This window comes from Pleurodeles waltl, chromosome 4_1 (assembly GCF_031143425.1).
Source record: "Pleurodeles waltl isolate 20211129_DDA chromosome 4_1, aPleWal1.hap1.20221129, whole genome shotgun sequence".
Taxonomy (NCBI): Eukaryota; Metazoa; Chordata; class Amphibia; order Caudata; family Salamandridae; genus Pleurodeles; species Pleurodeles waltl.
In genome coordinates, this window is record NC_090442.1 from 806,218,766 (window position 1) to 806,362,944 (window position 144,179).

The 144,179-nt window shown below is 45.0% G+C and overlaps 1 protein-coding gene across 1 annotated transcript; it reads right to left on the reverse strand.

Annotated features, from left to right (window-relative positions):
• Positions 1 to 38,158: 38,158 nt before the first annotated feature.
• Positions 38,159 to 40,012, reverse strand: LOC138287198 (zinc finger BED domain-containing protein 5-like). Its single transcript, XM_069227557.1, has one exon. The coding sequence runs from the start codon at positions 40,010 to 40,012 to the stop codon at positions 38,159 to 38,161; it is 1,854 nt and encodes a 617-aa protein (XP_069083658.1).
• Positions 40,013 to 144,179: the final 104,167 nt, after the last annotated feature.

Consider the following 144,179-nt stretch of genomic DNA (forward strand, 5'->3'; position numbering starts at 1 on the left):
GACCACTATTACAGAGAGAAGGCCAGAGAGAGACACCACCATCCACAAACTAGCATCCACAGGCACTCAACACCATCACCCACACAACTTCCACGCACAAAACACCACACACCACTACATATCACCACACTTATCACCACACACACCACCCCCCCCATCACCTACACCACCCCATGGCACAGCAAAGACACCCTAGGTTCTCGGAGGAGGAGCTCAGGGTCATGGTGGAGGAAATCGTCTGGGTAGAGCCACGGCTATTTGGAGCACAGGTGCAGCACACCTCCATTGCAAGGAAGATGGAGCTATGGCAAAGAATAGTCGACAGGGTGAACGCAGTGGGACAACACCTAAGAAATCGGGACGACATCAGGAAGAGGTGGAACGACCTACGGGGGAAGGTGCATTCCGTGGTCTCAAGACACCACCAGGCGGTTCAGCGGACTGGCGACGGACCCCCACCACCTCCCCCACAAATAACAATATGGGAGGAGCAGGTCTTGGAGATTCTGCATCCTCAGTTCCTCACAGGAGTCGGTGGAGGAATGGACTCTGGTAAGACAAATCTTAACTATTACATCCCCCACCCTACCTGCATGCCATCACATACCCCCACCCTCACCCTCACCCCCAGCACTCAAACTCCTCACAAATGTCCCAATATCACAAACTACCCATCCCAACACCAAGCCCTGCATGCAACAACAAAGCATGGACACCCATCACTAAAGCATGCCCACTGCACATACCCATAACACCCCCCTAAACCATCATCACACAAGCCCCCACACAGGAATGCCAGCACTGGGGTACACGGTCACCCACCCATTGCATACCATGACACACACAGATGTAATAATCATGCTTTTCCACCCCTGCAGGACCACTACCCAACGTCACCAGACAGGAGGGTCCAGACATCTCCACCCCACCCACAGAAGAGGCCCACAGTGATGACAGCAGCTCTGTCCAACTGGATCTAGATGACCAGCCCGGACCATCGTGGGCCACGGGACAGTCGGTTCCCCTCACACAGGCACAGGCCACCACAGACCTTCCACCCTCTGGTAACACCAGCACAGCACCCACCCAGCGGGCCCATACCTCCGTCCCCAGGACACGTCAATCAGCTGTGTGTCCACCACTACAGGGAACCCAGGATAACCCAACAATAGCAGGGACCTGGGGGCAGTGGTAGTGGGCACACGGTCCAGGGGACGGAGGCCCAGGAATACAGGGGAACTTGGAGGGCTGATGTGCGACAGGGGGCAGACAGGCCAAGGGAACCCACTCTCCACGAGGCCCTCTCCTCCATCATGGGAGCATACCACCACTCCCAGGAGACAATGGCAACGGTCCTGGCCAAGTTTCAGGAGACCCAGCGCATGCAGGAGGAACAGTATTTGGGGTTCAGGGAGGAACTCAGAACCATCAGCTCCACCCTGGGCACCAACGTAGGGGTGCTGAAGGAAATACTCAACACCAGGAGGAACACTGTGGCACTCCAAGGGGCCCCTGACATTAGCATGGACGATGAACTGCCCACCACCTCCGCTGGCGCTAGTGGACAGGAGGCACCACCACAGGACCACCACACCAACACCCCACCCCCTGCAGATGGAGAACCACCCCGCAAGCGGTCCCTGAGATCCAGGAACAAGACAGAGCACGATGCCAAGACCCCCGCCAAGCAATGAGACCACCCTGATTGTCAACCCACTGTCCCACTTTGTCACCCTGTCCATATTGGAACTGCCCCAGCTCCACTTCCTATGCCCATATGGGCAATGCACCTATGAGACAAATAGACTGGACTCTGCCATGGACACTCCTCCGCCATCACCCCTCACCATTTAACTTCCCCCTCCAATATTTCTTATGTAGATAAACACACCTAAAACACAACAAGATCTGGAGTCAGTCTGTGATTTTGAAATAGTGTATTTGCAATTACAGTGACAAAAAATCCAGGAAATAGTAATGTCAACATACCGATGTCACACCGCTCTAGTCCATGAGGAATCTAAGCAGATGACACACGTTGGGAACCACACCTGTGAAACCATAAGGGAAAGTGACAACTGAGTGACCATACACTGGGTGAAATCGACAGACAGGAGAGAGGTAGAAGTGTAAAAGTACTTGTAGTAGGCAGGAATGTATTCTCACCTGTGTTTCACTGGAAATATTGCTGGATGACTGAGTCCCTGTTGTCAGTGTCTTCTTCTTCTGCTTCCTCCTCATCACTGTCCACAGGCTCCACAGCTGCCACAACACCGCCATCTGGACCATCCTCCTGCAGAAAAGGCACCTGCCGTCGCAAAGCCAAGTTATGAAGCATACAGCAGGCCACGATGATCTGGCACACCTTCTTTGGTGAGTAGAATAGGGATCCAACTGTCATATGGAGGCACCTAAACCTGGCCTTCAGGAGGCCGAAGGTGCGTTCGATCACCCTCCTATTCCGCCCATTGGCCTCATTGTAGCGTTCCTCTGCCCTGGTCCTGGGATTCCTCACTGGGGTCAGTAGCCATGACAGGTTGGGGTAACCAGAGTCACCTAATAGCCACACCCGGTGCCTCTGTAGTTGACCCATCACATAAGGGATGCTGCTATTCCGCAGGATGTAGGCGTCATGAACTGAGCCAGGGAACATGGCATTCACATGGGAGTTGTACTGGTCTGCCAAACATACCATCTGTACATTCATCGAATGATAACTCTTCCGGTTCCTGTACACCTGTTCACTCCTGTGGGAGGAACCAAAGCCACATGGGTCCCATCAATGGCACCTATGATGTTAGGGATATGTCCAAGGGCATAGAAGTCACCTTTCACTGTAGGTAATTCCTCCACCTGAGGGAAAACGATGTAGCTCCGCATGTGTTTCAGCAGGGCAGACAACACTCTGGACAACACGTTGGAAAACATAGGCTGGGACATCCCTGATGCCATGGCCACTGTTGTTTGAAAAGACCCACTTGCCAGGAAATGGAGTACTGACAGGACCTGCACTAGAGGGGGTATACCTGTGGGATGGCAGATAGCTGACATCAGGTCTGGCTCCAACTGGGTACACAGTTCCTGGATTGTGGCACGGTCAAACCTGTAGGTGATGATAAATTTCTTTCCTCCATTGTCGACAGGTCCACCAGCGGTCGGTACACCGGAGGATTCCGCCATCTCCTTAGATGTCCCAGCGGACAGTGCCTATGAAGGACAACAGTGAGCACAGAGTCAAACAACTCAGAGGTATGTACCCACAATATAGACAGAACACGATTCATACACAAAATCTAGCCTGTATGTGTGTTGAGAGTAGGCCCAGGTATGTGTGATGCAGTTGGTAATTAGGCCATGTGGGCCCCTGAAATGGCAGCTGCCTGACCTCTAAAGCGGGACAATGGGATATGAGGTAACAGTGCTGGCGTTGTACACCGTCGCGGTAGGCGGTCGAAGACAGCAGCGCAATGCTGCATTGGTTAACATTGGACCCTATGGGTCCCAGGAGCCAATGACGATGTACGCCGGCGGTGATGGTACGCACCGCCACGGACGTGACCGCCGCGGATGTGACTGCCATTTTCTAGCTGTTGAATCACTCGATACCTGATCTTCGACAGGAGAGGACCTACACTGCAAGTGCTGCTGTGACCTCGGTCTGGAAGAGACAATGGCTCGTGCGTCTGGGGAAAGGGCCCCTGCCTTCACATCGGAAGAGTTGGAGAAGCTTGTGGATGGGGGCCTCCCCCAGTACACGCTACTCTACGGTCCTCCAGACCAACAGGTAAGTACACAGGGAGCATGCTGTGTGGCCTATGCCTGTGTGGAGAGGGCTGGTTGTAAGAAGGAAGGGGGCAGAGTTCTGCGTGCATGACAGACGGTGGATGCATGTGCCACATGGCAAGGGTAGGGATGGGGGCCACTCACTTTGACGGTGCAGTTGGTAATTACTTCTCGTCTTCCCCTGTACATTTCATATAGGCCAGCGCCCACCAGAAGAAGGATATTTGGCGTGCCATCGCCAAGGATGTCCGGACCCTGGGGGTCCACCGCAGATGGAGCACCCACTGCCGGAAGAGATGGGAGGACATTCGCCGCTGGAGCAAGAAGACGGAAGAGGCTCAGCTGGCGATGGCCTCCCAACGTGGGAGGGGTGCCCATCGAACCATGACCCCCCTGATGTTCCGGATCCTGGCGGTGGCCTACCCTGAGTTGGATGGGCGCTTGAGGGCATCACAGCAGACACAAGGGGTGAATACACTCTCATTCTGCTGACTTTGGGTGCAGTGGACGGGTCTGGGTGGGGGAGGAGGGCTGTGGGTTTCCCTAGGCCAGGGCGAGTTCCGTAGGCTAGGCCCCTTTGTAAGGCATGGCCCTGTTGCCCCCCACCCCACCTCTGTAGAGTGCCAAGTACAGCTATTCATGCACCTGTGTCATCTATGTGTGCAAATGTCGTCCATAGCCTTGTAGGCCATTTCCCAGGAATTGCACTGTAGAGGCCAACAGCGCGACGTAGTGCAGGGGGCTGCTGTGTCTGTCTTGTACGCCAACGGTATTGGTAATGCATGCACTCAACATGTCTTTCTTCTGTTCCCCCCCCTTTTTTTGCGGTCTCCCTGTTCTTGTGTGCATTAGCATCATCAGGCGGAGGTGCAGTGGCACCGGAGCACGAGGGAGCTGCATCCCACATGGGCATGGAGGCCCACACTATGGACTCTGAATACACCAGTGGGACGGAGGGCGAGGGGAGCACCACAGCGGTCACAGGATCTGCAACCAGCGACACGGACTCATCCTCCGATGGGAGCTCCCTTGTGGTGGCGGCAACATCTGTGCCCCCCACTTCAACAGGTACAGCCGCCACCCCCCCTACCAGCACCGCCCTCCCAGCAGCCCCTCAGCCTTCGCCCCGTGCCCACTCCCCCAGGAGGGTGGGCATCACCTTCGCCCCAGGCACCTCAGCCCCTGTCACCCCTGCTGCCCTCAGTGAGGAGGCCATTGACCTCCTCAGGTCACTCACTGTTGGGCAGTCTACCATTTTGAATGCCATCCAGGGTGTAGAAAGGCAGTTGCAACAAATGCATTCCTGGAGGGCATTCATTCTGGTCAAGCGGCCCTTCACCAATCCTTTCAAACTCTGGCCTCAGCACTGATGGCAGCCATTGTCCCTGTGTCTAGCCTCCCCCCTCCAACTTCCTCCACCCAGACCCAATCCCCTGTACTTCTACCTATCCCAAGCACACCATCAGACCAGCCTGCACACACCTCAACACACAAGGGAAGCTCTGACAAACATAAGCACCACACACATACCACAGGCACTCACGCAAGCATCAGACACATACAGATACACCAACATCCACTGCCTCCACTGTGTCCCCCTCCTCGTCGTCTCCCTCCTCCCTCCCAGTCTCATCTACACTCACACCTGCATGCACTACCTCTACAGCCACTACGTCCTGCACCATCACACCCACCAGCACACCCCGCTAACATGCAGTCACCACTCCCACTACCATCCACACGTCCCCTGTGTCCTCTCCCAGTGTGTCTGTGACACCCCCTCCCAAGATACACAAACGCAGGCACACACCCACCCAACATACATCCACCTCACGACAGCCTCCAGCGCATGCACCTGCACCCAAAGCCACAAAAGTTACACCTCCTACAACCACCTCCCCTTCCTCCACTCCCAAACCCCCTCCAGCTACCCGTCCCAGTGTCTCCAAACAACTTTTCCTGTCCACCCTTAACCTATTTTCCACCACCCCCGTCCAACTCATAGGTCCCGTACTAGCACCTCAGCCACAAAATCACCGGGACCAGTGGTGCCTGTTGTCACAGGTATGTGGAGTGCACCGGCCACCAGGCCAGCCAGTGTATCATGGAGCCAGAGCACAGCCAGTCCCCCCCTGTGAAGCACCAGAAGTTGGCCAGTGCCCTGCGGGAGAGGGGGAAGACTCCAGCCACTCAAGCCGCTCACAGGGTTTCCGGGGAAAGTGTGCACTCTGCTGTGACTCCTCCCAAGGTGGGGAAGGGGCAGAAGAAACCCGCAAAGTCTGGGAGGAGCAGCACGGCAGAGAAGACCGCCATCATCCCCACTGGGCAGGAGGGCACCGCCAGCCCCATCGTCGCTGCCCAGGAGGGCCCCGCCAGCCACAGCCCAACTGCCCAGGAGGGCCCCGCCAGCCACAGCCCAACTGGGCAATGAAGGACCACCAGCCCCAGCCAAACTGGGCAATGAAGGACCGCCAAGGCAAGCACCGCTGAACAGGGCAAGGACCGCCAAGGCAAGCACCGCTGAACAGGGCAAACACCGCTGAACAGGGCAAGGACCGCCAAGGCAAGCACCGCTGAACAGGGCAAGGACCGCCAAGGCAAGCACAGCTGAACAGGGCAACGACCGCCAAGGCAAGCACCGCTGAACAGGGCAAGCACTGCTGAACAGGGCAAGGACTGCCAAGGCAAGCACCACTGAACAGGGCTAGGACCGCCAAGGCAAGCACCGCTGAACAGGGCAAGCACTGCCAACTCAAGCACCGCTAGCCCATGAGCGGCAGGGGCAGTGACGCAACAGGGACCGTCACGGGGTGAGTGATGCACTCTGGGCACCAGTCCCCCTCCAGAACCAGTGGAGACCTGCATGCACTCCGTCTGTCCTGCACAGGATGAAGCACTCTGGGCACCAGTCACCCTCCAGAACCAGTGGAGACCTGCATCCACTCCGTCTGTTCTGCACAGGATAAAGCACTCTGGGCACCAGTCCCCCTCCAGAACCAGTGGAGACCGGCATCCACTCCGTCTGTCCTGCACAGGATGAAGCACTCTGGGCACCAGTCCCCCTCCAGAACCAGTGGAGACCTGCATCCACTCTGTCTGTCCTGCACAGGATGAAGCACTCTGGGCACCAGTCCCCCTCCAGAACCAGTGGAGACTGTTATCCATTTGAGAGACTGTGGCTTTGCACTCCCCAGGATGTTACAGTGGGCAAACCACCCACTGTAGAGACTTGAGAGACTGTGGCTTTGCACTCCCCAGGATGTTACAGTGGGCAAACCACCCACTGGAGAGACTTGAGAGACTGTGGCTTTGCACTCCCCAGGATGTTACAGTGGGCAAACCACCCACTGTAGAGACTTGGGAGACTGTGGCTTTGCACTCCCCAGGATACAGAAGTGGGCAAACCACCCACTGTAGAGACTTGAGAGACTGTGGCTTTGCACTCCCCAGGATGGTACAGTGGGCAAACCACCCACTGTAGAGACTTGAGAGACTGTGGCTTTGCACTCCCCAGGATACAGCAGTGGGCAAGCCACCCACTGTAGAGACTTGAGAGACTGGCTTTGCACTCCCCAGGATGGTACAGTGGGCAAACCACCCACTCTAGAGACTTGAGAGACTGTGGCTTTGCACTCCCCAGGATGCAGCAGTGGGCAACCCACCCACTGTAGAGACTTGAGAGACTGTGGCTTTGCACTCCCCAGGATACATCAATGGGCATGGAGCCCCCTCGTGGATCTGGCGTCGTGCACTCATCCGGCTGAGGTGCTCCCCTTTCCTTCCCCCTGAAGTGCCTGTTGTATTTCTATCTGATGCCCCTGCAGTGTTCTCTCAGTCATGTTCGGGTATCTTGTGTGGGCCTCGCCCATGCATTTTGGGCCCAGTGGTCCACGGACTATGAATGGTGCAATACCTGGACTACTATTCGTGGTGTATATTTTGTTATTAGTGTATGTATATATTTGCTTACTCTATTTTGGAATATTACAATGGTTACACTAATTTCCTTTTGTCTTTGCATTCTTCCGGGAGGGCTGGGGGGTGTTACTGTAATGTTTGGATATGCATTGGTGTGTGTGTTGTAGTGGGTGAGGGTGGGGGTGTTGCGTGTGTGTGTCCCTGTTTTTTGCCCTCCTCCCCTATGTCGTAGGTGCAGTACTCACTGTGGTCTTCGCCGCCGGTGTTGGTGCTCCTGGTACAGGAGCAGGAAGACTAGTGCAGGAAGAATATGGAGTTCCAGCTCCATGGTGTCGTCGTTCCTCGTGGAGTGTGTAGAGGTGAGCGTTTTCCCTTCGAAATGCCTGTTTCTGCCGTGTTTTTATCCGCGGTGAATCCGCCCCGGAAAAGGTGGCGGATTGGCCTGTCATAATAGTGTGGGCGATACATTCTCTTCTGCTTGTCTGTTGGCGGTGACCGCCGCGCTGTTTGTTTGTACCGCCGTGGCAGTCTGAGTGTTAAAGTGGCTGTCTTTGTTGGCGGTTTCCGCCACGGTTGTAATTGCAAATTTTTTACCGCCGGCCTGTTGGCGGTCTTACCGCTGCTTTAACACGCCAGGGTTGTAATGACCACCATTGTGTCACACAACAGCAACACTACAGCAGTGGAAATTCAACTGACACCCTCACATTGCTCACATGCCATGGATTGTCATCAGATTGAAGTCAAATATGTACGGATGTGTCATGAAATGCAAATACCCCTCCCATAAAACATCCCTGTAATGGACCACACATCACCCACATTGGAACACAATGGAGGCTCAGTGGGATACAGAATATTTTGTGAGCTAAATATTCACAGCTCACAATGCAAACAATACCGGCGCAATAGGGTTGAGGGGATCAGTAGCACTCCTGAAAGGATGCTGCCCTAGGACACATTTTACTTTGCCCTAAAACACCTTTTGTGCGGGAACTGTCCCGATTTAAAAATGCATCACCATAGGGATTGAATCCAACTACATCCTTGTTCTTGCCAATGTCAAGCTGTGGAACCCTGGACAGCTGAGACAGAATAAATTTTCCCGATGGGATTTTTCTGAGAATTGCGTCCACCCTCAGAAATGAGTTCCTTCAGCCTCAGCGCCAAGCTTTCCCACCTTATCCACCTTAAACAAACTTAAGAGGAAGGTTCTGGTAACATCCCTTAGAGTAAGTTGTGAAATTCAAATGCTGGTGTACTTGGTCATTGATGAAAACACATAAAAGGATTGGCCAGATTCCTAGGTGCATTTCCAAGACGTAGCTGTACCCTTCTCTGCTATAAACATTTTCATCCTCATACACTCTTATCATCTTTGCATCACCCATGTTATGTTTTCTTTCCTGGTGGGAAAAGCAAAAACACATTCAGTGTAGGTAACAGGAAGCTCTGTGTCGAAAAATACCTGCGCCACTGATGTGACGGCATTTGAAGCTAAGCTAAGCACAAAATGGAGTCAGTGGTCAAGATGGAATCGGTGGGTAAATACAGGTAGAATTATAAGTACACACATCAAAATTGATACATGGTCAGTCAAAAGCAAAGGAAGGTAGCACGATTGAACACCCTCCACGTGTGGACAAACAAAACTCTAACTTCCATACATGAGATGAATGTACAATCCATATCAGGGGGACAATTCTAACACCATATATGCTGACATTGGCCAACACAAGATGAAGTACTTAGCATGGCAAACATAATACAATGCAATGACACCCCAATTGGATTAACACCCATATCTATACAGTGTACACCTAGCCTTGTCTTGGGTGACACCAGCAATTCGCACAAAGTCAGATGTGGCAAACAACAGCAAATGGATCAGCAATCAGTGTGAAACTTAGACAACTGTAGGCATACAACACAAGTTGCTCAGGAATAACAACAAGGTAGAAAAGTAATGGCAGGACAAATGTGTACCTAACCAAACAACAATTTGTGATTATTAACCCCAAATTACATAGGTCAAAGGCCATTGGCCAGTCCACATGAGTGCTGTGCCCAACCTTGACTCCAATCACTGCCAGTAAACCTCCATAGGAAGGGGCACTAAGTGGGCAGTCAGGGCACCTCAGGGATCATTCTTTGGTGAGGTGGGGTCAGATTTGGGATGGGTGGGTTTGGGTTTGGAAGGGGGGTTTCTTCAAAGGGGTGGGCCTCTTCTTTGGAGGGAGGGGTATGGCTGATTGCAGGAAGGGCAGGTGTGACGGAAGAGGACTTTGTTGTGGAAGGGATGGGTTGGGATGTGGGTGGGGACCTCTTGGATCAGGAGGGGGTGGAGGGAACAGGGGAAAGGACAAAGTCAAAAGGTAAATTCTCCTTGGGAAAACGGGTAGGGGCATCAGAAGTGTTTGGGGATTTTGAGGTTGAGAGAGTGGTGGTCTTCTCTGTGGGTGTTGATGCCTTGAGTGTGTGCATATGTGTGGTATGCTTGTGTTTGGTTGGTGTCTGTTGCATGTATGAGTATGGACGTTTGCATGTCTTGGTGGCTGTGTGGTGAGGTGCTGGGTGATGTGGGAGTGGTGGATGTGTGTGTGCCTGTTGAGGTGGTGTCTGTGGATATGGTAGATTTGGTGGATGTGTCTATGCGTGTTGAGGTGGTGTGTGGGGGTATGGTTGATGTGTTGAATGGGTCTGTGGGTGTTGTGGTGGTGTCAGGGGATGGAGTCTGAGGTGTGTAGGTTTGAGGGTTGTGAACTGTTGTCTGGGTGGATGATGGATGTGGTGGATGTGTCACTGGATGTTGTGGTGGTATCTGTGGGTATGGCAGTTGTGGTGTGTGAGTTGGTGGGGTAGTGGGGGGTGTCTGTTGAAATGGTGGCTGATGTGGTGTCTATGGATGACTGCTTAGTTCCTGCCGGTGTGTTTTGTGGTGCATGTGTCTATGTCTGCATGCCGGTGTGTTTTGTGGTGCATGTGTCTATGTGTGCTGCTTGTGTGGGTTGAGGTGGGTGCATGCAGCTGTGTCTGTGTGCTTGGGACAGGTAGAGAATAGGGAATTTGGACTGGAAAGAGGGAGGTGGTGGGGTGGGATTGTGAGGGGTGGATGGCTGCCGTCAGTGAGGAGGCCAGAGCTTGAAAATATCTCTGTAGGCCAGACATGTCACTATGAATGCCTTCCAGGTACATATTTGTCATCTGAAGTTGGCTTGCTAACCCTTAGATGGCATTCACAATCGCAGTCTGACCCACAGAGATACTTCTCAGGAGGTCAATAGCCTCCTCACTCAGGGCAGCAGGGGTAACAGGGTCTGGGGTTGAGGTGCCTGGGGCAGAGGAGACTCCCACCCTCTTGGGCAGGACCAACTCGGTGGGAAGCCACAGGGAGGGTGGCAATAGCACTGGGGGCCAAGGATGGCACAGGAGCATGTCCTAATGATTCTGCCATCACTAGGGAGTGACCACTCGAGGTAGAATCTGAAGATGATGAGGTTGATCTTATGTCCTCAATGGCACTTCCCTCATCCTCCAGGCCACTGGGTCCCTCCGTGTCTGGTGGTTCATGACTGTAGGTACTATGGCCAGATGCTTCCCCACTTGGTTCGGCCCTGTCTACTTCTCTTGCCTGGTATGATGCTGCAAATACCAAGAGTAAAAGGGTCACCACATGTTCCTGATCACACTTGAACAACAGCTGTTATTAGTAAATATTAGCATGACGTCAAGTAGACCCCAGCAACATATTACATCAAAATGGCTTCGACATGTGCCACTATGAGTATAACGTAGTTTACTCTCCATTAACATAGCAAACATAGGAATGGAAATCTTAAATTAAAATATACAACATACAATATATTTCAATTTAGATATTTATTATAGCTAATTAAACATTCAGTTCGCACATAATATAATCAACATAGAATCAACCAAAAAAATATAATACAACCCCCTAACCTAAATGAAACATACATATATGAAAACATAAATAACATACCAGTAGATACGCAAAAATAAACAAAAAACACAGAACCAACAAAATCACAAAATAGTATACATACAAATTTACAACCGCCTCATACATGAGAGGATATTTAAACAGCACAATAAAGTTACTGCTTTGATGCTACAATTATGCGTTGTAGTTTGGATTGTATAAAATTCAACATAATAACAGCCAATTCTAGGTTATAATTTGATGGTAGCCAATCCTGGTCAGGACTTCAAATTTGCCAATTTCAAACACTTCATGCCAATGTTCAAGACATGCCAATTTACAAGCCACACCACACCATGTGTGTGCATACCACATAAACTGACAACAGTTGTCCACAGGAAAATCAGAATCTCAGACAACTCCAAATGCATGGTTGAAACTGTGCAACACAGTAACCATTAAACAAGCAGAAGACCTCATCACCTTTAATCGTTTGCCTCATAGAACATACCTGTTACCTGTTCATAAAATAGTAGGCCAATGCAAAGTTCATTCCACCAGATCCCTCACAAGGTCATGCATACATCTATTTGTCACATACACAATACCACAACAAAAAGAAATGATGCTCCAAAATCCTGCCATGTTGTGACAGCAGTGCAGTAGCCTGAAGAAGGTGACTCATGTCACACTGGAAACATATCAACAATGCACACTTTACCATGTGTAAATTGTCTCCATTTTGGTACTGCAAACACAGATGTCCATGGATGAATAGTTGTACACAACCACATATAATTCCCACATAACAGCAAGTCACTACATGATGCATGCCAACAGTTAGGTAATGAATCTTCCCCATTTCACATGTTCAGAGCACTTTGCTACATGATGACAGATCAATGGCATGGACATGCACATTGTATGTAAAGATTGTAGTCCTACCTGTCATATCCCTCATTGCAGTTGTATGTGCCAAATGAAATGCAATGATAGGTGAGGGTATGTGTGAGCCAACTACCAATGGTGACACACTCCTGTCTGTGGCCCCACATTAAATGTAGGCCCATTACATATTCTCAGTTCCAAACACAGGTTGGCATACACATATATGTGAGGGAAAAATATTCCAATGAAACACCAGGCTACACATATTGTCAAAAGAAAAAGTGACACATGCTAACATGTGGGCACAAGGAATGTTGGAAACAGTGATGGCACATAAATCATGTCAGTGGGCATGCCCCACTTGCCAAGGGAAAGTATTGATCTTAGCTGCTCCCAAAGGACAATGTATGCTCTGACACATGTATGATGACCACTTTCACATTCATATGACAGACAGTAGTGAGGTACTACATTCATCACACACTAAAGATAAGTGGCCTTTGAGGGCAGATGCCAATTTAGTCACTTGCCCAGACACATGGCTGGGGACAGTAATCGATCACTTATTTTTCTGTGGGCTGAAACACTGTGGAGTAGTGGTCTGTTGCATAGAATGTAGACCCACTACAACAAACATTACTTCATCGATCAATGTACACAGTTATCTGTTGTCCCTGGGGAGCAATTTTTGTGGAGTGTACTGGGTTGTGTCCTAGGTCACTGGGCTAATAGGCAGGGCACATTAGTATGCACCAAATTAAATACCTGTACAAACAGTTACTCATCTTGTGTGTCACACATGGCCCATCCCTAATTGTTAGGGGGATATGTCAGAACTTAACACATCAACTTGGCTATGTGACAGGAAGGAATATGTCCTTTACTTACAGCCTTGTGGCTGCTGTGCTCCCCTTAAACGCCCATGAAGCTCCTGATAGGGCACCGCCAGAACCCGGGCTATTAGGGGGATGATGCTCTGATGTGCGCACCGCCACGTTGGGAGGATAGCCCCAGCTGGATCTCCGCGATCTTCAAGCCCAGTGTCTCAGGTCCTCCCATCTCTTCCTGCGGTGGGAGCTCAGCCGGCTATGGACCCCCAGGGTCCGCACTTTCTGGGAAATGGCTCCCCACATCCCTTTCTTCTGATGGGTGTTGTCCTGTAGTGATGCAAGAGACAAATCAAACTATTATAAATACAACTTTTTGCACAAATGGTTGTGTCCCACACATGGCAGAAATACCAAGCACAAAATGGGAAATTTGTCAACACACCACAAGCGTAAAGCACACATGCTGATTAGTACCGGGACATGAATGCACACTATTGGAGTCATCTGCAGACTAACCCACTACCCAGCTCATGGACTACAATGCCTACGCAAGCCTACTGACATCAGGTAGCCCATGCTCTAGCAATATGTACTAGGATGTGAGCCACAATAAAACACTACACACCACTGTGGCTTCTGAAGAGTAAGAGCCTTAGGCCAGGGTGAACTAACATTTTTACACTCTGCAACATTGACTCAGTGCGTACAGTCCCCACAGGCAACTACCATAGTGCAGATTTCACCTTCACACTTGAGTGACAATGAAAGGGCTGGCATGGTGGATACGGAAAGTGCCTTCCCTGTGCAGGTGTGGACATGTGGCCACTTCAGGGTGGGTTTCTGTGGTATGTACCTGTATCACAGAACACACCTTTGTACATATGTTTCTAACCTACAGAGATGGCATCCAACATACAAAGATATGCTTTGTTTAATTTCTGCTATGTAACCAAGCTGCTGAGTCACATGGCATGGCCTCCCTGGAATCTACACACTGTCTGCACTGTGGATTTGTCATTTGCGCGATATGCCTGTACAGGACAAATATGACTTATGTGAAGGTGACAACAGAGCAATGGGGGTAAGGGACCAGTCGTGAATCAAAAGACAAACATTGACAATGATGCAAAATGCACATATGGACTAGTTCTGGGATTTTCCTCAGTACCCATTCCTAATCAAATCAATGAACTGAGGCATTCAGGGCTAGGTTTGCCACTAGAGTCTTATATTGGCCACATGACAGGATCTGCAAGTCTACAGGGAGTAGGCACAGTGCCACAGTTGCATACCCACAATGACTCTCCCACAGCCTGGAGTATGTCCCATACTGAGAGATACATTTGACAGGCCTGGTCTCTACCGTCTGAGCATACAGAACCTACATGACACTCAGATTTCCATCACTTCCATGCATGACAGTACATCATGTGGCCATCAGCAATGTGGATTGGGTGGCTACATGAAGGGTACAGTGAGTCATGATATGCCTTCCAGACAACAACTTGGCAAGGCCAGATGTGGGGTGAAATATCTGTGACACAATACACATTGCTTACAAGATCCTCAAATGACTCAGACAAGATGCACACACAGCTTATGCTGTCATGCACATACATGTTGTCTAACATTTACAACCATCATAAAGAAAGAGATGTCATTGTATGGCAGTAAAGTCTCTTTGTCTAGTTATGTGCATCCAACACAAGGAGGATCTAGGGCCTTGAAACACATCACACAACACAATGTGAATGAACACAATCTATAGTACTAGTCTCCAGTACCTGCACCATATACATCCCATTGATACCACACAAACTACAAGCCATACAGGAGAAGGACCTCTGTCACAAGCCTCCCCAGCTCCTCTGGAGAGAAGGCAGGGGGCCCTTTCAACTGCTGGATGTGGCATTATTGTTCCCAGAGGCAGCACACAGCAGCTGAAGTGGTGGAGATGTTGTTGGCAGCAGTGTCAGGAGTCAAGTGACTGATTTTGCACAACACGGTGCACATGTACACCACGTACGCTGTCTTCACCACCGATGGACACAGTCATTGGGCTGCAACTGCCACAGGCAACAAAGCTGGCCTGTGGCTATGTCTGCCACTGTTGGTAGCACCCACCACACGGGCGACTTCCGCCAGTGGATGTGGGTGTTTCCTGATGTCCAGTGGAGTATGTCAGGCACCTGCCATTATGGCAGTTTGAAATACAATATAAAAACAACAATATATGTTTAGGATCATCACAAACATCCTCAATCTGTCTTGTTGTGTGGGTCCTACTACACAACCACCAGTGAAGTGTGCTGCAGGGCACAGATGGCATATGATGGCAGTGCACTGTCCACCACCGTTGATGGTATTTTCAGTGGTCGGAAAAGACTGCCACATTTTGAGGGGCAATTGAGTAGCAGATATTTGGGTGTCACCGCATCCATGTTGTGAGCACATGTGTTCACAACCATGGGAGTCACATTTGACCCACGTGTAGTTGGCAGCTGTGATGTGTACTGGGTCTAATATATTTCCAGTCAGAAATGCTTTATCACTATCTTGTTGGTATTCATCATATATATTGCTGTGGACACACAGACTAAGTTCCAAATCATGTATGTTCACACAGGGAGAGTGAAGATGTGACAACCTTCTGTCTACCATCCATTGACAGACCTTCAGACCATGGAGGAACACCACATCATCCAGCTCTACTATCGGAATAGGCAAACAATAGTGGATTTATGCCATCAGTTTGAGCCAAAACTGATGTCAGCTAACAGTAATCCATACTGCATACCACCAATTGCTCAAGTCATGTCAGTATTGCAGTTCCTGGCCACAGGGTCTTTCCAACAAGTGGCCCTATCTGGTGGTATGCCCCAACTTAAGTTTAGTCTGATGTTGAGGGATTTCCTATCAGCAGTGTTGAAAGACATTAACAGCTATATCAGGTTCCCCAGACATGAGGATTTAGCCAGTGTGAAGGTTGACTTCTGTGGTTTTGCCCGCCTCCCACATTTGGTGGCGACTGTTAATGGTACACATGTTGGCTTGGTGCCACCAAGGGCCACTGAACAAGTCTATTGCAACAGAAAAAATGTCCATTTGATCAACGTTCAAGTTGTCTGTTTAGTGGATCTCTACATCTCAAACATATGTGCCAATTGTCCTGGATCAGCCCATGATTCCTTTATAATGCAGAATAGCACAGTACCCCAGCTGATGTCACACCTGCAACAAGAGAGGTCCTGGCTGGTTGATAAGTTACATCAGTCCTGATTGTGACTGGGCAATGTCAGGTGCCACAATCATCAAGTGGGTGACTCATTGTTGCACTTATGTCCCATTCCTTAGCAGGTGACTCAGCACATCCAAACCGTCCTTGGTTATTGACCCCGCTGGGGAATCCAACTACGCATGGCGAAGTCCACTTCAATGGGGCTCATGGATGAACACAGCAGCCAGCGGAGTGGGCTTTTGGGCTCCTGAAGGCAAGATTTTGTTGTCTGGACAGGACAGGTGAAGCCTTACGCTACTCACCCTGGAAAGTGAGTCAGATCATTGTGGCATGCTGCATGCTCCACAACATCAACTTGGAGAGGAATATCCCATACAACCCAGAGGAGGAGGAGCCTGCAGTGCTACCAGGTGAGAATACTGGAATGTCAACTGAAGATGACAGTGATGAAGAGGAAGGTTCTGACTTGCGAGCAGATCTCATCCACAGCTACTTCTCATGAGTGTATGTCATGTGATGTCATGTTTGTGTCTGTACAATAAACTGTAGTTGTGAGAAAGTGTGGAGTTTGGTTGTTTTAAAACAGCTAGGGAGCTGATACTCTGCAAAAATCAGCCAAAGGCTGATTGCTAAGATGGCTTCTGACACACCCTTGATGATGTTGCTTTGTTTGTGTCAGATTTATTTTAATTTACTTTGTTTTCCTGATGCTTCCTATGCGACTTGTGTCATATATAAGGTTTCAAGCATATACTCCTTGTTGTGTTCTCTGTACAGGTAACTTCATCATGACTTCTTCATGTGGGCATTTCAGAGTTGTGACATTGGCAGGGGTGTGTTCTGACATACGGAGTGGACATGGATTGCTCCAGGTAATGTAGGTCACATAGTTTTGGTGTAGGAGACCTGTGCCAAGACAGCTTGCACAGTGTTTGGATGGAAGATCGGAAGTTCAGTAGTTCCCATTGGGCTTGTGTTGTGTCCTGTGGTGGACATGATGCATCATGTGTGTCATCATGTGGTCATAAAATATGTAGTCCTAGGTCACGACCAAGTCAGTTTCCATTCACATTGGCTAAGCATTCTATTTGTATGACCAGTACATAGCTGTAGATGTGTTTCATCATTGTAGGCACAGTGCCTGTGCCAAAACACTGAAGTAGCGCCCATTCATGTGAAACTCACTTATAGACAATGTATAATTGTAATAAAGAAGTGTAAACGTCTTGAAAGAAAGTGGAGGAAAACTTACGATATGTCTGCAAAAAACAAATATAGGAAAGCAATTAGACACTTCCATACAGAAATTAAAGCCACACAGCCATCATATTATGCATCTAAAATATATCAGTCCTCCAATTCTCCCAAATAAATCTTTTCAATATTTAAAGAAATCATTCAAGTTCCCTCTCACACTGATCTCACTGAAGCCTCCAAGTAGCATAGCAATAATTTGGCCGGTTTCTTACAAAAGAAAATTCTACACATCTGTTTACCTTTTCCAGATATGACCACCCAGAATGATGACCTTGCAGCCAGGCTCAGGTTCTAAACTCCAGAGATCTTCTATTAGATTTTCCACCCCTTATGGAGGAATCGATAACTAACTTGTTACACATTATAAAATCACTAGACCCTGCTTCGCCTCACATTTTGGCATTAGGTTCAGACATGATTGCCCCTGCTCTGACTAAGTCCCTTAACGAGTCTTGATAACAGGCCTTATTCCATCACATTGGAAACATGTTATCATTAAACCTTTACTTAAAACACCTCATGTAGATACAGCCCTATTGAGTAACTATAGGCCAACTTCTCTCTTGCCTATAGCATCTCAACCAATTGAAAAACATGTCAATTGACATCTGTCAGGTTTTCTTGAAGAACACAAGATCCTTCATCATACTGAGATGGGCTTCAGACCCAAACATATTACCAAGACTGCCCGTCTGGCAGCAGTCAAAAACATCTAATGTTGATTGGCTTTGGGGGCACTTCCGCCATCATTCTATTGGACTCCCTCCTGACTACGGACTATCAATCTAAAAACCTGGCAGCCATCTGTTTTAGTTTATTAAGACTTCTTAGAAACGTCTTTAAGATATTTCCTTTTTAAGCCAAAAGACTAATCACTCAAACTCTCATAATTTCACACCTGGACTATGGAAATATCCTCTATCTGAGTTCACCTCAATATGTACTGAAAAGACTTCAGGTGGTGCAGAACGTGGCCGCATGCCTACTTATGAAGATTCCCAGACAACTATCCGCAAAACCTGCTTTAGTTTCTCTATACTGGCTGCCTGTGGAGCAACGGATCAACTTCAATGTCCTCTGCACTTTGCACAGAGCTCCGCATAATAAGAGTCAGGCCTTCTTAAACAGATTGCAACACCCTTCATCCCTCAAAGGGCTCTTAGATCCTGAACAGCATCCCAAATTAATGTTCCACGGATTAAGAAAGCAAGATGGGGAGGTCTATCTTTAGCAGTTAGAGCCTCAAATCTCTGGAATTTCATTCCCTTGGAGCTCCACCAGGATAATCAAGAAATTTCCTTTTGTAAGAATTTGAAGACCCTTCTGTCCACAGCATAAGTTGCCTCCTTGTTGTTCTGCTTCCTCTCTAGCGCTGGGAGGCCTTCGGGTAGCCATGCACTTTACAAACTCCTAAGCTAAACTAAACTAAACTAAACTCTAATTAAGCGGGAGATCCTTCTACTAAATTAATCAGAGAACAATGCTTCTATCCAGACAGTCAGCAGTCTGTCAAGAATATCCCAATTATTTACAGTGTAATCAGTACTGGATAACACCAAAGGCATATACTTTTATTATTGTGAATCACCGTCATATCATAGAACATTTTCTTATGACAGTGAAAAAGATGCAGTAGTGAAAAAAGTGCACCCACGTGAAAAAACACCACAAAAACATAACAATCAAGGAATTACTTTTGTTTCTACAGTAATTGGTGTGTTAATATATTATACAGAAAAGCAGCCTAGATTTGTTTTTTTAAACAAATACATTCAGAGGACAAATCCCCTTAAGGTATAAGAAGTAACAGGATCTGTCATGTTAGCTGTCAATGACGTTTTGATCATTTCAGAGGATACTAGGGTCTCATCAGGACAAAAAGGTGACCTGGGGAATTGTTGCCTCACAGTAGAGCTGCAATTAATGATGCTTCTTGAGATAAAAACCACACCTTGACATTGTATAGAGTATCTATTAATGCTTTGTAATATTGATGCATCAAATTGAATGCAATGCTCACAGGGGGCCCATGGTACTCGAGATGTGGCTCAAGGATTTTTGAGCTGGAACAGGTCCTACAATGAGGAATGCTTAGGGTTCCTGAGCTAGATTGTCCTCCCGATCGGAGAGACAATGGAAAACACTGACATATGTTTGTGTCATATCAACAGATACTTGAGCACTGGATTATAATGACAATGTGATCAGAAACTGTTGTACAGCAATCTGTCTGAATCTTGGATTCTGTGATGTTGGAATACTTTGGTGTGATATGTGATAAGACTCAAGCTGTTGATATCAACCACTTCGATCTTTGCTTGTTCTTCACGACAATGTCTGACAAATCCCTTCCTTCCATGGTCTTGAGGTCCAAATTTATTTTCCATTTACTATTAAAAATTAGATGTTATGCTGAAATCAGATTATTGAACATTTAGTAGAAAGTAACTTTATAAAAATGTACTCTGTGCTGCCTAATCAAAATTGGCAGAGAACCAGTTTTGCCATTCATTACAATTCCAGAGGCCAACAAATATTCCTTCCTGGGGTTAATGATCCTATCCTCCAGAAGGCAACAGTTTTACCTCTGTGCCCAGGACGGTGGAGTGTTCTCAATAACAGGCCAATTAGCAGGGATTAGCCTCCATGAAGGAGACAGGATAAAAGGCAGCCTTAACACTCCCAGTCATTTCAAGAGCCCTCCTAGACCCTTGCACAACAACCCTAGTAGGAAGATGAAACAGTGTTGAAGCTGAACAAGGGAAAAGTGAACAGTGGAGTGGTTTCAGAGAAAGTCAGATACCTTCCTAGAAGAAAAGGAGTTCAGTCATCTTGGATTTGAGGTCTCTGGGAATGCTTACAGTAAAGCAAAAATGAACTGTTGCAATAAGAGCTGATCCTCGGGCAAGAAAGTAGGAGAATTTTATGTTGTGCTATGGTTATCACCATGTGTAAAGTGTCCTATTACCACTGGTCTCCAGTGTTATTCCAAATGTAAATGCCAGGTTTTGAGCAGATGGTGAAATTGAAACAAAGAGGTTTAAGAGTGTAAAGAAGGGGGGAAAGTTTTAATGCACTAATAAAACACAGTGTTCAAATTAGAAGAGGATATTTTTTAAATTAGAAGAGGAAGATGTCAAACTTATTTTAGAAATATAGGATTGAGGCGATCTTGGGTAGAGATTTATGTAAGCTTAGGCATTATCTCCCATTGAGCCAGTGGAGCTTACAAAGGATAGGCTTAGCATGAGAAATGCGAGCAGTGGAGGTCTCCAGCTTAGCCACCATATTCTGGATTATCCAAAGTTTTTTTTCAGGAAGGTTGGGAGAAGCTCCAGGTAAAGGGCATATGGATAAATTAATTGTGACCTAAAGTGTCACTTTCAAAGGTCAAGTCAGGTGCAAACTTCCTCAATATGTTGATGTGGTATATGCAGGAATACACCACTGCAGCGACTTGGGCCAACAGCAAGAGCAACTTGTCTTCTTTACCTGCTAGAGTATTTACAATTTGGCTGGTGGTGTGCCCTTTTCCTCAAGCCAGTTGACATCAAACCACTATTAATGTCATCCATTTACTACCAAGACCTCCTTATTCGCTGTGTCTACTTTCAATGGCCACATGGTCTGTTGGAATTCTTCATAGTTGAAGGGTTTATTGTCTAAACAGAGAAAGATCGGGCTGTCACTTACATACATAAATGCACTGATACCGCTCTCCATTAGAAACTTGGCAATTGTGTGAAGATAGATGTTAAAAAAGTGAGGAGAGATGGAGGATCTTGAGGTGCTCTCAAGTCATCTCAGATTTCTGAGCTGTAAAATGGCATGCTTAATGGTCTGTGAGCGGCTAGATAGGTATGATAAGAGTCACATCATTCTGACCTCCTACCCCAAGTGCTTCAACACGGTTTTATAGAATAGACTGGGTAACCATGTTAAAGGCAGAAGAAAGATAGAGTAAGATGAGGATACTTGTGTGATCCCTGTCCTATTCCCATCTTAGTTCATACGTAATGGACATAAGGTTTTGGTTGGGAAAATGGTTCATCCACTGGCTAGTACACATAATAAGATGGGCATCCCCACTGATGTAGCAGAGATGTTAGTACTATCCCATATGTCATAGTGATTATCTATATGTGACCATTTATGCAATTTGTTAACAAAAGTACTATTAGTTTGACTGTAAAGTGATGCACTGAGAAGCCATATTAGTGTGCATTCACTCTAGACTAACTGTTGAAACCCATGTGATATAGAGAATGAATTACATGTTTGAAGGATTAATCTGTCATTATGTTATGTGTTAGAGATTGAACTAATAGTCTATGTTAAAATGACATTTGATTTCTGATGAGAAGTGTTTTAAACTTGTGTGCAAAAGTAGAGAAATTGAGTTCTGCATCATATTGATAGAAATGTGTTAACAGAGTTATTTTGTTTAAAGGTTACTGTAACATGAATGCTAAAAGATGTTCATAAATGCTGAATTTATTGTGTAGTAAAATGTGTTTTACTTACATAGTTTAATGTGCTGTTTAATTCACTCGCATTAGCCTAAGTGAGGCCTGTTAGACCCTGCATCCCTGACTGCAGAAAATGTCTAGTCATCTTGCTAACGTGAACTTTTATTCCAGATTTCATTCTCATGAGATTGCTAACTTGGTGATATAATGTCCATTGTTGTATACATAATTTAGCCTGGGAAGATGTCCTTGAGTAAGGAACATTTGGAACTGTGGGCTGACAATATATACAAGTCCTGCAATCTTGCATGGAAGAGTACAGATATACAACGTTCTCATTAAAACCATGAGAATCCACACCGATATTTCAAGCTGAGTTGCATGATCAATATCAATTGGACTTTATCCCTTTAATGTCCTGTGGACTGAAGGACTGACAAATCATCTTGTCCTATGAACTTCAATACTTTTTTCCCAAGCTGGACTTGAGTCAGAAGAATCCTGCAGATGCCGAATCTACACTTCTCCTCACAGAACCCTTTGCTATCCCTTTTGCTTGCTGAGCCCTTTGGACTCTGAAAGGTATTTTCATCTCTTCCCTTTCCCTTTGTAATGTTTATCAGAAACTGGAGACCTGGGGAAGAAGTCTCTTGACCAAGCATCTGAAATGCTGATGCCTGCTCTTTTTATTTACTTTTGCCATCTTTAGTTAGTGAACTGTTGCCCAAGATTTCTTTTCCAAATTCTGTTTGTATTTTTTGTTTTTTGCCCGCCAGTGTTCTGCCCAGCATATGTTAATCCCTGATTGATTAACCTTTGGGGATTTCCCCTTGCCCAAATTATCTCAATTGAGATGATTTGAATTGCATTAATGCTTATTAAAACTGAGCCACATTTGTTTTCTGTATATCAGGTAATGTTCTGTACTGCACCTATAGAGTGCCTAGCTCTTCTTATATTAGTTCACCTGAACTTATTCCAACACCTTGACCTACCCTTGGTGATGCAGTATCTTTATTACTTTGTCTTGAGAATTGTCTACACGGCTTTGAGTTTAAGCTTGTAATGAAACCCCTTAACCTTATTTTTGACTGGAGTTTTCCCTGTGTGGCCACATTGGTTGTGCTGTGTAATTGAATTGGTTTTTATTGATTTAAATGATTTGTTCTCTACACCCTTATGGCGGGCCCAAAGATTTGTTTACTTTGGGAGGCATTGATTCCTGTGAAAGAAGAAATGCTCCAGCAACACCACCTCCTCAGAACTTTCTGAGACTGGGGAAAACACCTGAAGAAGACAGTCATACTGGAATAAAGGAGTCTCCCAACTTCTGACTTTTGCCTGGAATCCATGAATTGGAAGGTCTCTCCAGTTATCAGGTGGCTGACATCCTATTTGTCTGCCTACGGCCATAAAAAATAGAAGGTCTCCTGAATCAAACAAAGCATAGTTGACCACAAAAAACGCAACCCAGCAGGAGCCCTAGCTGAAGGTAAACCCGGTGCCCAGAAACCTGCTCATAATACCGATGGGCTTCCAGAGGATACAGATAGAGCTTTCCCAGTACTTGAAAGAAAGTGGGAGTTAGTCAATTTGTCACCTCTGGAAGACGAGCAAAAGGTGCTGAGGCTTGCCATAGAATAAAGAGGTCTTGAAGTTGTATTTAACTGCCCAAAAATGGGTGAATTGTAACCGATAAAACCATTAACGTTCCCTTCTTAATGTGAGAGATTGGAATTTGACTAAAATAAGCAATAAAAGAGATGTATGTTATAATATCTCAAATGCATCTAGAAATTACATCACAGGCAAACAATATTTTAACTATATTAACCCCTTCGCTGCCAGGCCTTTTCCCCCTCAGGTGCCAGGCATTTTTTTGGCTACATGGGGCAGTTCGTGCTTAGGCCCCCCATAACGTTTTGTTCACATAAGCTACCCATGCCAAATTTGCGTCCTTTTTCTCCACAATCCTAGGGATTATAGAGGTATCCCTGGAGGAGACCAAGAAATTAGCCAAAATACAGCATTTTGTTTTAAATGGGAAAAAAGGGCAGCAGAAGAAGGCATGTGTTTTTTTCCCTGAAAATTGCATCAACAGAACAGTTGCTGTGCTAAAATCACTATCTTCCCAGCTTTTAGGAACAGGCATACTCGAATCAGAAAACCACAGTTTTCAACACAATTTTGACATTTTACTGGGACATTTCCCATTTTTACTATTTTTTGTGCTTTCAGCCTCCTTCCAGTTAGGACAGAAATGGGTGTGAAACCAATGTTGGATCCCAGACAGATAAACATTTCTAAAAAGTAGACACATTTTTTAATTCAGCAGGGGGTAATTTGTGTAGATCCTTCAAGGTTTTCTTACAGAAAATACCAGCTGAAATAAACAAATATTGAAATGGACCTGAAAAAAGCAATTTTTCTCTATGTTTTACTCTGTAACTTTTTCCTGCAATGTCAATTTTTCAAAAGCAATATACCATTACATTTGTTGGACTCTTCTGGTTGTGGGGATATATAGAGCTTGTAGGTTCATCAGGTACGCAAAAGGAGCTGCTCTTTGGAATGGGTTTTGATTGTATACTGGTTACACAGCAATTTATTTGTTAAAATATACCAAGTCAAAAATAGGTAGCAAGGAAACCTTTGTGTTTCCAAAATGGGCACAAGATAAGCTATTGAGAAGCAGTGGTTATTTGCACATCTCTCAATTCCAGACTGCCCATACTAGCATGGGAATTACAACGTCATTTCTCAAATAGACATCTTTTTTTACACACTGTCTTACATTTGGAAAGAAGAAATGTAGAGAAAGACAAGGAGCAATAACACTTGCTCTGCTATTCCGTGTCCCCCCAAGTCTCCCGATACAAATGGTACCTCACTTGCGTGGGTAGGTCTAATGCCCACGACAGAAAACGCAACATGGACCCATTACATTTTTACATTGAAATCTGACATATTTTTGGGGAAAGTGCCTAGCTGTGGATTTTGGCCCCTAGCTCAGCTGGAACCTAGGGAAACCTACCAATCCTGTGCATTTTTAAAAACTAGACACCTATGGGTATCCAGGATGGGGTGACTTGTGGGGCTCTCATCAGGTTCTATTACCCAGAATCCTTTGCAAACTTCAAAATTTTGGGGAAAAAAAACACTTTTTCCTTACATTTCGGTGATGGAAAGTTCTTGAATCTGAGGGGAGCCACAAACCTCCTTCTACCTAGCATTTCCCCAAGCCTCCTGATAACAATGGTACCTCACTTAGGTGGTTAGGCCTAGTGCCCGCAACAGGAAATGCCCCAAAACACAACGTGGACACATCACATTTTCCTAAAGAAAACTGACCTGATTTTTGCAAAGTGCCTAGTTGTGGATTTTGGCCTCTAACTAAGCCGACACCTAGGGAAGCCTACCAAACCCATACATTTTTTAAAACTAGACAACTAGGGAAATCCAGGATGGGGTGAGTTATGGGGCTCTCACCAGATTCTATTACCCAGAATCCTTTGAAAACCTCAAAAACTGGCAACAAATCACTTTTTCTTCACATTGTGGTGATGGAAAGTTCTGGAATCTGAGAGGAGACACACATTCCCTTCCACCCAGCATACTCACAAGTGTCCCGATAAAAATGGTACCTCACTTGTTTGGGTAGGCCTGGTGCCCGCAACGGGAAATGCCCCAAAACACAACATGGACACATCACATTTTCATAAAGAAAACTGATCTGTTTTTTGCAAAGTGCCTAGTTGTGGATTTTGGCCTCTAGCTCAGCTGGCACCTAGGGAACCCTACCAAACCTGTGCATTTTTAAAAACTAGACACCTAGGGGAACCCAGGATAGGGTGACTTGTGGGCCTCTCACCAGGTTCTAGTACCCAGAATCCTTTGCAAACCTCAACATTTGGAAAAAAACACTTTTTCCTCACATTTCAGTGATGGAAAGTTTTGGAAACTGAGGGGAGCCACAAACTTCCTTTCTATCTAGCGTTCCCCCAAGTCTCCCGATAAAAACTGTACCTCACTTGTGTGGTTAGGCCTAGTGCCCGTAACAGGAAATGCCCCAAAACACAATGTGGACACATCACATTTTCCTAAAGAAAACTGACCTGGTTTTTGCAAATTGCCTAGCTGTGGATTTTGGCCTCTAACTCTGCCGGAACCTAGGGAAACATAGAAAACCTATACATTTTTTAAAAACGGACAACTAGGGAAATCCAGGATGGGGAGAATTGTAGGGCTCTCACCAGGTTCTATTACTCAGAATCCTTTGCAAACCTCAAACTTTGGCAAAAAAACACTTTTTCCTCACATTTAGCTGATGGAAAGTTTTGGGATCTGAGGGGAGTCACAAACTTCCTTCTACCCAGCGTTATCCCAAGTGTCCCGATAAAAATGGTACCTCACTTGTGTGGCCAGGCCTAGTGGCCACGACAGGAAATGCCCCAAAACACAACGTGGACACATCACATTTCCATAAAGAAAACTGATCTGTTTTTTGCAAAGTGCCTAGCTATGGATTTTGGCTTCTACCTCAGCTGGCACCTAGGGAAACATAGCAAACCTATACATTTTTATAAACTAGATGCTGAGATAAATCCAGGATGGGGTGACTTGTGGGGCTCTCACCAGGCTCTATTCCCCAGAATCCTTTGCAAACCTCACAATTTGGCAAAAAAACACTTTTTCCTCACATGTGGCTGATGGAAAGTTTGGGAATCTCAGGGGAGCCACAAACTTCCTTCTACCTAGCATTCCCCTAAGTCTCCTGATAAAAATGGTACCTCACTTTTGTAAGTAGGCCTAGTACCTGCGACAGGAAACACCCCAAAACACAACATGGACACATCAAAATGATCTATTACAAAACTGCCTGTTTTTGCATGGGGGGGGGGACTGCAGTGTGGCAGTCATCTAGGGAAACCTACCAATCCCAGACATTTTTAAAACCTAGACACCCGGTGGAGTCCAGGGAGGTGTGAGTTGTAGGGATCCTCCAACATTTTCTTACCCAGACTCCTCTGCAAAGATCAAATAAAGCCTCAAAAAATCACATTTTCCACACTTTTCTTTGTAGGAACATTGTGCCTGTACAAATTTCCTACCACCCAATGTTCCCCTTTGTCTGCCAATAAAAATGATACCTCACTTTTGTGGGTGGCCCAGGTGCCTACAACAGGAAAAGGTAAAAAACGTGTAGAGATTGAGGGGATAGCACAGCGGAGTTGATAAGCACAATGTTTTCTTTTATAAAATTTTAGGCTGATTCTGCTTTGGTGACCCACACAAGTGAGGTATCATTTTACTTGGGAGACTGAGGGGAGTGTTGGGTGGTAGGAAATTTGTGCCAGCACAGTGATGCTACAAATAAATGTGAAGAAAATATGCTTTTTAAGCAAATTTTGAGGTTTGCTGAGGAGTCTGGGTAAGAAAATGTTGGGGGATCCATCAAGCCACACCTCCCTGGACTCCTCTGGGTGTCTAGTTTAAAAAAATGTCTGGGTTTGGTAGGTGTCCCTAGATGAAGGCTGCAAGTAAGACCAAAATTGCAGGTGCTCCCCTCCCCAGGAAAATAGGTCGTTTTGTAATAGATCATTTTGATGTATCCACATCCTTCTGTGATGTTCCAAACACTGTGAAAAGAAACGCACTTAGGTTATGTTAAAAAGACCCCTCACCCACCAACAAAGTTGGTGCCATGCTTCATCACTGGGGTCCCACCCAAGACACCTAGAATGTCAAGGGTGTGCTACGATGCCTGATTACAGGCGGAGCAGGTTTTTAAATTTTTACCACACATACTGGTTGGATTTGGCACAAGTGTGAATGATGGTTCAGTAGATCAAATTTTATTAACAATAGATTTCGCAAAAATGAAATGCACTGTTAGTTACTGAAAGACCAAAAAACTGAACCAATGACTCACAGCTCGTGAGCTGCAAAGCCGCGTCAAGGCACCAACCGCTTTACAGTCCATTCACACACCTTTCATACATCACATGCACAAGACAATTCACGCTGACAGCTGTGGGCCCAGCACATTACAGCACTCGCATCAACAGAAAGCCCCATTCACGGGCCCATCACTTTCATACGCCGACATGCCTGATACATCAATCACACCAGCTGATGGGAGTGTGTGGACTGGCGTTTGGCTGGCAGTGTGTTGCAGAGGCCAACACCAAGTCACTACTTACACCGCCAGCCAAGCGTCACTCCATGCACACCGCCAGCCAAGCGCCACTCCACGTGCACTGCCAGCAAAGCACCACTTCACGCACACCACCAGCCAAGCACCACTCCAAGCACACCGCCAGCCACATGCCACTCCACGCACACCGCCAGCCAAGCTGCACTCTATGCACACCGCCAGCCAAGCTGCACTCTACGCACACCGCCAGCCAAGTGACACTCTATGCACACTGCCAACCAAGTGCCACTCCATGCACACCACTTGCTAATCACCATTCCACGCACAACGCCAGCCACGCTGCACTCCATGCACACCGCCAGCCAAGTGCCACTCCACGCACACCGCCAGCCAAGCACCACTCCACGCACACCGCCATCACTTTTTTTAAACAACAAAGAAATCATTAACTAATTAGAAATAAGTACAAAATTACAAACACAAAAGCTCTGACTAAAACACATGACAGAAATGCCAACCGTGAAACTGAACATATGAAAATATAGAACAGGCAGTTTACGCTCACAATAGTTCCCAGTAATTCTTCTGGGTGTGGTAACTCCTGAAACAGCCAGCCAGTTCAGTTCCCACACAATTTTCTCCCTAACTCCAAAAGTGGGCAGACAACCAGGGGGTCAATACGGGAATCCCTACTAGTATAGACCTGGAAATTATACACATATCATGTACTACTTTCAGATAGCATATACATTTTAATTCCATACCGTGCCCTCTTGCTAGGAATATACTGCTTAAAAAGCAAACGCCCCTTGAACAGGACCAAAGACTCGTCCACGCTTATTTTTTTGCCGAAACGTACACCTCTGAAAAACAATCTACAAAATGATCAAGGACAGGCCTAATCTTAAAAAGAGGCTAAAGACTTGTCAACAAAATGCAGCATACGAAGAAGAAGCAAATACTGATTACGAGTCATGGTTGCAGGAAATATAACCATTGCCATCACGGGACTAGTAGACCAATAAGAAGCCAGTGACGGCTTCCTTATCAACCCCATCAAAAAAGTCAAGCCCAAGAACTTTTTCATCTCTTCCAGATTTGTGGGAATCCACTGGGTAGTTCTAGACTGAGGCCTAGGTCTGACAGCCTTGTCCCTCAAATACTGCTCGGCGCACAAATTAGTCTGCTCAACATTCTCTTCCAAAAATACATTGTCCATAAACAACTCAAGGAAATTGACAGGCAAAAAGTTTTCCGTATTTACTCTACACCCTGTGAGACCAGTAAAGGCAGGCAACTGTGACTGTTCCATGTTTGGGGTAGCCCAAGTGTCAGGTCTGCCAATTGGAAACTTTTCAGCCCCAAGCTGAATCACTATTAGCACATCAGCGTCCTCCTCTAAAACAGGCCCTTCATCTGCAATCTGAGTGGCCTCCTCATCAGAAGATTCCTCTCGGACAGAAAACTCTTTACCAGAATCTCTCACTTCCTCTTCTGCCTCAGATGCAGAGTCAGTCTCATAATCATTGTCAGAAGACAGCTCAAAAAGCATGCCAACAACCTGCTGAGAGGTCACTCTACAGCTAGCCATGATCCTTTCTAAGGATTGTAACTTGGCAAATGCACCAACAACAACCAGCACTGTCTAAAATAAGTAATAAACAAAGTGTGATTTAATCACAATGAGTCATGTATTCAAAAACTATACCACTCACTTGCTTGAAAAAGCTAGACTTGCCAGTAACTAGTCTGCACAGACACAGCAATCACCAATGATATCCCACTAAAAAGAAAGAAAAAAAGCAAACTAGACACAAGACAACACAAATATCACTGTGCACAAATCTAAGGACAATTTCACACACAATCCTGCATTTAGTACACCACATACAAACATGTCATTTATGCATGGCAACAATACTCCTTTGGAGTAAATAGTTTTAAAACATGCAACTACCCCAACCGCAGGTCAACCACTGCCAAAACTGCAAGAAGCCACAGCAAAGGAAGCAAAAGCTTTGAACTAGAACAAAAAGGAGAAATAAACTGTTATAATCACAAATGCAAATACTTCACCAGTTAACAAACACCCGCCACCAAGCAGTTAAAATATTTTCCTGATGCCTAAGTTGATTCTGCAAAAAATAGGCCGATCTGCCCCCAAGAGGGTCAGAAATGGCCAACAGTTCTGTGCCCCAACACAAAAACAAATACAAAAGCAAGGCATTAAAAGGCGGCTCCCATTGGTTACAATGGGACTCTGGCATGCTTTATAGGATTATCGTCAAACTTTTTTGGTGCTAATCCTGCAAAGCGCCAAACTAACGTAAAGAAGGTGCACCACCACTTTTTATAAATATGCCCCTATATGTTTAACAGACCATATGAGTTTGAAAGATGCTGACTAAAGTAACTTCTAGGACAAAATTAAGGGGGTAATTCCAACCCTGGCGGTCGGTGTTAAAGCGGCGGCCAAACCACCAACAGGCTGGCGGTAAAAAAAATGCAATTCCGACCCTGGCGGAAACCGCCAACAGAGACCGCCACTTTAACACACCGCCCGCCACGGCGGGACAAATAAACAGCGCGGCGGTCACCGCCAACAGACAGGCGGGAGACAATGTACCGCCCACCCTATCACAACCCACCAATCCTCCACCTTTTCCGGGGCGGTAGCCCCGCCGATAAAAACACGGCGGAAACAGCCATTTCAAACGGAAAACGCTCACCTCCATACACCCCACGAGGAATCTGGACAGCATGGAACCCGAACTACACATCCTACCAGCCATTGTCTTCCTGCTCCTCTACCAGGAGCACGAACACCGGCGCAGAAGACAACGGTGAGTACTGCACCTACGACACAGGGGAGGGGAGAGGCAAAAAATTACGGGGACACACATATGCGACACACCCACCCTCACCCTCACCCACAACAACACACACATCAATGCATAGCAACACATCACAGTTACACCCCCAAACCCCCCGGAAGAATGCAAAGGCAAAAGGAAATGATTATAAATATAGAATTATATTGTAAGACTGAGTATAAAATATATCACACATCTATAACTTAATATACATAAATTGTCCAGTCCGATATGTCCATCAGCCATTGTTCGTGGGCCACTGGGCCAAAAGACATGGGCAAAGCCCACACAGGATACCTGCCTCCAACGGAGAGAACACTGCAGGGGCATCAGATAGGAAAACTACAGGCACCTCAGGGGGAAGGGAAGGGGTGGCACCTCAGCCAGATGAGTCCACGACGCAAGATCCACGAGGGGCCTCCATGGCCACTGTGCCATCCTGGGGAGTGCAAAGCCACAGTCTCTCAAGTCTCTACAGTGGGTGGGGTGCCCACTGTTCCATCCTGGGGAGTGCAAAGCCACAGTCTCTCAAGTCTCTACAGTGGGTGGGTTGCCCACTGTGCCATCCTGGGGAGTGCAAAGCCACAGTCTCTCAAGTCTCTACAGTGGGTGGGGTGCCCACTGTGCCATCCTGGGGAGTGCAAAGCCACAGTCTCTCAAGTCTCTACAGTGGGTGGGTTGCCCACTGTGCCATCCTGGGGAGTGCAAAACCACAGTCTCTCAAGTGGATAACAGTCTCCACTGGTAATGGAGGGGGACTAGTGCCCAGAGTGCTTCGTGCAGCCCTGCCCGACACAGATGCGGGCCTGCCCCTTCCGCCAATGGGCCAGCGGTGCTTGAGATGAAGGGCCCAGTTCAGCGGTGCTTGAGATGGCGGTGCCCAGCGGAGCGGTGCTTGAGACGGTGGTGCCCAGCGGAGCGGTGCTTGAGATGAAGGGCCCTGTTCAGCGGTGCTTGAGATGAAGGGCCCAGTTCAGCGGTGCTTGAGATGAAGGGCCCTGTTCAGCGGTGCTTGAGACGGCGGTGCCCAGCGGAGCGGTGCTTGAGATGAAGGGCCCAGTTCAGCGGTTTCTGAGACGGCGTGCCCAGCCGAGCGGTGCTTGAGATGAAGGGCCCTGTTCAGCGGTGCTTGAGACGGTGGTGCCCAGTGGAGCGGTGCTTGAGATGAAGGGCCCAGTTCAGCGGTGCTTGAGATGAAGAGCCCTGTTCAGCGGTGCTTGAGACGGCGGTGCCCAGCGGAGCGGAGCGGTGCTTGAGATGAAGGGCCCTGTTCAGCGGTGCTTGAGACGCCGGTGCCCAGCGGAGCGGTGCTTGAGATGAAGGGTCCAGTTCAGCGGTTCCTGAGACGGCGGTGCCCAGCGGAGCGGTGCTTGAGATGAAGGGCCCTGTTCAGCGGTGCTTGAGACGGCGGGGCCCAGTTCAGCGGTGATTGAGACGGCGGTGCCCAGCGGAGCGGTGCTTGAGATGAAGGGCCCAGTTCAGCGGTGATTGAGACGGCGGTGCCCAGCGGAGCGGTGCTTGAGATGAGTGTCCTGGTCAGCGGATCCGGCCCAGGCATGGATGTCACTCGCCACCTGACATGTGGCTGGCGGGGCCTTCCTGCCCATCTGTCTGGTGGCTTGCGGGCCCTCCTGGGCTGCAGTACCGGGCCTGTGTGTGTCCTCCTGCACACCTGTGATGGGGCTGGTGGGGCCCTCCTGGCCATCTGGCCTGCTGCCGGACTTGTCGGGCGTGCTGCCCTTCCCACCCTTCCCTGCACGCTTGTGGCCCTTTCCCACCTTTGGCGGTGTGCCAGGTGGCACCTGACTTCCTGCCGGAGCCAATGTAGGGATTTTTGTCCCTGGGGTCTTTGGTCGCTCGCGCCGGGCACTGGCAATCTTAGGATGCTTTTCAGGTGGTGGGCTGGCCGTGCCTTGGCTCCTAGCTGAACTGGATGCCCTTGAGGGTGGGGGACTCCACAGTCCATGGACAACAGTCTTCACTGGTCCCGGTTTTGTGGTGGCTGAGGTGCTGATTGGAGTCTTATGAGATGGACGGGGTGGGGAAGTTGTAGGAAAGAGGTCAAGTTTAGAAAGGAAAAGCAATTTGGAAAGAGAGGGACGGGTAGGTGTAGTGGGTATGGGAGTGGAGGAAGAGGATGTGGTTGTAGGAGTGTGAAGTCTGGTGTCTTTGGGTGCTTGGGCTGGAGGCTGTCGTGAGGTGGATGGCTGTTGGGTGGGTGGCTGCCTGCGTTTGTGTAGTTTGGAGGAGGGGGTGACAGACACACTGGGAGAGGACACAGGGGACGTGTAAATGGTAGTGGGGGTGGTGACTGCATGTGTGCGGAGTGTTCTGGTGGGTGTGCTGGTGATGGACGTAGTGGCTGAAGATGTTGTGCATGCAAGTGTGAGTGGAGACGTCACAGGGAGGGAGGAGGGAGACCAGGAGGAGGGCGACACAGTGGAGGCAGTGGCTGTTGGTATGTCTGCATGTGGATGTTGCTTGTGTGAATGCTTGTGTGATGTGTGGTGCTTATGTCTGGATGAGCTTCCCTTGGGTGTTGAGGTGTGTGCATGCTGGTCTGTAGGTGTGTCTGGGATAGGCAGAGGTACAGGGGATTGGGTCTGGGTGGAGGAAGTTGGAGGGGGGAGGCTAGAGACAGGGACAATTGCTGCCGTCAGTGCTGAGGGCAGAGCGTTCAACGATAGCTTTATGGGCAGCCTGACCCGAATGAATGCCCTCCAGGTATACATTACTCTGGTGCACCTCTCTTTGTACACCCTGGATGGCATTCAAAAGGGTAGACTGCCCAACAATGATGGTCCTTAGGAGGTCAATGACCTCCTCACTGAGGGCAGCAGGGGCGACAGGGGCAGGGCCTGGGGCGAAGGAGATGCCCACCTTTCTGGGTGAGCGGGCACGGGGCAAACGCTGAGGGGCTGCTGGGAGGGCGATGCTGGTGCGCTGGGTGGCGGCTGTACCTGTTGTTGAGGGGGGGCACGGATGTTGCAGCCACCACAAGGGAGCTCCCTTCAGAGGACGAGTCGCTGTCACTGACATCAGCACGAGTCCCCGCTGTGGAGCTCCCCTCGCCCTCCGTCTCACTGGTGAAATCCGATTCTGTTGCATGGCCCGCCATGGCCATGTGAGATGCAGCTCCCTCATGCTCCGATGCCACTTCTCCTCCGCCTGATGATGCTAATGCACACATGAACAGGAAGACCACAAAAAAGGAGGGGAGGAGAAATAAAGACATGTTGAGTGCATGGATTACCGCTACCGTTGGCGGACAAGACAGACACAGAAGCCCCCAGCACTACGCCACGCACTTGGGGTCCACTACGCAATCCGTGGGACATGGCCTACAAGCCTATGGACGACAACTGCACACATAGATGACACAGGGCCATGGATACCTGTACTTGGCACCCTACAGAGGTGGGGGGCGGGGGCACAGGGCCATGCCTTACGGAGGGGCCTAGCCTACAGAAATCGCCCTTGCCTAGGGATACCCACAGCCCTCCTCCCCCACCCAGACACCTCCACTGCGCGCAAAGTCAGCAGAATGTATTTGTACTCACCCCCTTGTGTCTGCTGTGATGTCCTCACGTGCCCATCCAAATGGGGGTAGGCCACCGCCAGGATCCGGGACATCAGGGGGGTCAAATGACGACTGGCACCCCTCCTACGTTGGGAGGCCATCCCCAGCTGAGTCTCCGCTGTCTTCCTGCTCCAGCGTCGGATGTCCTCCCACCTCTTCCGGCAGTTGGTGCCCCATCTGTTGTGGACCCCCAGGGTCTGGACGTCCTTGGCGATGGCACGCCAAATCGCGACTTTCTGGTGGGCGCTGACCTATGTGACATGTACAGGGAGAGAAAAATTTTCATCACCTTCTGCATGCTCGATGTGAGTGGCCCCCCATCCCCACCCTTGCCATGTGGCACATGCTCTCATCTGTCGTTTGATGCATGCCTCAATCGCTCCCCTCCCCACCATCTTTCATCCACCCCACTCAACCCAGGCATTGCCCACTTAGCATGGTCCCAGTGTACTTACCTGTTGGTCTGGAGGACCGTAGAGTAGCGCATACTGGGGGAGGACCCCATCCACAAGTTTCTCCAACTCCTCCGCAGTGAAGGCAGGGGCCCTTTCCCCAGTCGCATGAGCCATTGTCTCTTCCAGACCGAGGTCACAGCAGCACTTGCAGTGTAGGTCCTCTCCTGTCGAAGATCAGGTATCGAGTGATTAAGCAGATAGAAAATGGCGGTCACGCCCGCGGTGGTGCGTACTGCGACCGCCGGCACACATCGTCATTGGCTCCTGAAACCCATAGGGTTCAATGTTAACCAATGCGGCTTAGCGCCGCGGTCTTCGACCGCCTACCGCCGCGGTGTGCCACGCCAGCGCATTGACCTCACATCCCACTGTCGCACTTCACAGGTCAGGCAGCCGCCATTTCAAGGGCCCACATGGCCTAATTACCAACTGCGTCACACATACCTAGGCCATGCACCAACACTCATACAAGCCATTCAATGCATTGGGAATCGTGTTATGTGCAAGCTGTGGTTACGTACCTGTGGGTTGCTTGACTCTGTGCTCGCTGTTGTCCTTCATAGGCACCGTCCGCTGGGACATGCGAGGAGATGGAGGAATCTTCCCGTGTACAGACCGCTGGTGGACCTGTCGACAATGGAGACATACAGGCTTGACCGAGCCACTATACAGGAACTGTGTGCCCAGCTGGAGCCAGACCTGATGTCACCCATCCGCCAACCCACAGGGATCCCCCCTCTAGTGAGGTGCTGTCAGTACTCCATTTCTTAGCAAGTGGGTCATTTCAAACAACAGTGGCCATATCATCAGGGATGTCCCAGCCTATGTTTTCCAAGGTTTTGTCCAGAGTGTTGTCTGCCCTGCTGAAACACATGCGGAGCTACGTCGTTTTCCCTGAGGTGGGGGATTTGCCTACAGTGAAGGGTGATTTCTATGCCCTTGGACATATCCCCAACATCATAGGTGCCATTGATGGGACACATGTTGCTTTGGTCCCCCCCAGCAGGAGTGAACAGGTGTACAGGAACCGGAAGAGTTATCATTCCATGAATGTACAGATGGTGTGTTTGGCTGACCAGTACATCTCCCATGTTAATGCCAAGTTCCCTGGGTCAGTGCATGACGCCTACATCCTGCGGAATAGCAGCATCCCGTATGTGATGGGTCAACTCCAGAGGCACCGGGTGTGGCTATTAGGGGACTCTGGTTACCCCAAACTGTCCTGGCTACTGACCCCAGTGAGGAATCCCAGGACAAGGGCAGAGGAACGGTACAATGAGGCCCATGGGCGGACTAGGAGGGTGATCGAGCGAACCTTTGGCCTCCTGAAGGCCAGGTTCCGGTGCCTCCATATGACAGGTGGATCCCTAATGTACTCACCAAAGAAGGTGTGCCAGATCATCGTGGCCTGCTGTATGCTTCACAACCCGGCTTTGCGCCGCCAGGTGCCTTTTCTGCAGGAGGATGGTCCAGATGGTGGTGTTGTAGCAGCTGTGGAGCCTGTGGAGAGTGAAGAGGAGGAAGCCGAAGAGGACGACATAGAGAACAGGAACACAGTAATACAGCAGTATTTTCAGTGACACACAGGTAAGAGTAGACACCGGCATATTACATTTACTTAATGACTCCTACCTCTCTACTGTCTGACTCTTTTCCCCCAGTGTATGGTAACTGTGTTATGACTTTCCCTTCCGTTTTCAGAGATGTGGGCCCCACTGCGTGACATCTGCTTTGTTTCCCCATGGACTACAGCTGTGTGACAGCGGTTTGTTGGCATCACAATGTTAATGAACATTTTGGCACGGTCATGTCTAATACATTTGTTCTAAATCACAGCCAGACTCCAGATTGTTTTGTGCAATAAGTGTTTTTATTCAAGTGCTCTAAATTGGATGGGTGGTTGCAAATCGGTGAGGGGTGATGGTGGAGGATTGTCCATGGCAGAGTCCAGACTATCAGTTTCACAGGTGCATTGTCCAAATGCCTGTGGGAAGTGGAGCAGGGGCAGTTTAAGGTTGGACAGGGTGACAATGTGGGACAGTGGGATGACAATCAGGGCGGTATCCTTCGCTGGCGGGGGTCTTGACATCTTACTCTGTCTTCTTCCTGGATCTCAGGGCCCGCTTGCGGGGTGGTTCTCCTTCTGCAGGGGGTGGGGTTCTGGTGGCCTGTTGGTCTTGTGTCGGGGCCTCCTGTCCACTAGCGCCGGCGGAGGTGGTAGGCAGTTCTTGGTGCATGCTAGTGTCAGGGGCCCTTTGAGGTGCCACAGTGTCCCTCAATGTCGTGACTACCTCATTCAGGGCCACTACGATGGTACCCATGGCGGAACTGATGTTTCTTAGTTCCTCCCTGAACCCCATATACCAGTGGTTCCCAAACTTTTTCGACCGGCGGCTCCCTTCACCTACATTGGCCATTGCCCGCGGCTCCCCATTATGTTACTTTTTTTTTCGGGTGGGCGATGTAAGCCCAGCCTCAGGAGTACTTCAAATTTTCTCCCTGCAAATAATTGGGATGTAGGCGATGAAGGTATTATCATATTGGTAACAAAATAAAAATACAAGTTGTTTACTTTTTTTTTTATTCAGTTAAGTCAGAAACAATACAATATCAAGAGCCAAAAATGTTTCCACGAATTAGCAACCTTTTTTGAACACATGTAAGATTAACCACACAACAAAGTTCTGTAGTAAATGTTTTTTAATTAACAAGAAAAACCAGGGAGTCTGAATGTGAACAAAATAGAAAGGCCTATGTTTGGAAAATCCTAGTGAGATGGATGTGCTTGTTTTTCTTTAGAAAGCTCCTCAAATCTTGGTGTTATTTTTGAGATCGCAACACGCATTTCTTTTTCAAGGTGAATTTTTGCCCTATATTTTGACTTTATCACTGCAACTGCTGAGAAACCAGCTTCACAAAGGTAGGAAGTAGCAAACGGGATCAAAACACGCAGGGCAATCTTGCTAATCACTGGGTATTCATCTTGAGTTTGGCACCAAAACTCAAGCAGTGACAGAGACTGGAATTGTACTTTCAATGTTGAGTCACTTGAAATGTCAATGAGCTGTTCTGCTTCCTCATTATTGAAATGCTGAGGTATCTCAGCATTGAAGGGATCTCTCACCCATTTTATTGGCTCCACTTCATCCTCTGGGAAATATTTCTGAAGGTAAAAATGCAGTTGTGACAAATGCAGAATAAAAACTGTCCTCAGTTCCTCCTTTAATGCCATCTCATTGTCTTGCAGAAACTTGTCCATTGAAGGAAAACATTTATAGTCACCTTTGCTTACACTGCCTTTCCAAACGATTACTTTTTTCTTAAACCCTGAAACTTTGACTGAGAGCTGCAAGATGTTAGTATTATTACCTTGCAAGGACTTGTTCAGTGTGTTCAGTTTTTCAAAAAGATCCGAAAGAAAAGCCATTTGTATTAGAAAGTCTGCATCAATAAATTTGTCAGCAAAACAATGTTCATCATCGTGTAGATATGAGTATATTTCATTCCTAAGCTCATATACCCTAAGCAGGGAGTTACCGAGAGACAGCCATCGAGAACTGCTGTAGAACAAGAGGCATGAGTGTTCGGCACCCATGTCTTCACACAGCTTAGCAAAAAATCTTGCTTTCATTGGTCTTGTTTTAATAAAATTTATCACTTTGGTGACTATTTTCAGAATATTATGCAGTTCTTCACTGAGGTTTCCTGCTGCTAGTGCTTCTCTGTGTATTATACAGTGTGTCCAAATAGCATTAGGTGCTTTAGACCGTATGCGAGCTTGAAGTCCTTGATAGCATCCAGCCATTGAACGACTCCCGTCTGTACAAACTCCAACACATCTCTCCCAGTCAATCTGATTCTGTACCATAAAATCATCCACAACCGCAAACAAATCTTGACTGGTAGTTCCACCTTTCATTTCCTTACAGAACAACAAATCCTCAACTATTTTTTTTTCATTAACAAACCTGACATAGCAAATAAGATGGGTGTCTTTTTGGTTGTCTGTTGCCTCGTCCAGTTGGAGTGCAAAGTCTTTGCCTTTTAAGTTACAGATGAGCTGCTCGTTAATATCGTCAGCCATATTGTTTATCCTCCGGCTGATAGTATTATTAGAAAGAGGCACTTTGAGCAGCTGTTTACCAGCATCTTCGCCAAGCATGATGGTTACCATATCAACAGCAGCAGGCAAAATCAGCTCTTCTGCAATTGTGTGTGGTTTTTTACACTGTGCAACACGATAGGCCACTTTATAAGAAGACAAGAGGGCGTTACTGTTAACTTTGGCTTGTTTTGAGAAAGTGGTCTTTTGTAACTTGGCTTCTGTTAGTTTTCTTTGGAAAAATTCCCTTGGCTTTCCAACCACATTTGGGTGAAGACTTTCAAGATGACGCTTTAGTTTACTTGGAAGCATGGATTCTAAAGCCAAAACTTTTAAACAGATTACACATTGAGGACGCTCCTCATTATTAACCTGTACACATGTGAAACCATAATCTAGATACCTGTCATCATACTTTCTGTACTTGGCTTTTCGCTTCCCATCCTCTTTTTTCTCTGAAGAACCTGAGACTTCACTTTGCTCAGACGAACTTGAACTCGGTATTAAAAATCTCTTCATTGTCAATCATAAAGATGCCAATCAGTTCACACGTAGAAGAGAAGAGAAGAAAGGGAAAGACTGAGGAAGAGAAAAACGAAATAGTGTCACAATGGTAGAAAACAGAAAGCTGCAAGAGTGAGCTGAAGGGGAAGGAAGTGGTTTTAAAATCATTGAAGAGGCCTGAGATGGATTTAGTATTACACTGCCTCAGTATTCAGTTTTCCCACATTTAATATCAGCAGCCCATGTTTAAGAGGAGGACTTTGGGTACTGGCACATTTTTATTTACAAATTAAGCAATGTCGTTCAAACTCCCACTCTGCAGTTTCTTGAGAAAAGGGGTGGTTTCTGCAGGGTGCAATTCTTAGCATCAAGATAGGGGCAATATGTGAAGGCATTAACAACTATGGTGCAAGGCAAAGTTGTTACCCCCTTAACAACAAATAGAAGACTCTCGATGGGCTAAAGGTCACATGGTGTACGTACGGTGTCAATCTCCAACTGTAACTTTGGTGAATCGTAATCCATGCCTGACTATGTCAAACCATACCAGCATGTGGTTTCATTTTTAGCAAGAAACTGTCAGGAAGGCTCACTAGTTTCCCATCTGCTCTAACTACTCTGTAAGTACCTGTACTCGAGTCGAGGCATTCAAATGAGAGACATGTAAATATTACATCTAACCAAGTAATTTAAAGTTTCTTAAAATATCACATGTGCATTTCTTTGTCAAACAATATTCACTTTCCATATCTCTCTTATGACTGCAGTATACATTCAACCAGGAATAAAAGTAAACCACATACCCCCTAACTATCCTCCGCTAACGCCATTACAGATCTTCATTTCTAAGTTCACATTGCACTCAATATATATTTGGCTTTATAGCTTTTTTAGCCAATGTGTTTGAAAACGTTTTTATTTTTTTTAAATTGCCAATATATTCTACTTTTTTAAAAACGTTCTTTAGGAACTACTCCTTGAACATCCCAGGGGAGAGCTGCTGCAGTAGGAAATTGGCAAGTTCTCAGGACCCCATTCCAGTCCATCATTATTTTGCACACTGTGCCACTTCAGTCTTTAGTTTAGTAGTCCCAGCCATATGCAAATCAGTCTTGACCCTGCTCCAATGTGAAGAGTGTGAACAGTGCAGCCCAAACTGCCTGACCAGTTCTTCCCTTAAGAAGGGGTCAACTGGGTTATTGATCTAGCCCTTGCCTTCGGCTGTTCTTGTTATGAATCCGGGACTTCAATTACCAGACTGTAAAGAAAAAATGAAGACTGAACGAGCTGCTCGTACCTGACAAAGGACAACGACTAATGAGAACCGAGGGAGGAGACCGAGAGATACAGGAGGGTGTGCAGAAATCCCAGTGTATTTTGATGGTGCATTTACAAAATTTTAGGAGACCTGAGGCAGGCAAAGTAAAGCCTTAGTACCGATTGGTCCCTGGGTTTTAAGCCAGGCAGTAGTATGATCAGGACCCGCCTTTGCAGTGGTGGCGCCCTGTGCGACAATCTTTTTTGGTGCCCTCCCCACAGCGGATAACAGGGGACGATGGGGGAAACAACATTTTTTTCAAAAGAAAGACAACACTGCTTCCTATCGCCCTGCCATCTCCTGCCGCCTCGCTCCTCTTGTGGTGCCCAGCATTCAGGTGGGGTTGTAATGGCAGGGTTTGCATAATGATCAACACTTTGGGTAGAAGCGTCATCTTTCTAGCCGCCAATTGGCCCAGTCAAGAGAGCCCATAGCCTCTCCACTTGGCTAAGGTTCCACGCGTCTCACTCAGAAGGGAGGTCTAGTTACACTCACTGTAGTTGTTGGGATAGTGCGAATCTGTAAGCCTAGATATTGCACTGCCTGCTTGGCCCATGTAAAGGGCAGGACGGGCTTCATTGCTTTCACCTCTGTCTCTAAAACAGTCAAATTGAAAATAGAACGTTTGGAAACATTGGCATCTCGACATTTTTAGTGTTGCCTGACAGATGGATGCAGAAGGAAATGTGCAGCATTTGCTTTTAAATTGTAAGCACAGCACCCCCTCTCCTGAGGTCAGATGCCCCCTTCCAGGTCAGCGCCCAGTTCGGCCACACCAGCCACACCCCCTAAAGCAGGCCCTGAGTGAGATTCTTATAATTACAAAAACATATGTGACACAGTGACCTAGGCTGAGTCCCCAAACTACACAGTCTTGTAGATTCCAAATTCTAAAAACGATAATAATTAAGGTAACTACCTGACAATGAGCTGAAATTCGACTTGGAATGCTGAGGGGGCTCTCGGAGTCTCTGAATTGCCGCGCGCCTGTAAATGCCGAAGAACGTAATCACGCTGGGTGAAACCATAATGCAAGACGTTGACAGGTGGGGCTCATGTAATCCCCCCCGACATGAAATGCTAATGTGTACTGCTCGACTGGAAAAAAATTACCTCCCTTCGTAAGTTACGCTGGTATAAACCGCGTGCAGAAATCATTTCTGAAGTGTGGCATTTCATGTTTTCAAAAATGCGCACGGCGCCCCAGGCAACTTGTCACGGCGCACCGGGGTGCTGCGGCGCACAGTTTGGGAACCACTGCCATATACTGTTGCTCCTGCAGAAGCTGGATCTCCTGAAACCTGGCCAGGACCGTCGCCATCGTCTCCTGGGAGCGGTGGTATGCTCCCATGATGGAGGAGAGGGCCTCGTGGAGAGTGGGTTTCCTGGGCCTGTCCCCCCCCTGTCGCACAGCAGCCATCCCAGTTCCCCTGTTTCCCTGGGCCTCTGTCCCCTGGACCGTGTGCCCACTACCACTGCCCCCAGGTCCCTGTTGTTGTTGGGGTGGTGGGTTAGCCTGGGTTCCCTGTAGTGGTGGACACACCGCTGATTGACGTGTCCTGGGGACAGAGGTATGGGCCCGCTGGGTGGGTGCTGTGCTGGTGTTCCCAGAGGGGGCAAGGTCAACTGTGGACTGTGGCTGTGTGAGGGGAACCGACTGTCCCGAGGTCCCCGATGGACCGGGCTGGTCATCTAGATCCAGGGAGACAGAGCTGCTGTCCTCACTGTGGGCCTCTTCTGGGGGTGGAGTGGACATTTGTGGACCCTCCTGGGCGGTGACGTGGTGTTCGGGTCCTGCAGGGGTATAAAAATATGGTTATTGCTTCTGTGTATGTCATAGCGTGCAATGGGTGGGTGCCCGTGTACCCCAGTGCTGGCATTCCTTTGTGGGGGCTGTTGTGATGGTGGTTGGGGGGGGGTTGTATGTGTATGTGCAGTGGGCATGCTTAGGTGATGGGTGTCCATGCTTTGTGGACGCATGCAGGGCTTGGGCTTGGGATGGGTGGGTTGTGATGGGGTAGGTGTGATGGGGGTGAGGGTAAGGGTGGGGGTATGAGTTGGCATGCAGGTGGGGTGGGGGGAAGAAGTAGTTAAGATTTGCCTTACCAGAGTCCATTTCTCCGCCTACTCCTGCGAGGCCCTCAGGATGCAGGATGTTCAAGACTTGCTCCTCCCATGTTGTAAATTCTGGGGGAGGAGGTGGGGGTCCGCCGCCAGTCTTCTGCACTGCGATGTTGTGCCTGGATACCATGGAACGCACCTTCCCCCGTAGGTCGTTCCACCTCTTCCTGATGTCGTCCAGATTTCTTGGGTGCTGTCCCACAGCGTTGACCCTGTCCACTATTCTTTGCCATAGCTCCATCTTCCTGGCAATGGTGGTGTGCTGCACCTGTGCCCCGAACAGCTGTGGCTCTACTCGTACAATTTCCTCCACCATGACCCTGAGTTCATCATCAGAGAACCTGGGGTGTCTTTGCGGTGCCATGGGGTGGTGTTGCTGATGTGTAGGGTGGATTGTGTGGTGCTAAGTGTGGTGTTGTGTATTGTTGTGTTGTGTGAAGTGCGTGCAAATATTGCTGGGTGACAGTGAATTGGGCGTCCGGGTGCTCGGATGTCTTTTCTCGGTGCGTGTTCACGAATCTCTAGGAGTGGAGGTTTGTGGGTGATGTGGGTTTGTATTTTATATTGAATTGGGTGTGTGGGAGTGGTGTGTGTATGTGTCTCAGGTGTGTGTATTTTGAATTGTCCAATGTGGTTGTATTTTGTAAGTGTGTGTGTATTTTGAGCGCGGCGGTGTGTACCGCCAATGGAATACCGCGGTTGAAAGACCGCCGCGTGGATTCGTGTGTCGTGATAGTGTGGGCGTATTTCTGTTGGCGTGACGGTGGAGGTTTGGTCATCGCCAGTTTCTCGCTGCCCTTTGGTGTGGCGGACTTTTGTGGATGTCTGTATTTTGGCGGTTTGCCTGTTGTGGGTCAGAATGACCGTGGCGGTTTACCGCGGCTGCGGCGGTGTTATGGCGGTCTTCTGAACGGCGGTAAGCGCCTTTTACCGCCGAGGTTGGAATAACCCCCTAAATGTTTTAAACTACTGGCCAGCACATTTTACTATACTGTATAACACAAACATTTTAATGTAATAATGTGCTCTTTGTCTTGTAGTTTGTATATTTGCACTATGCATTTTCATATTATTAAAGTAGTATATAATTTTCATTTTTATATTTCCTTTTGTTTTTATTATTTATCTTGCTTGATGTATATAGCCCTGAAAAAGCAGCCCTATGCCACAAAATGTGTATTAACTTTATAGACAATATTCACAAAACATATGTACTCTATCAAAAAGATGTTAAGCAAATGTTTGTTCTTGATGGACAATGCTTTCTTATCTAATGTAAAATGTATCTGATGTAAATTATTTGAATGCAATTTTGTTATAAACTACTTTACTGAACCACATCTATATTCTAGAGTGAATGTATTCATACATAGCTACGTAATAACATTGTAAGATCGTTACTACTCCCCATGTAACGAAAGGTATCCTCTGGCTCCGTAGTCAAACGCTGAACAATGCGGAACCTGAAAAGTCCTTCAGTGCATGTAACAGCTCCTTCCCATCCCAGTAGTTCAGGCATCACCCTCATGTCAAATTACAACCACTGGTGATCAGTTTGGAAAACTGGGACACGTTGACCAGGTGAGGACATTTTACCATGTCTTTCCCCAGTGATGCCCATTGTCTCCAAAACCAGCTTCTCTCCTTACCAGTTGTCACGTTACAAAACTGGAGAAATAAGGATCCTCCACATCTAAGGAAACCATATTTGGAAGGTAATATGGAATAATCAAATACGTGGCGAAGATTTCAATTTGTCCTCTAGAGACAATTTTCAGCTTTTCAAGCTCCTACACTGGGCCCAGACCAAAGTCTGCAGATTAGGATGTACCAGGGATAAAACAGCCATTGAATCTCTGTCTGCTTACCACCATATAAAGGGCAACAAGACGATACTCAAACATTGGAAACTCACAAAGAGATGGTAAATATAAATAAATTAAAAAATGAGAGCAAGATTTGGAAGTAAACATCACAGGGTATACTACATGGTAAAATAATATTTGGTCGTAAATATGTGCAGATCGTAAAGAAAATGTTTATAAAATTCTCATGAAGTAGCACTTCACTCCAGCAAGGTTGGATGTAACGTCTGAACCTCGAAACAAAATGCTGTTTGAGGCATGTGAAAGGTCAGGTTTAATGACACACATGTAGTGGTATTGTAACCTTATACAAATGGATAGGAAATTAGCTTTACACAATACCAAGGTGGTCACAGGCAATCTACTTCCTCTGGACTAGGCCTGGGCAGAGTTCCCATAGTCGGGCTACACGGAACTCTGCAAAGTGGCAAAAAAAACTCTGCCGAGCTACGCGTAGTTCCGCTAGCGGGCAGAGTGCTCCATTGCACCCATTCACGTTGCATTTGACGCCACATGCAATGAGAAGTACGTACTTGCAGTCAAGATCTTGTGCAAATAGCGCATAGCAGTTCACAAAGGCGTGGCCATCTTGTTTTTCACTCTGTTTATGGTGCTGGGATTTCTACTTCAATCTGCCCTCAATCTTTGTAATCCTCTACCTCATTCTTCATCTACCCCTATTTTTGGGTTTATTGTAATAGTGTTTCTTTTTGTGTCTCATTATTTTACGTTGTTTGAATATTTTTTTTTGGTGACTTTTTGTTTTTTTTATTATTTTCCCATATTTCCTTTACCTCCTGTTTCTTTTCTCCTAAGCTATCCACCCAGCACCATGGGAGAGCAGCTGGGCAACAGCGGTCGCCTGCCTTGTGTGTGACACTGCGGTCAAGGGGTGCAGCCTCGGCTGATCTTGAGAGAGGAGAATGTTGTTTTTTAGTTGCAGCAATACCTCCCTCCATGTTGGCTGCAGGCGGCAGGCCTTGAATCGGTTACCCCCTGTGGAAGCATCAGCAGCACTGCGCTAGGGTGCGCCGGTTGATCATGGGAGCCATCCAGGTCCAGTGCACCACCCAGCAGCTGATGCACCACTGGGTGGATATTATCGACCGTAAGCAGGGCCTGCTCGACCTGCTAGGCATGAAGATCCCAGGCCTTGGTGAGTATTATGTTTTTATTGTGTTTGTGTTCTACAATGCTAACCTTTTTTTCCGAATACCATGCGGCTTCCACTCAGAGGTGAGTTATGTTTACGTTACATTACGATTATTATTCATTATGTGATCCAGTATGAGCTAGGCAGGTGTTTGGTGCTACATCATTGATTTTTATACTCATAGGTAGGCTCTTGCTTTGGCTGATAACTTAAGAAGTAATTGCAATGCAGACTCTTCTGTCCTCTGTCCTCCTCCTAACTCCATAGTTAATTAGTGATATCAATGAGTTAGTGTTCTCCGTGATTTTATGTAGTGCGTACAGTCCCAAGCAATTTCACAGTGATGCGAGTATGCATGCATTGCAAAAAAAGGAGGCTGAGTTTGTCCATTAAGTGGCTTGAGAAAAGGGAATATAATGAAAGATCATTCATTGTAATGCATTAGTTCTATATGCGGATTTTCTATTTTTCTTCAGGAAATTTGGAATATGGATAATGATAGTTGATCATACTAGTATAGTACCATAGGCGATTTGATTTAAGTACAGTGTTATTACATTTGCCTGTACATAATAATGTTGTGGAGATTAACAGTACCACTAATGTATTTTTTTAATCTTTTTTCTAAACTTACATCAGCACCCAAGGGCAAGAAGAATGGCACTGCACTGGCAGGTCCGGCAGGAGCTGGGAAGTCGCCAACCACCAGCGCAGATACTGATGGCTCTGCTCATCCCAGTAAGCCCTTTTATTTACTACTATAATTATTATTATGTCTCTAACCTTTACCTCTACCTACTTTTAAACTACTTTTAATCTTGCCTCGTTTACCTTTTTCATGCTATCCCCCTTTTTTCTAACTCCCATATCCAAGTTTTGTTGAATTTCCGCTATCCCTGCATTATCCTTTTTTTCTGTCTTTCATTGACCATTTTGTATTCCACCCCTTCGTTGCTCTTCATTGATTCCTAATCATCATCAATCATAGGCTATAGCTGTGCCCCCCATTACACAAAGCTTTTGGTTGGCTTGTCTGCCCCTCTATTACACAAAGCTCTTCGTTGGCTTGTCTACCTGGCTTTTCTAACATTCCAACAAAATGATAGAGTGATATTTTTGACAGAAGATACTGCAGTGCTAGCTGAAATGAAACAATTGTGGTTGCATTTTTATTTTATTTTAAAAATTAAGAATGGGTTCTGGCATCTACAAACTGTATACTGTTTTTTTATAGCCACAACCAGCCACCAGTGGAGAAGCCGGCTCAAGTTGGACCTCTTCTGGAGCAGATGGAGCATGGGGAGACGCGGCGGCAAGGACGGGCGCTGGTAAGTCACATTGCGTGGTTATTGAGAATAACTCTTACTCACTAGCTACAAGGGGGTTTTCCTGATCTGATTTATGAACCCCCTGCATTACAGCTACAGCGGTGGTTGGGTTACTTCTGGCATCTTCTATCTGCAGCTCAGCAAAAGCGCCCATAATGTATGCTAAAAATGATACCTTTATGGAAACGGGAAAGAACAGAAGGTTAAACGAAAGGATGGGTGAAAACAGTGAAAGGAAAAGATGTTTGGGTGGATAAGAAAGGATGTATGGATGCGTATTGATATTAGGTAAATGGATGAATGGGGGAAAGGATGATTGAAAGAAAGGGTGGATATTTTGGGAACTGAATAGATAGCTAGATAAAGGATTGTGAATTTGGGTATAAGAAGGGATGAAAGAATGTAAAGTTTAAATCATGGTGGATATGGGTGAATATAGGGGAAGAATGAAAGGACGATTGAATTATTGAATACAAAAGGGAGATCTTCTTTTGTGGATAGATCTGTGACACCCCTCTATTCTTCTAAAGCAAAATCTCTACCTACATGCCTAATCCACATGTCTTACTCTGCAGTAGAGTAAGACAAGTTTCTTTACTTTCCTTACTGCCTAGTTAATCAATTGGTTAGACAGAATTTGTGATGAGTAGTGGGACTTGTGAGTGCCCCATATGTTTGCAAGTTTGGCGTAGGGGATATTCTGTAATGTTCGTGCCAAATACAATCTATATAGCCCATTCCTTTCCCTGTAGTACAGTGCATTGTTTCCCCCCATCTACTTATGACATTAAGGATAAAATATATCTGCATTTTATACATGACATGTGTGATGTATCTTATTTATTTTTCAGCCTCTATGGAGTCAGGGTAGAAACTAAACTAAGTGAAAGGCATGTAGGGTAGCGCAGGGCCATTGGAATTAAAGACAGATAATTGTGAGTTACAGCTGCCCGAGCTGCAGACAGTAGCAATGTACTTGAAGCACTGGTTAGCATGCCTCCAATAATTTGGCACAGCAACTTCTACTCCATAGTGCATAATGCCTTACTCATCATAAAACAAAAAAGTGAAATCACCAGCTTTTTAATCTGGTCTTATTCTGCCTTAATTCTTTTATACCAGACAGTTAGTGCTTCTTATGTGAGGCATGTATAGGTAAACAAATAAAGTATTGGCCCTGGCCTACTAATTATAAATGATAAACATATCAAATTCCGTCGTCCCTTGGGGACTAGCAATGTACTGCTATTGTGCCACCTACTTTCTATCATTTAAACAAGTGTTTGTTCAGACCACTGTTTACAATTTGTCTTTTGTTATTCTTCTTTTTCTCGATATAGCTACTCCTGTCCAACGACCTCCACCAACTAGGCAGGAGATAGCAGCCCATCTGCGGCAGCAGGGGCTGGGGAACAATCAAGCTGAGTACCAGTGTCTGGTGCCTTGGAGGTCGAAACAGCTGCCTCGGACCCAGGACCCAGCAGAACAGCATGCCAGCCCTCAGTCTCTCAGCCAGTACATCACCGGCGCTGCTGTCAGCTGACTGCACCTGCTGCTGCACCCTTCTACCACACAAGGGCATTTCAATGACGCATCCTGCAGCGGATGGACCGGATGGAGAGCTGGCATGCCAGGATATAGCAGAGCATCAGCCAGCTCCTGACCCAAACAGAGAGTGCCCTTTTAAAAAAAAAATGTTTCTGTGGTAGAGAAAAGTTTTGGTTGGAGGGGGTGGGGAGGGATTTAGGCTGGGCTTCAAGTTTGGACTTTTTTGTTTTAGTTAGACTTTCTAGGGACGGGGTTATATTTGTTTGGGGATTGGGGTGGGGCTGTTATAGGTAGAGAGGGAGGGTTTTATATTTATAAATAATAAAGGGGATTTTTTTAACTTCATTTGCATCTCATCTTTATTTTAGTGTTTTTGACTTTTAGGCCTGGATTTATAGTTTTTGGTGTAAAATGCACTAGTGCAGTTTTGCATCAAACACTTTACCGCTGGCTTGCGTCATTCTCAGGCGCATGCCGGGTATCATATTTACAGAATGGTGCAAGTTATCAGTAAGGCCTGGCTAGCGTACTGAAAAACGCTGCTAGCGGGGTGGGAGTGGCAGTAAAGAAGGAAGAAGTTCTGCCTCAAAAAAAGACACTAGCCTGGTTAGAGACAAAAAGAAATGCCTCTAACTAGACAAGCACCATTTCCTGGTGCACAACCACCAACACAATGACTGCCACCCCAATGCCCAGCACAGAGTACAAGTGTCCCCTGGGCATAGCCATTGCACCCTGTGTCATGCAGGGGTCCCCAAGTTACCTGGGATGGGATGGGGTCCCACATCCTGTGGTGTCCCTCTGGTGTGGGTGGTGGTGTTCCTGGGGATTGGGGTAGGCACCTGTGGACCCATTCCATTGTGTCTGGCCATGGAAATGGGTCCACTGGTCCCCTAATGCCTGGTCTGTCCCAGGCATTAAATAATGGTTCTAAGCAAGTTTAGTACCATTATTTAGCCCTGCCTCTCACCCATGCATAATTTTATCATGGGGGGATAAATATGGAGCTATGGGGATGCACCATTTTTTGGATGGGAACGCCTCTCTTGCATCTCATTGACTCAAGGTAGATTCACACATTCAAAAAGTGGTGCAAACTCCTATATTTTTACATTAGACGTGTCTAATGTCAAAATATAAAAATGGAGTTAAGTTTGCGCTGAATTTGCATTAAAGAAAATTATGCAAGTTCAGTGCAAATAGAGTATAAATTTGCCCCTTAGTTTGCACTGCTGTCTTTCAGTGTAGCCTGCTATTTTTAATCTGCTAAAAGAAAGTGTAATTTACTTAGTCCTTTGCTATACTGCCTTTTGCAACTATTACTGACCACTAGGGGATGATTGCCCTTGCCTATTTTGCCTACAAAACACAGTAAACACATCTTCATCAGTAGGAGTTAAATACTAACTAAACAAGTTCTCTTTAACCCATAGTTCTTCTCCTACCTGAATAGATGAAACGAGGGAGTCTTCTTCTTACTGCAGGGTTTTCCCAAGAAGGCATCTTAAGGGGGTGGTAGGTAGGTAGTGGCGTGGTAGGCTACCACGCTAAAAGGGAAGACAAAACTTGACAGAAGTGCCACTCCCATCTATGCAAACTGCAACTACAGGATAAATCGAAGGGTTATCCATTACTGTCAACTCGACTGAAAATAAAATAGAGAGTAAGTGGGTCATCATCATATATCATAACTGTAGAAAAACTGAGATTAGATTATCACAATGACAGTATTCACACATAGCAAAGGAGACTTGATATGATAATAAAATATAGGAATATCAGTTTATTCTGAGCAATGGCGGGGAACTATAGTACAAAACTGAACTATGGATCATGGAGTCTGAAGTGGGCGTAGACTCAAGAGTGTTTGGACTAGGTTAAGCATTTACAGATCACACACACAAGGCATGAATGAAGATGTTGATGGGGCCAGTGTGGAATATTGCTCAGGGAATTAGAAGGTAGAAGGTCATGCAGTAAGTTGGTGTTGCTTTCATCACATCCGCCCCAGCAAGCATGTGATTCATTTATGGTATAAAATTAGGTCACATCTCAATAAATCATACAGCCCGGGGAACGAGGATTAGAAACTCAATGACAGAAGGGGAAAGAGGGTTTGGGGAAAGGTGTGACAAAGACAAACACTACACTGAAGAAACCATAACAATGTTCATTGGGGCACTGAGCAGTAGACCATCATCAATCTGGTGAGGAAGGACACAAAGGGATAAGTAAGAAAGTATGAAACAGTTCAGTAAATTCACTGGAAACAGTCCTTCTGCCCCAGAGAGACCCCAGATAGTATATCCTAAGCGTTATGTCTTCTACTTTCGAAATATGGAAGATTGAATGTAACACACGTAGTTCTAAAAATTATTATTGTTAAAAGGAAAATGATACTGTATTGCCAAATTGTGTGATGCTTCTTCATTCTTTTTGGAATGTCTATCACTCTAGTGCCTGTCTGAATCTGTCTGGTAGGTAAGCTGGAGTCTTGAGCTTTTCAAACTTTGTTTGTGCAGGAGAGAACTAGGAGAAGGCCTGTGTATTGAAAAAAACAAAAGGTAAACTTCATAGAGTCAGGAGTGTACCAAGATGACTCAGAGGCAGAGCAAGAACATAAGAGGAGTTTCACGTTTGAGCTAGCAATGCAGCAACCTCATAGTCAGCAGCATTTCCAAATCAATGCACCTCTCTCCAGTTCACAGAGCTGAGAGAGTACTAGGCCTCAGAGATTTCGCCATCATCATGGGTTTTCTTTGAAGTCGAAAAAGTTCTCCTTTCTAGCTGTTTAGGTAGTTCCGCCCTGAGTCCTTCCATCTTCCTCCTCCAGATTCAGAGTAACTCTGTCCCATTCCCAAACCGAGCAAGGTAGACTTGTGAAGTGCACAAGTGATGAAGAACAAATAGAGAAACAGAACTGGAGTCTTTTTGTGTAGATATCTGTTTGGTAACTAAAGTGGCTGGTTTGTTACGAGGAACCAGAAACAAAGGAGTAGACCCTACAAGTAAATTTCACTACCTTTGAAAGACCATTCACTCTCAGGAAAAAATGATCACCCATCAGCCTCCAAACATTGCAAATCATCGGAAACAAGTTTACAATTTTGTTGAACTTGCTCCCTCACTGTCAGCCACCACACACATCAGTCATAACTCACAAATTCACAATCACAATCAATCAAAATATCACCCCTCAATGGTGGAATAGTTACTTAGTTATCTCTTCCAATCCAAGCACAGTGATTAAACAAAATACGTCCACTTTGACAGTATCCACACATTGGAATTAAACATTGACACTGGCAGTCGTAAAATCAATGATCTTAAATGGCAGCCATACTATGCTATGGTGATGTAAAAATAGGATAGGCAAAAGAATGTCAGGGAAGCAGGCAGCATCTCCAACGTCCTAAAGGGTATGTGAGGGGTTCTTCAATGTACATGGGTCCAACTCCAATCTGGACTTGCATGCGACTATAAAATCAATGGTGGGACAGCATAAATCTGACACAAACATAATGTTGTACTAGAATGTTTTATTTTTTTGCAAACAAAGAAAGAGGAAAAGAAGCTGAACGAGAAATAATGAAAAAGTTCTGTGGTGGCACTGGCAAACTCAATCCAGGAAGTAGAGTTCCTCCTAAGACTCTGGCGGTTCATCCAGAATTTGGTCAGCTAACACACTTGATTCAAACCAATCTCCTCATTTTGAGGAACGAGTCTGGTCCTTCTCACTGTAACAACTGCAGCAGCTGCACTGAAGACATTCAGCAGACACGCTGGCTACAGGAAAAGCCAGAACTGCTGAGCTCTGCCCATCGGCGCATCTTTCCATACCAATGCACCAATGGGTTTTGATTCACATACACCTCTTTCCGGTCATCAAGATACTCCTGGAACATCCTCTGAATTGTCATTGGTGCTGCCAAATGAATGACCACTTTTTCCTTTGCTTCTGCACTGGACTTAAGACCTGCCACTTGAAAACAAGTCAATGCAGAGGCTGGGTTTGATTCTTCTGTTGTTGCTGTCAGTTGTCTCCTTGTTGGTGGGATTGGCAGATGTGAGACAAGACTTCCCTCTTTGGAAGTTGAAGGCGGCACCCCAGAACTGCAGAGTGGATCTCTAAGTTCCGGCCGTTCTTCTTCCAGTTCTCCTGCTTTCTCAACAATCCACCTCTTGTATTGTGAAACAACCCCTTCAGAAAAATGAATGATAGTGGGAAGAGCTTTTTGTAGTGGGGAATAAGTAGGCTGGCACAGATGTACTCTTTGGACACGATTATGTTATTATGCAGCCTTACATGTCAAGCGAAAACTTAGGCTAGTAACCAAAGCGTGCGCTTCCGGGTTTTCGTTCGCACTCTCGAGTGTGAACCTTTTTAGATACCTTTTTTAGCTGCTCCTATATCAGATGCAATAACAGGATAGCTAGGCCCATTGTACTGTCCTCCTTGCTAACTTCCTGCATGAAAACCTTAAAAGGGAGCAACATCTGTGTGAGGCATTTGACTAGGCCTCATTTGTCCGCATCCATGGTCATAGCTCTCCCAATTGAATCAGCTCCTCTTTCTATGACATAGTCATTGATATTTTTGTATTGATAAAACAGACATTGCAACATATAATAGATTGAGTTCCAACGTGTTTGCACCTCCTGTATCAGGGCTTTAACTGGTACTCTATTATGACGCTGAATAATCCGCAACTGTTTCTGGGCTTTAAAAGAATGGCTGAAATGAGTGCAAATGGATCTGTAGGTGGTCTGTGTGCTGCTGACTATGTCTTCTTTTTTTAAGAAAGTCTTGAACAACCAGGTTGTTGTAGTGCGCCAAACACATGACCCTTAAATAGCCATCGTCTACATATGGCCTTGACTATGTTACTGCCATTTTCCATGGCAACCAATTCAACTCAAATACGTCTGAGTCACAGCCATTCAAACACCTTGCTATTAAATTCCTCCAAGATGTTTGCAACTGTGTGTGACGTCTCTAATGTGAACATGACTACTGTTGCATGCCACCGAGCATTCTTAAACATTTCTTCAGGGCCAAGACCTGTAGATAGCTTTTGCTTTACCACCAGAAAGGAGATCCAGTGTGCAGTGATGCACATGTAATCAGTCACCTGACAACTGGTCCACATGTCTATCGTCAGGTGGATAGTGTTGACAACAGTTTGCTGCAAAGCTTGTTCAACCAAATGCAGCATATCATAATGCAGCACTGGAACAGCAACTCTGACAAAATAGGCCTTCCATTTTAGACAGAGGGCCACAACAAACTCTAAGAAGCTCCCTCCTTCGACAAAAGAAAAAAGAAGGAGGTCCAGCGCTAACATTTTTGCCAGCTTGCCATTGTACAAACGTGCTGTTGGGTGGCTGTGGTCGCATGGCCCTTCCTGCCTAAACATGCCCGTAACTGTAGCCTGGATTGTCTTCTTTTGTGGGGTCACTGACGCAGGGGACTTTTCAGATGCAGGTGGTGGTAGAGTCAATGTGCGTTGTTGTGGTGCAGTCACTATATGCTGTGGTGTCTCCATCTGACTCAGAGTCTTCCTGTGCCATTATGAGGTTGCTGAGGTGGGTGATACTGGTACACTTCTGGGGACAGGGCTGCTTTTCATGAGAATGATGTCACCCTCTTCTTCCTCACCTTCCACTGTGATTTGACTAGGGGTAGCTGATGTTTTCTGTCTCTCTTCACCTTCAACACCGCATCCACGTTGAGGTGTTTGTTTAAGGTGCTCTACTCCCACCGGATTGTGTGATGTTTTTCCATATGGGTTGTCTGGCCTCAAGTTCTATAATGTGAACCAGGCTTACCTCAACAAACACTTTTGTGGCAAATAGAGCATATGGCAATGTTCTCCTACTTGCTAATCGTAAAAAAGCTCCAAACTGGGGAGAAGTACTTTCTTATTGGGTCACTGTCAATGCCTGAAGAACTGGATGTAGGTGGTCATGGGTGCATAGATTGCCTCTCTGCAGTGCATACTTGTACTGAGATAGGGGTAGGTGCAGGTCTCTGCTGGGGCCTTACACATATGGGAGTTGGCAGCACTGTCTGTGCCATATCCCTCAGAGCAGGTTGGATAGTAATGTTGGACTCCTCTTTGCCAGCTTCTGTCAATGACTGTGTCATAGTCAACATCCTCATCATCATCCCCTTCCAAGATTCTTTGGAGATATTTTCTTTTCCCTTGCTTCTCCTGGCATCTCCCAGACTCTGCTGGGGTCTACTCCATGTCCCTATCATCATCATCAGAAGTGGTGCATGGAGTAGGTAGTGTAGTAGTAGTAGTAGTAGTACCCTTCCTTTTTCTTGCTGGAGATCTGGGAGCCCTTGTTTCTAAAAGAGGAGATTCTTGCTCAGCAGAAAGCTCGACCTCCTGTTCTGCTCCAACTTTGGGAAAATCTGGATGCAGCTGCTGTCCACTTTGCTCTGTTTCTTGAACCGTTAGAGTACTACTTTGTGAAAGGGACAAATCCAATTCAACATCACTGCTCGTTGGGATCACCATGATTGCAGTGGCTGCCTCACTGACAGACATCCTCTTGGTCTTGAGTTGGAGTGGTGGTGATGATGCAGTGTTCCTAGGTTCCTCCTGGGAGGCCGGTGTGGAAGCAGGCACATGTCTCCCGAAAAAGGTTGCAGTTTGCACACCACTGGTGGAAAGCTGCTTCTTCTCACGGCCACTTCCTGAGAGAAAACTTCTTTGTGGCCATCTTAACTAGCTGTAGGTTGGCAGTGGCAATTAGATGCACAAGAGTTTGGTGCCTGTGGACCAAAGTAACTGTCGGGCCTTCTCTTTGGCAGTATTGTGGGTGATGTGGGTCTCTTCTCTTTTACACCTAAAAACAACCAAGCAAGATAAACTTGTAGTTAATGAAATGTAGCATGCCATTTTTGCAGTAGGTTGAAAATAGTACAGAGAAATGCATTCATGGTGCGGTTGGTTACTTATGTAATATACCTAGTATTTATTGTAAAGGCAAACCACACCACCATACCATAAAAAATGACATTTCAAATCGGACAGCACAACAGGCAAATCTAGCTCTTTGCTTTATTTACATCTGTTTTAGGAGACACCTGGGGTAGTCAGAGAGAGGTGCATGGGTAAATGGAATAATCAGTCAAATAAAATAACTTCTGGCAGCAAGGTGGTCCAGGGGAAATGCTTGGGGGGATGGATGGATGGATGGATGGATGGAGGAATGGAACGGATCGGATGGAGGGATCAAGGCCAAATGCAGACTAAATTAAAATTAAAATTAAAATAAAACATGCAAAAACGTTAAAATATATATAAAAATAAATACGAATAAAATGTATTAAAAAATAAAAATGTAAATATAAAAATTAAAATAAGAAACATTTCAAAAGTTTAAAAAAATATATATAAAAATAAAAATAAAAAAGTAAATTTAAAAAATGAAATAAAAAATGGCATAAAAATTAATTCATATTAAAAATGTAAAAAATAAAATAGAAACAAAATAAAAATCAAAACTTAAAAAACAAATGATCAATAATTAACGATGTTTGTATATAAGCCTATGTCAACTCAAAGACACAATGGCTGCCCAGTGTATGCACAAAATGGCTGCCAGCCAGCCACATGGTCAACAACAACAAGGAGCAAGGAGGAAGCATGGTGAACAACGAACACACGAAAGCCTATGGCAAGGGACACTGGCTGGATGGACAAAATGGCTGCCAACCAGCCACATGCTCAAACAACAAGGAGCAAGGAAGAAGCATGGAGAACAAAGAACACATGCAAGCATATGGCAAGGGACACAGGCTGGATGGACAAAATGGCTGCTAGCCAGCCACATGGTCAAACAACAACAACAAGGAGCAAGGGTAACAAAGAAGAACACATGCAAGCCTATGGCAAAGGGACACTGGCTGCATGCATAAAATGGCTTCCAGCTTCATAGTCAAACAAAAATAACAACAAGGAGCAAGGAGGCATGGCAAACAAATAACGCATGCAATCTTTTGGCAAAGGACACTGGCTGCATGCATAAAATGGCTTCCAGCTCCATGGTCAAACAAAAATAACAACAAGGAGCAAGGAGGCATGGCAAACAAATAAGGCATGCAGTCTTTTGGCAAAGGACACTGGCTGGATGGACAAAATGGCTTCCAGCCAGCCACATGGTCAAACAGCATCCTCCTATGACATAAAATATTATCACCCCACAATATATGCACTTTTTGCAAACAAAATGAAATGCAAACACTACCCAACATTTTAAATTTAAATAACCCAATGCCATCCCTGCCCTAACCAAGTTTTAAAATCATATACCACTGAAACATTTATTTCATGCACTGATGTCTACTAGTACTGACCTGGGAAGACTGGTTTAATGGCTCTTTGGAAATCTAGGCCACATACTAAAATATTATTGCAAATGGAAACATGTAGAAAAGGTACTGAGCTATGCAACAATTTCCCTTTACAAAAGGTGGAAAATCAATTAAATGCAAAATAAATAATAAGTAGGCCCAAACTTAAACTCCATGCCACCCTCCACAATGCATTTTTTAAAATCAAATTAAAGTACAAAGAAATATTTTCGCATGTCCAAGCAAACAAACAACACCTTTATTCAATATAGTTTCAGAACTTACTTTTGTGATGATTCCACAAAAAGATAGTCCTTAAATCCAAAGGTATATCGTGGAGACAATGAGAGTGATCCTTCTACCTCACAATCCAAGTGAAAAGTGACCAACGGATGGACAAAGCACTGAGGGGAGCCTGCAGGACAGCAACAGGAAGTTGGAGTCTCTGACACAATTCCTTCCTGCTTGACAAAAAAGGTTTTTCAATCTGAAAAAAAAATTGCAGGGTCCATAAAGCTCTTTTTGACTATAGTTAGTGGCTCGTGAGTAGAAAATATACTTCAGAAGTGAGTTTATGCTTGCAAGCAGCCCATTTTGGCCACTGGCATGGCTAGATGCAATGTAAGAGAACATGCGGTCTTGTGCATGCTCGCTAGCGGCCCACGAGAATCGTTGCGCTCAAGAGAGACCACCAAAACCCAATCTTGCAAGCGCAGACAAACTTCATTCTTTGAGAACTGCGCGCTACTTTGCATAGTGCAGAGTGCCTGAATTTAGCAAACTCCATCAGAGGAGCGGAGTTCTATGCCGAGGTCTACTCTCGACACATTTGTTTTGTTGTTTTGTTGTGATGGCAATGATCTCCTAAACCTTCTTATGATATCCATGGAGAAATTGTCACAATTATGATATTAGCTGCAAGACTTGCCTATGCTCAATTCTGGAAGTCTCCCAACACCTGTCTCTGAGTATCTGGTGGACAAAATTGTGGAATATTTTCACCATGCAAAACCTGGCAGTAATTTTCCATAATAGGTCAAAGAAATCAGACCCGGTTTGGGGTCCTTCATGGCATAGTCAAGGGGTGATCCCTGACAGGGTAGGCTGTATTTATCATACCAGCAGTGTTTGAGCATTTGGGGATGGCCAAAATGCTGATGCCTCCAGATAATTAGGGTCAAAAGCAATAGATATATTTTTTAATAAAAGCCTGTCACTCTTTTGTTGTGGATAGGAATTATGGCACATCGCATTAGGATGATTCTATGTTTGAATATATGGCATTATATTTTCACCTTAGCGAGATTTGCTTATGCCTTCTCTAATTACGAAATGGAAAACAGATGTTTACCTCTCTCCCCAGACCACTCTGCCCTTTTAAAAAACTGTAAAAAATGTTATAAAAATGCTTAGTGATGCAAAATAAAACAATCCTTTGAAAAGTCAAACTGTCCGGTTGTTTTAGAAGTGAAATGTCTTCTTCGTTGTTTGGCAAGTTTGTCTGTGTGGTTATTGATTGACTAAACGTGAGAATAAGTTATTGGTTGGATGGGTCAGCCATTGCATGGATAATGAGTGGGAGAATATGAATGCATGGGTGAATGTATGGATGAATGTTTCAATAAGTGAGTTTGTGATAATTAGTTGGGGAATAGAGAAGTGCTGACTATTTCCATTTCAGGACTGTTCCTAAATATGGCAGGCAACTTGAAGATGTAATATCAATCAAGGATGGCTGCCATATTCATTCTAGCCTATTACCAGGGCCAGTCCACTCTCCTGCTGTGCCTGACTGGCCGAAACTGAAACCCCAGCACCGGTTGGAGCCTTTTATCCTCAGCTCACCTCCCTGCAATGCCTGATCACAATGCCATTCCCTGAGTGAAAGTCCATAAGACAACAGCTTCCCCAAAGCAGCCAATGGTTAGATGTGGTTGACCCAAACCCCGGGTCTATGTATGAGTTCCATCAGCTCTGGCAAACAGCTAAACCTTTCTATAGCCAGCTCTTAAAAGGATAACAGTGCTAGTGAGTTGGCCCCTCTAGTGACTTCCACAGACACCGTAAACAAATTGTTGACAAAACATTCTGAATTAAAACCCAGGAGACTAAGGTTAAATTAACAACTAAGATCTGGTTAAGTGCTCTTTTTGATAATGGGTAAAGATTCTCTGATCTCAAAGAAACACAGAAATATCTCTGCTAGTTAGAAAAAAGAAGTAGAGTATAAAGATTGATAGTAGTTGCCGGAAATTGCCCCTCTGAAAGATGGAAGTCTTTCTAGAAAATTATAAGGCACAACCAAACACTATGCAATGATACCTGAGAGAAATGTAAATGAATAAGAGCCTGATTTAGATCTCAGCGGCTCGAATACTCTGTCACAAATGTGACGGATATCCCCTCCACCATATTATGATCACCATAGGATATAATGGGATCCTAATACTGCCGACGGGATATCCGTCACATTTGTGAAGGAGTATGCCCCTTCCTAAGATCTAAATCAGGCTCTAAGGGCCTCCTTATGAGTTTGGCGGTTGGACCGCCAGACCGCCAGGTTGGAAGTCCTAAAAAGACCGCCCTGTTGGCAGTCTTTCAGACTGCCATATTACGAGTTATACAGGCAGGACCACCAACCAAACAAGGCAGACTAGCAGCAGTGTGGAGGCCCTGAAATAGGCGGTCTGACCTCCATCCCTGACAGCACTACGACCAACCACTGATGGTATTACAAGCCGAAAGTCACAGTAGAGGGCACCCGTAGTGGTCAACCGATGGCGGTCCGAACCGCGGTGGTCCACGGTCATGAAAGTAATATACTACATCACACTGGATGGATTTGTAAACAACACAGAGGACAGACATTGCCACAGTGGACACACCTGCAAAGGACGCTATAAAACACACCCTTTCACACTCCGCAATCCTCTGCATCATGAAAGCAACACACAGAAGCCAGAGCTAATTAGTCAACACAGCAGCACCACTTTACCATCTCTTTTCACACCCAGTGTACACTTTTGTCCAGTCACACTTTTATGCACTGCCCCTCTTTAGTAAGAAACTGTCACTTTTTTGTCACTTTCTAAAAATCCACTTATTTCTGAGGGTGGGATCAGAGTCATGGTGGATGAAATCATAGGAGTAGAGCCACAATTGTTTGGAGCACAAGTCCAGCACACTCCTCTCAGTAGGAAAATGGAAATGTGGGACAGGATAGTCGACAGAGTCGATGCTGTAGGCACCACCCTGCACACAAGGGAGGACATTAGAAAGAGGTGGAACGACCTTAGGGACAAGGTCCATTCCCTGGCCTGCAGGCACCAGCTGCAGGCCAAGAAGACTGGTGGTGGCCCTCCCACTCCCCCATTACATCTCGTTCCCTGGGAGGAGAAGGTTTCGCCTATCCTGTATCCTGAGGGCTTGACTGGAATACCTGGGGGACTGGAGTCTGGTAAGTCACAGCACAAAAAAGTCACCAAAATGCTATGCAATGCATGATCTCTGCTCATCCTTTGTTACCTCTAATGTCACTCCACTCACCAGCCCAGTGTTCACTTGTCCAAAGAGCCCCGTTTGGCAGATCACAATTGAAGTGTACTTACCTGGGGAGAGAACATTTTTGTATAGTGTGTGGACTACAGGGAGTTACATGACTTCAACTCCCAGCAGGCCCTGTTCTACAACTCCAAACATCAGACCAGTGTCTCTTTCTCTGTAGGCACTGTTACTGTTACACAAACCACCAGCAAAGTGTTTCCTTCTGCAAATATCCTTGTTTGTTAACTCCCAATTGAAATGTACTCACCTGGGAGGACAACATTTGTATAGTGTGTGTACTACAGACAAAGACATGACGGTAACTCACAGGAGGCCCTGTATGTGTAACTCCAAACACCAGCACATTAGTCACATGCCCATGGACCAGTGTGTCAACTCACAATTGAAGTATACTCACCTGGGGGGAGAACATTTCTATAGGGTATGTAGTACAGGTATTCACATGACTGTGGAGGCCAGGAGGCACTATTACTCCACACAGCCAGCCCAGTGTTCTCTTCCCTAAAGCCCCCTGTGTGGTAACTCACACATGAAGTGTACTCACCTGAGGAGATAATATTTGTACAGTGTGTGTACTAGAGAAAGTGACATGACTGCGGGTGACAGGAGGCCCTGTATCTGTAACTCCAAACACCAGCAGAGTGGTCACTTACCCATGTACCCCTGTGTGTCAACTTACAAACGAAGTATACTCACGTGGAGGGAAAACATTTGTATAGTGTGTGTAGTACAGGTAGTCACATGACTGCTGAGGCAGGAGGCACTGTTACTGTTACTCTACTCAGCTAGCCCAGTGTCATTCTCCAAAGACCCCTGTGTGGTAACTCAATCATGAAGTGTACTCACCTGGGGGGATGATATTTGCATGGTGTGTGTACTAGAGAGTGACTGCAACTCACAAGAGGTTCTGTTACTGTCATTGCAAACATCAGCCCAGTGTTCGCATCTCCAAATACCCTTGTTTGGTAACTCACAAATGAAGTGTGCTCACTTGGGGGAGATAACATTTGTCAGGTATTGGGGAGTAGTGAGTGTGACCTGACTACAAGTTCCAGGAGGCACTGTTTCCCTAAGTTCAAACACCAGACCAGTGTCCACTTGTCCAAATACCCTTGTTTGGTTACTCACAAATGAAGTGTGCTCACCTGGGGGATAACATTTAACAAAGTGTTTGAAGTAGAGGGAGTAACATGACTGCTAAGTCCAGAAGGCACTGTTTCAATAACTCCAAACACCAGCACAGTGTTCTCTTGTCCAAAACCCCTGTTTGTCAACTCACAAATGAGGTTTACTCACCTGGGGGGATAACATTTGTCAGGTATTGGGGAGTAGTGAGAGTGATCTCACTGCAATTTTACATGAGGCACTATTTCACTTACTCCAAACAACAGTCCAGTGTTCAGTTCTCCAAATACCTTTCTTTATGAGCTCACAAATTAAGTGTATGCACCTGTGAGGAGGACAGTTATCAAGTGTATGAAGTAGAAGGAGTGACATGACTGCTAAGGCTCTGTCTCTCCAACTACAAACACAAGCCCAATGTCCTCAGGCCAAAATACCCCTGTGTCTTAATTCTCAAATGAAGTTTACTCATCTGGGAGGATAACATTTGTATGTGCGGGACCTAGAGGGAGTGACCAGAATGCAAAACCCAATAGGTGCTATGTCCCTAACTCTAAACACAAAACTATGTTCACTTGCCCATTTCCAGCTATTTATGAAATCTCAATTGAAGTTCACTCACATGGGAGGACGCCATCTGTCAAGTGTGTGTAGTATGGAGAATGACATGACTGCAACTCCAAGGAAACATTGTTTCAGTAACTCCAAACACGAGAACAGTGGCTACTGGTCCAAATGGCCTTGCCTGCTAACCCTCAAATGAAGTTTCCTCACCTGGGAGAGACCAAGATACAGATCATGCTCAACTCTGAGATGCGTATGGCTACCTAGCTCTATCTTGACCTGCTAACCCAAGATGAAACTATTGAGGACAGGAATGACACCTTATCCAGGGTGCAAACCAGTGATCCCAAAGTCCTCAAGATGCATCACCAGAATGATATTGGCAGCAGACTCTTTCACAATGCACTGACCACATGATGACTCAATCATATCTACAAAAATGTTCTAGGTCTGCCTGCATAACAATCAACTGGGTTTCAAAATGTCCAAAGACATATCTTGCCTAGCCACTGTTTTGCCTGCATTGGTGGCAAGATGGCATTCTCAAGCCATCCCCCCAAGGGCTTATGATCTGCACATTTCAGCAGCTGCTTGACTTAAATGGAAAATGCATGCTTCACAAATTTCATGTCAATACAACCAATACCATGGGTACCTGTCACATAGGATAACCTGCAAATCGAATATGTACAAGGTCTTTGCGAAATGTCACTGTAAACCTTTGGAGGTATTTGTCACAATACAACCAGTAACCTTGTACGTTTCACATCAACAGGTCGAGCTGCCACTAGGCACACAGAGCCCACAGAAGAGACTGCCACTACCACCATGGATGAAACCCTCAGTGACGATGATACTCCTGGACATCTGGACATGGAGGATGCTTCTGGCGAGTCTCACTATGGCCATTACATCACCTCCCAGTCCGGTTGCCTCCACATCTCAGAAAGTCCTTCACCCCCAACCTGTGCCCCTAGGACAGTGGCAACCATCCTGTGTCACCCAGTCTACGACCCTGAGTCACAGCACAACACTTCTGACAATGATGGTCCTAGAACCAGTGGGAGAGGGCACTCTGTGGCAAGGGCACAGTCCTACAGTGCAGACACTGTGTTGATTGCTGGGAGCCCATGACGTGACTCTGTAGCTTGGTCACATAGTTGAAACTGTACAACACATGCCTTTGTTGGATGCCATCTCTGTAGGATGGATACATCCTTCCAAGGGTGTGTTCTGTGGTACATGTACTTGGCACAGAACCCCACCCCTTGAAGTGGCATCTGTCTGCATTTGCTTTTCCACATACCCAGACATGGACATTTAAGACACTTTGTGTACACACCATGCCTGTCCCTTCATTGTTACTCATGTGTAATGTTTGAGTTTGAATTCTGGCAGTTGCTTGTATGGACTGTATGCAATGAGTCATTATCACAGTGTGTGAATGTGCTCGTCCATCCATGCCTAGGGAGTTTACCCTTCAGAAGCCACACATCTGTGAAGTGTTTCATTGTGGCTCACATCACAGTACAGGTTGCTAGAGCATGGGCTACCTGATGTTATTAAGCTTACTTAGTCATTGGTGGCCCTGAGCAGGGTAGTGGGTTAGTCTGCAGATGGAAACATTTATGTCTGTAGTCATGTCCCTGTACTTTTTGGCTTGTATGTGTTACACTTGGAGAGTATTGACAAATAGGAAAGTCCTAGTTGATGTTACTAATATGTGTGTGACTCAACCATTTATGATGAAACTTGTGATCATGATCTCTTGATTTGTCTTTTGCATCCATGTAGGTCAACACCCATCAAAAGAAGGAATTAGAGAGAGCCATCACCAAGAAGGTGCAGAACCTGGGGGTCCACAGCCGGCGGAGATCCTACTGCGTGAAAGCGTAGGAGGACCTGAGATGCTAGGCCTGGATGACCTCCGATGTCCATCTGGGGATGTCCTCCCAATGTGGGCGGGGTGCATTGTTGTAATGTGTGTAAATTCTATGCAAAAGACCACGACTCCTCAATGTTACCTGCTAAAAGTAAGTGCTGGATCACTATCTCTAGCCATATGTCCAGAGAAATTAGTATATTGTCATCTGCCATGCTGAGGCTAGTTGTCTTCAGTGCATGATGGATGCTGATGCCTCATTGCAGTCTGTAATGCGAAAATGTCCATCACACATGTGATGGAACCTACAGTGTACTTTGGGCACAGCTACTGATCAGAACTTTCCCTTGGTAAGTGGGGAATGTCCATTGACATGATGTATGTGCCATCATTGTAGCCAATATTCCTTGTGCCTACATATCAGCATGTGTCACTTTCTCTTTTGAGTAACATTTGTATGCTGTTGTTTCATGCATGGTCTACCTGTGTTTATGGGATGATGTGTGTATTACCTCACATATATGTGCATGCTAAACTGTGTGTGGACTAAGCCATTTACAATGGAGGTACACTTCAAGTTGTGCAACATACAGGAGTGTGTCACCATTGTTTATTGGCTGACACATTCTCTTATGCATTATAGCATGTCATTTGCCGTGTTCAACTGCAGTAGGAATGACGGGCATGGCAGGTAGGCCTAGAGTTTTGAGAATCAATGTGCATTTCTATGCCCTTGAAGTGGCAGCATGTAGCAAAGTACACTGCACATGTGTAATGGGTAAGGTTTATGACCTGACTGTTGGCCAGTATCATGGAGTGACTTGCAGTTATGTAGAAATCACATGGTTGGGTATAAGCATTCATCCACCAACAGACACTTGGGTCTGCATGACCATAATGGAGACAGTGATGTTGCCTCCAATTGGGCAACTTGTTGAGGGCATCCTACGAGTACTTGCAAATCTCTGGGCCTCTACAACATCCAATGGACTAATGGCGTCAACTGATGCATTCAGAGTATGCCACTGTAAGGGGTGTCAGATATGAGTGCTGATTAGCCTGGGGCTTGCAGATTCATTGTGTTGTGGTACAGTGCCATTTTCATGCCACATGCGTGGCCTATCTGAGCAACATTAACAGTACCTCTATGACTCTGTTGGGACAATTGTCACTTGCTGAAGTGTGCATTGTGGAACTTCTTCCAGTTTGACATGAGTATTTACATGTCACCTTTTTCAGGCTGTTGTACTTTTGTCAGCAACATGGCAGGATTTTGGAGTATCATTTCTTATTGTTGGATCATTATGTATTTGTCAACTAAATGTGTGCATGACCTTGTATAGGATCTGTGGAAATGCATTTATTGGCCTACTATTGTGTGACAACAGGTAACTGAGGTCTGCTCCATGGAGAAAAGCTTTGAGGGTGATGGAGTCTCCTACTTGTTGAATAGTTACTGTGATTGCACAACTTCAGCCATGGAATTCTTGTTGTGTGAGATAGGGATTTTCCTGTGGGCAACTGTTGACAGTTCAGCTGGCATACATGCATGTGGTATGGCACAAGTATGGGCCACTTAGGTAGAGTTTGTTGCCAGAGCCTTCTTCATTTAATGGTAATGCTTGCTAATCAGAGCTGTTGTTCAAGTGTGATCATGGACATGTGATGACCCTATTTATCTTTGTATTTGCAGCATCAGCACTGGCAAGCGAAGGAGACAGGGTACAGCGAGTGGGGAAGCACCCATACCTCTACCAGAAGAAGCCCACCCCTCCCAAAAAGAAGACCACCTCTCCCAAAACAAAGACAAAACCACCCCTCCCAAATTCGACCTCCCCAAGGATGATCCCTGTGGTGCCTACCTGTCCACTTGATGCCCCTTCCTGCCGAAGTTCCTTAGCAGTTAGGAGTCAAATGAGGGCATAATAATGTGTCTGGTCACCTAACTATGGACTGGCCTATGGTCTTGAACTTTGAAAATGTTCAATTTAATAAACCCAAACAGTTGTTTTTTGGGGTATACATTTGTCCTGCAATTCCTTTTCTAACTTTATGTTGTTCTTGAGTGACTTGTGTCGTGTGCCTACAACCTGCTTGCTGATCCATTTGCTGTTGTTTGCAGTATCTGACTTTGTGGGCAGTTGGTGTCCCCCAAAACAAGGGTACATGTTAACTGTATGGATATGTGGGTATAAATGTATTGGTGGTGTCATGGCATTCTGTACTGTTGACATGGTAAGTATTTCATCTTGTGTTGTCCAATGTGAGCATGTATGGTGTTAGACTTGTCCCCCTGATATGGATTATGTATTCATCTTATATGTGGCAGTTTGAGTTTTTTTAGTGCAGAATTAGAGTGTTTTGAATTGTGCAACCTTTGCTTGCTTTTGCCTATGCATGTGTCCATTTTTTAAGCTGTGCGTACCCTGCAGCTAGTTCATGTAGATGTATGTCCCATGCAGTTGGAGTGCTTGGTATGTGCTTTGCTGACTTCCACTTCCACACTGTGCAATAGGCATGCCACTTGGGTCTAGTATTGTTTGTCCTAGAGATGCATGAAGGGACAGTTCCCAGAGATACCTGAGGGACCAGTTCCTGTACAATAGTTGTTTTCTGGGCAGTCGCAGGGTGAGATGTGTCCCAGTACAGCCTCCTTCCATGGGAGTTTCTGCTGGCCCCATCCTTATTGTGCAGGTATTGTTTGCATAGTGATCTTTGTAAATTTGTGTAACAGACTATTGCGCATCCCATTGTCCTTCTATTGTGTTGCAATATGTGTTGTATTATTTGTGTTTAATGCCACATCCATACATATGTGTGGTGAATGTGACAACAGTCCATGGCATTTGAGGGATGTCAGTGTGTGAGTTGTATTGGTAGATGTGAGGTTAGTGTGCTGTTGGTTTTGTATGAGACAATGTTGTGTACACTTTACAGCCCTGTGCCTGAGATGAGTAGACATGTGTTTTGTGTTGTGGTGTGGTACGGTGCAATGTGAGTGACCTGCCGAAAGGGGGCGTATTGCGACTGTGACTGTGAATGTGTCCTCCTTTGAGTATAATTCCTACTTAGGACATACTGAGACATACCCGCATTGTGATCCCCATCTGATGTGGACCACGGCACAGCAATCTGTAGGTGCAGTTAATAACACAGGTAGATGTGTGTACTTACGGTCTGTTGTGCACCTTTGGTGATCATCAGCAGCAGCAGGACGCATGTGATGGCCTCCATGGCGGCACTGGATGTGTAAGGTGGCCTGCAAGTGCGTGTCTCCCTTTATAGTCCCCATTTCTGCCTTCCGAGACATGGTGGTTGGACTGCCATGGCCACATTGGCGGTGTACAACCTCATAATGTGTCCGGCAAAAACACTGCCTCTGTCGGCCTGTTTATGCTGCCTCATGACCGTGGCGGTCTGTGCTGCTGGGTGGTGCTAGTGGGACCCGGCGGTCTTTGCTCCATAGGCCAGTATGACTCGTAATCTGGCGGTCGGACCGCCAATGCCACCATGGCGGTTGACGGACCACCAAACTCTTAATGAGGACCTAAGTTTTGTGTGGACAGCCTGAATTTAAGTGTTGATCTCTAGATAAGACATTTGTGGAAGGCACTGGGCCCTAATTTGCTAAGATTGTGTTGTGACTCACTTTTGTAGTACTAAGTGGTTTACTCCTGGAATTCAGCAGTAAGCCTGAAGTACTTTGGTAATTAGTCAAAAGTAGTTAGAGCAAACCTTTTGTGAACGGGCCCTCTGACATTTACAGGGTGCCAATGAAAAAAGTAACATGTCCCAATATCTTCGAATATTTTGGAAAGGCTCTTTACATTCAGAAGAGAAACAAGGCTTGTAGTCCAGATAAAATATCCAAGAAATGTTGTAATATTTTCCCTCGACTATTGTCTGTAAATCTTGTGGTTGTGATTCTTTGAGTATAACTTGCAATGTCTAATGTTTTTAGAAATGAGGGTTTATAGGAGGTACACCTGTTTCTATAACTGGCAACCACAAGAAAATCTATGAGTAAAAAGCTGCCAGCCGCAAATCTCTGAATCAGATAAAAATTAGGCCCAGGTGAAATTACATACTTTTCTCCTATGAAACACGTCAAATTTGCATCAGAATTATGGCTATTTTTTGTGTCACTGACAAATGCTTGTCATTTACAAACTGCGCCTGTCACTAGGGCGTGCTCGATGGGCATACTCATGCCGTGATAGGGACCCTTTTCTTGTGTTAGGGAGTGGCTGGTGCTCTGCTGAGCCTGCTGAATGCACAAAGCAGACTTAAAGCTTATCCTTTTCCTTCTTTTTTTGACCAGCTCAGACTTCCTAAACTTTCCCCACTGTCTGCTGCTGTCAGTGGTGTGCTGACTTTACCCTCATTTTGTTTATTATTTGTTTAATGGTTACATGTTAACTTTCCAATTTTTATTTTTCACAAGGTTCCAGTATTACTATATTTTTGCAGCATGGCAAATCAAGATGAGAGTGGAGGACTGTTCCCTGAAGTCACCTAAATTGGGAAGGTGAAGTTGAGGCACTCATGTTTTTGTGTGCAACCCCACCCCTCTACATTTTAAATGCAGGCAGCAGGAATGAGAAGGGCACCCGTTCACAGAGGGGCGTGTCTGTTGGTAGCATGTGAACTGTTGAATTTAGTCCAAAACCTTTCCTGTCACATTTTTAACACCACTGGGAGAACGCTGTTGGACATGAGGGGGTAATTGTTGTGCAGCAGCATGGAGGCTGAGGAACTAGCTTGTAACAGATTTTTAATAGATGTTAATTTAACACCTTTATAATTAATTGATTCAATGATTTAACACGTGTGTGTGTACTGATACATACAGTCTCACAGTTTTCTTGAAATTTGCCTGCTTTACAGATTTGTGCGAGTGTCAAAGTTAAATAAAATGAACAAAGAGGCACCAAAAAGATCCCTAGATGATTTGTCAACAATTCCAATGACATCTTGGGATGTCAAAATGTTGTTCATTATTCATCAACCAGTGAAAATCACATTTGTCTCCATGTATGTAGTCCCGCCTGGCAAGTGACCACAAGCCACGTAATTCCAATAGTTCACCTGCTATACAATTTCTAGCAGCAAGAGTTGGGGATGGGTTGTTTGTGTTTGCTGTTTCTCATAACGTTGGGGTGGTGGCAAATGTGTTTCCACCCTGTTTTTCATAGTAAAGGCAGCCAGCAGTTGCCCCTACATACAAGCTGGGGGGCCATGCCCTCCTACCTTTTTCCTGATGTGAAGAGTGTCTGTCAGGTTGAACATAGGTCAGCCTGACAGATACTCTTCTGGTTCAGATCAGGTAGCCAGGAGCTGACAATGCATTAAATGCACAGACTCCTGGCTGCCTGAGCTGAAGTTTGCTGGGCTGAAGAAATCACAGCCCTGTAGGCATTGCCTCTTCAGCCTGGCAAAGATTCCTCACAGCCCTCCCCTTCATGATGAGGGCTAGTGTCACTGATTGTTTTGGACCTGGGCGCTTCAGGGCAAAGTGTCAATCAGTGGCACCTTGTCACAGAGTGGGGTGGGGTCAGTGATACTCTGTGGCAAGGTCAGCCAATGAGGGAAGGCAGCAGACCCAACCCTCCTGGGACCTCCAAGGCTTGGGACTGCTTTCTTTCCTCATTGACTACTCTTAGGTCAGCCAATGAGGGAAGGGGACAGTTCCAACCCTCCTGAGATCTCCGAGGCTTCCCTATCGGAGTTGCTGAGGTAAGATTTTTTTTGTATGTTTGGTGCAAGCGTGCATGTATATGAATGTATGTGTATTTGTTAGCGATTGTTATGAATGGGTATGTGAGTGAGTGTGTGAATGGATGGGTGTGAGTGAGGTCATGTGTGCATGTGTAATCCCCCTGTTCCCCTCACTTGTAAAATTACTGACCGCCACTGAAGGCAGCCCTGGGTGACAATGGTCAAAGCAATTCCTGCTGCTGATGTGCCACCATGTGGCTTTAGGCTGCAATATCATGGGTCATTGAGAGTGCGCTGTATACCATTGTACCAGGTGTAGTGTAGTACTGGTAAGGAAGCTTTGTATATGCTACTGGTCTGTGAAGGAGGAAATGTACGAGTGACAGGAGTAGGAATGGAATTCTTTACAAGTGTCTTCTGGTAGAATACTATAAGAAATTGTGGTTGTTGGTTGACCGGGTTGTGAGCACTGGTGAAGCAGCAACCACATTTTTAGTCAGTGTGAGGCCCAAGCCAACCCTAAATTAAAATGTGCTCAACCCTCAGGTAGCTTGCCACAGAGAGGACAGGTTCAATTTAGAGGTATTGTGTAAAGCATTTGTACAACACTTCAAACACTTATAAAGTGAAAACACCATGAAAATGATCCTACACCAAGACAGAATAATAGAGGAGCTTTTAATAAATGAAACAAGACCAAATTGACAAAAGTCAATCTGTAGAACCCGAGATATGCATGTTTGAAGATTAATGTGAAAATTGCACCAAAAAGCACAAAGCGCCAACTGCAGATATCTGGTTTAGTTGGACCAGGACAAAAGCACAAGTTCAGGCTCACCATGATGGAGCTTGAGCCAACTACAGAGAGCCAGTTATGCCCGCTGAACATGGTACCTTAAATCCTGGTTTGTGGAATGTTCTGAGGATCTGTGTCAAAGATGCATCACACAAAGGAAGTGATGCATCAGTTTTGAGAAGCAGTGAGTCTGTTGTGCAAGGTACTGTGTCATTGTCGCCGATCTTGCCGATGAGGGCTTGTGATGTGAAGTCCGGCTTTGAGGATGCATCGTTTAGCCGGGGTGATGCATCGGTTCTGGGAAGCTGTGAGGCTGCAATGAAAAGTCCTGTGTTGTTGCCGTGACTACCATTGATGAGGAATGCAGGTGCCTCCACTGATGATGCATAATGCAGCAGCGGTTCCAATGGGACAAAAATCTAAAATGCGGGTCTTTGCAATGGTGCTCATCCAAGCATGAACACTAACAGCGACAATGCATCCGATGTGCTCGGCAAAGTGCCACACAGCAGAGGATATGTGTTTGTTGAGCTGGATCCACAGAGGCTGTCAGAGCACCGTAGGCCCACTTTCAAGGGTCTAGGACTGGGGTGGTACCACTTGGCAGGGTAGACTCACAAATGGCAGAGTCCAGGTGCTGGTGTCTTGGTTGTTGAAGCTTTCTGCCCCTGAGGCTCAAGTCAGGAGGTCGACCAACTAGCCCTTGGAGTCACTCTAATGGTCCTGGATTCAACAGATGAAGGCCCAGTCCTTCTCACACAGGCAAGAGGGCAGCATGCAGTAGGTCAGTAGGGGAGGGTAGCAGTCCTTCAGGGCAGCAGTCCAGCAGAATGGCAGTTGTTTCAGCAGCACAGCAGTTCTTCCTTGCTTAATATACACTGGTCCAGAAGTGTACTGAAAAGCTGGTGTCTGAGGTCTAATATGTGAACTAATTTGTGCCTTTGAAATGGGATGAAGCTTCTAGAAGCTTGCCTTTGAAGTGCACAGGCCCCCTGATTTCCTTGCCTTGGCTCTGAACTAACTACAGGCAGTGTGTAGCCTCTTGTGTCGAGCCCGCTCCTCCCTCCTATTCTGCTTGTGATGGTCCATCCAGGCACACCTAAGCTCACCATTGTGTGAGGTTATCTAGGAGAATATACAAAGTCAGACTGCCAGCTACACCCCATCATGTGACTCAGAAACAGCCTGCAGGTACCAAACGGTTAAGGTAGGAGAATGCTAACTTTGTAAAAGTGGCATTTTAAAAATTGGAATGTGAAATCTGAATTCACCATAAGTTAGGATTTTTCATTACAATTTGTAAGTCACAGCTTAGTAAACATGATAAGATAACTATGTTATCCTTTGGGAGAGGTAGGTCTTGCAGTAGTGAAACACAAATGGAAAGGTTTTTACTACTAGGGCACGTAAAACTTAAAAGCACATGTCCAAATTGTTGAATACATGGCATCCTGCCCTCTGGGTTGTCCAGGGCCTACCCTAGGCGTGTCTGATATGTATAAAAAGAAAGGTTTGGGCCTGGGAAAAAGTTTATTTTGCCAGGCCATGATGGCAGTTTAAAATTGCACACACAAGCTGCATTTGCAGGCCTGAGACATGTTTAAAGTGTTACTTAAGTTGGTAGCATAATCAGTAGTGCAGGCCCAATAGTAGCATTTCATTTGCAGGTCCTGGACAGATGTAGTGCCACCTTACTAGGGACTTACAAGTAAGTTAAACATCCAGATGGGGTATAAGCCAATCATCATGTTTTAAGGAAGGAGCACAAGCACTTAAGCACCGGTTAGCAGTGGTAAAGCGCAGAGTCCTAAGGCCAGAAAAAACAAAGTCTGCAAAACAAGAGGTCTGGAGGCAAAATATTAGGGGAAAACCATGCCAAGGATGCCAGGGCTAATAAATATCAATGATGGAGGAGGGGTGGTGCAGGATGCATTAGATTATTGAGCAGAAGATTTACCATATTTGCTTGAATGTGGTCTGTAATAGTAGTCAGTGAGAAATGTTCTACACCTGAACCTGTAAGAAGCATTGAAGGAGGCAAATTCTATTTACTCATTCTACATTTCATACCTGCTAATGAATGCAATAATTTAACCTCATTTGTATATTTTTACAGCATACGTCTGCCATACTGGAAGTGGCTTAAGTTGCATTGAAGCTTAACATATTGTTTTCAGAGTGTTGTCAGTTTTGCATAGTTCTGCAGCTAGCATAATGGAAGATAACATGAACCATGCCCCAGCAAAAGCTGCTTGCATTTCTTCTGCCCCTTAGGGCAGTGGGAAATCTGTGCATCAGTCATCACCAACTGCAGCCCACTGACTCTGCGAGGGCACCTGACCACAAGTGATGAAGAGCTCTGTACTTTCCGTTTTCCCTTAGAGTAAGTGTTGTATCTCAGTCTCTGTCATTTAAGGTGCAAGATAGAAGAACTTACCACCTCTTGTGCCACTCCTCTTCCACAACACCTCCTTACACCACCCTTACATCATCACTAACACTTTATATTACTGTAAATCTAACCTAACAGTACCTTCCTTAAATGTATCCTTTATTTAGTCCTAACTCCCTGCAACTTCTAGAGGTGATTTCTTTTGGGAGTGCACACAATGGGATAGACTAGTGGTCCCACGTACAAAGGGCAATTGAGAAGTGTGTGTATGCTTCGCTGTGTGAATGTGTGTATTTAGACAAACACAGGTTTGTTTCAAAGGTGTCAATTTTACTTTGCAAGTATGTGCCTATAAATATTACTTTGCATGTATGGAAAGTCATATTCAAACATGTAAAAGAACATGTAGGCTCCTGCATTGCTTTACATTGAAAAGGTACTTAGACATGATAATGTGCGTGCAAAGTCTGTGTTGTTTTTCTGTGTTTCCTCCCTTCAAACAGGAACATTCAAGAGTTTGGTGGTGAGGCCCCAGAGGGCAGAACAGATGTAAGTGGGGCAAGGTCCCCATCTGGTCCCCTCTAAAGATGCATTTGCCTACCCACCCCTCACCACACTATTATCCCTTACTCCACCACTAAGATTACAAATAAAACTTTCACATGTACCATCCCTTAGTGTATTCCAACCTGCTCCTTAAATTATACCCACCTTACCCTAATCAGGATTACTATTAAACAAAGCAAAAATGTAGACCTAAATAACTGTGAGGAACTCCTTCATAGGATGATAAATGAGTTGGAAGGGATGGAGACAGGAAGGGTACCCGTACTACTTAACCATCAGGTCTGTGTGATCTTACACCTACATGTTACAGCCATAGTTACTTTGGTGCTTTTTATCCCAAAGGTCTAGGAGGAAAAACTGGCAGCACACAGGTGAATCAATTTTCAATTCAGCTTTATTTCGGTAAAACAATACCATAAAAGCATGCCAACACAATTCATACATTTCTAAAAGAAAACAAAAGCAATTTGGTAAAAACAGTAAAACCAGACCCATCAAAAGATTATAAGAAGAAAAAAATAAAATCCAGGACTCCCCCTAGGTCATACAGTACAGTTAGATAAAAGAAAAGGAATAAGTAATTGATCGATTAAAACATTATAAAAATACACAGTACACATCACTTTTACAAATCACCAAGAATATTATAGAGTGGTCATAAATACAATCTGTGTGCACAAAGCAAATGGGATTGATATCTGACTGTTAATAGCTATGGCTGTGTCCTTGCAAGAAAGTTCACTTGGTCTCTAGGACTATAAGTAAGCACAAATAATGACCATTGTAAGAATAGAATTTCGTGCTTCTTTTGTAGGACATTTGTCCTTAGCATACCAAAGTGCCTCTAAGAATCTTGGCAATGTGCCTTCCACCATCGCATGTGGTCTTGTTTTACTAGTTTTTAAGAGCTGAAAAGGAATCCCTAATGCCCAACGATTTCTTTTCCCATACATGCCTATGTTCGGCTGAAAGCCATAAAAGGCAAACAATCAAGTATTACAAAAGACACATTATTCCATCAGCAATTAACACTCATTTGGCTACTAAAAGCCGACTGTCTGGATAAAAGGGAATATTAATCTTAAAAGCTATAAATAAGAATCAATTACAGTATTACATTTTTATAAAACCCTTAGAATTAGCCTCCAGTGCCATCAGGCACTTATTTTGCTTAGGTAGGGGAGGACTATTTAAATAAAGTGAATAAATAACTGAATCCTAGAGCCTTAGGCCCGCCTTGTCTCTAATAAATGAAATTGCTAGTAAAAACCGGCTTAAACCAAAGACAACATATGGTATCGTACTAGATCTCAAGAATCTTGCTGCTTCATTATAGTGAATCACCAACAGGCTGCTGCAGCTCGACTCCGTATAGGGCCTTGCTGTGTCCTACAGCCTGCTGGTGAAAAAGGTGGAGTTGGAAATAGAGGATACTGATTGTGGAGCTGTATGTGGTATGCACCTTCAAAACAGCAATTTGCTTAAATAAATTTTCAGCCAGCCTGGAGGAACTAAGAAAAAATAAGAATCAATGAGCACCAGCTTTTTCATTCAGTAGTTAATGCATTTAGATTAGGATAAGCAGCTAAATGTTAAGAATCGGTGTGGCTAGTATTTTTGGAGGCAGTGGGCCTGTAGGATTTCTAGGGTTTATGTAGGATATTGGGTGTGGGTAGGTTAGCAAGGCTACATTGGGTGTGGCTATTTGTTGTGAGCATGATTTGTTGGCCTAAAATCCACTCAAAATAAAATTCACTAAATATATACCTATGCAAAAGACACGTACGTCAAGGCAGTTTTCTACATGCAATTGCTGAAGCAAAGAACATTGCACACATTTGATTTCATACAGTTCCCACAAGATATTTTATGATCACATACAATTTTGCATTATGAGCTCTTAGTAATGGTCTGAGTAGAAAAAAATAAAAAAAATAAAATAAAAATACAGGTCAATTGTTTGAATTATGCCCGGCCTAGTAAGAGCGTAATTTTTGGAATGACCATCCCATATGACTTCATGAAAGAAAGTGAGGCTACCTATCAGTGTTTTAATCTTGTTTTGGCCATTTCAGGTACACATCTGACAAGGTGAGAAACTATCTATATAGATATGGAGCTGAGTGTTGCTTTTGAAACAGTTTAAATTGCAGTCTATGAATAATTATGAATCCTAACACAAAGCAAAATAAGGTTTGGTGCATACTGTACAAAGTGGTGTATTAGTTGAGGTGGATTGGTGACCACCACAAGTAACAATAAACTCACTATCCTGTTAGGTCCAGGCAAAGGTTTCAGACATTTAAACCTGAGCTGAGCCCCTTGTAGCTATGGTATAGAGCAGGCAGTTTTAACTTAATACCAAATGCAAATTCCAAAACAGTCAAAAAGCTGAAAATACAGCACAACAAAAATCTCACTCTACTTTATAAACTTAAACTAAAACATAATAAGCAAAATGGCACTAAAGTGACCAAAATCCAACACAGAGAATTAGAGATATTAATCTTTAAAGACTTAGACTAACATATCACCAAAAAACACAAAGCGGCAAAGGTTGTCATAGGTTGCAGTAGACTGAGACCCAGGTATGATTTGAGGCTGACTACAATAGAGAGCTGGACAGAGAGACCAAGTAGATTGGCATCACTAAGGCCTGGAAGTAGGGAAGTTTGAAAAAGTTTCTAAGTCTCAGTCTGAAAAGGGACTTTCTCGTTTTTCTGAGGAAAAGTCTTCTCCATGTAGGACAACCCTGACATTCAGTACAATGCCATGGGCTGCCAGTTTGGTATTTTTTTTAATCAATTCCCTTGAAGTATTGAAACAGTTCCCAAATGTCTGTTGATGCCCAAACGACCAAAAGGTTAGACATCCAAAGCCCCCAGGACTTCAGGGGGAGCACATAGAGACTTTCAGAGTGTCAGGTAGAGGACAACAGCAAAGTCCAGTCCAGATCAAATTGCCAATGGGAAGCTTGGGTTCTTCACAGGAATGTGAGCTTCAGTTTTTTCACGGGTCTAGAGTCACCCATGGGATTAGTCGTTTGATCCTTGAAAACCATTTTGTCCTTTGATTTCAAGTCAAAAGTTGTCCACCCTCCTCCAGTCCTTCTCACAGCCACAGATGTAAAGTACAGCAGGTTCTGTCCACCTGGTATCCTGGTCGGGCTGTTTTGAGGAATGCTGGGTGAGAGTCTAGCCTTGTAGAGTTCACCAGCCAGTGGGTGGGGAATACCTTAAAACACTTCTAGTTACTCTCTGACCAATGATGAAAGCTTCCCACGCCCTGACCTACCTACATTTTCAGTAGTTCCTGTTTGCTCCACTTCAAGCAAGCCCAAAATGTTATACGTCAGGGCAAATCTAACATCACTGTAGGCCTGAAGCATTGCTTCCCTTATCTTACTAGTGGATGGCACAAGACTGCTGTAGTCCACAAATGACAGTTTAAGTTTTATGCTAAAAAAGGTAAATACGCCCACCAAGTATTAGTTGTTGCATGTTGTAGTCTGCAGAATCTAAAAAGCAAAAATACAGGTCAGTAAAAAATGTGCTGACCATGCAAAAAGGGGTATTTTATGACACATACAAATAACAATAGTGACCAAAACTTTTAAATCAAGGGAAATAGAGAAGGGATGATTTTTCACTCAATCTGTGCTAAGTTTCTGTATGGATTTTTTTCTTGACTTCTGTAACAGACATGACTATATAAACCAAAAACAGTGTCCTAAATTCCTCCAGTACTAATTTCGTAGATTATCTAATAATTGTAGGTAGGACAGACATAAGGATACAAGCATGAACTATATTTGCAATGTTCACTGTTAAAGTATAGGTGTCCCCAAAAGCAACTTGGAGCTCATCCACAAAGGCAAATGTATACATGAGTAAGTCCTCACATGTAAATTTACTCTGACACTTTGGAGTAAATGTATCCCTTTTATCTATCATCATTTTAGAGCAGGAAAGTTTGAAAAACTTTCTAAGTCCCATTGTGAATTGGAGTGTAAATGTACTCCAAAGTGTAGATTTACACTCCTCCCACTGAAACCCAGGGAAGGCAGCCAACCTTATGAAAGTAAAGTTAGTACTTCATTGTATGGAGATCACTGCAACTTATATTGGGCATCTCCCTATGGGAAAGTATACAGAAAAATATTGAAGTTTATTAATTGAAAAATGTAAATGTTATTGTAAAATGTAAATATAAAATAATCAAAATAATTAAGGGTGGAAGAAACTTGCATCATTTTTACTCCTTGGAATTCCGTGGAGATATGGAAAATCTCTGTGAAAGTCTGCAGAATTCCACCAAAGGGTGGAAAATATGCAACTTGTGCTGCAATCTATCACCAGTAGCGTGAGCAGCCCTGAAAATCAGCACAAAGTGTACGTGTGTTGCATAAGAGGGCATGGTCATATGAGCTGATTTTGCTACTGATCGAGTAGAAAATCTAGTGTACTCAAATGGCAGTCCTTTGACTGCAACCAATTGCCAACTCCAGCGAATGCTTGTATTAATAAATCACGCTAGGGGGCGCCACATCTCACATATTTTGGAGCCTCATCTGAGAAAATTTTGTCCACCACCCAATTGGCTGAATTTGTTAAAAAGTAATGTGGAGTGGCCAAAATTCTGCAAATTCTGCAGGTGGAGCAGAATATTTCACCCACCCCTAAAAATAATTACTTTTGACCTTGAGCTAACTCTACAAAATGTTAGAGCACGTTATGCCTTCAAAATTAAGCTTTATTAAATAGTTAAATAAATTAGATGTATTCATTTATTTTACAAATATTAATTGTTAAACCACGTAAGATAAAAACAACCTGCCTAGTAATTTTATTTTTACTTTAGTTGTAAGTTGTGTCCTAATATTGTCAACTACATTTTAAAATTTAAAGAAAGTTAAAAAGTATTTTTTTCTAATAAGTTAACTATTAATTTTTAAACTAATACAATATTTATTTAATAGTTTTGTAAAATGTGTAAAGCGTAAAATAAGTATATACACATATTTGAAAAGGCAATCTCTTTTAATTAGTCTAGGGGTTTGTATAGTAAGTCCTTGCCTCCATTATTTTCCATGGGAGTGTTTTGCAGTACCTGTGAGTGAACTTGTGTGGTGCCACAGCTACTCCACGGCTCAAATACATTTACTATTGTTTTGTCACCATTAGGCCAGTAGTAACTTTGGAAGTGCCATTTGTGAATAGCAATGATCTTACTCTTTTGTATGTGGGTGCTTGTATTAGTAGTCACCCAACTCTTACATACCCTTCTCTAATATTCTCTCATTTAGTAGAAACGTTTCCCCATTTTACCACCACTCCTCTTGGTCCTTTCCACATTTACTACTAAGTAGTACACTTACATGTGTAGAGAGCTCTCCCAGAAATGTAGGAGAGGAGGAGAGTTTCGATCATAGGTTTGTGAATTACATTTTATAGTAAATAAATAGTACTACTATAAGACTGGTTCAAGTACTCCAAAATGCAGACTTTGAATTGGGACCATTTAGATGGCACAGACATAAACCATACCTCCTAAGCATTACTAATTATGGGAGGAAATACCACATACAAAAAACACAGCTCTATAAAATATGTGAAATTAAGGCAGAATGCTTACTCAGATAGAACTAGCATTACCGGAGTTGATTCTGTGAGGCATATATGAAATTCACTTAATTTGCTTTTGCGTAAATATGCGAAATAACAGCAAAAGTATGCGAAATTTCGTGTAATTGTATTAAATGTTACTCTGCCATTTTGCCCTATATTTTAACATGAAATCTGCCCTTGCCTGAATTTGTAGGATGCATTTAAAGGAAAGCACTGTGAACAGCAGGTGCTCATGGTCTGTTGTTTTCGAGTATTTGTGGTAAGTATTTAACAACATTAAATTAAAAAAAATACAGGAAACAAATGTAATATTGGGTTGAGTGTGAGCTCAAAATATACATTAGGTGCTTTTTGCATTTATATCAATTTCAGAAGTATACAATATAGTATTTTTCTGGATACAAAAAGTCATCACAAGGCATGAGATCATCTGTTATTGGCTCCGAACCCAAATAAATCTTACCTAGAGAATGTTTTTGAAAATGCTTCAGTTTTAAAAAAATGCTTTCTGTCCACATACAGTCTCATTCATTGCAAGAAAGAGGATTTGTACTTGGGATGGGCAGTCACCCACCTTAAGGAATAACAACACTAACTTGTCAAAGTGAGCCCCAATGACACTAAATGAACCAGAGCTCAACCTCCTGGTAGCTAGTGCACAGAGAACACAGGCCTAGTTTTGGGCTTTTAGCATTGGGTAGCTTGAATTATGCAGTACCAAAGTGAAAACACCAAACAGTAAAAAATCAACAATATGGATTTTTCTAGTTTTATGTAAAAATAGCACCAAAAAGCACTAAGCAACAATCATAATCTATGGAAGTGGTAGACCAGGATCTGGGCATGATTTCAGGCCAACCACGATGGAGCGCGGGTCTTATACTCCAATCAGGTTTGTCCTGGTCAAAGATTTTACCTCTGAGCTGTATCTGAGGAAGGTGCAATTAAATCATACACCTTTGCTCCAAGGACCTCCTGGCACCTTTGAGGTTCTTGGAAGTTCAAAATCCTCTCTTTTCAGAGTTTCTAGAGCAGCTTTTCTAGGGTCTGACTTCTAAGGCTTTTAGAAACTCAGGAACAGCACTTCGGGCCTGGACCCACTTCAGCCTGGACCCATTTCAGCAGAGACCACCAGAAAGGTGCCAGTCTGGATCCAGTTGGTACTGATCAACTGGATACCTCAGGAAAAAATCCTCTTGCAGCCTGCTGTGTCTATGTAGCTATACAGAAGGTCAGCCAACTGAGCCATGGAGCCCACATTTGTGTCCTGGGTAGAAGAGGGAGGAGGTCCAGTCCATCAAGGCTCCTCTCGGGCCACTGATAGCGTATTGTAGTCCCTGTTTGATCTTCTACATGTCCAGAACATGTTTTGAGGAGGGTGCCATGGGTTGGCACATTTATGGTTGGCACTAGCTCGTGGATGAAGGTGACTCCTGGCTCCGCTCAAAGTAATGGAATAAAAGTTCCCAGGGCTACCGTTACCAAACTTTTCAGCAGTTCTTGTTTGCCCTCTTCCAAACTGTCCCACTTTCTATCTCACCTCTAAAATCCAAGACAGGGGAATCAGTTTCTATATGTGCAGAGCATGTGTGTCCAGGGAAAAAGCACCCCGCCCTCGCAAGTGTCCAATCCAAACAGTTATGGGGTAGGTTCCCTGCCACAGGGTTTGGAGCCTGCATGGCTAGTGTGGTCCTTGGGGACAATGGCTTTTCCTTCTTCAGGTCTCTCTTTACACTAAACTATGAATGCCTCAAATTATCAAAGTTTCTGGGTCCATGCCAACTGTCCTTCCTGGGCTGTAAAGGAAAAATGCTCTACCCCTAGTCCATTCTGTCACCAGACCTGAGCCATTGTACTGCTGTGGCTGTATTGTTCACACCTTTTTAAGGTCAAGCATTTCCTGGCCAGCTGCTGGCAGGCTAATGCAAATTAGCCAGTAAGGCGGCAATCTCCCTGTCAGAAATTCAGCAAGCAGGTCTTTGGCACTGTTTGACAAATCTTCCTGAAATTTTCCAGAAAAAGTGTTGTGGTGATTCTTGTTGCTCATGGAAAGTTTCGGGTTGATCTGTCAAGTGGGGGCCAAGAAAAAGGGGGCTCAAAAAAACTTGCGTTTTCCATGTTAATCTCCATAGGGCCAGTCAACACATCTACAGCCAAACCACTGGATGGAATTACACCAAATTTGGCAAAAAGATAGCTGTTGGTACGCAGAGTGTGCTTTTTGTTGTTTGATCTAAATCTGTTCAGTAGTTTAGGAAACATTTAAGGGCAAATACATTTTTATATCTCTGGCCACGATTAATCACACAAATTTGTGAGAGGCCAATATCATAGCACACCAGCAAATTAGACAGTGTGCATTCTGATGGTGATGGGCAGGTGGGCCAGAGGCATGGGCAGTGCAGGGGCCCCCCATACCCCCCAGCATTGGCTTTCCACCAGCCTTTCCATGGCCGGGTCCCTGCCATGGAAAGGCTGGCGAAAAACTGAGTTGTCATCAGCCAAGTAGCAATGAGTTCAGGACCTCTGTGGCTGAGTACAACTCAGACCGCTGTCAGCCCATTCGGAACCATGTTCCTGGTGGTATTGTGGGGTCCGACTTCCCGGAGTGCCTTGGTCTGACTGTCACCGCGAGTGTGCTGGTCCTCGGACCACCACATCCATAATCAGGACCTAAGTCTCAAGAGTGTGGAAAGGGGGTCTGCTAAAGAACTGAAGAAGATGCGGCATGGATGGATGTGGAAAGATCGACGGAGAAATAAGAGAGAGTGGCTATAGTCTGAGATCGGGCAGGAGCACCATCATAGCCCAGGGTGTATGGCATCTTAGTGAGGAGTAGCAGCAGAATAGAAACTGTGTTGGGGCTGTTAAGAGAATTGCAAAAGTCTCTTACCAGAGAGGAAGAGGTAGTGACCCCCTCGGCAGCTTGCAAGGCCTATGAAATGGGTAAATCCCCATAAGGGCCTCAGAAGACAGAGTGTACGAACCTTAAGGGCAAAAGAGGATAAATGCTTAGAGGACCATAGGAGGATAAAGGTGACCCTTATATTAACAGTTTTTTCCAAGATTAATGCTGAAATGACACAAGAGACTGAGAGTAAATCTAGAGTGGGGCAGAGACCCAGTAAAAAGAAGAGCGTGAGGGATGATACTCAGGACCACATAGCAGGCAAGGGGAGTTGGGCAATTGGGAAGGAGGTAATAGGCCCAAAGATGGTCTTACTGTCCAGATGGGAAGGGGTTTAGTGTTGGAGTGAGGACTTGCAATAGATATGAGGTGCTTGCTGACTTGGGTATAGGTTACAGAATTGTGGGCATAAGAAGGCAGTGCTGGGTGATAAAAGTAACCAGGAGAATGATACCAGCAGTTAGGGAGAGTGAAGAATACTCCTGCTACTGTCTGCAGAAATGTAAAAGGGGGTTGAGATCTCAGAAGTGAATCAGAGCAGCAACCAAACAACATGTACAACATTTGAAGAAAAAGTTACATTTTCTGTTGGAACGTACTGAAGCCTTACAGAAAGTAGTTCATGATCTGAGACTCACTACAAAGGGACCTTCTACTCAGATAAAGCAGTTGAGTCAGAAAAATAGGGAAATAATGGAAGTTGGAGAGCCTGTAAAATAGTGCAAAAAGGAACAACATAAGAATTATCAATTTTACAGAAGGAGCAGAGGGTGGTGGCTTAAAATAATTTTATTAAGCCTGTAGAGGAGTCTGAAGCAATTGCCCATTCCAGTGTCGATTTATCAAAAGCAATTGAGAGGGTTCATGGGGACCCCTTTAAAGTTAGCCAGAAAAAACAGGAAAATTCTTATGGAACTACACAGCAAAAGAGCAGATACTTGGTGTTGCACTTAAGTCTGGCCCTTTGAGAGTGACAGGATATACTTTTACTGTTAGGTTATACATTTCTAAAGAAACATAGGCTAGGCAGTAGGGGTTGGCCAATCAAACAGAGGAGCTAAAGTCATTGTGGGCAACAGCAAGAGTGAAATTCCCTGCCTTACTAAAGATCATGTATAATAACACCATGCATAATTTCAGAGAGCCAGAAGAGGTGGGTCCATTTATTGCACAGTTGAAGCAAGAGAGTAGCAATTCAGACAGAGATCCAGATAGAGGAGTGGTCCGTTGTGAGATGTGAGGAGTGTGAGAGCAAGAGGATATTCCACACTGCAGGCTCAAAATCTGACAATAGATATGTCAGAAAAGAATGAGAGCAGGGTTCTCCAGGGAAGGGAATAGGAGACTAGGAGAAGGACGAGAGGGGAATGACGTAATCAGGGTTACATGGGTGGTGAGCGTAGTGAGAAAAAAGGAAAAAAATAGTGGTCCTCATGTCTCCAGCATGTTGTGGCATAGAGTGGTCAGGGAGTGGCCTAGAATTCTTTGGGTCCTACAGCAGATGATTGGAAAAGGAGCTAAGTCAATCCAGTCCATTTCAATTATGACATGGAATGTCAATGATTTAAGGGGAAGGAAGAAGCAGAGGTTGGTGATGCAGTGTCTGAGAGATCATGATGCATCAATATTCATCCTTCAAGAGACACACTTTTTAGTGGCGAAGCTTTTAGCATTTAGTTGCTTGATAAATTGGATTGAATGAGAAGTAGGCACAAGTCAAACATGCTGTGTGAGCGGAGCAGATGTTTCAGTAAAAATGGGGATAAGTTTATGGATTACACACCTGACACGAAAGGCAGAAGGAGATGAGTAATAGTGAAGATGAGGATGCGTGGAAGGGCCTTTGTCTGTGTTGGTTTTGTGTTACAAATAATGACAAACCTGAACCCTTCAGGCATGTTTTCTTCAATGTATTGGAATATAATTGCCCAATAGTAATAACAGGGTACTTTAATGTGTAATGCTTTAGACAAATCAGTTAGCCGTAACCTAGTGAGCTCTTCATAATCACAATCTACTGAGCTCTTCATAATCACACTCATATTTGAAGCTAATGATGGGAGTATGTGAAATATGGATGAGTAAGTTAGAGGGTTGTTGGGAGTAAACCTTCAATTGTAAAAAGAAAATGGCAGTTTTTCACAGTTGAACTATTTCCTACTTAATAGGAGAGATTTGGAAAATGTGAGAAAGGGGACATTGTCCTGTTTATTTATCTGACAATGCTGCGGTGTAGTCAGAGCTAAAGGTTAGCAGGCACAAGGTAGAGTGAAGATGGACATTGGGTAGAAAAGTGCTGTTAGAAGAAGGGATATTATCTTAAATATGATGTTAGTAGGTATACAGGTAGTGTGACAAGTGAGATGTTTAAATTCCCAAGAAAACAGGAAAAGAAAGGAGGAATTCTGTGAGTTGTGGGGGGGGGGGGATTTCTGGATAGTCAGAGAGAGTTTAGTGACTTTAAACTGAAGAAGGAGGGAAAGAGAGTTAAAAAGCAGATGCTGCCTGAGACCCAGGAGGGGAGAAATGTTGTAAGAGGCTGGCATGGAAAGTTAGGGACTTTCAGAATAGGAATTTTACATCAGAAATTACAAAGAGTTCAACCAATAGAGTTTGGAAATCATCGGGAGAGCTTTTCATCATTTAGTCAGTGATTATACCATAAGAGTGATAGTCTATAAATGGCTACGTTAAGACATTGGTTAGAAAGTAAGTAACTGTGCAAGCTGGGGAATGATTTTAGGTAAATGCAAGAAGGCAAAGCTCCAGCGCCAGCTGACCTTCTCAACAAGATATTTATGACCTTGAAAGAAGTAATTGTTCCAGTATCAAGGATTTTGTTTAACAATATTCTAGAAGGGGGATTCCCTTCCTCCGGCATCCTGACAAGATGCTAGGATTAGTCTAATTGTTAAACCTAATAAACCACCCAAGTAGATGTGAGTCGTGTAACCCAATTTCCGTGCTAATAGGGACTAGAAAGTCTTTGCAGCTGTTATGCTTAAAAGACTGGCCAGGCAACTGTTTAGGGTTGTGCAAGAGGATCAAAAAGGATTCACGCCAGGTAGGTATTGTATGAGCTGATACATACCCTAGCGTGTATGATAGATATGCCCACCTTCAATGCAATACTGTTTGCAGTGATCACCTTAGACATAGCAAAAGCATTTGATCAAGTTAACTGGTCCTATCTGGGAGAAGTACTGAAGCATATAGGCCTGAAACCCACCATTTGTAGGGTTATAGAGATGCTTTATAGTTCCCCCAAGGCTAAAATAGGGGTTAATGAGATTCTCACTCATTATGTGAAAATTATGAGTGGGACGAGGCAAGAATGTCTGTTATCTCCTTTTCTTTTTAACTTGTACATAGAGCCTTTTGCACAAAGTCTGAGACAAAATAACAATGTAGTTCCTTTTAATAGTAACACGTTTACAAAGAAAGTGGTTCTGTTTGCGGACAAGTTAGTGGAGTGGTTCTACACCTTTTGACTCCTGTGGACCCCAACTTGATCATTAGTGGAACCCAGGGACCCCCAATGAATCGCCATTCAATCTGGAGACCCCCAATGAGTCATTACTGAAAGAAGGAGACCCCAGCTTAACCCTTTTCTAAGATTTGAACCACTAAACAATATACAAAAATACAGACACAATCGTTTATCAGACAAATGCACAAAATATTTAATCACTTATTTAATTCACAAACAAATATAAACAAATCTAAAGGTTGGAGCTTTTCTAAATTCAATTGAGGCCACTAGTCATCCACACTACATTACAACCCTGGCGGTCGGTGGTAAAGCAACGGTAATACTGCCAACAGGCCAGCGGAAACAAAAATGGAATCACGACTATGGCGGAAACCGCCAGGATAGACAGCCACTGTAACACTTCGACCGCCATGGCAGTAGAAACAAACACCACGGCGGTAACCGCCAACAGACAGGCGGAGGACAAAGTACCGTCCACTGTATTTCAAGAGGCCTATCCGCCACCTTTTCCGGGGCGGAACCAAGGCTATCAAAAGCACGGCGGAAACAGTACACAGAAGGGAAACCCCTCACCTCTCGACACCCAACCAGGACGCCATGGTGCCAGAGTTACACGCACTGCCCATGCTCTATCAGGAGCAGGACAGACGCCGTCGATGACCACGGTGAGTACTGCACCTACAACATAGGGGAGGGGGAGGGAAAAGAGAGTGACACACACACGCAGCACGCAATACCCCTCACCCTAACTCACAACACCATACACACAAATACATGCAGCAACATTACAGTTGCACCCACCCACCCCCTGGAAGAATGCAAGGACAAAAATAAAATACTGTAACGATTGTAATCATGAAAAATTGGATAGTGAAAGTTTGAAAATCAGTATATACAAATATGTACACCAACTACACAAGTCCGGATAGTGTACCAATCATTGTCCGTGGACCAGTGGTCCCAAAATGCATGGGCGAAGCCCACACAAGATACCTGACTCGAAATGGAGAGAACACTGCAGGGGCATCAGATTGAAAATAAACAGGCACCTCGGGGGAAGGGGAGGTGGGGCACCTCAGCCGGATATACGCATCACGCCATTGCTCCTCGAGGGAGCTCCATGCCCATTGCTGTATCCTGGGGAGTGCAAAGCCACAGTCTCTCAAGTCTTACCAGTGGGTGGTTTGCCCACTGCTGTATCCTGGAGAGTGCAAAGCCACAGTCTCACAAGTCTTTCCAGTGGGTGGTTTGCCTACTGCTTTATCCTGGGGAGTGCAAAGCCACAGTCTCCAAAGTCTTTCCAGTGGATGGTTTGCCCACAGCGTTATCCTGGGGAATGGAAAGCCATAGTCTCTCAAGTCTTTCCAGTGGGTGGTTTGCCCACTGCTTTATCCCGGGGAGTGCAAAGCCACAGTCTCTCAAGTGGATAACAGTCTCCACTGGTTCTGGAGGGGGCCTTGTGCCAAGAGTGCTTCATCCTGCCAAGGACTGAGGTAGTGGATAGCTTTCTCCACTGGTTCTGGAGGGGGCCTTGTGCCCAGCGTGCTTCATCCTGCCAAGGACTGAGGTAGTGGATATGAATCTCCAATGGTTCTGGAGGGGGCCTTGTGCCCAGAGTGCTTCATCCTGCCAAGGACTGAGGTAGTGGATGGCTTTCTCCACTGGTTCTGGAGGGGGCCTTGTGCCCAGAGTGCTTCATCCTGCCAAGGACTGAGATAGTGGATGTGAGTGTCCACTGGTTCTGGAGGGGGCCTTGTGTCCCAGAGTGCTTCATCCTACCAAGGACTGAGGTAGTGGATGTGAGTCTCCACTAGTTCTGGAGGGGGCCTTGTGCCCAGAGTGCTTCATCCTGCCAAGGACTGAGGTAGTGAATGGCTTTCTCCACTGGTTCTGGAGGGGGCCTTGTGCCCAGAGTGCTTCATCCTGCCAAGGACTGAGGTAGTGGATGTGAATCTCCACTGGTTCTGGAGGGGGCCTTGTGCTCAGAGTACTCCACATGCAATGTGGCAGGTCCCATTCCCTCACCTGGGTGTGTGTGCCATGAGACTGCCTAGGAACAGGTAGGATGATACGCCATGGAGGCAGAGACATACCCCACCCTGCTGCGGCTTCGCCTTCCACCTGCAGGTGCAAACAGTGATGAGAGTCATGCCTCATAGAAGCTGGGCAAGGTGCAGGAAGTCTCCTACAGCCTCAGGCGGCTGCCCACTGGGGATGGTAGCCATGTCATATCTGGTGCTTGTGGCGGTGTCTGTGGCGGTGGTGCTGGCGGTGGTGCATGTGTCAGCAAATGTTGAGGGACACAGCAGGACGTCTCCTGCAGCCTCGGATGGCTGCCCATTGGGGAAGATGCTGGGGACTGTTGCTAAGGCTGCAGACGTGCAGATGGCAGTGCAGGTGGCTGTGCAGGTGGCGGTGGCGGTGCTGGTGGCGGTGCAGGTGGCGGTGCTGGTGGCGGTGCAGGTGGCGATACTGTTGGCGGGGCAGGTGGTGGTGCTGGTGGCGGGGAAAGGTTGGTGTAGTCATTGACAGAAGGGGTGACAGTATTCCCTCACTCGGTTCCACCGTGCCCTGTCCTGACCTGCTCTTCTGCTTTTGTCCCTTCCCCACCTTTGATGGCGCCGCAGGTGTCTTGCCACTGTCCCCTTTCGTTTTGGCAGAGCCCTTGGTGGCTGGTAGGTGCGGCTTCTCCCTCCGGCATGTGGCGTACTTGATGACCCCGGCGTTGCTGGCACCACTGTGCTTGGGGATTTGGTGGCTGAGGTGCTGGGCTGCGACCTGGAAAGCCTGGCCCTAGGGGAAGGCCAGGGGGGAGGTGTAGGGAATAGGTCAATGTTAGCCAGGAAAAGCTTCTTAGATACACTGGGACGGGAAGATGGAGGGGGTTTGGGAGTGGAGGAAGAGGTAGTGGTTGTAGGAGGTGTACGTTTGCTGAATTTGGGTGAAGGTGCATGGGCCGGAGGCTGTTGTGAGGTGGATGGCTATTGGGTGGGTGTGTGCCTGCGTTTGTGTACTTTGGGAGGAGGGCTCACAGACACACTGGGAGAGGACACTGGGGATGTGTGCATGGTAGTGGGGGTGGTGATTGCACGTGAGCGGTGTGTGGTGATGGGCGTGCTGGCGATGGAGGTAGTGGCTGAGGATGTAGTGCATGCAGGTGTGAGTGGAGATGAGACAGGGAGGGAGGAGGAGGACGTGGAGGAGGGGGACACAGTGGATGTTGCTCTGTCTGCATGGGGATGGTGCTTGTGTGAGTGCCTGTGGGATGTGTGGTGCTTATGTTTGCCATGTCCACTCTTGTGTGTTGATGAGTGTGCATGCTGGTCTGATGGTGTGCTTGGGATAGGCTGAGGTACAGGGGATTGGGTTTGGGTTGAGGAAGTTGGAGGGGGGAGGCTGGACACAGGGACAATGGCTGCCATCAATGCTGAGGCCAGAGCCTGAAATGCTCTCTGTTGGGCCGCCTGGCCAGAATGAACGCCCTCCAGGTATGCATTTGTTTGCTGCAAATGCCTCTCAACACCCTGGATGGCATTCAAAATGGTAGATTGCCCAACAGTGCGGGATCTCAGGAGGTCAATAGCCTCCTCACTGAGGGCAGCAGGGCTGACTGGGGCAGGGCCTGCGGTGCCTGGGGCAACGGATATGCCCACCCTCCTGGGTGAGCGGGCACGGGACACATGCTGAGGAGCTGCTTGGAAGGCGGTGCTGGTGGGGGGGCTATACCTGTTGATGCGGTGACCACAGAGATGCCCGCCACCGCAAGGGAGCTTCCATCAGAGGAGTAGTGGTTGTCACTGGTGTATGCTCCTGTCCCCATCGTGGAGCTCCCCTCGTCCTCTTCAGACTCCGTTGCTTCACCCTCCAGGGCCAAGTGGGTTGCAGCTCCCTCCTGCTCCGGTGCCACTGCTCCTCCGCCAGATGATGCTATTGCACGCAAGAACAAGGAGACAAAACAAAAAGGCGGAGGAAAGACAGAAGAAACACTTGTTCAGTGCATGCAACACCACTACCGTTGGCGGACACAACACACAGGGAGCAGCCCTCTGCACTAAGCCATGCACTAACAGTTCCTACCTAATTCACATGCCCATGGGGACAAGGCCTAAGCCCATTTGCTGCACACCTGGAAGTTACAGGAGCCAGACTAGGTGTAGATAGCTATTACCAGTAGTGGGGTTTGGGTGCCATAGAGCCTGCCTAACAAGGGACCTATCCTAACAAGTTCGCCCTGGCCTAGGGGAACCCACAGCTCACTTCGACCACCCATACACCTCCTAAAGCACGCAGAGTCAGCTGAATTAGAGTGTACTCACCCCCTTGTGGCTGCTGTGATGCCCTCAAGTGCCCATCCAACTCTGGATAGGCCACCGCCAGGATCCTGTACATCAAGGGGGTCAAGGTGCGACGGATACCCCTTCCACGCTGGGAGGCCATCCCCAGCGGGGCCTCCGCCATCTTCTTGCTCCAGCGGCACAGGTCCTCCCATCTTTTACGGCAGTGGGTGCTCCATCAATGGTAGACCCCCAGGGTCTGGACGTTCTTGGCGATGGTACGCCAAATACCCTTCTTCTGGTGGGCGTTGACCTAGAGGAAAATTGAAGTAACAATGGATTTTACTCCCCCGTCTGGTTCTTCTTACTCAATGGCACAACTTCCCACCCTGGCCCAGAAAAACATACACTGACCATCCTCACATGCTGGCCTCAGCCCACCCCCCTTGTATCTTCCATCCACCCCACTCCATACATTCATGTCCCATCCATCATGCTCACAGTGTACTCACCTGTATGTCTGGAGGGCCGTATAGATGCGTGTACTGCGGGAGGACCCCATCCACCAGTTTCTCTAACTCCTCCAAAGCGAAGGCAGGGTCCTTTCCACAGACACTGTAGCCATCGTCACTTCCAGGCACAGGTCACAGCAGCACTTGCAGTGTAGGTCCTCTCCTGTTGTAGGTCAGGTATCAAGTGAGTGAACAGTAAGAAAATGGCGGCCACGTCCCCGGCGGTGCGTACCGTCACCACCGGCGTACATCGGCATTGGCTCCTGGGACCCATAGGGCCCAATGTTAACCAATGCTGAATTGTGCAGCGGTCTTCGACCGCCCACCGCGATGGTGTACAACTCCAGCGCAGATACCTCATTTCCCCTTGTCCCACCTTACAGGTCAGCAGCCGCCATTTCAGGGGGGCCACATGGGATGGTAAAAAACTGCGTCACACCTATCTAGTCCTGGAATTCAGACAGATACCAGCACATTGCAATTTCTCTACGTTTTAGCAAATAACACATTGTGATACCTGTTGGATGACCCTCTGCTCACTGTTCTCCTCCATAGGGCACTTCTGCTGGGGCAGGTGATGAGATGGTGGCATCCTCCGGTGTACAGACCGCTGGTGGACCTGTCGACAATGGAAGAGAGACACATCATTATCACGTACAGACTTGATCATGCAACAATCCTGGAACTGTGTGCCCAGTTGGAGCCAGACCTGATTTCAGCTATCTGCAATCCCATAGGAATCCCCCCTCTAGTGCAGTTTCTGTCTGTACTCAATTTCCTGGCCAGTGGGTCTTTTCAAACTACTGTGGCCACGGCATCAGGGATGTCCCAGCCAATGTTCTCTAACGTGTTGTCCAGAGTGTTATCTGCCCTGCTGAAACACATGCGCAGCTACATTGTTTTCCCTCAGGTGGAGGATTTGCCCGCAGTGAAAGGTGACTTCTATGCCCTGGGACATATCCCCAATATCATTGGTGCCATTGATGGTACAAATGTGGCATTTGTCCCCCCCCGCAGGAATGAACATGTGTACAGAAACCGGAAAAGCTACCATTTGATGAATGTGCAGATGGTGTGTTTGGCAGACCAGTACATCTCCCATGTGAATGCCAGCTATCCTGGCTCTGCAGATGACGCTTACATTTTGAGGAATAGCAGCATCTATTATGTGATGGGGCAACTCCTGAGACATGGTGTGTGGCTAATAGGTGAGCCCAGGGTCCCAAAAAAGTTGACATAGGTATTTGGGTATGGGTTTGCCCCTAAGGGTTAGTGTGTGTCTAACAGTTGTCCCTCGCCATTTGCAGGTAACTCTGGTTACCCCAACCTGTCATGGCTACTGACCCCAGTGAGGAATCCCAGGACAAGGGCAGAGGAACGCTACAATGAGGCACATGTGCGAACTAGGAAGATTATAGAAAACACCTTCGGCCTCTTAAAGGCCAGATTCCAGTGCCTCCATCTTACAGGTAGCTCCCTATACTACTCACCAAAGAAGGTGTGCCAGAGAATAGAGGCCTGCTGTATGCTGCACAACCAGGCTTTGCGACACCAGGTGCCTTTTTTGCAGGAGGATGGGCCAGATGGTGGTCTTGTGGCAGCTGTGGAGCCTGTGGACAGTGAAGAAGAGGAGGCAGAAGAAGATGTCAACAACCGAAACAACATCATCATGAAATCCTTCCAGTGAGACACAGGTAAGAAGATGTAACTGCTTCCCACATCTCATACTATTGTTGGAGCTAGCATAAGTCTGTCATTTTCACTCAGTGTATGGACCCTGACTTGTTACTTTGCATTTTCATTTTACAGATATGGGTCCCACTTTGTGCCCTCTGCTATCTTTACTGCTGGCCTACAGCTGTGTTACATTGGTATGTCAACAAGTACATTGACATTGCTATATTCCTGAGGTTTTGCAATTACACATTAGTGAAAGCACAGACAGACTCCAGATTGTTTTGTGATTCAAGTGTGTTTATTGCTGGGTGAGTAAATAAATAAGTGGAGGAGTGTGTGAAATAGGCTGGGGTGACGGTGGAGGAATGTCCATGGCAGAGTCCAGTCTATTAGTATCACAGGTGCATTGTTCAAGGGGGCATAGGAAGTGGAGTAATGGCAGTTCAAGGTGGACAGGGTAACATAGTGGGACAGAAGGGTGACATTCAGGAGAGTCCTATTTCCTGGTAGGGGTCTTGGCAATGTTCTCTGTCTTGTTCCTGGATCTCAGGGACCATTTGCGGGGTGGTTCTCCTTCTGCAGGGGGTGGGGTGCTGGTGGCCTGTTGGTCCTGTGGTGGTGCCTCCTGTCCACTAGCACAGGCAGAGGTGGAGGGCTGTTCATCGTCCAGGCTAGGGTCGGGGGCCCGTTGGTGTGCCACTGTGTCCCTCCTTGTGTTGAGAAGGTCTGCCAGCACCCCTGCAATGGTGACCAGGGTAGTGTTGATGGACTTTAAGTCCTCCCTGATCCCCAGGTAGTGTTCCTCCTGCAGCCGCTGGGTCTCCTGAAACTTGGCCAGTACCGTGCCCATGGTCTCCTGGGAATGGTGGTAAGCTCCCATGATGTTGGAGAGTGCCTCGTGGAGAGTGGGTCGCCTGGGCCTGTCCTCCCCCTGTCACACAGCAGTCCTCCCAGCTTCCCCGTTATCCTGTGCCTCTTTCCCCTGAACCGTGTGCCCACTGCCACTGCCCCTAGGTCCCTGATCGTCCTGTGTTAGTGGGGTTGCCTGGGTTCCCTGTAGTGGTGGACACACTGCTGCTTGACGTGTCCTGGGGACAGAGGGATGGGCCTGCTGGGTGGGAGCTGTGGCGGTGTTTCCTGAGTGGGGAGGTTCAGTGGTGGTTTGTGACTGTGTCAGGGGAACCAACTGTCCCGAGGTCCCTGATGGGCTGGGCTTGTCATCTTGATCCAGGCGTACAGAGCTGCTGTAATCACTGTTGGCCTCTTCTGTGGGGGGAACTGGATATGTCTGGCACCTCCTGTCCGGTGACGTTGGGTATGGGTCCTGTTGGGGAGTGAATGTATAATGTTAGTATCTGTGTGTGCCATCTTGTGCAATGGGTGAGTTACCCTCTAATCCTGTGCTTGCATTATTGCCGTGGCCCTTGTGTGATTGGTGATTTTGGGGCTTGTGTGAGTCTCTCTACTGGACATGCTTTGGTGATGGGTGTCCATGCATTGGTGTTACGTGTAGGGCTTGATTTTGGGATGTGTGGGTTGTGTTAGTGGGGTATGTGTGCGTTGCTGGGGTGATGGGTGTTGGGGTGAGGGTGGGAGTATGTGATGGCATGCAGTTGGGGTGGGGGGATATAGTAGTAAAGATTTGATTTACCAGAGTCCAGTCCTCCTACTACTCCTGTGAGGCCCTCAGGATGCATTGTTGCCAAGACTTGCTCCTCCCATGTTGCTAGTTGTGGGGGGGGAGGTGGGGGTCCACCGTCAGTCCTCTGTACAGCTATCTGGTGTCTGGATACCACGGAACTTACCTTCCCCCGTAGGTCGTTCCACCTCTTCCTGATGTCATCCTGTGTTCTTGGATGCTGTCCCACTGTGTTGACCCTGTCGTCAATTCTCCACCATAGCTCCATCTTCCTAGCAATGGATGTCTGCCGCACCTGTGATCCGAATAGCTGTGGCTCTACCAGGATGATTTCCTCCACCATGACCCTGAGCTCCTCCTCAGAGAACCTGGGGTGTCTTTGAGGTGCCATGATGTGGTGTGGGTGATGTGTGAGGTGCTGTCTGTTGTGATGTGTGAGGGGATGTGTTGGTGTGTGTTGTTTGAGGTGCGTGGATGTTGTATAGGTGATAGTGTTGTGTGTCTGTGGATGCTGGTGTTGTGTTAGGTAGTCTCTCTCTCTGGCCTTCTTTCAGAATTTTGTTTGTAAGGGTTTGTGGGTGATGTGGGTGTGTGCTTTATATTGGATTGCGTGTATGGGTGTGGTGTGTTTATGTGTGTCAGATGTGTGTATTTTGAATTGTCCAATGTGGGGGTGTTTTGTAAATGTGTGTGTATTTTGAGCGCAGTGGTGTGTACTGCCAATGGTTTACCGTGGTTGAAAGACCGCAGCGTTGATTCGTGGGTTCTGATACTGTGAGCGTATTCCTGTTGGCGTGACGGCATAGGTCTTGGTTTCGCCAGTTTATCACTGACCTTTGGTGTGGCTGACTTGTGTGGGTGTCTGTATTGTGGCAGTTTCTGAGCTGTGAGTCACAATACCTGTAGCGGAATTCCGCTGCCGCAACAGTATGTTGGTGGTCTTCTGCACGGCGGAAAGTGGGATTTACCGCCAAGGTTGTAAAGAGGGCCTCTGTTTGATGCATTTGCACTGCTCCCACGAATCAAAATAGGAAACTACCTACATTGTTTTGCCTACAATTGTAAATTCCTTCACATTTATAGAACATTTTAAAAAGTTCAAATTAGCATTTTGCTTTTTAAATGCATATACCCTTTATTAATCTGTAAATATGTTTAATTTTTCTAAACAGTCACGGACTCCCTGAGTAAGCTTTGTGGACCCCCAGAGCTCCCCGGACCACAGGTTGGGAACCACTGATCTAGTTCTATATACATCCGATGTCAGCAGGCCATATCACTTAATACAACTAGACGCGGTGGAGCTCAGTCAGATTTCAGGCTATCATGTAAAAGAGGACAAGGCAGAGATAATGGTATGGAACTATGAAACTACACCTGGAAGGGGAGGAAGTAGAAGGAAGCTATTAAATATCTAGGTATTAGGGTGGGGAAATCCTAGGGAGCTGGGCCGAGACAAACTTAAATAGGATCAATAAAGAATGTAAAGGTTTGCTGAATAAGTGGAGAAACCTGCCTATGACAATTTATGGCGTGTGCTAATCTGATTAAGATGGTGATCCTTCCAAATTGGCATCCCTTTTTGATGACATCCCATTGACCTTTAGTACAAAGGCTTTGAAAATATTTCAAGGGGATATAAGTAGCTTCATTTGGAGTTCCAGAGGCATTAGAATAGCATGGGAGAAACTCAGCAGAATGGTATCTAAAGGAGGACCAGAATTACCTGATTTACAACAATGCTGCTGGGCTTTCCAATTAAAGAATTGCAAGGGGGTGTTTGGAGAACCAGATCTGAGCCTGGTGGAAAGTTTATGGAAAAGCTTGACAGTGGATACAGCAGAAGCAGGGATCTTGTACATAATTTGGTCCCTGAAATTTTTCAAGAATTAGACTTAAGATTCTTCGGGTGGCAACTAGGCTGTGGTATGACATCAGAACCCTAATTAGTATTCCATGCTATAGTTCACTCGCACCAATCTGAAAGTCACCAGGAACCCCGGAATGTTTTAAGGATAAGCTGTGTGAATACATTAGAAGGGAGGTGATTGAGAGATGGGTGGACATGCTGAGTGAAGGAGCTCAACTTAATTGGGAACGCATTTCTCCAAATTGATGTTTATTCACATAACATCAAAGATAAAACAATAGGATGAGGTCCTGGTTGATTATTCCTGTTAACATTCAAACTTGAACCTTCAGTCTAGAAAATGTGCTACCAATCTAGCTGAGTAGGAAATCTTCAATACCACAGACGTCTCAGTTTATAGTATTGGGGTGCATTTAGCACATAGTGAGACAGAGATACTCAGGGAGATCCATAATTCAGTACCTGACCAAACATTGGTGGCACAATGACATGTTGGCTCTCCTTAGAATAAAGGAGACTGCTGGATTTGGGAGGCAGCACCACCAGGCTGTGGGAAACTTAGTCGAAATCCACACCTTGTGACAACTGTCAGTATAACCTTTTCGGTCTCATTCTTTTCTCTGAGTTACATTTGTCTCACACATGCAAAGACAAATAGAAGTGAAGGTTGGTATAAAATACTTTATTGAATCAATTGTTTTCTAGACAAAATAGCATGTACTGCAATGATTAGGATGATAAAACATAATAATAATAATGCTGTGACAAGGAACGTGAAACATAAGAAAAATCGCTCCATGGTGTCAGAATGCTAGATGTTGGAATTCATACCCTCGCCACTAAAGTAGCAGTGATAGCCCTAATCTGCCCTTCAGAATCCCTAGGAAGACACCATCCCCCATACCTAGATTTGGTAGTAGTGAAGAGGGACTTAAGTCGACTGAGATTCCTCTCTCATATAGGCAGAAAAAGACATCAAGTCTTAACAGACAGCTGCAATAAAGCGACAGCATGAGGTGAAAAACGTCTGGCTGGAACTCTCCCTCTAATGTATCGGGGACACAGAGATATTTTATAATAAAACAACTACTGTTCTAGGAAAAATGCCCTAATGTAAAACATGCATGTTTCCGTAAAGTGCCAGAGATTGTGCTGTTCCACTTTGTGCTGGCAACATATTGAAGACAGCCTTGAGCAGAGCACAAAATGATAATTTTAGAGTACAAAGAATGAAAACAGTGACTGTGCTAAAAGCATACAAGATAAAGTGAAATAATACATCACCGCAGAAGAGAACTTCTGCTCAGAAAATAAAAATTGATAAAATTAATTGCAAATAGGATAAAGAGCACAGGCTGCAGGCCTAGGGCTAAAATAACGTGTCTATAGAAGCTGCGAAGGTACTCTCACAACACTATTCCTGCTTACCGAATGGCGTTCGTACATACCAAACAGCAATTTCTTCCATCGCAAATAGGTTTTCCACCATAGTGTGACCTGAAAAATATACATACCTGTGGCCGAAAGTGCCTTGTTATTCTGTTCAATGCTACTGGCTAGAAAGGAAATTTGCAAAAGATGGACACAGGCTGAGCCTCCGAATGTAAAAGAATGACTGGCAGCAGTAGCACATATGTGTAGGGGTGTTAAACTAAATGACAAGTTGAAGAGGAAGATAATGAGAGCCTGTCGAAAATGCATGGCAGTGCAAAACAGTCCAATGATTACATCTAGGTTCTCTTTGCATGGTGATGGTCACTTCCAAACATTGAGAGAATTGTTTAAGAAATGCCACCTGGGATGGAAATACCTGCTTAGTGTCAACATCTGGGCAGTGCGCGCTCATCGGGCGACTGGAATGCAAATACCCAGCATGAATGAGATGACGTAATTCATGCATTATGTAGATATGCTGTTGTTTAACCTTTTGCATTGCAGAGTTTAATTCTGAAGACTTATATTTAAGGTGCTTGTAAATACTGTTCATTTGCAATGTATTTCTGCAGGCTTTCAGAGTGTGTCAGGGTGTGGTCCCTTTCCAGGGCCTTCTAGAAACTTCCTCTCCAGCATGCCTGGGTGTGGTTTGTGGGTTGGGCTAAGACTCTATAAAAGGGAGCCAGCCCAGCTCCACGTGCTCACTATTCAGAGGTCCCGGTGCAGAGCAGCAGCAACTTCCTGAGCTCCTGTTCCGGTGGCCTGTTTTGATCTTCCAGGCATCTGCCCTTCATTCTTCATTGGTGATCCTTGTTCAGGGCGGTAAGACGGAGGTTGGGCTGGGCCCCGACTCCGTTATTGAGGACGCTCAAATTCTTGGGCCTAATTCTTTCATGATTAACAGATTACTCTTGCACGTGTGAATGTGCGTTTGTGGCATTTGTATGCTGTTACTAGAATCGGCAAGATGTGCGATTCTTTCTCCATGTTTAATTCATGTTATTCATTGTGCGCTACCATTTCTTGGCAGTTACATGGTGGCCTTCGAATCGGCAAGACGCGCTATTCGTTTTCTAATGATTTAGCCCTTGGTATTCATTGCACGCTACCATTTCTTGGCAGTTACATAGTGGCATTCGAATCGGCAAGACGCGCAATTCTTTCCTCTTGATTAGTTCATGTAATTCATTGTGCGCTACCATTTCTTGGCAGTTACATGGTGGCATTCAAATCGGCAAGATGCGCAATTCTTTCCTCGTGCTTAATTCATGTTATTCATTGTGCGCAACCATTTTCTGTCATTTACAAGGGTGCATTTGAATCGGCAAGACGCGCGATTCTTTACTTGTGTACAAATCAAGATATTAATTGTGCACAATCATTTTCTGACATTTACAAGGTTGCATTCGAATCGGCAAGACGCGCGATTCTTTACTCGTGTGCAAATCAAGATATTCATTGTGCGCAACCATTTTCTGACATTTACCAGGTTGCATTCGAATCGGCAAGACACGCGATTCTTTACTCGTGTACAAATCAAGATATTCAGTGCGCGCAACCATTTTCTGGCATTTACAAAGTTGCCTTCAAATCGGTAAGGCGCGCTATTTGTTTCCTGTGCTTAATTCATTGTGCGCAACTATTTCATGACATTTATAAAACTCTTGTGGAAATCCGCGATGTGCGCAATTTATGTTCTGCCATTCTAAAGCTCTATTGTGCTAGAATTCCGGATGTTATATTCTATGTGCATGTAGGGTCTCTAGTACAATTCCTATTATTTTTCCAAGGAATGTTTGGAGAGCCTTATCCTCATGTAATGAAGCTATGTTTGGTTTGGGAAAATATTCAGGAATGTTCTAGTATTCCTAGAACAGTATGTTTTCAATTCATGGAAATTCCATATGAAACATTGTACTAGACATTTTTTATTCTTTTCCAGGTACCTAGATTTAGTAAGGTCTAGTTAGAGTCTAGTTCTAGACCATTCATGTTTCCTTAGTTTTAGGTGTTATTTGATGTTTCAAGTATCACTGAACTCTGAACTCAACAGAGTATTATTTCATGTTTCAAGTATCACTGAACTCTAGACTCAACAGAGAGTTATTTCATGTTCCGATTATCACTGAACTCTAGACTCAACAGAGTGTTATTTCATGTTCCAAGTATCACTGAACTCTAGACTCAACAGTGTGTTTATTTCATGTTTCAAGTATCACTGAACTTTAGGTTCAACAGAGTGTTATTTCATGTTCCGAGTGTCATAGAATTCTGGACTCAATAGAGTATTATTTAATGTTCCAAGTATCATTGAACCATAGATCCAACAGGGAGTTTTTATGAATCTAAATGTGGTTTTGAATCCGATGTTGTGTTGTTTAATCTTTTGCTTCCCACAGGTCTCCTTCCCAGCTGTCCCCTTCCTAATCCCCTCTTCCCCTCTTGAACCCTCTTAGCCTCTGTGATTTATCTACAAGAGTCTTGGAGCTGTTCAGAGGTGGACGTGTTGGGAACATGCGCATACCCCGAGGATCTGGTGACTCTGACACTTAGGTATCATCTGTGCTAATTGGGGCTTGAGCTGATATGAGGGCTAAAAAACAGCATACTGGCTGCTTTAGTGTGGCAATTCCTAGTTGAAGGGCCTATAACTGTAGCCATAACCAATTTTCTGCTCGGCAAGATTGTTTTTAATTTACACATTCAGAATGAGCAAGAAGAGAAACGGGTGGATATCTCATTGGACATAGTTAATTTCCTATTACATTTTACACCAAGGCTCTTACCACATGGACTGGGCAGCCTGAAATTGCCAAAGAAAGGTGGGTGTTAAAGAGGGGGTCCAAGCTAATGGGGCTTTACCCAATGTCAGAGTTTCAGTTTTTCAATATTGTTCGTTATATTGATCTTTTGCCAGTTTTGATCCATCTAACTCACAGTACAGAGGGCTGCTGTTAAATGGAAACTTAGCAGTGTATTACCTGCAGAGATATAAAATCCAGTCACCAGAGTGAGGCCTACAGGCTCATTCATCTGAAATTATGCTGCTATGTGCTTTACCCACCCTCCCTTGGCCTACATTGTGTGTGTAGTGCTGTGCAGTGTGTGTGTGGCATATGTGTGCCTGTGAATGGTATAATACATAAAGGATGTAGTGCTGTGCAACATGTTTATGCTATATGCATGTGCGGGGTGTTTATGGGCATATGAATGGTACAGTACATGAAATACTCTGGATTCCAATTTGGGAGACCCAGGGTTGACTGGTAAAACATGAGGAGAGGAGATAGAGGAATTCCTCTAAACCGATTTTTTTATTTCTGCATTCCTGTAAGTTGGGTGGGACACAATGGAGGAAGGGAGAGCTAGGCTCTTCGTACACTTCAAAGAATGCTCTTTGATTCAGAGAGAGGTCACCAGGAAGGAGTCTGGGCACATCTCAGGAAGGAAATGGGGCTGATAGGAAAATCGTAAAGAGTAGGGCTAAGGCTCTTGGCACCCTATAGATACACATATCACTGTGACTGACAACCAGTTGTGAACCTCTAATCATTCCAACGGCCTCCTGTTTCAGACTGCTTTCTGGAGGAAGAGATAACAGAGGAAAGGGTACTTCAAAAGAAAACAGATTTTGAACATAAACTTCATAGACTCAAACTCTAAATCACATTTGATGTCTGGAAATGGACTATAAGAAAGTGAGGTTGTGACCCCAGTCATTTTTAACTATGTCGCATCCACTTCAGTTGTGCGAGGAGAGGAATCTCTGCAAGACTTATGCCTGTGACCACGACTGGGTCCAAGGCTTGGTAGCCTCCCAGGTGGGAGAGAGGACATCACCATGGGAATCCAAGCCCATCTGTCCTTGGATCCTGAAGCACCAGCACCTGCCTACTTGCCAAGAACAGTGTGCCCTGTGAGGGAGAAGAGAACGCTGAAGGAAGCGAGGTCCAGTGGAGGGATCTTGGTGAGTGGATATCCATAGCGTGGTTGAGGAGATGGCTGCTGCACCAATAGGGTCATTACCTGTGTGCAAGGAAAAGTTTGTGACACTCGTATACCAGATGGGTCGCTGTGAAGAGTGTTTCCATGCCGATTGGGCTCTACCTCATGCGCAGCAGAGGCACAGTGATCTGGTATTCCAGGAGGTCAATAGAGACCAAGCAAGAAGAGTGGTCTGGTGAGACTGTCAACATAGGAAGCTGAGGTGAGTCAAGTTGGCCCAAGCAGTGACTGAGAACCAGCGCCAGGATTGTCGCAAACCCCTCCTATCAGTTGAAAGGAACTCAAGGACCTTACCAAGCATCGGAGGGGCATTGACAATCCTGTGGCCTCTGCAGCACCGATTGTGAGGATCTCAAGGACACCCAACTGCAGCCCTTCTGGTTCGCTCGTGAAAGGCTTACTGGAGGCAACCCCTGCAGCTTCAGCACCCATGAAGGAGGTGTGGTCAGAGACTCCAGTCGAACGGATCCTGCTTGTGTGGGTAAGGGCCAGATGGACCCAGGGCACATTTCTTGTCAGATAGTTCTGTGGTGCTCTATAACTTTTGACTTTAATTGAGTGTGATAGTAAGACTCCTGAGACTTGAACTACTAGTGGGGCTTAACCTGAATGTTGCCCAGAGTGAATGTGGAATAACTATTGCTGCTAGCTGGAGAGGAGTGGGAATCAGAGACCTACCTATACCTCAGGTAATTGTGTATATTGTTTGTGAATGCAATATTTTACTTTGTGGTCATATATAAATATTTCTTTCTCACAAAGACACATATTTAACTGGATAATCATGGTTTCCACACTCCCCCACTTTAGAAGCCTTAGACTGCTCTACCTGTGCTACCACTGAGAGTCAAGTGCTGAAGAGGTACTTGCCCCAGTTTCTCAGGATCCATACTAGATCGGTGTAAGGAAATGGGCCATTAGGTGCATGGCCTAAACAAGTAATGGGGTTATTTTCACCCTTCACTGGGAACCAAACACTCCATTGCAGCGCTTGCCTCTCTCAGGGTGGTGGAGAAGAGCAGCCCAAGGCCTACTGAAGGGTGCTGGTTTGGGCTAGTAATCACCATTCGCTGACACGCAATAATAACACTCAATACATAATTACCCAGTCTGTGCTTTTTCTTTAGAAAAAGGAAAAGTACATATATTACACACACACTACTCAGTACAATGCAATAGAATACAAATATACATGAGGCTGATGGAAATACACTTTGATAACATTGCACAATCACGTCTGACCCCCTAGAGGGGTCCAGATCAACAAGCCACATGTCAAAAGTATCATCCTTTTAGGAGTAAATGCAGTAATCAATAATAATTATGTGATAATGCACTTATTAATGTCAATAAAGCATATGCCCTTTGATCAGTAATCACTGTCATCATTGTTATATCACTAAAGCATTTGTGTGTTCTTTTTGTATACTATCACATCATGAAAACACAATCATAAAAACATCCCCTGGAGAGCAATACAGTTGGGTCACAAACATGCAACCATAGACTTCACACCTAGAGGGCACTGTACAACATGTAACACTTTCAGGCCACAACAACTGAAGTTATACACTTAGCCCCAAGATGCCACTGGACTCCCCCTGTAAGGAACATGCTCCAGCCTACTTTCTTTAAGCTCTTTGGGCCCCTGGAGGGGGAGATGCAACACCTCTGCAGCTCCCCTACACTCTTGGTTAGGTTATTGGTGGTGGACCTGCCATCCTGGTACCACCACAAGCAGCAAAAAAGGTGTTAGTCAATTCCAGCCATGCAGGGCACTATGAGGCACACCTCTAAGAGCTCTTGCATAACAATAAGGCAGCTCCGGCCTCTTTCTTTATTGAAACTGTGCGACCTCATGCCATACTGCGGGCATTTCTTTGAACTTTTTTTCTATTTCTTGAGAGCTGCTTGATCCCAACCAGCACCCCTGTGTGCCTCCTTTGTTGTGGGGCAGGCAGGGGAGACCCTCCCCCATGCAATCTGTACTCCTCCATGCAGCTGCAGGAGTCAGGGGTCTCTCATTCTTTGAGAGGGTACAGCCTTACCTGGTGGCCTCCCACTTCCCTCAGACACAGGCACAAGGAATTGGGCAGGCCTACCACAGATGGGGGGAGTGCAGCGGCACGCACCCTCCCTCCTCTTCATGTCAAGTTCTAGAGTTGTGGATCCCAGGCCCCTTGCTCCAACCTCAGAGGACACAATGGCGCACCTCGCATCTTTGTGGTGGTAGGGGGCAGAGTTGAGGATCTTGGGCACTCTTTGATGAGATTCAGCTCAGAGCTTGGGATCTCTATGCCCTCTTAGCTTTGTGGAAGGGGTCCCACGCATGCCCCTTGTAGGAACAATTAATATTTTACTCCCGGGATCCGTCCCACCCAGGAGGATTCACAACAGACAGAAAGCAGAGCCCCATGCTCTCAGGGGTCGTCCTGGGTGGTCAACATTCAAAGCCTCCTGCTCATAAATCAGGCTCTGTTGGGCTGTTGGATTCCATCTTGGGCTAATGTTCTTATAGGTGGTGAGCCCTAGCCACCTAGAGCCCTTTCCTCAGGCCTACTGGCCTCTAAGGTGACAGACTTTGCAGAGTGCTGGTTCCACTGGCTACTTGCACCAGCCTTTCTGATTTTAATTCCTCTGGGGCTTCTCTCCTCCTTGGTGTAGAAATTCAGCTTTTCCCCCAACTAGTCCTCCGGAGTGTAAAGGGATCAGCTTCCCTGGTCCTGGGGAGAGTCCCACTTGTCCTGGGGGCAACAGTAGTCAAAGTCCTTACTTCAGATGGGTATCAGGTGGGTCCTCCTCCCCCCAGTTGACCATGACCACCTTCCCTAACCCCAGTGTCCAACAGAGAATCACAACCAACAGAGAGCTCACAGCCTTGTGAAATACCTTTTAGTGGGGATGGAACGTTCATGAAGTGAGGCACTTCTGGCCAATCCTAAGGTGCCACAACACCTCTCTGCCCCTGTCCCAACCCTCCTGCACAGCTTGCTGCCACATTTCAAAATGGTGTCACCCAAGAATAACTGGTTTCATCTGCTCTGAGGGTCTCAGTTCCACCCCTCGCTGACATCACTGACAGGGCCTTTCCCACCAAATCTGCAAAGGGAGCCCCCTTCTGTGTTGGCTCCATAGATCTTGACTCCCTCCTTTACTCAGTGGATCTGGGCTAGCCCACCCCTGGTACAGTGGAAATCTAATTGATTTATGCACATCCTTGATCCCCGCCCCTTTCCTCCCCAGGAGCTGAGTGAAAGACTGTAAATTACTCCCTTTTTGTCTGGGGAGGCCTCTCTACCTGCTGCTGGAAAGAAAGGTAATTGACTTGGCACTGAAGAGTGACAAAAGGCCAGGGCTCTGATGCTGAGCTGAGCCAGAGAAATATGACAATCCTGGAAGACCCATATGCTTCAAAGATATCTTCTTGGAGCGTTCATATTCAGGTTTGGCACATAGATTGTGCCCCAAATGATACATCACTGGCCTCTGTTGGCCAAAGGGAAACATTATGAGGCCTACCCCACGTCAAAATCCAATCCTGCGGAGTTCCCTCTGGGGCCATGCTGCCTGTGTGCTGTTACCAGGCTGTGCACAGGAGCCTTCCACATGTAGCCCTTACATGTGGGTTCACATGAGTGCACATGTGTCCACATATAACCAGCCAAGTGCCCCTTACCCCTGCAGCATTGCAGAGGCCTTATCTTAAAAGGCAAACACTGGCGGTAACTACATGCAGTCCATTTACAGTCAATTTACCATGGGTGAATCATCCATGGTGGGGCTCACCCAGAGTAAAAAGGTCATATACCAGGTGGTCAAAAAGCAAACAAATCTGGCCTGATTTGTGGGCAGAACCCATCACCTTACACTTGGGCACTGGGGCATCAGGAGTAAAAAGCCCACAACAGTCATGGTTGGGATCAGTAACTCTTGCTTGCCATGTGGCCCTCTGAATTGAGTTCTCAATATTTGATATTATATTTGAATAACAAGCTACTTACCAAGAAGATTAGAATGCACTCTGAGACCACTTGGGAAGAACACCCACAAAGGTGGGTAGATTCTAAGCCCTAGTGTACACTGGAGGGGTCACATGTAAAAAATGGTCTTTGGCGTATTTAAACCCCTGAATATGTTTGCTTTTAGACTACCTGGTTTCTGGATGTTTACTGTGACTTAGTCTCACTAACTGAGTCTCACTCACTGTATACTTGGTCAAAGTGCACTGACAGTCCTGGCTGCAAGTGTATACCTTTTAAAACGGGGCTCGCTCAGTGCAGCTGGGGCAATAAACACTGGGTTAACTGCACATGCATGTAGCTGTCACAGAAGTGGTCCCTCAGGGATTTGGTGCTGACTGGGGATTGCCATATAATGTCAGTGAGCATTCATAGTTAAGGTCTGAAGTGCTTAACTGAAATTACTTTTGCTTACTATTATACACATTATGGATGAAATTTTCACCAAAGTATAGTTTTGCCTTAGAAAGACCTAGAGAATAATGTGACTTACCAATCTTAGGGTAAACAAGCAGCAGAAATCCAAATATGACATTCGTGCCATCATAAATACATTCTTTCCAGTCCTTCAAGATTTTCATGTGGCAACTTCCTTATTAGCTTCCTGGTTTTTAAATCCCCTTGCTAGGCCAAATTAATGACTCTGCTGACCTGTCAGAGAGTCAAAAGTATTCCCCACACAGGAGGACCATCCACCAGAATTAAGCCTGGGAGAGCAGGGCTGGGAGCAGAACTGAAATGTTCCAATTAGCCTTTCACACAGCGCAGACCTGGAAGGGCTCATTCCAAGTAGAACCAAGTAGGGCAACTCTGTAGCAAACCACAGGACGGGTTTTTGTTTGACGTTTTGGTGGGAAGGGACCAGGCTGTTTTGGCAGTTAAGGGTGCAGTGTCACGTTCTCAGATAGGCCTTTTAATAGATTGCTTCAAGCTGCTGTTTTGGAATGTTAAAAAATGCAGTGCAGGAGATTGTGATTGAGTGGTGGTATGATGTATTATCCTATGATTGAACAGAGGTGCCTACCTTCTGGATCTTACCACCCCTCATTTAAAAACGTCTGTACAGGAAACAGAAAAAGCAAGATGGTGAATTTTGCAGAAACTTGAAGAAGACTGTACCCCTGTTTGGAGTGCTAGAGCATTACGGAGTGGGTGGGATGGGACTTTGTGGTTTCAACTCTCCAGGGTCAGTGGCAATGGCCACCTCACACCCTCTATGAGACAGTAGAGACTGGACCTTTTGGGGACCCTGATGAGAATGAGTTCCATGGGACTTATGTGGGCCTTAGGGTGTATGTCTCTCATCAGAGGGTAACCTCTTAACTTCTGCTAACAAATGGGTGCCGTTCAAAAAGCCATAGAGGTAATGGGACCTGAAGATTGCAGACATGCAGAGTATTGTGCCTTGAGGACTGGGTGGTGTCGCTGGAAGTCACTCCAAGATATCACCAGGCGCTGGACAGAGGATAGGTCAGGTTCTGAGTTAGAAAGGCAGTCACAAAAATTAAACAAGCACTCAGAAGAATATGAAAACTTAGGCCCAGATTTACAAAAATCTGGCGCATCAATACTGATGGGCCAGATTTCTTGCGCCCCCACCCCCAAACAACATGGGTGCGCCATATTGACAATATGGCGCACTATGGCGCACGTTAGGCCAACAGCATCAAAATGTTTCATGCTATTGTGGTGCTTTGCTGATCTAGCATCAAAAATGTTGACGCTAGTGCAGCAAAGTGCAAGAAGGCACATTAACTTCAATGAGGGCATTCTTTTAACACCTCTTTGAGCAGACGTTAAAAATTACGCCAAAAATTGGTGCAATGAAAGCTTGTAGATTTCTTTGCGTCATTTTTGCGGGTCTAACGCCGAAATGCCCCCCTTGCATAAATTATGCCTGGTACAGGCATACTGTGGCGCAAGGGGTTACAAACTGTCGCAATGCCTGCATTGCGCCACTTTGTAAATATGGCACAGCAATTTTTGCCTTGCTTAGCCAAATTAGTGTACAAAACAATTACGCTAAAGTGGTGCAAGAAGGTGCTATGGCTAGGGACTTGTAAACCTGGCCTTTAGAGGCCTCCTGGCCTCCAGACCTCCACCATCCAACTTGGCCTAATAGGGATCAAGAACACATATGGTAAAGTGTGGTCCTCCAAGGGGACTGAGTCTGACTGGGATGCACATAGTGCCCTTCTAGGACTTCCTGGATTCCCCCAGGGAGGGACAAGGGTCCTGGGGGCCAGAGAAGAAAAGAGGTGTGGAGGATGGGACGGGACATGTGTTGGGACCCCTATGCATTGAGGTATTTGTTCCCAGTGGCCCACAGTTCTCAGGTACTGATGCAGACAACACACATACCTAAATGAGTGCTACTGCACTCATAGGTCTCTGGTGTCCCCAAGGTCTCCAGTTCCTTAGGACAAGGAGGTCTAAGTGACACCACGCTCAAGTAAGACTTGTCCTTGGGGAGGCCAGAGCCTAGAGGCATAGTGATAGGCCACCTCCCACACCCTGTGTACTGAGGAAGAGGCACGTAGCAGGAACATACCCACAGCTGTGGGCTGTTAAGAAGTGAAGCTGCTCCCTCTGCATACAACTGAGCTGTGCACTGGGAGCAGCTAGCTCTCTCATGGCCCCTAACAAAAATACATGCTGTGGATGCCCCAACTAGCATCTGGGTACCCTTGAAAAAGAGGACAAAAAAGCCATGATTGTGGCATGAGGCTACTAATCAAATACACATGTCTCAGCACATGGAGCACCTCAAACCATCTGGAGCACTGGTGAAATTTACATTTTCAGAATCTGTCATGTCCTCTGCAGTGCAAGGCTCCACCAATAACTTTACTGGGTTTTGTGGGGGCTGCCAGACATGCAGCAACCCCCATACAAGTACCCCAAAAAGTCTTGCTCTAAGTTTCTGGGGTTTTACATTGACAACCCTCTGAGAACTTTCAATAGTTTTCAATCACTTATTTAAAAGTGTGAGCTTCAAAATAAAGCAATAGTTGACTTTAAGTTATATCATAAACATTAGCAGCCAACAGTGCCATGGAACTACTGCTTGTCAAAGTTAGAGCATGGCAAATTGATCTTGCTAGGGTAGGACGGTTCTCGTCTGCAAACTAGAGTAAGAGACGATGAACACCAGGTTATCAAAAGGGCAGTTGCTTGACTAGAAATTTAAATATGCATGGCATAGGATGTTAAGAGCCTGCGCATATACCCCATTGAGGTCAGGTGGGAGGCCCTCCTTGCGGAGCTGCACACTAATCTGAGCAACGTTGACCATTCCTCTCAATAAATGACAGTGGCTACCTCTCCCTCCCCCACCACAATGCTCAACAAACACATCACACCATGGACAATGCAGTTTGTACAGCCCACTCCATGACTATCAGCCTTTGCACATTGGAGTTGGTTGCACAGTTAATTCTTGTCATCTAGGCTGGTGCAGACTAGTTCCAACAACTGTTGTTGTAAAAGTGTGTTTTATCTGTGTTAGAAATGGGGTTTCTGGTGGGTATGCACCTGAGCCAAGCAGAACCCACCCACTCTAGGCAGGAGGGAGAGGGACTTACACACCCAAGATAACCCCTGCTCACCCCATTGGTAACTTGGCATCATCAGTCAGGCCTATCCCAGAGGCAATGTGTAAAGCGATTGCATAGCACACACAACACACATGACACACTATCCTCACCACAAAGGTAACACAACACCAAGTTATATAAAAATAAACTGTACTGTACACAACATCATTAGACCAAACACAACATGTCAGTAATACCCTGCTATTCAAGCAGTTGTCAGAACATTACACATTACTTTGCTAAAGCCAGCAGTAGTCACATGAAACACATGGGTTACCGGTTATTCCGCAACATAAGCAGTAGTCAGGAAAACAATATCTCTAGGGATGCACATATCATGGAAAACACATGTCACTGAAAAGGTCAAACAGTATCATGAATGTACACGGTAGAAATCACATTGCGCAAAAATCACCATAACATCAGGGTTGCACATATCATTTAAAACACATGTTACCAACAATGTCAAAACAGTATCATGAAATGTACAGTAAACATACACTGTGCAAATGTCATTAAATCCTCAGGAATGCCCAGAACCATGAAGCATTCCTTACCTTCTTATAGGCCAAGTCCCTGGGGCCACACGAGGGGACTGCCGCGCTCCTTTAGCACACAGGGGGATCCCGAAACCAATTTTGCAGGGATGGGGCCTCCATTGAAGTCTCCCTCCTGCCCAGCAAGCCTTCTGAACACGGGTGAGGGAGCGGGGTGGCATGCACCCCTCCTATCCTCTGGGGAGGCCTCTCCACACACAGAGATAAATGCCACAAAGGGGCACAAATTGCCCTAATGGCCCCGGGAGGCCACAACAAGCTCTTGCAGGGGCAAGAAAGATAAGTGAACTTCCAGCACATTTGGAACATTCACGCTACTCTAGCAGCGACCGGGGAAGAGGGACTTACCCTTGCCTCCCTGCATCCTGCTCATGGGGTGCCCCCTCACGAAACACAATCGGACGTGCTAGACCCGCCCCGGGTTGTATCTGTGATGCTAGGGCAACAAAACAGCATGGAATAAAGCAGTTAGGCCGCGCTTTCAATATTCCCCCCTAAAGCACTCGGAACACATTGGCCAGCAACAAGGGAAGCACTCAGGACGTGTGTGGCATTCTGAGCGTAGAATGTCTGTGCGTAGAATGTACGTCACAGGAACCTTGTGACGGTAACTAAGGGTGATCGGACGGTTGAGAGAAGAGGGAGGTACCGAGAGCACGTGTGTTGACTGGGGTGTTTCATGTACATTTATCTTAAATAAAATGAAGAGGTTTTAACTACGAAGAGGACTTATTTCATCTTCATTTCACTGGTGACGAGTTAGAAGAACCCATCGGAATCCCTGCCAGGATATCTGTGAGGCGTGAACACCCCAACTCATCTTGTATGTATTTGGCTAACTTTCTGCGCAGCTGTTTTTACTGTCATTAGAGGATAAACACGTTATTCTGCTGAACTGTTCATCTTCGTGAAACTGCAGCGCGTCTTTACAGTTGCCATCTGTGCATGTTCACCAATGCGTCTTTACTGTTGCCAAGCAACTCAGCACGAACATATAGGAAGTTCCGGCTTTACAGTTGCCATCTGTGTGTGCTCACCAACGCGTCTTTGCTGTTGCCAAGCAACTCAGCACGAACATATAGGAAGTTCCGGTGCGTGTCCTTCAGCGCCTACTTCCTGTTGCCAAGCAACCCAGTACAGGAGGCTTTGTATCAGCGCGCACCCTGAGTTAACAAATACCTTCTCAAATGAGAACTTACCTTAAACTGAATGGAGAGAAACATACGACGTACTATATCTTCTCAGCTCATTTAGAGTGCCTTTACTTCAGTGACGGGCACACTTTCACATCCTTACAGTCTATCTCCACACAACGTTTCTCCACATCATTCTCAGCTTGTTTAGAGTGTCTTCACTTCATCGTCTCAGCTTGTTTGGAGTGCCTTCACTTCAGTGACGGGCACACTTCCAATTCCTTACGCTGTATCTCCACATTATTTTATTAACATATTTTATTCATTATGCAGAACGTGACCTGTCCTCCATTTCTCTTACCTTCTGCTGGTGAACCACAGATTCCGTGGAAGAAATGGAAATGTGTATTTGCACATTATGCAAGGGTTTGTGGCACATCGTTGAGTGCTGAACGGAAAATGTCACTTTTGTTACACTGTTTTAGGGTCTGAAGGTCAGGAAGTTTTGGAGAACCTTCCTGAACTTTCTGTTGAAGATGCGGGCGAGCTCAATGATTTTGAGATTTGTGTCAAGAAACTTGACTTGCATTATTTACCTAAAGAGTCCACAGTCTTGGAGAGGTATCACTTTGGGAAAATGGTTCAACACTCAGGTGAATCTGTTGAGGAGTACATCACTGTCCTAAGGAAACTGGCTTCGTCATGTAGTTTTGGAGGTAATAAGGAAGAAAGGTTAAGGGATCAGATCATGTTAGGCTGTAGCATTGATAAGTGAATCCTTTTGGAACAAAGACAAACCTTCTCTTAGTGAAGTAATTGTAATTGCTAAAATGCATGAACGTAGTTCAGCCTGTCTTGAAGAAGTTAAGAGGACAAATTTTACTGAGAAAGGGCGTGATGTACACCTTGTTAGTCAAGGGAAGAATTCACAAGAGAAAGTGAAACCTCAGAAAATGGTGGAGGAGAATTCGAAGGTCAACAAGGAAAAGGAAAATTTCCAAGGAAGGTGTTATAGGTGTGGAGATATTGGTCATTATGCTAACTTCAAGGGTTGTGTTGGTTGGAAAGCCTTTTGTAAGATTTGTGGTAGGAAAGGGCATATGACCTCTTGCTGCAGGAGTGCAGATATATATAAAAAAAAAGAGTTTAGGAAATAACTTTAGAGGATGATGACTTTTCTGAGGAATTTTTTTAACAGGTCAAAAATGCTATCAGTGGCCCAATAGAAATAGTACAAGTTGAGGGAGTGCATATTCCCATGATGTTTGACTCTGGAGCAAAGATTGCGCTTATTCCTAGGGATTTATTTGAAAAACACCTTAGAGCTTCAGTAAAACTTTTCAAACATGACATTTCGCCCAAAGGTTATGGCAGAAAACCAATTAAGTTAGTAGGTTACTTTATTGGCTCCATTCAATTCAAAAATAGGTTTACAGCTAGGAAAATCTATGTTTCTATAAGAGGATATTCCCTCATTAGCTGGCTTCACCAGAGGGATTTAAGAGTGTATCTTGATCCTAATGAATGTCCTTCCGTAAGATTGAAAGATGACGAGTGTATTGATACTGTAAAAGATGAAGAGTGTTTTGAAACCACTACTAACAGCTTGAGACCATCGTATGAGCAAGAATTCCCAGATCTTTTTCAAAACAAACTCGGATGTATGAAAGGTTATGTGCATAAAATTAAGATGAAGAAAGATGTCACCCCAGTGGTCAGTAAAGTAAGAGGTGTACCTTTAATGGTCAAGGAGAAAATGAGAGCAGAATTAGATAAGTTAAAACATAACGGCATAATCGAAGAAGTGGAAGCCACTGAATGGTTGGCCCCAGTAGTTATGGCTGTAAAAGCCAATGGTGAACCAAGACTATGCATTGACTTGAGAGAATTAAACAAATGTGTAGTGGTGGTTCATTACCCTTTGCCCAACATTAATGAAATGCTATCTTTATTAGGAAATGCGAAATGCTTCGCTTCTGTAGACTTAACTTCTGCCTACCACCAAATTACTTTACATAAAGACTCTCAAAATTTAACAGCATTCATCACTCCTTTTGGTATCTACAAGTTTATCCGCATGCCCTTTGGCCTGGCTTCAGCCGCAGCTGTGTTTCAACGTGCCATGGAAAGAGTGCTAGAAGGACCACAAGGAATCAAGATATATCAAGACGATATTCTAGTATATGGTAGGGATGGAAAAGAACATAATGAAAGGGTACGTAGAGTCCTTCAGAAACTGGAAGAGAGTGATCTGACCTTAAAAGCACAAAAATTTAAATTTAACCTTGATGAAATTGACTATCTTGGACACAAGATTTCTTCTAAGGGTATTGAACCCAAGAAATATTTGGTAGACACAATTGTTAACCTCTCCAGTCCATCCCCAAAAGACGAGGTGGTAAAATTTCTTGCCATGGCGGAGTTTTATAGTAAATTTGTAGACCATTTTGCTGACAAAACTAAATTTATGAGGGAATTAGTGAGGAAGGGTGTCACCTTTAAATGGAGTAGTGAGTGTGAAAAGGAGTTTGTATTAATGAAACAAAGTTTGAAATTTGCCTCTAGTTTACAAAGCTTTGAACCTGGTCATGATACAGTGATAATGTCTGATGCTAGTGCCAAGGGCCTTGGGGCAGTTTTAATACAAACGCATAATGGAGTTGAGAGAACAATACTCTTCATATCGATGTGCTTGAAGGGAGCAGAATTAAACTATTCTGTTATTGAAAAGGAAGCGTTATCTGTGTTTTGGGAGGTGAATAAGCTAAGAAAGTTTGTATGGTGTAGCAAATTTTTAGTAAGAACGGATCATAAACCGTTAAAAGAGATCTTTGAAAAAAAGGGTTTAGATGCCGTATCTGGTAGAATCAGAAAGTGGGTAGTAGCTTTGCAGGAATTCACATTTGGTGTTCAGTACATACCCGGAGTTGAAAACAACATTGCAGATTGTTGTTCAAGGTTAGTAAGTGATATTTTGAAAACTGAAGACGTTTCTATGTATGGTAGTGATGATTTTGATGTATGTGTGATCAGAGATGGTATAATTAAAGAGAGTGAGTGGGTGATGGAGTTAATCAGTGATGAAGTTTTGCAGAAAGTTCTTAAAAAAATCAGAAATGGTTGGGATGGTACTGAAAAGAATGATCAGCAATTATGCGGATTCTGGAGAGTGAGAGATGAGTTGTCATCTCATGGTGATCTCATACTGAGAGGAACTAGGCTTGTTCCACCAAAGAAGTTGAGAGATGAGTTAATCTCTATAGCCCATTAGAGCCATCCTGGCATTTCTGAAACAAAAGAAAGGTTGAGGCTCATGTATTGGTGGCCAGGTATGGATGTATTAATTGAAAGATGTGTTAGGGAGTGTGCAGAGTGTTCCAAGGCTGACAAGACTTTAACTTGTCAGTAAGATTACTACCTCCGTGGAAACACGTGACGTGATAGGTTTTCTCAATGATGTTTTTGACAGAGAAGGGTTTCCATCCTCTATACTCACAGATAATGGTGTACAATTGGTCTCACAAGACATGGAATGCTTTCTGAGTGACAGGGGCATTAGACATAAGAAGGCTTCTCTTTACCATCCCGAGACCAATGGTATGGTGGAGAGATTAAATAGAGTAATAAAGGAAACTATTCAAATGGCTTTAGCAAATAATAAATGTTGGAAAGAGGAAGTGTCATGTAAGATCAGGAATTATTGGTTGACCCCTCATTCTATTACGGGCTTTTCACCTTTTGAGTTGTTCAGAAGGAGAAAACCTAACACGTTGGTGGGTCCTTCGTGGGTAAATGACAAAGTTGGTTCAAAATCCGAAACTCTATGTAATGATAAGCAGAAATGTTTGAATGAACTTAAGAAAGTTTCTGAAAGAAAGATCAGGTTTGATAAGCGGAAAGCAGTAAAGAAAGTGGTGATTCGAGTAGGTGATTTTGTCAGAGTAAAAAATCCTCGCTTAGGTCTTTCAAGGGAACATTCAAAGTTTTCTATTCCCCTCAAAGTTATGACAGTTCTTGGAAATGCTGTAAGGACTGAAGATCACAAAATGTGGAATATTGGGAGAGTGGTCAAAGTAAAAACTGCAAGTGGAGAAAGTAAATTTGAGGGAGATGGTGTAGAGGAAAGGGACGATGATGATGACAATCACTTTATACCAAAGAAATCTTCAAGAATTATCAAACGCCCTAAAATTCTAGATGACTTTGTTTAGTATTTATGCCGCTTTATTTTATGAGTTCTTATAAGTTTAGATGTTGTCATTTTACTTAGGTGTTCTTAACTGTTGTTAATGTTGCATTTCTTCTTTTGTTGATGAAGGGAGGGAGATGTGTGGCATTCTGTGCGTAGAATGTCTGTGCGTAGAATGTACGTCACAGGAACCTTGTGACGGTAACTAAGGGTGATCGGACGGTTGAGAGAAGAGGGAGCTACCAAGAGCACGTCTGTTGGCTGGGGTGTTTCACGTACATTTATCTTAAATAAACTGAAGATAAGCGGACTTATTTCATCATCATTTCACCGTGCTTTCTTTTTCCATAATACAGAGCTCCCCTGGCACCACGTCAACGCTGAGAAAAGATGGCAGGGAAACGGGGGCACACCACCCATCCCATGGAGATGGTGAAAGGAAGCACAGGGTGGCAGGGCCCATGCAAACTGGTCAGCACAAAATTTTGCAAGCAGAGGCAGTTTCTCCTAGTGACCCAGCAGGTCACAGGTCAGCACAACAGCAGCTGTCCAAGGCGGTTCCTTGTGAGTCCCTCCAGCAGCATCTTGTGTTAAGTTCAAACAAGCAGGACTCTCGTCTCTCCTAACATGGGGTAACCCCCTGTGCTTATACTCAGTTTTGCACAAGCTTTCACAAAGAGGGGGAGAAGAGGTTCCAACCAGTCCCAGCTGATTCTAGGAGTGTCCCCTCTCTCCTCCAGCTCCAGACGATAGTTGGGGGCAAACAAGCCCTTTGTGTGAGGCCAGGGCACAGCCTTTACAAATGCAGGAGTGGCCCCGCCTCTCCCTTCTCTCAGCCCAGGAAGAACATACAATATGTAGATCTACCTCTGTAACACCTCCACCCTCCCTGTGTACAGGCTGTCTGCAAAGTATGCACAAAGCCCAACTGTCAGTCTGCCCTGATGTGGATTGGAGTCAAGGTATTATGAAACACATGGTAGTAGTAGCAAAAGGACTTAGATTTTGGCAGCTGGTCCATGGATCTGCCATGGCAGTAGAGGAATCTACCTGGGTGCTCTTGCAGAAGACTTACTGCCATATTTAGAGATCCTTGCCAGGAAGGCATAGTTCTCTATGCCTTCAGCAGAGTTGTCACTGCAACAGCTCAATTGCATGCAGTCACACAATATCGTGACCAACAACTGTGAAATACTGAAACTTCTGCAAAAATATCCATCACCAAAACATTGTCTTCCTATACTTAACCCAAAAAAATAAAACAAATATATTGACTATTAAAATATTGGCATTAAAATATCTAAAATACCCAAATAATGAAAATAAAAATAAAGAAATATACACTTCCATGACTATGTTAAATATATGGAACACTGCACAAATATAAATAATATAAGTAGCAACAACCAAACTATCAATGACTATAAATTGATAAAAATCCACTAAAGTACAATTTAAAACACTGCAAACTGCTAAATAACATTTTAAAATATTTGAAAATATGTTTTTACATTACATTACATTAAACTAATAAGCATATGAATAAAAAATAGCATCACACCAACATTCAATCAAAAATAAATAATTTGTTAAACCAACAATTTTACATAAGTAAAATATATATAAACCCACCTTGGATCCAGTGGCAAAAAGCAGACTACCTAATGCTCTGTTTTTGTGATAGTGTAGGCGAACAGTTAGGCTTATTTTGGAGATGTGCTAAGCATTTGTTGTAATCACAATATCAATAAATGTGGACACACACTCAGAAGAAAAACCCAAGACCAATTTACAAACATACTTCAGATTTTTAAATGTTTTAAGACCAAGATCATTAATATATGGTAAGTACTTCTTTTGTTATGATTTTTTAAACTTTAGAAAATATATGCTTTTTGTGGGTAATTACGCACCATAGGATTGAATGGGAAAAAAAATGCATATAAAATCAGGCACTGCGCTCAATGTCTATTTTTAGGCTGAGGCCATTGAGATGTCCTCTGGGCGAGCCGGGGAAGTTTGGATGATTCCCGGTTCAAACAGGAGCATTGGCTGAAAGTCTTGGAGTTGGCTCACAAAGGAGAATGAGGCACTTGGAAACACTCTGCACAGAAGGACTTAAAGATAAGTCCGGTGTATCCCCTTGGAGTCGAGAAGTCACAAGGATATAGGGACCCCCAAAGCACAGCTGGTTTGTTGATGCAGGGGTGAGGGAGACTAGGTACAGCGTTTTCAAGTCAGCCAAGAGTTTTGCATCTTAGGGTCCTTGGAGCCAGGAGCAGGTCAATTGGAGAGTGGATTTCAGGTCCTCACGGCCACCCTGGGGGTTGATTCGTTGGTGAGCGGAGGACCGTTGATTGGTGCTTACTTCTGGGATTTTGAGACTACAGAGTGGACTTTCTTTCTGGGTGTCCAACATTGGGAGTCCAATGCCCAAGGTATTAGCACATCTTCAGCCCAGTGCCACCAAACAAGGCATATTGGTAGGCTTTGTCCTTCTGGTCTGTTGGATGGATTTTAGTCAGCCTGCTCTGTCCGGTTTGTTGGTCAGCGGCCAGTCAGTGAACTGGACTCAGAGGGAAGTTCTTGGCAATTTCCAGAAGGCTGGAGGTCCTCCAGGGTTTCTTAGAGTCCCTCAATGTCCAGTCGACCCCTCAGCAGTGACTGTCGAGTCCTGAGAGCAGCAGGCAGGGTTTGCTGCCTTTTTCTTCTTGCAGCAGGACTTCTGTCCTCATGTCTCAGATCTTCTTTGTCACTGGTCTTCTTGTGTCCATCAAATCTGAACTGGAGGTCTAGGGATGCCCACTAAATACTGCATTTAGTGGCCATTAGGGGAGAGCCTAGTAGTGGCCAATGGGCCACCTATATTAGGGTGGCTATACCCACTGGTGACCACTTCCTGTTGGAAGGGGTCACATCCCTAACCCTGATTGGCTATTTTCCTGTGATCCAAGATGGAGGAAAATTAAATGGAGTGGTCACCTTGCCTGCCACATCTGAGTGGTGGTGTAGGCTAGGGGCGGGGGCACTCCTCCTACTCTGGCTGAGTTTCCTGTTGGTTTCCCACTCAAAGTAGGATAAAACCATTGGGCAGCCATCTGCTGCTATGACCAGTGGCAGGGCCAAGTTTCAAAAGCAGTAAAGCCTTTGAAGCTGACTGTTAGTGTGGAGTGTCTGCCTAGGGGAGGAGGTGTAACACCTCCACCTAGGAAAGGCTTAGTGTTCTACCTCCTGAGAGCAGAGGATCTCACCCCAGACTTCTGTCTAGTGGTAGCAGGCTGGCTAAGACTAGTCAGCAACCATGCCATGGCTGTTAGGTTTTGCAAGGGGTGGTACATTTTACAATAAATCCAACACTGACATCAGTGTGGGTTTATTATTCTGAGTTGTTTGATACCAAACAACCCATTATTCAGAGAGGTCATCATGTTGCTGGGGAACTCGTAATGTCCAGCACATTATTTTCTATGGCTTCCCTGCAAATTTACTATGTCTTAAGGTTTTGCAAAGACACAGTAGGGGCATCTCTGTTCATGCACACATATACCCTCACATGCATTGTAATGCACCATGCCTTAGGTCTGTAAGGCCTGCCAGAGGGGTTGCTTAACTATATGGCGTGCAGTGTTAGTGGATATGGGACTCTGGGTGAGTGCCACATTGAATTTGCAACTTTTAGGTTCACCTTGTCATGCACTTGCAAGGGCAGTCTGCATGAGTCTCAGTGTGGCACAACTGGTGTTGAAGCTCTGGGGGGCACTCTTCAGTACCCATGCCCTAGGTACAAGGGGTACCATTTACTAAGGACGTACATAGGTAGCTGAAGTGCCAAACATAGTACAGTTTTGGGAAATGTGATCTGGCCCTTGGAGCCTGTGTAGCAGAGGCCCAGACCACCTACAGTTTTAAACCACGTCTTTTTCCAGGCAAAAAGTAGGGGGCTAACATGTCAAAAGAGGCCCTTTCTCACACTTACACTCACTGGATGTCACCCGAGATGTCATGAGTGATGTCACTGACCATGTCATGAGTGATGCAATATGTGAGGTCATAAGCAGTGCATCATGGGGGTGCAGGTTATAGTTAGCTGAGATAACTATAACTGCTGAATTTCACTGGTTTTGTTCACATGAATTGTCAGCCTAACTATAACATCCCTGTAACCTTTGTTATCTTTAGTGAAAAATTATATATATGTATGTATATATATATCGTGTATATATATATATATATATATATATATACATATATATAAATAGTGCCGTTCACCACTAGGTAGCTATAGTTAGAACCTAGTTTCTATGGACGGAGCGTTTTTAATTTTGCCAATAACCTTGGCGCCGCATGATGAATCTTCAAGTAATTTTCAAATCTTATACTTTGGTCAGTTCAGCTTCTGTTTTAAACGTTTTGAGGTGATCTGCCAAGTGAGGGCTGAGAAAAAGGGGGGTCCAAAAACAAGTTTTCCCATTCATTTTTCCATAGGACCTGTAGACATGACTACAGCCTGAACCACCAAATGGAATTACACAAAATTTGGCACGATCCGCAGATCATGCATTTTGTCGTTTGGTGAAAATTTGTTTAGTAGTTTTGAGAAAATAAGGTCCAAAATATATAGATATATATAGACACATATCCTCCATGAATCCAACAGTCCCCAAGCTGATATCTGATTGGCTGCCAGCACTTCTACAATGAAGTGCTGGCAGCCATACTGGGCCTCTGCTTGACACCTTAGTCCTGGTGCGCAGGTCCCTGGGGTACCATCTCAGGGCTAAAAAGATTTTTTTTTTAAACATTGGAAAAATCCACAGATGGACCAGTGGATTTTTCAGAGATTTTTTTAAAAAAACTTGTTCTCCCGTTATTTTTTTGCTCCCAGATGGGCCAGGTCCCGGAGGCATCTGGGGCTTAATAAAGGAGAGGGTACACGGGTTCCCCCCTCCTGGGCTTTAATAAGCCCAGGGGGCCACCACCTCCCAGGGGCAATTTTGGTAAATGTGCAGGGGCAGCATGGCACCCCCGGGGACCACCACCTCCTCAGGCCAAAATTGTGTTTGGAGGCGAGGGAGGCCCGTCAACTTCAACCACTACCCCAGGGACCACCACCTCCCTGGGGCTTTAAGTAATTAACATGCAGGGGGGCCACCCAGCCCCCTGCTGCCCCGGTGACTAATGGGGCCCCAGGGCTGGAGCTTTTTTAATTCAATAATGACAGGTTGGCACCTCCCACTGCTCTGGTGACTACCACCTCCCCAGGGCAAAGAGTTAGAAAAGTGAAGGGGTTCTGTTTCAGACCCTCTGCAGGCCTGGGCACCACCACCTTCTCTGGGCTATTTCCACAGTGGAGGGGGCAATGTGTCCCCCCTCAAGGAGCAACTGATGGCCCTGGGGACCACCACCCCCCAGGGCCAGCTCCTACTTTGTCCCGCAAAGTCCACCCCAGGGGCATAGCTTTTTGCTGTGGCTTGGCTACAGATTTGAAGCTGCAGCCAGGTCACAGCAAACACTCTGCTTTCTGACAATGGTATGCATGCAGGGAACAGAGATTAAACCTTTGCTTCTGCAAGCAGGCAGCTGCTATTAAAAGCAGCTGCCTGCTTGCTGGAGCAATGGACCATAGGGGAGGCCTTGAGGCTCCCCCGTGGTCCCAGGTAGTCCTAAAAAGGCACAAAATAAACTTTTTTTAAAATTGTCAGGGACCACATGGGAGGCCTTGTTGATACTGCCCCCATGGTGTCAGGTAGCCCGTAAAGAGCAACAATAAAATTTAAAAAAATTGTCAGGGACCGTGGAGGAGGCCTTGAGGTTCCCCCTGTGGTCCCAGGTAGCCTGTAAAGGGCGTATAATAAAATAAATGAATAAAAAGTATCAATAGGGACTGTGCGGAGGCCTTGAGGCTCCCACTGTGGTCCCAGATAGCCCATAAAGGACTAAAAAAAGATTTGTTTTAAAAATGAGTAACTCAAGTGTGAAAGTCACAGACCTTCACATTGAGAGTTCAAGTCCAGGTGTATCCATGGTCATTTCCCTACTTTTTTATTTTGAAGTGTAAATGTTTAAGGCGCATACTAAAAGTAACCCTACTGTTTTCAATAGACAAACATTTTTCTTTTTAGTTTGTGGAAAAATATTTAATTCTAAAAATATCATCCATCAAAGCCTACAAAATCTCTCCATCTCTCTCCCTCGCACTCTCTCTCGCTTTCTCTCTCTCGCTTTCAATCTCTTTCTCCCACTCACATACCCACCTACACACCTACTCATAGACCCACTCAGACACTCACTCACAGACCTACTCAGTCCCTCGTGCAACAACCCACAGTCCCAGTCAGACCCTCATGCACCCACTCACAGATTCACTCAGACACTCGCACACCCATTTGGACTCTCACAGATCCACTGATGAACCCACTAAAACACTGATGCATGCACTCTCACACCCAGGTAGACACTCACACAGTCAAACCCACCCTCAGATACACCCTCTCACACCTTCTCTCACACCCAGAGAGGCTGTAGCCAACTCCCGTTGCACACGCCCAGAGGACTGTGCACAGATTGGGGTTGGGTGGTTAGGGGGATTGGCCGCAGGGTCTGGCTGCAGGCCAGGTCTTGTGGGCAACGTCCGCTGCACACGGGGACAGGCCATGTACGGTGCAAGGTTGTGTGCTTATGGGGGGTTGGTCTGCAGCAGCCAACCCCTGTGGCTAACCTCTGTTGTGCACAGCGGAAGGCCGTGTGTGACAGTGGTTAGATGAACGCATAGTAATGAAAATTACTATACATTAAAAAAACAGAGAAATTCGCTGAAAAAAACTAAGGATACAGGGACATTATAGTTAGGAAATAGAATTTTGAAAAGCATAGAAATACACTGAAAAAAACAATGGTTACAGGAATGTGATAGTTAGGCACACATTTTAAACGTACAAAACCATAGAAATTCACCAGTTATAGTTAAAGTTATCTCAAGTAACTATAACTCGTGCCCTAAGGCAACTATAAATCGCGCCCTCGCAATGCACTGCTAATTACCTCAAAAATGATGGCACTCATGACAACTTGATAACATCATTGATAATATCAATGTAATATTTGCAGTAACATTTTTGACAGAAAACTGTGCATTCTAGTTCACAGCTACATGAGCACGAAACATATGAGCTGATTGTCAGAACATAATGGCTTCCATAGGTGTGGAAAATGTAAGACATGCAAAGGTAGCAAGAAATTTAAATACTTTGTGTTACCAAATGGTAAAGTGAGAAAGATCAATAAATTCATCACATGCAGCAGTGATTTTTGTGTTATGTGCTGTCTTGCCCCTGAGGTCTTTGTTATGTGGGTAGCATCATCTTTCCTTTCAAGAAGCGGATCTTAGAACATTTGAGAGCAGTTAGAAAAGGTGATCAAAGTTATCCAGTTGCGAGACATTATATGAAGAATTCCCAAGATTGTGACAGGCTGTCTTTTTTTGACATTGACAGGGTGATTGTGACAGCAAGAGGAGGCGACAGGAAAAATGGACTTTGTGTAATGTAATCTGAGTATATTGTCCGTTTCAACAGTAGGGCCCTTGGGGGGCTAAATTTGGATGAAGAACTGTTTATCTATATGGGTTGAGTCTTCACACCGGCTGTGGCTCCCCTTCTTCATTTATGCCATGTGCAGGAAAGATTTTTAGATTATGGTTTTGTTGGTCTGCTGTTTTCCATCCAATTACTTACCTATCATAACTGTTCCAATTTGATTGTATGGAGTATGCATGCCTTTTGTTTTTTCTTTTTCTTTCGGGTTTTACATTGGGTGTTTTTTTTAAAGATTTTCCAGCTATATATCAGCCACTGGGTGTTCAATATGGGATAGTTTTGTTATTAAAATGATTCTTTTGAATATACTTTTTGTAATAACACACACTTTCTGTTAAATTATGTCGCAATGTATGTGAAATCAATAAGGGTTAAGTTCATACTAATTGGTTGAAATTTTAAGTCTTTCTTCCTTTTTAGAATATTACAAAAACAGGATGATAGTATTTTCTTTATGTCCACGTATTATGACTCACATGTTCTTTAAAGGTGGTGGAGCACACTACTTGGGATAGGCCGTGAGGAAGATCTTTTGATAGATCGAAATGAGTAGCCATTAAATTTTGATTTATAAACAGACTTTTGGAGTGTGAGTCTTAAATACATATATTTAAATTTAAATATAAATAGATACACATATATATCCATATATATATTTATGTATGTATATGTGTGTGTATATATAAATATATATATATATATATATATATATATGTATATATATATTCACACACATATATATTCACATACATATATACACACACATTATCCCATAAACACTGATTAATGTGTGTTTCCAGATATGGGCTAAACAGAATAACAAATTCAAATATAAAAAAACCACTCCAATTAACTTTTAAACAAATTAACCAACACACTTTACTAATTACATAACCATCATGAAAAGGATAAAAAACGTACATTAATTTACAGCAAAAACACTAGCACTTAAAAAACACAATGCCACATTCTACACAGATATAATAAAGAAACCAAGTAACAAAAAAAAGAACTCCATCTCTAAACGTTGGTGTTATGAATTAAATAATCACCAACTTTTAAATTAAACCCAAACATCTGTATAATGCTTTCTATGTGTATTTTCCTCACATACCAAACACCAGTGGAGCAAAGGTGTACGTTAGAAGACACAAATAAGAACATTATCTTTCTAAACTCAGCAAACAAGCTTTGATAAGCAAATAATTATAGTTGAGAGTAAAACAACCCAAGCTTTGTGCAGTTTTAGAATAAAACTAAAATAAAATAAAGACTAAAAACAACATTAAAAATTATTTTTCAAATACCTAACTGTAACAAACATTCTTTAGAAAGGCAACCAAACCACTTTTTCCATAACATGCCACTAAAATGAATACCTCAACCAACATTGCTACAAAATAAAATAACATCAAATCTGTACGTATAAAAAGTAAAAGAATGCAATGTCGTGCAGCCCCCCTGCCCCTACTGAATGAAGGCCGAGCCCTGGGTGACCAGGTCCCATGGGTAAAATCGCCCCTCCTCTACTAAGTGTGTTTTCACTGTCATTCTGAAATCCTTTGTGGAGATTAATGCATTGTTGATCTATTTGAGTGCCATCTGTATGTGACTGTGATGACTGGATCCTTTCTTGTCCTCTCCTGGTGAGGCCAGAGTCCATGGCTCTTCCCTTAAACTGCTATAAGTATGCAAAAGCACAAATCATCTGGAAGCTCCGCCCTGTTGGCCTGCACCATCCATCTTTGTAATATGCAAAGGTCTTGCCGCCTTTTGCCAGGATGATGGACAGCTTACCAAAGGGTCCCCGTGCATTTTCTGCTGATTTTTGTGGTGTGTTCTTAAATCTAAGGAATAAGAGGACATTGCCACAAACAAAGAAGAACTCACATCATGTAACAGGAAGGACCCTGGTTTGGTGGAGATTTACATCTTTGTAGTTTTGTTGGCCGCTCTATAGGAGGCTTCATGTTATCACAGAATTCTAGATAAACACTAGGAGCAATCATTTTTCCAAAGGGCACACAAGGTCACTGGTGACATTTCCTTGTGCTCTATTACGCAGCTGTACTGTAAAGTACGTGCTGGAACTTTACCCAAGAAGTCAGAAAGAACTCCAATTGGGTAGATATTTTGAGCAAAACTGTGGACTCACCATGCAAAATATTCACAATTAATTGAGATTAATTGAGATTGATCACAAATAAAAATAAAAAATATTTAAACAACATTCACAGGCTCATTCATACATTAGTTAATTCATTCACTCATGCATGCACTCAGAGAATCATGCGCCCACTCACACACCCACTTATGAACTCATGCACCAACTCGGATCCACTCATAGACTTGTATATCCACTTTCAGACCAACTCAGGCATTCATGCACCCACTCACAGATCCACTGACAGTCTTTGTGATCAACACCCATTGTGCACGGCCAAATGGCATATGCAGCGCAAGGTCGGGTGGTTATAAGGGCTTGTATGCAGGCCCTGTGGCCAACATGCACGGCCAAAGGCCGTGCCCGGTAGTGTTTGGATTAACATATAGTAATGAATTTTACTTTACACTAAAAGATACACAGAAATTCACTGCAAAAATCAAAGACTACAGGGACATTATAGTTAGGTTCTAAATGTACTCATACAAAACCATAGAAATTTAGCGGTTAGAGTTATTTGAAGTAACTATAACTCACGCCCTAAGGTAACTATAACTCGCGCCTTTGCCACGCACAGCTAGGTGCTCCATATATTATATCATTGATGACATCTTCTAGGGAATCTTTGGTATTATCCGTGCAAAATTGCAATAAAATTATTGATGAGAATACTGTGCATGGCCAGTTATAGTTACCTTAAGGCATGAGTTATAGTTAAAGGTTTAGTGGGCTTTAAGTACCAGATGCTACAGGCTTTAATAAGGATACATGAAAGACAGGCTGTATTTGTAAAGTGGCAGGCAACTCCAGCTTCATAGCGACAGGATTGATCTTCTTTATAACTTTATACGGGCCAATGAAAAGAGGTTTGAATTTCTGAGAGCCTTTCAAAGCAATGTTGCAGGTGGACAACTATACCATGTCTCTGACAGAGTAGTCAGGACTAGGGCGACAAAGGAGATCTGCAATATCTGCTTTAGCTTTGTCAAGATTGGTTTAAGCGGATTTCTGTATGTCATGTATGTGATCCACTAACCATTGGGCAGCATGATTAGACGAAGGGGGAGGGCAGTGTGAAAGCAAGAAAAAAGGGTGAGAGCCATAATGACTATAGAAAGAGGAGAATATAGTAGAAGAGTGCATGCCATTGTTAAAAGCATATTCAGCAACCCATACAAATGTATCCTAATCAGAAGAATGAAATAACTGGCACTTCAGATATTGCTCAAGGCTCTGGGTCAACCTCTCAGTTTGACTATCTGTTTGTGGGTGGTGGCTTGAGGACAAACAGATATCAATCTGCAAGATATTACCCAAATTCCTGCAGAGCTTTGAAACAAATTGGGAACCTCAATCTGAACCAATGATAGACAGTAGACCATGTAAACGTACTTTGTGCTGTAAAAAGACATTGGCCAGGTATTTAGAGGCAGGTAGGCCTTTCATGGGTATGAAATAGGACATTTTGGTCAACATGTCAACCACCACAGAAAAGGTAGCAAACCCCTGCTCTGTCTTTGGCAGTTCCATGATATAATCCATAGAAGTTGTGTGCCATGGGGCAAGAGGAGAAGGTAGAGGAATAATAGCCCTGAAGGTGCTTGATGTGAAATTTTGCTTTGTGCATATATGTGACACTTTTGTATGAATTGTTTTGTATCCGTAGACAGTGTGGGCCACCGGAAATATCTTCTGAGGAGATCTCTAGTCTTTTTCCCCACAGGATGAGTAAATGAGAGTGGCACCACTCTATAGCCTTCTGTTGCAGTGGAACAGTGGGAATAAATAAACCACCCTGTATGTATAACAAATCTTGTACCTTGTGTGCATTATGTTTTTGTGCCATGTGTTTTGCCTCTTGGATGTGTTGAGCCCACAACACTTCCTTAATGAATTATCCTTCAGAAGACAAGACCCTCAAAATACACTCCTTGGAAATTATGGGTGGATGTTTAGTAGTTGTTTTGGGTGTGTCACACCCCAGACATGAGAGAGCTTCAACCTTCTTGTGTTCTCTACCCACTTGGAACTGGATGACAAAATCAAAGTCACTAAAAAATAGGCTCCAACAAAATTTCCTCCTAGACAAAGTATGACCTGACTTCAAAAACTAAAAATTCCTATGATCTGTGACAACTGTGACAGTATGCAAGGCTCCCAAGGGATAATGCTGCCATTCTCAAAAGCCATTTTTTATAGACAGAATTATTCAGTTGAGGGACAGAAGCTCCTTGTCCCCAACTGAATAATTCTGTTCTGCAGGGCTCAATATGTTGGAAAAGAATGAGACAGGGTGCAGTAATCAAGACTCCTTGTCCTTTTGTGACAACAGTCCCCCACCACTAATAAATGGTTGAGAAGGGTCTGGGAGTTTAAGTATGGGGGTACTGGTAAAAACAGCCTTAATTTGTTGAAAAGCTTGTTCTGCTTCTGGGGTCAGCGTCAATTTTACTCCCTTATGCAAAAGCTTGGTAATGGGAGAAGCCATAGAAGAAAGTTTGTCAATAAACCGCCTGTAAAAATTGGCAAAACTGAGGAAACTTTGCACCCCTTTGACTGACTAAGGAGCCCTCCACTGGGCGATAACAGATTTTTTATGTGGGTCCATGCTTACTCCCTCTGTGGCTAACATAAACCCTAGGGAAGAGGTGCAAGATACATGGAATTCACATTTATCTAACTTCACAGAGTTTGTTATCCTTTAGTTTCTCTAAAATGGTCCTGACATGTCTTGCATTTTCTGCTACAGAGGAAGAGTAGATAAGTATGTCATCAATAAAAGCAATGGTACAAACATCCATGTATTCTCTTAGAACTTCATTAATGAAGTACTGGAATGTGGCTGGCACATTGCAAAGACTGATGGGCATAAATAAAGTTTGGTAATGGTTTGTGTGTTTTTCACTTGATCAACTAATGTATGTATTAAGGACAAAGGATATCAATTTTTAATTATAACCTCACTGAGGGCCCTATAATCTATACAAGAATGAAGGCCAACTTTCGTCTTTGGTATGAAGAACAGAGGCTAATGAGAATGAGAATGAGAAGGCCTAATGAACACAATACTAAGCATTTTGTCAAGATATTCCCTCAAATAGATTTTCTTTTTCGGTCAAAGCATATATCCTACTACACGGAATGTGGACTCCAGGTACTAAGTCAATTTGACAATTTTAGGATCAATAAGGGGGAGAGTGGAGGCCTCAACCCTATTGATTGCCTCTAGTAAGTCAAGGTAAAAGGATGGCAGCACAGGCATAGGGTCTTCAGTAGAAACCATTATCTCTTTTTGGTTTACATTCATCTGCCTACAACATTTATTATAAAAGGCAGATTTAAAAGTGACAGTGTGTTTTGTCCAATCAATATCTGGATTGTGTTTCATGAGCTAAGGGATACCTAGTATTGATTGTAACTGAGGAGCCTGAATGAGATCAAACTTAATGAATTCCACATGGGATTTCCTCATGATAAGATATAAGTTGCTAGTAGAATGGGTGATAGGACATAACTTGATTGTACTACCATCAATGGTTTTAACTTGGTCTATGCAATCTTTTTTACAGAGAGGAATATCCAGATGCTTAGCTAGCTGCTTATCCATAAAATTCCCAGGAGCACCAGAGTCTATCATAGTATGTATTTCTGTAGACTTATCCTCCCATAGGATGCGAGTATACAAAAAGAGATGATGGGGAGGCAGCAGAGAAGAATTAAAAGCTATGTTTTGTGAGACCATGAGACCTGAACTACCGAAAGAGCTCATCTCAGCAGGCTTTGGGAGGATTAGGGAGCATTAGTTTCCTAAATCTGCTCTTTAATTTGATTTCACAAGACAATCTCACAAGAAATGACCAGATTTTCCGCAATATAAACAAAGATTGTTATCACAGCACCTTTGTCGCTCCTCACCACTCAAAGGTCCTCAAACACTACCGATTTGCATTGGCTCTCGTTCCTCTATTGGTTTTTCAGGTTCAGGCTTTCTTTCCTTATACATTAATACTCGCTGTTAGAACAACCTTTCTCTCTTTGTCATTCACTTAATGTGTGGTCTAATTTTACCACTAGGTCAATAAGATCACTACAGCCATTTAGGCCAGTAAGTATTTTATCTCATCTCTCAGCCCTCTATAAAACAAGGCACTGTGTTTAGCTTCTGGCCATCCTCCCTCTGTCCTTAGTCTATTAAAGGGAGAGATATATGTCATGAGATCCTTATTACCTTGCTTTAGATTCAACAACTCAGTATCCACTAACTGTATGAATGAATGTCTGTCAGTCTCCCTAATTCAGTTTTAAAGGCAGTATAATTATATAACAAAGTATTGTTACATTCCACTAATGGGATAGACCACGTGGCTGCAGTATCCAATAGATTCAAAATAAAAGCTACTTTTGCTTGTTCAGTAGGGACTCAAGAGGTCTTGCACAAAAAGTGCAGATGGCACTGAATAAGAAATATAGCAAAGTTATTTTGATCCCCTTTGAACGGTTCAGGTGGTGCCAAAGGAATGGATGGAGGAGTAGTTACATAAACAAAAGGAGTCATAGAGCCAGAAAGAGTGACAGAAAGAAAAACATTCCCCTGATGAGTCCCAGGGGTTCCTCTATGTTGTAACTCGTCTACCCTAAGAGTAAGGGCTTGTCTTTCCTTTTGCAAGTTGCCAATCATGTGTGCAGATCAGCTAAAGTGACTTTGTGTTCTTCCATATCACTTGGCAGAAATTTTGTCTAGGCTTGGTGTTCTATCGGATCTCACCTTGGATTTTCTGCAAGAGCGATAGGAAGTTCATGAAGTCTGTTCCCAACTTCCTTCCTCAAAGGGATAACCCAACATTGTCAAAGCCAATCTGGGTACACACGGGAAGAGCGTACGGAAGAGAAAGAGACGTATGCCCCATGAAGACAGTGCTAGTATGGACATGCTGCCCAATGGAGTTCTGTTTGGCTTCCTGTGTAAATTACCCCTTCCGTTTAGCGAATTTGTTTTTGATTGATAGGTGATGAGTGAGATCTTATTTAGTATTGTTCAAGCACATAAATGAGCTCTAAGTGTACTATTGGGTGACAATTCTATGAGAGTAATTTGTACCTGTGTCTTCGCAGATTCAGAAGAAGTACTAATTTATCCTGTTAATCAACCACAGGATTTTCTCTTTTCTGGCAAAAGTAAAAAGTCCCAAAATCAGAGCGACAATAGCAGGTAAGTAAATATGTTCAATAACAACAAATGCGCAGGGCGCTTATCTCACTAAGAATTGGTAATATCAGGGCTCAAAAGGTTCTCAAGATTATTTTCCTTTAGGTGCAAGATAAAAGGTTGAATGAAGAAGCAGGAAGAACTGATTAGGAAGTCACAGAAGAAAGGCACCACATTAGATAAGTATATGCATATTTAAATCATAAAAGCAGTGCGTGTTACAGCTATGTGGTGTGTAGCGTGATACTTTACAGTTCTTGTTGTGTATCCAAACTCTTTTCTCAGGTACAAAGTTGGGAGATTAGCAGGAGCGGCTTCGATGGAATTCCAATATCCCTGGATAAAAAAGAAAAGCCAAGGAAGAGACTACGGAAACGCAGAAATGTGAGAAAAGCCGATGGCAGAAAACTTCAGACATGAAACTCTAGAACACCAAACAGTTTTGTGCTAGCTGGCTGCTGCTTTACAGCTGCTGCGCTCCAGACCCTCTGCAGCCGGCAGGCAGATCGCGGCAAGTGCAACACACAGGTTATTCACATGGATCCCAGTCAACACCAGAAAAACCATCACCCAGGCCCTCGTCATCAGTGGCCTTGACTACGGCAATACTCTCTACGCAGCTCCACCCAGCTCCTCAAAAAACTCTAGACCACACAAAATGCACCCGCCAGACTCATTCTAGACGTCCCAAAATGGACCAACATCACTCCCCACCTCAGAAGCCTCCACTGGCCACCCATCCAAAAGAGATTCCTGTTCAAGATCGTTACGCTCACCCATGAAGCTCTACACAATCCAGGACCATCCTAGATCAACCATTGACTGAACTTCCATCTCCCTTTAAGACACCTTCACTCTTTATCTCTTCTCCTCACACATACACCCTGCATTTGTTGTAGCTGCTGCAGGAGCCGCTCCTTTTCCTACATAGCCGCCAAGACCTGGAACCACCCCACCACCTCTGAACAGCACCCCACCTGGCAGACTTCAGAAAGAAACTTAAAACCTGGCTATTTGACAGAGATTAGGCACCCTCAGCTGCAAGATACCCATATGATGACAGTGCTGCACTTTACACATGCTGTTTGATTGATTGATTCAGCGAGTACATTGCAGGCAAATGGCATCAAGCTGTACATGCTGTATGAGAGCTCTACTAGCTTGAGAGTGTATTCAGTGAAGGACTCCACTCCAAATCCTGTAGGTTGCCCTCCCAAACTAGGAGTCACAGTAAAGATTGTATGGGAGCTTGTCCAGCCACTCCTTTACAAAGGTTATAACCTTTATGTGGACACTTTCTTCACAGGAGTAGAGCTGTTCAGTGAGCTGTACGGAGCTGGCACTACGGCCATTGTAATTGTCACTGCAAAGGATTCCTGCAGGAGCTGTTGGGCAAACTGGGTTTTGGCTGCAGCACTGAACATGCCACTCCTTGATCTCTGTGCGGCTTGGACGGCGCAAGATACACACTTGCCTCCTGGGTGTCCTCACCTGCAGGGTGGGAGGTTAGGCAGATGAGGGAAGCTCAGAGGGGGGGTGCGGATGATGTGGAGGCATTTCCGCTGGTGTTTTCTGAGTTCAGTGTGTGCAGTGCCATCTTGGTTCTTATTACCCAATACAAGGTAGTGTCTCTCTTCTTTTTTTCTCCTGTGGGTTATTTCTCAATCCAAAATGGTGGCCATTCCCTTCCTCTGGGTTATTTTCCAGTTTCTGGTCACCCTTCAGTACTTCAGGGAGTGAGACCTTGGTTTGAGTGTGTTTGTGTTCACACTCCTAGTTTGTTCATTGTGTTTCTAGCTAGTTTATCTTGTTCCTTGCTCCAGGTTGATCTTCGCAGCATTTCCAGCCCTTCTGGACTTCTTTGTGGTGTTTTTTGAACTTTGGGCTTTTCCTCCTTCAGAGGTGGTTCCTTTTCTTGGGCATCTGTCAATGTGAGGCAATCCCTGTTGGCAAGGGTGGCTTTGAGAGGGGATCGCCCTTCCTTCAACATCAAAGTCTTCAGGATCTGATGCTGACCACCACGCACAACCATCAACAGGAGCTTGTTTGTAAGCAGCTCCAGAAATCCCAGAGCACTGCGTTGCATTCCAAAAACTGCTCACAGTCAAGTTTTCGGATAGGTGTGATGTGTATGTGCTCACTACAATTCATGATGAGAGCACTTCCCTGTCACAGCAGTCAAATGGCTGAAGTTCATAAACCCACCTGTATACTTGATTACAAGTACAAAGGTGGAGTGGATATGAACGACAATGTTTTTCAGCCATACAATGTGAGTACAAAAACTCACACTTGATACAAGAAACTGTTTTAACTGAACAATTTGTGTAGGCAATTCATTTAGATTGCAGTAATCTACCCTTAACAGTACAGTCCCTTTTAATAAAGCTGTCTCTCTGTGAGGATGATATGTGATATACTGCAAACCCACATATCTGAATCACCAGCCTTTATGCATTAGCTCAGGTGTTTGGCCAGCTTTCAGGGTGTCAAACAAATCAGGCTAAAACTGAGGTCATGTTATGGCTGAAATCTGACTACACACATAACCTGAAGCACCCTATAAGATACCTAGAGATCAACTCTTACTAACACTACCGGGGTGGCTAAAGAAGCCAATCTATTGATCTGGAAGTAGAAGATTATCCCCTTAAACATATATGGCAGAGAAAATTCTTCTAAAAATGACGATTCTCCTCAAACTGACTTTTTGTTTTAGCTGCATACCATTGATTTTTCCTGATAAACTGATTAAAAAACTGCAGGGGGGAAGTGACCTTTATTTTGGGATACAAAATACCTAGACTTTCTTGAAAGAAGCTCAGGAATAAGTCAAAGAAGGGCAGCTTGGCATTGCTGAACTTTCAACTATATGCATATGCTTTTCAGTTTTCGGTTCAAGAATTTCTATATAATAAGTGCATCTCCTAAGCATTCACTATAGGGTGTCTCTTTTTGGCAATGCTGGAAGAGCATGAGCAGGATAACTTCTTTTAGAAATTCAGCACCTCTATGTTTAAAAAAAAGTTAGATTAAAGAAAATCATATCCGCTCTTCGAGAATACTGTATCTTCAGCAAATATTTTGCAATACCTTACTATTCAGAGATTGCTCCAGTTCGGGCCTGCCCAGGAGAACACTTGAATGTGAAAGAAAGTCTTTCCATTACTGTTAGAGAGGCTGGATTTCGAACCTGGGGAGATCCTAGAATAGGATCCCAATTAATGTCCTGGCAAGAGGCTCTCCATAGAACAACTACGACGCTCTCTAAATTTAAGTACTTACAAGTTGCTTCATGGTAGTCATCTCAAGCATGGAGAGAGCAGGAGAGCAAGGAAATTGTGGACAAGATACTTTCCAATCTAATTTATAGGAAGGAAGTGTTATATGAAATAGTTAAAACAGCCTCCCTGAGGCATATCCACTTTTCCACACTGCACAGCCTGTATTGGTCACCAAAAATGGCAAAAATTACATAACAAGCCTGAGCATGCCCAAGGTGTGCCCTAGAGAGGACAGATGATAAGCATCTCTTAAGCACATGCCCAAATATTGCCTTAATTTGGGAATATTTGAGCAAATCTTTGTCGAAGGTTCTCAAACAACAAGTTGAGCTGTGACGTCAAGACATTACCGGCCACGTCAGGAGCTTCTGGCATGCTCCTCGGCTGAGGCACGGGACGCGCAGAGAGGGAAGCAGCGTTGCAGAGGAGCAGACACGCTGGCTAATCCGAGTTAGGATTGGTGTGACGGCCCTAGCGGAGGCCTCTTGGAAAACAGACGAGGACCTACAGAAAGCTATGGGAGGCCTGCGATCTTCAACCGACCTACCTTCGAGCGAGCGAGAGCACAAAACTACCTAACCAAAGTTACAGGGGAGAGGTGGGGAGGGTTGCGCATGGTGAGGGATGATAAAAACACCCTCCTCGCCCCCAGAAGGAGAAGAAAAGAAGCTGCATACATTTGGGGAGGCACGCTAAGCAGGGGGGGTTCTCAGCAGCAGTACTCCCTTGGGGCCACAAGTCAGAAGACAGGAACCCCTCTCTTTAAACACTTAAACACTTGATCAAGAGCCAATAAGACACAGCACAGACTCACCTCTCCTAGCGGAAGAGGATGCTAGGTCCCCCCGCTGAGCTGCCGGAGCATGGTGGGGTGCCCCCAGGTGTCTCCAGCTACCCAGAAAGAGGTTCTCAAAGACTGGCAAACACTGGCAATATCCCCTGTATGCAATGTGGCGCTCTCCTCGAGATCCCCAGAGTAAGGGCTGTCCATCACTAAACACTTTTAATTCAGTGCATAGTATTAAAAATAAGCGTCCTCTACCCACGGATGGCAAATACTGAGCTAAGTACAAGTATAATTGGGCTGACCATGACTTTGGATCTCGCATGGCTCCTAACTCAACAGGCTCGGCTCAGCCAAGCCTTGGGGGTAATGGGGCCTCAGCAAAGGAGTCCATTGGGACAGCGGATGAAGAACAAGGAATGCTAGGGTTACAAGTTAACTTAGATAATCCCAATTTAGGCAATCAGTTAAAACTAACTTCAACCCCAGTATTGGGCAGGGGCGATCTTCAGGAGGGTGGTGGCAGTACTTTGAAGCAGCTATATCTGCTATTTTGTGGGGCTGGCAGGGGTTTAAAGGAGATCTGTTTGGGACCCCAGCCATCCAGTCATACTTTATTTTCTGTGGAAGACCACCTCTTTTCCTCTGTTTTACACGGCTCAGATATAAGCTTTATCAGAGAGACAAGCGCCACTAGCCACTCCATGAACTCTGAGAGTCACTTGGAATTCCGGATATGTCATTAGGGCCGGCAGGGGCAGGTAAACCAGCAGGAAAGGCAGCAGGAGAGATAGAAGGCAGGTTCCCAGCTCCAGGACTCCCTGCAGCTCCAAATATTAAATGAGCTGAAGTACTTAAAACTTTTGCAAACTGAAGCAAATCATAGAGATACACCAACATTCAGCAACTTAACTCTCGCACAGTGGAGGTAGAACTTCGAATCTCAGATTTTGGAGGATGGCCGAGCGCATATGGTGCCTGCAATTTCCAAAGGTCAAGCGGATCTCCTGGAACTACAGATCTGGCTGGCTGATGCAGAAAACCGTTCACGTAGATCAAATTTAATATTCACGGGGTGCTAGAAGGGTGGGAGAATGGGCAGACTACAGGGAGTGCAGAATTATTAGGCAAGTTGTATTTTTGAGGATTAATTTTATTATTGAACAACAACCATGTTCTCAATGAACCCAAAAAACTCATTAATATCAAAACTGAATATTTTTGGAAGTAGTTTTTAGTTTGTTTTTAGTTTTAGCTATGTTAGGGGGATATCTGTGTGTGCAGGTGACTATCACTGTGCATAATTATTAGGCAACTTAACAAAAAAAAATATATACCCATTTCAATTATTTATCATTACCAGTGAAACCAATATAACATCTCAACATTCACAAATATACATTTCTGACATTCAAAAACAAAACAAAAACAAATCAGTGACCAATATAGCCACCTTTCTTTGCAAGGACACTCAAAAGCCAGCCATCCATGGATTCTGTCAGTGTTTTGATCTGTTCACCATCAACATTGCGTGCAGCAGCAACCACAGCCTCCCAGACACTGTTCAGAGAGGTGTACTGTTTTCCCTCCTTGTAAATCTCACATTTGATGATGGACCACAGGTTCTCAATGGGGTTCAGATCAGGTGAACAAGGAGGCCATGTCATTAGATTTCCTTCTTTTATACCCTTTCTTGCCAGCCACGCTGTGGAGTACTTGGACGTGTGTGATGGAGCATTGTCCTGCATGAAAATCATGTTTTTCTTGAAGGATGCAGACTTCTTCCTGTACCACTGCTTGAAGAAGGTGTCTTCCAGGAACTGGCAGTAGGACTGGGAGTTGAGCTTGACTCCATCCTCAACCCGAAAAGGCCCCACAAGCTCATCTTTGATGATACCAGCCCAAACCAGTACTCCACCTCCACCTTGCTGGCGTCTGAGTCGGACTGGAGCTCTCTGCCCTTTACCAATCCAGCCACGGGCCCATCCATCTGGCCCATCAAGACTCACTCTCATTTCATCAGTCCATAAAACCTTAGAAAAATCAGTCTTGAGATATTTCTTGGCCCAGTCTTGACGTTTCAGCTTGTGTGTCTTGTTCAGTGGTGGTCGTCTTTCAGCCTTTCTTACCTTGGCCATGTCTCTGAGTATTGCACACCTTGTGCTTTTGGGCACTCCAGTGATGTTGCAGCTCTGAAATATGGCCAAACTGGTGGCAAGTGGCATCGTGGCAGCTGCACGCTTGACTTTTCTCAGTTCATGGGCAGTTATTTTGCGCCCATGAACTGGCGACCCTGTTGACTATTTTGAATGAAACGCTTGATTGTTCGATGATCACGCTTCAGAAGCTTTGCAATTTTAAGAGTGCTGCATCCCTCTGCAAGATATCTCACTATTTTTGACTTTTCTGAGCCTGTCAAGTCCTTCTTTTGACCCATTTTGCCAAAGGAAAGGAAGTTGCCTAATAATTATGCACACCTGATATAGGGTGTTGATGTCATTAGACCACACCCCTTCTCATTACAGAGATGCACATCACCTAATATGCTTAATTGGTAGTAGGCTTTCGAGCCTATACAGCTTGGAGTAAGACAACATGCATAAAGAGGATGATGTGGTCAAAATACTAATTTGCCTAATAATTCTGCACTCCCTGTATAATAGAACTGATCACAGATCTTATTAAACCACATGTACTCCCGGATTTAGCAGACAGTCACCAGGATCTCACCATTATGCGAGCTCATCCTGTTCTGGCTACACAACTACCCAATGCTAAATACCCTCGCACAATACTGGTGAACTTTGGTGATTATCATATCAAAGAATGTATCTTATCCCAGGCAATTAAGTGCAGAGTACACCAGATCCCTGGTGATTATACCTTCAAAAATGTTTCCGACATGTCAGCCGACACTGCTCAAAAGAGAAGGGAATTGAGAGAAATGTTTCGGGCTTTTTCAGCAATCAAAGCTCAAAGGTTTTTTTAAGGGATGGTCAAAAATAATTCACACAGTGATTGTGGCCAAAGCTATGTTGCATTCTATATGTAATGTTGACAGGGTTGGCTGAGAAGGACAGTATTCAGGGGGATATGCTGGGATATCACACTAAGCACAGAGCACTTAGTCACTATATGGTATTAACACCATCTACCGCTTTCAGTGACCCGGTGCCATGTCAAGGCACCCAGGTGGGAGCATAGGGGCTGGGATGGGGGGTGGTCCTGGAGTGCCCAGACAGGAGGGCTCCAGGTGTTGGCCACATTGGGAGGGGAGAGTTGGCTGCACGCGGGGTCGGGGAGAAGGTGGGATACAGGAAAGCAAGGGGAACAAGATATTTTCATACCATTCAAGACGTTAGCTATGTAGGAGCAGCAATGTTTATAATGTCAATGATAGTACCTAACGTAGGGCAGGGCCAAAGTTGTTCACCAGGACAAGTTCACCCTTTTCTCAGGCACTCTATGAAAATAATCCAATGGAAGGGCCAACCCTCTATTAAGAATTGTTTCTTGGAATGTCAATGGATTAAATAACAGAAGGAAGAAGGGTGCAATTGAAGAACGGATTAAAACATTAAACCCCTCAGTAATTTTACTACATGAAACCCATATCCCGGCCACAAAATGAGCGGCTTTACAATGTTCAAAAATTTTATAGACTATAAGGTGGTCGCTGCAGCCCCAGCCGCTCACAGAGGCACAGTGGTCTTTCTAACCAGAGATCTGGGAGCTCGGGTTCTTGACTTTCCCAGTGATCCAGATGGCTGGTGGAGTTGGGTACACTGTCAAGTCGCTAAGGAAAGATTTACTTTTGCAAGCTTTCACGCCTTTATGACAGATGATCCTGGCCCATATACGGGCCTTTTTCAATCCCCTCTACAGCTCCCAGGTAAAATGATCATTGGCGGGGACTTTAATTATCTCCAGGACCCATTTATCGACTCTACAGTAAAGGGTAAAAAACAACAAAAACATAAAGTTGCTAAAATCTTCAAGGACTACTTTCGAGTTTTTATGCTATGTGACCCTTGCAGAGTAAATCTTCCAAATAAAAGAGAGTATACGTGTGTCTCGGGCTGATTCAAATGTGACTCCTGCATTGACTTTTTTGGGGCATCTAAAACAATGCATTTTAAGAACCAATCGATATTGCATTCAGGTCTTTCGGATCATGCCATTCTTATTTTGGAAGTGCTTTCTCCATCTGAACAATGCACGCTTAAGCCTAAGTAATGGGTTTTTAACCAACAACTTCTCCAAGATAAAGGGTGGGTCCAAGCTTCTAGAGTTCAATTTAAGGAGTTTTTCAAAAGCAATCAGGGTTCTGCAACCCGATCTATGGTTTGGGATGCATTTAAGTCATTTATCCAGGGCATCATAATTGCTAAGAGGGCGGCTGATAAACTCTATGAGAAACAACAAAGTTGAGAGTTGAGGAAGCAGTTCAGAGGACCCTAGATATGTATTTGTGATCCCCCTTGCATAATAATAAAAAATACTTTCAGTTGGCCAAGCAGGCACAGTCCGACGGTTTGCTGAAAAAGGTCAATATAGGATTACAGGCTCATAGACAGAAGATATATGAGGAAAGGAATTTTACTGGTAGTTTCCTGGCCTGGCAAACCTAGGACCAAGTTGCTAGTAATATGATACAGGCTCTGAAATGTCCTCTTTCGGGGCAAAGATATGCTGAATATGCTGCAGTCGGAAAAGCTCTGTAAGAACACTGCAGACAAATCTATAGTCAAACCCAGGATATTGACCGCAAGACTATTTGGGATTTTTGGGGGAAACTGGATATCCCCACTATATCAAAAGAAGACTGAGAGGTTCCCAGCCATTCACTAAGCTAGAACTTTTGGAGGTGGTAAAAAATCTTCCTAATGGGAAAGCCTGTGGCCCCGATGGTCTCCCAGTTGAATTTTACAAAATCTTTTTTAAGGAATTTGTAGATGATTTTTTGTTTCTAATCAATGGCCTGTTAAAGGATGGGAGGATCCCTAACTCTTGGCATATGGGGAAGGTGGTTAGCTTTCCAAAAAAAAAAAAAGAATAAAGAAGACCCTAAAGTAACTTGCCCAATTTAAATTTTACGTCTACGAAATAATTATGAAACTCCTGGCTAATCGGTTTAATGTGGTTCTTCCTAACTTGGTCCATTCTGATCAAAACGGGTTTATTGCTGGTCGACAACTTGCAACTAACACACACTTTGTGGCTGAGGTGCTGGATTATTTGGCATCTGTTAGACCTGACAGCCTTAGGATGATCACTCCTAACTTTTTGCCTGCCTCCCTCCACTTTTTGGACACTGTTTTTGCTGGTTTTTAGACTCTGCACACTTTACCACTGCTAACCAGTGCTAAAGTGCATATGCTCTCTCCCTTTAAACATTGTAACATTGGATCACACCCAATTGGACTATTTAATTTACTTATAAATCCCTAGTACTGAGCACTATATGTGCCCTGGGCCTGTTGATTAAATGCTACTAGTGGGCCTGCAGCACTGGTTGTGCCACCCACTTAAATAGCCCCTTAACCTTGTCTCAGGCCTTCCATTGCAAGGCCTGCGTGTGCAGTTTCACTGCCAATTCGACTTGGCCTTTAAAAGTACTTGCCAAGCCTAATACTCCCCTTTTTCTACATATAAGACACCCCTATGATATGCCCTAGATAACCCATAGGGCAGGGTGCTGTGTAGGCAAAAGGCAGGACATGTACCTATGTAGTTTACATGTCCTGGTAGTGTAAAAGTCCCAAATTTGTTTTTACACTGCTGTAAGGCCTGCTCCCTTCATAGGCTAACATTGGGGATGTCCTCATATATTGTTTGAGTGGTAGCTGCTGATCTGAAAGGAGTAGGAAGGTCATATTTAGTATGGCCAGAATGGTGATATAAAATCCTGCTGACTGGTGACATTTGATTTAATATTACTATTTTAGAAATGTCACTTTTAGAAAGTAAGCATTTCTCTGCACTTAAATCTTTCTGTGCCTTACAATCCACGTCTGGCTCGGTTTAGTTGACAGCTCCTTGTGCATTCACTCAGACACACCCCAAATGCAGGATACTCATCCTCACTTGCATACATCTGCATTTTGAATGGGTCTTCCTGGGCTGGGAGGGTGGAGGGCCTGCTCTCACACAAAGGACTGCCACACCCCCTACTGGGACCCTGGCAGACAGGATTGAAGTGATAGGTGACCTGGTGCACTTCTAAGCCACTCTTTGAAGTCTCCACCACTTCAAAGGCACCTTTGGGTATATAAACAGGGCCTCTGCCCCTTCCAACTCAGACACTTCCTGGAGAAGAAACTTGTAACCAGAACCTGCATCCTGCCAAGAAGAACTGCCTGGCTGCCCAAAAGACTCACCTGACTGCTTTCTGTGAAGGACTGCTGCCTTGCTGTTGCCCTGCTGCCTTGCTGCTCCCTGGCTGTGGAGAAGAAGTGCTCTCCAAGGGCTTGGATAGAGCTTGCCTTCTGTTCCCTGAAGTCTCAGGACCAAAAAGACTTCACTCTTGCAACTGGACTCCTTGTGCGGCGAAACTTTGACGCACAGCTTGCAAAAAACAACGCACAGCCTGCCCCGCATTGTGAAATTCACTGCATGCCGAACCAGAACGACGCAGCCCAACTTCGCAAGGAGAAGATCGATGCGGCACCTGCGTTGCGACCGGAACTTCAACGCACGGCCCACCAGATCGATGCACAGCCGACCTGGGATGACACGGCCCGAATTCCAGAGGGGAAATTGACGCAGCACCTGCGGTGCGGAAGAAATTCCCATGCAACGCCCACCAGAACGACGCAGGGCTTGTGACTCTGCTCCGCAAGCCCAGGATTCCATGCACAGACCCCGGGCGTCTGAAAACCCCGCAACCCGAAGAGGATCCACGACCGAGCGCCGGAAATCAATGCACAGCCGTCCCTGCGTGGAAACTAAACAACGCATCACTGTGTGCGGCCCCAGAAATCAATGCACACCCCCTTTGTCTCCCCGCTTCTCCTCCGCTGCGGTCCAAGGCAGAGATTTTTCACACGAACCAGGTACTTTGTGCTAAAAAGAGACTTTGTTTGCTTTTAAGAGACTTAAGACACTTTATATCACTTTTTAGTGATTTCTCTACATTTACTTATTGCATCTTTGATCGTTTTGACCTGCAAATATCCAGATAAATATTATATAGTTTTCTAAACACTGTGTGGTATATTTTTGTGGTGCTATATTGTGATATTGTATGATTTATTGCACAAATACTTTACACATTGCCTTCTAAGTGAAGCCTGACTGCTCAGTGCCAAGCTACCGGAGGGTGGGCACAGGTTAATTTGGATTGTGTGTGACTTACCCTGATTAGAGTGAGGGTCCTTGTTTGGACAGGGAGGTAACCTGACTGCCAACCAAAGACCCCATTTCTAACAGCGTCAAATAAAATTCCTGTTATTATTCTTTTATTCGACGCAGAAAAAGCTTTTGATCTAGTAGTCTGGGATACATTGTTTGAAATATTATCCAGAATCAAGGTCCTCCCCCCAGTTTCGGCACTAACCCAATGGATATGCCAAAATTCTGAAGCCGATATTATAATTAATTCGGTGAGCGTGGGCAACCTTTACGTTTGTCGTAGGACCCAACAAGGCTGCCCCCTTTCCCCTATTCTCTTTGCTCTTTTTATTCAACCATTAGCTACTACAATTAGACAGAATAACCGGATTCACCCTCCTCTGAAGTCAATGGGGAAGATCAAACTTTATCAGAAGATATTATCATGTTTTTGGAGGAGGATCATTCCTCTCAGCAGGAGGTTTTTAAAGTTTTTTTTTTAATTTGAGCAAATTGGTGGATAGAGGGTCAACAGGAAGAAAACCGATGTTATCCTCTGTGGCACTACTCCCAATAGATTAATCCCTGAATTGTCGTTTTGCTGGAATACCAGGCCCAAGAGGTACCTTACTCTTGAAAACCCAGGCGCTGCTCGCACACTGGGAATCATTTCCCCCTTTCTATCCTTGGTAGAATTGCATTGATCAAAATGTCTACATTACCATTATTTAATGTTTTGTTTTCTGCTATCCCTTGTGTTCTAACGTCCGCTTTTTAAAAGAAATTAGATTGTATATTCAGCTCATTCATCTGGCATAACCAAAAGGCGTGCATTGTGTTAACTACGTTATTTATCGATAGAGAAAAGGGTGGGTTGGCATTACAGAACTTGAAAGATTATTATTTAGCTTTCTTTGCGCACTATATGACCAATTTTAAATCCAAACAACCCACTGACAGTCTTTTTGCTCATGACTTTTGCGAATTAATGTGCACAGAACATGAAATAAGGAACCCTTCTCTATTGGTGAAATCCCCCCCAAAAGTTTGATAAAATATTTTTTAATGGTTTTTCAGAAAAAAGTCTGATCTTTTTCGAAGATATTCAATTCCATATCTGAACTATTGTACCCCTCTTTCCCAGTTCACGTTGCAGTCTGGATACCAACTTGATTCCGAGATAGTGAGAAAATGGGAATATGCTGGATTAAGGCAAATTGGTGAGTTTCGTGTCAATGATAGTTGGGATACACGCTCAAACATTCGATTTTCTGTTGATGGGATCATACAGTATCTTGCTCCGCAGCCTTACCGATTTGGACACTGGGCCAATTTACGACACACTGACATTACTTAAAGAACTGGTAGACCCCGAGGGGCAAGGCGGGCAGGTGGGGGGAAAAGGTTACTTACGGAGGGGGAAAAATCGATCTATGGGCAAAAGCGGCGAGAAAATGCGATAGGCTGACCAGGAATTGTTGGGAGAAAGTCAATCAATTACATTTAAGGACACTTAGAGGCACGAACTGGCATTGTATGATATTTTTTAGAAAATGGCTGTTGTATCGCACTCCTCAATCCCTGTCCTGGATTACCACCAGTTGCCTCGATGTCTGTTTTCACTGACAAGCAGAAGGTGTAGCAAATTGGATGCATGTTTTTAGCACGTGTCGGCTTATTCAAGATTACTGGGATAGGGTGCTGAAGTTGTTAACAGCCACCCTTCAGATTTCCATAACTCACAGTATCTGGTTCCTGGTTTTGGGCGATGATCCCGCTGCAAGGCTTCCACCTATGGCTGAGAAACTAGTCTTTATTGTCACTGCTTTTGCTAGATCCCACATACTCAAAAACTGGCGCTCCATGCAGATCCCTCCTTCTGCAGAATGGTTGAATAAAATGGTTTTGGTAAGAAATCAGCAACTCAGCTACGCAAACAGAGTTGTGGGGCTCAATAAATTTTCCCAAACCTGGGGAGAATTCTTTCGAGATGACCGGTAGTAACTACTTTTAGATTAGGAAAATTACATAGGTGATCCTAATTAGAATGATTGTATTAAAAAGGTGCTATCATTATGGAAATGTTGTATGATAAATTATGGATTTGAAACTGGCTATTTTCATTTGCTGGATCTCAGTAAAACCCAAAAAAACTAATTACAAAAACAGGTTGAGCTGAGTGATAGATTAATACTTTTTGGCACTGATCCTATGCTTTGAGGGAAAGAAAATAGAACAGTGGAACAACTGCTCTTCTATTTGATTTTGCTAGCATGCAGAAAGATATGTAGAGAGTGAAATTTTCCAGAGGCTCTCAATTGGACACTTTGGGCTAAGGCAGAGAACCAGGTCTCCCAGCAGGATGTTGCAGCTGATCAAAAAAGAGCTAAACCTTGTGGGAAAATCTTTTGACTCAGGAAGGGGCCACAATCCAATGATTACACCATTGTTGCATTGAGGGTGGTAACACCCATTCAGTATTACATTTGTCAGGCGGGTAGAACATACCCAGCTAGACTATGTTATATAGACACAGGGTATATATGGTTGATGGTGAAATGAGGATAAAAAAAAGAAA

Excerpts from the sequence above, each read along its gene's own strand:
- LOC138287198 (XM_069227557.1), bottom strand. The coding sequence starts at position 40,012 with ATGAAGAGATTTTTAATACCGAGTTCAAGTTCGTCTGAGCAAAGTGAA.